General features: G+C 38.9%; 1 long non-coding RNA gene across 3 annotated transcripts; it reads right to left on the bottom strand.

The window, feature by feature from the left end:
- Nucleotides 1-24,187: 24,187 nt before the first annotated feature.
- Nucleotides 24,188-91,797, bottom strand: LOC123456603. Of its 3 annotated transcripts, none has more exons than XR_006634585.1 (8): nt 91,374-91,797; nt 90,436-90,577; nt 89,687-89,743; nt 83,780-84,038; nt 37,515-37,628; nt 35,685-35,899; nt 28,961-29,081; nt 24,188-26,038 (listed from the first exon to the last, which is right to left on the bottom strand). It is a non-coding gene; the product is annotated as an uncharacterized LOC123456603 (long non-coding RNA). The 3 variants fall into 3 exon arrangements; XR_006634584.1 differs by having other exon boundaries at nt 35,685-35,902; XR_006634586.1 differs by having other exon boundaries at nt 35,685-35,902; nt 89,646-89,743.
- Nucleotides 91,798-144,179: the final 52,382 nt, after the last annotated feature.

A 144,179-nucleotide genomic window follows, 5' to 3' on the forward strand; every position in this document is an offset into this window, starting at 1 on the left:
CAGCTACAGCCATGCACTGAATGTGAGGACACAGAAGTTGACCACTTCTTTCTTGTTAATAGCATATACAGCTAGGGAACACATAGCAATGAATGACTTCTTCCATTGCCAAAACAACAACAGGGGTGATGTGAATGCAGAGAACTCAGCTTATTGTCAGAGTAGCTATGGGTTTGGAAGATATACATATGTAAAAATTCTATCATAATTTAAAAAGCAGGTGAAGAAGGATAGCCCATTTTGCAACCCAAATCATTAATAACTGAAATACCTCTTTATGGGTAGTTATTTTGGGGAATTCATTGATATGAAAGACTTCTTCAATGAATCAAGCAGCTTTGTTTAGGAAATACATGATATGGAAGGCTTATTTACTGGTATTACCATCTATGGTTGGAAATATAGACTGGAGAAGACATTTCATGATGCAGATAGAAAAATAGTACCAATCTTTCATAATCAAAACAGTTTTTACTGAGGAAAACAGATCAATAGAATTATTTGTAAAAACAAAAAAATACACCTATGGGAGACTTCTGGGTAAGATGGTGGCATAGGAGCTAGACCAAACCAATCTAGGGAGGGATTTAAGCAAAACCCCAGCAAAATACACTCTTCTTCTGAAAAGAACAGGAGTATAGGTTATTGTTAGACACAGTGGAGAAGCCGGAGATACCAATATCCACCAGAAAGGAGGAAACTGGCCAGAGTCCCATTGAGGTACTCATGGCCCGTGATCTGCATGCACCCACCTGGGGCAGGCATGCCAGGCAGTGGCAGCAGCAGCAGAGACCAAGCAACCTATTTTTCAACTCCATCAGCCTTCTTGCAAAGTTAATAAATATGAAGGAAAGACAGCTGAGATCAACTAAAGAACTATTGAAAGTGTGAGCAACTGCAGAAGTCTGAACTCACCCAACCCCACTATCAGAACTGCAAAATTCCAGCATTCAGCCCCCACTGGCAGCGCAGCCAGCAGAGCAGATCAGAGGTACAGTTGCACAGTGCAACACATAGGGATAAAGGTGGGCACTTAGCATTGGTAAGATTGGAAGCCACCCCAAAAAGTAAAGAGGCTGACTGACATTAAAAAAAAAAAAAAAAAAGTATGGGACTTCCGGCCAAGATGGTGAATGCCTACCTGTGCTGCAAATCCCGGGAAAGAAAGGCAAGACATTAAGGGTACACTGGGGCTTTTAGGTGAGAGCAATCTCCAGTACATTGGCAGTGAGAGGGCACGGGGTGTGGGGGGGGAAATCACAGATCCCCTTGCGGGCAGGAAGCCCACCCCTCCCTCCAAATAGCCACCATGTCTGCTGCTGCTGCCACTGCGAGCTATTTGATCCCTGCGTGCGGAAGCTTAGACTGCTCCGCACACTAGCCCATCTAATGCTCCGGCCACCACGCATTCAGAGAATCCTGATTCCCTCAGGAGTGGGTAGCCCACCCCTCCCCGTATCCACAGCACAGCTGTGCACAGATCGAACCCTGTGCCTGTAAGTTTTAGACTACTCCACCCACTTGCTCGCATACTGCTCCTGCTGCTGCACGTTCAGCGAGCCCAGTCCCACAGCAACTGCCACATAAGCTCAGACTGTGTCTCTCACTTGCACCAGCTCAGGTGCCATCCCCTACCTGTCTGCTGTGCCAGCCATCTGCCATTGTCCTGTGGAGGGTGAGCACAGACTGCTTCCAGGTCCCAGTGTTCTCAGCCACAGTTTGGGCTGCTTTGGCGCTTGGTACCTCAGTGTCCCTCCTACTTTGAATGCAGGCAGCTTTGGCGCATTACTGCTTGAGAATTCAGGCAACTTTGGCACCCCTGCCAGGCAGTAGATAGGCAGCTTTGGCAAGTGAAAGCCAAAGCCAGGCTGCTTGGCAACTGCCCAGGCTGCCTCATACTCCCATTGCGCTTGAACCCAGGCTGATCCACCCACCTACATGCCCATACACTGTCATAGGCAGACCACAGTGCAAAAGAAATAACATGAAAAATCAAATGCAAGAAAATCCAGTTAGATCACTCAGTCCTACAATGATTACATCTAACAAAAACATAGAAGAGTCAGTTGGATCAGAACATCAAATTTAAGCTATGAGCAATGCAACCCTGACCAACATGCTGGTAGAACTTGCAGGAAAGTAACAAAGGACCGACAATTGTGTGGAAGCTGCCATCACTAAACTAGAACTAATAGATAAGAAATTGGAAAGAGTTCAAAGAGAGTTAAGATATTTGAGGGAGAGTGAAAAAAAAAAAAAAGAAGACCTCAAAAATCAGCTGGCCATGCTAAATGAAGATATAAAGAAATGCAAGGATGAATTCCAAGAATCATCAAGAAAATCAGAAAATCCAACCAAAAGAGCTCCAGAAGGAAAGAAATAATTAAAATCAGAGAAGAAATTAATGAATTGGAAACCAAGGAAACAATTAAGACAATTGAAAAAACAAAGAGCTGGTTCTTTGAAAAAATAAACAAGATTGACAAACCCCTGGAGAATTTGATCAAGCAAAAAAAGGAAAAGCTTCAAATTAACAAAATTCAAAATGAAAAAGGAGAGAACACAACAGGCATAAATGAAATTGGGAGAATCATCAAGACTTATTTCAAAAACCTCTACTCCACAAAACTGGATATGTGGAGGAGATGGATAAATTCCTGGATGCATACCATCTATCAATGCTAAACTCAGAGCAGATTAATCACCTCAATGAACCCATCACACTCATGGAGATTGGAAAAATAATAAAAATCCTCTGCAAAAGAAAGAGTCCAGGATCAGATGGCTTCTCAGCTGAATTCTATCAAACCTTCATGGAAGAACTCAAACCAATCTTCCTCAATCTGTACCACACAATTGGAGAACAGGGAAAGTTACCCAACTCTTTTTATGAAGCTAATATCATCCTAATTCCAAAACCAGGCAGAGATGCCACAAGAAAAGAAAACTACCAGCCTATTTCCCTGATGAACTTAGATGCAAAGATCCTGAACAAAATCCTCGCAAACCAAATCCAACAACACATCAAAAGCATTTGCCGTCTTGACCAAGTGGGATTCATCCCAGGGACACAGGGGTGGTTCAACATACGGCAATTTGTCAATGTTATACACCGCATCAACAAGGTTAAACATAAAAACCACATGATCATTTCAATAGATGCACAGAAGGCCTTTGACAAGATACAACATCACTTCATGATCAAAATATTAGAGAGAACTGGCATAGTTCGTGATATATTAACATAATAAAGACAATATACAAAGCTCCGAAGACCCAAGTAATTCTTAATGGAGAGACACTGAAGGAATTCCCATTAAGATCAGGAATAAGTCGGGGTTTTCCACTCTCAACTCTGCTTTTCAATATAGTACTGGAAGTCCTAGCTCAAGCAATAAGACAAGAGAAGGAAATAAAAGGGATAAAATTTTGGTATGGAAGAAGTTAAGTTAGCTCTATTTGCTGATGACATGATTGTATACGTAAGAGACCCGAGAAACTCCATCCCAAAACTCCTGAAGGTGATTAAATCCTATAGCAAAGTACCAGGATATAAAATCAATGCACAAAAATTAGTAGCCTTTCTATATGCAAATGACAAAAATACAGAGAAAGAAATAAGGGACATAGTCCCATTTTCAATAGCAACAAGAAAAAAATACCTTGCAATAACGTTAACCAAGGAAGTGAAAGATCTATACAACAGAAACATAAAAACACTCAAAAAAGAAACTGAGCCGGGCGTGGTGATGCACGCCTTTAAATCCAGCACTCGGGAGGCAGAGGTAGGAGGATCGCCGTGAGTTTGAGGCCACGCTGAGACTCCATAGTGAATTCCAGGTCAGCCTGGGCTAGAGTGAGACCTTACCTTGAAAAAAAAAAACAAAACAAAAAAAAAAAAAGAAACTGAGGAGGACTTGAGAATATGGAAAGACCTCCCCCATGCTCCTGGATAGGCAGAATTAACATTGTGAAGATGTCAATCCTACCAAAGGCAATATACAGATTTAATGCAATTCCCATTAAAATCCCTACAGTGTTCTTCACAGAGATAGAAAAAATGATCTCAAATTTCATATGGAAAGGCAGAAGGCCTTGCACATGCAAACATATCCTCAGCAAAAGAAATACCTCTGGAGGCATCACCATACCTGATCTAAAGCTATATTACAAAGCCATAGTAATAAAATCAGCATGGTACTGGCATAAAAACAGGAGTATAGACCAATGGAATGGACTTGAGGGAACACTGCAGATAAGTAGAAAACCCAAACATCAAATCAATTCAGGATGCAAAAGTCGCTACAATATAATACAAAAATCTCAAAGAATCAAGACAATATACTCCCACTAAAAACTATAAATCCATTGGAAATGATCACCAATGAGACTGTTTTAGATGAAATGCTTGACAAATATTTCAAGGAAATGATGGTATCTATGCCCAAAGAAATCAGAGAAATAATGAAGGGAATCAAAGAAGAAAAAACAAACTTCTGAAAGGGAACATAGGAAACCAGATTAATGAAATAAAGAGGTCATTACAAGACATGAGTAAGAAAATAGAAATACTGAGGGAACCCAGGCTGAAATCCTGGGTCTGAAGAATACAGTCAATAAAATAAAAAACTCTGTGGAAAGTCTCTCCAGTAGAATGGATGAAGGAAAGAACCGAATATTTAAACTAGAAGACCAGATGGCAGATCTAATACAGTCCAACAAGGAGAAAGACAAGCTACTAGCAAGGTAAGAATGGGAATTTCAAGATATCTGGGACACTATGAAAAGATCATACATAAGAATTCAGGGTATAAAAAAAGAAGAATTTCAGCCGGGCGTAGTGGTGCACGCCTTTAATCCCAGCACTCGGGAGGCAGAGGTAGGAGGATCACCGAGAGTTCGAGGCCACCCTGAGACTACGTAGTGAATTCCAGGTCAGCCTGAGCCAGAGTGAGACTCTACCTTGAAAAATCAAAAAAAAAAAAAAAAAAAAAAAAAAAAGAAGAATTTAAATCCTGGCCAAAAAAAATAGAGATATATCTGAATTAAATGATGTCATGGAATGAATGGACCTAACAGATATCTACAGAATATCCCATTCAAATGCTGTAGAATATACATTTTTCTCAGCAGCACATGGAACATTCTCCAAAATAGACCATATATTAGCACACAAATCAAATCCCCACAAGTATAGGAAAATTGAAATAATCCCCTATACTTTACCTGACTACATTGGGATTAAAATGCAAATCAGCAACAAGAAAAGCTACAGAGCATACAGAAATTTATGGAGACTAAACAGTACACTACTGAATGACCAATGGGTCATTTAATAAATCAAAAAGGAAATCAATAAATTCATAGAATCAAATGATGATGATAATACAACATACCAAAACCTTTGGGACACAATGAAGGCAGTCCTAAGAGGGAATTTATAGCTCTAAATGCCTAATGTAGATCAATGGAACAGAATAGAGGATCCAGATGTTAATCTAGGCAGCTACAGTCATCTGATTTTTTACAGAAATTCCAAAAATATTCATTGGAGAAAAGATAGCCTCTTCAACAAGTTGTGCTGGGAAAACTGGATATCTACATGTTGAAAGATGAAACTAGATCCTTGTCTTTGTCCATGCACAAGAATCAAATCCAAGTGGAACAGGGACCTTAATCTGAAATTCTGAAATTGCTAGAGGAAAAGGTATGGGAAACCCTTCAACATATTAGCATAGGTAATGACTTTCTGAATATAACACCAATTGCTCAGAAAATTACACCACTAATCAACTACTGGGATCTCATGAAATTACAAATCTTTTGTACAGCAAAATACACTGTGAATAGAGCAAATAGACAACCTACAGAATGGGAGAAAATCTTTGCCAGCTATACATCTACAGAAGACTAATATCCAGAATATACACCGAACTCAAAAAACAGAACAATAAGAAATCAAACAACCCAACCAAAAAATGGGCTATGGAACTAAATAGAGAGTTCTCACCAGAAGAAATACAAATGACATATAGACATCTAAAAAAGTGTTCTGCATCCTTAGCCTTCAGGGAAATACAAATTAAAACTACCTTGAGATTCCATCTCTCTCCCATCAGAATGGCTACCATCAAGTAAATAAGTGACAATAAATGTTGGTAAGGATGTAGTAAAAGGGGAATCCTTCTGCACTGTTGGTGGGAATGTAATCTAATATAACCATTGTGGAAATCAGTGTGGATGTTCTTGAGACAGCTAAAAATAGATTTGCCATATCATTCAGCTATAGCACTCCTAGACATATGTCCTAATGATTCTACTCACTACCTTAGAGATACTTGCACAACCATGTTTATTGCTGTTCTATTCATAACAGTTAGGAAATGGAACCAGCCTAGCTGTCCATCCACAATGAATGGATAATAAAGATGTGGCACATCTACACAATGGAGCTCTATTCAGTGGTAAAGAAAAATGAAAGTATGAAATTTGTAGGGAAATGGATGGATCTGGAAAGATTGTACTGAGGTAACCCAGGCCCAGAAATCCAATTGTCACATGTTCTCTCTTCTATGTGGATCATAGCTACAAATGTATAAATTTGTGTGTGATCTGGAACCAAAAATCATTAGCAGAAGCCCATATTCTAGAAAAAGGCTATAAGGGAGGGAGGAAAGGGAAGGTCTTAAGAGGATAGTATTGTATATATATGTAAGTAGAAGAACAGATTACAGGGAGGGGAAAGACCTAAATGAGGACAGGGGAAGAGGTTGTATAAAAGAAAGGTGGGGGTAGGGTCAATCAAAATTCAAGATGTTCTAAATAAGACACATGAAAACCTACTTTCTTAAATAATGGCACATCCAAAAACCATAGATTGTTACTAGAAAATTTTCAATGCCTGGGATAGGATACCTCCCAGTGAGTTGTTGGTCCCTGCTGCCTCCAAAACATTATAGGCTATTGCCAAGGCCCTTGCTTTCCCATGAGAAAGAAATGATAAGACCCTATTGCTTAAGACTTCACATGCCTGATCAGCAAAGTCACTGAGAAATCAAGTAGGTGCTGAGCAGAAAACCTTCTCTCTGTGGCCCAAGCAACTGAAAGCTGGAAAAAGCTGCAGTGTATGCAGTTTTACAGGAGATGAAAGTCATCAGCAGTGAAAACAGTGGATACTGAAAGTCTCAAGGGCCAGACAGGACAAATGACTGAACAAGTGTAATAGTGGCATGTTTGCTCTGGGGGAAACCAACTGCTCTCTAATTGGACTGATGGCCCCTTTCATGGGAAGGAATATGTTCCTGGTACTGAAAACCTAATCAAAAGCCTATGGCAGGTGAGGTCATGAGCCTTAGGGGTATAAACCATGCTCTTGTCTAGATAAATGCATATATTATTCTCACAAAATTGCCCTGAAAGTACTACACTTAATTTTCATACTCATGTATTAATGCTACTCTCACTTCTGGTTAGAGAAGCTTCTCTTTTCAGATGGCAATGAACACTGGGATGACCCAAAAGACAACATAGTGCTGAGAAGAAGGGATGGAGGAGTGTCCAGCACTGAAACATCTCACACCCTCCAAGGCTCAGGGTCCATTGAGAAAGAGGTTGCGGAAAGAATGTAAGAGCCAAAGGAAGGGTAACACTCCTTACATACAACTCTACAGACAGAATTTGGCCTCGATATCCAAGACCTTGCAGTGCCTAGCAATACCAACAAAGACCCTCATAGTAGGAGAAAAAGATGATGACATCAAATTAAGAGAGACTAATGGAGAGAGGGAGGGGATAGATGGAGAGTAGAGTTATGAAGAGGAAAGTGGGGGAAGAGAGGGGAGGGAAATACCATGGTTTTTTGTCTGTAAGTATAGAAGTTGTCATATATATAGAATACACCTACGGTTGTGGAAATAGAAGATTTCAATAGCTATTAAAACAACACAAGCTGGGAAAGACAAGAATATCAAGTAAATATTACAAATTCAAGGCAGTTATAGCTTAAGGAGGCATGTAAGTTGAAGACTCCTTTGTGGCCAAAATAAATACATCTGTGGAAGATACATAACTTGATTTCCTTTTTGTCTAGAATAAATAAAGATGGTGAAGATTTGGAAATGGTAAACTTCCTTCACAACCCGCATAGTATGACCTATTTGGAAGTGGTGATGTTTAAAAATTTATTTCCTGGCCAGAGAATAGATGACTAGAAATATAGCTGGATATAAGCTATTTATTAAATTACCAAAGCAGAAATAGCTAGAAAATGTAGAGAGCCTAGAATACATTTATGTTTAATATAACTCTGACTATATAAAAAATCACATGGAAAGGCTTCTTTTAGTAAAGTAGAAATAGATGAATAGTCCATGGAAATGAAGGTAGCTATGCCTGTAAAAGACATGAAAGAGAAATGCTTAAGTAGTAAGAAGATAATCCAAGGAGAAATAAATTTGAAATGTTGATTTTATATTCATGAAGTTTTGTGACATTGAAGGCTCAGAGATGAAACATTCCTTTCATTGTTATACTACATATGGCAGAAGAGGACATGAGAATAAAATATATTTAATGGTCAAAAATTAATGGTTTGGGCTGGAGAGATGGCTTAGCGGTTAGGCGCTTGCCTGTGAAGCCCAAGGACCCCGGTTCGAGGCTCGATTCCCCAGGACCCATGTTAGCCAGATGCACAAGAGGGTGCATGTGTCTGGATTTCGTTTGCAGGGGCTGGAGGCCCTGGCACACCCATTTTCTCCCTCTCTCTCTCCCTCCCTCCCTCTCTCTCTCTCTCTCTCTCTCTTTCTCCCTGCCTGTCATTCTCAAATAAACACAAAAAAAACAAACATATTTTAAAAAAATTAATGGTTTGATCCTTAGTCATTAGGGAAATGAAAATTAAAATTACTTTGAAATTCTATCTTATCCTACTCAAAATGGCTATCATTAAGAAAAATGATAACAAATGTTGGTGAGAGTGTGGGGAAAGAGGAATCCTTCACTGCTAGTGGGAGTGAAAACTAGTATAGCCATTATGCAAATCAGTATGGAAGCATCCCAGAATATTAGAAATAGAACTCCCAGATGACACAGCTATATTACTCCCAGGAATACACTTAGGATTCCACAGTCTATTACAGAGATACCTTTACATCTATGTTTATTGTTGTTTCATTCACAATAGCTAAGAATTGGAATAAACCTATATACCCAGTGAAAGATGAATGCATAGTTAAGTGTGGTACATATGCACAAGGGAATTGTACTCAAAAATATAGAAAAGTGAAATTTACAGGAAAATAGATGTACCTGGAAAGAATCATATTAAGGGATCAAAACTCAGAAAGTCCAAAACTGTATGTTGGCTCATTAAGTGGGTCTTAGCTTGCAATATTTATAAGCATGTATACTATACATAGGGGGACAAATGTGGATAACACTTCTAAAGTTAGAATTGCCATCAAAAGCAAACATAAAGAAATGAGCTGAAAGAGGGGTGAAGGAAGGGCAAAAGGATACATGTAGCATGTAAACCTAATGGGGAGGGTATTAGGGTAAAGGGGAATTGGGGGTATGGGAATGAGAATCAACAAAAGCAATTTTTACTTGAATATGCCAGAATGAATGCTACCTAAATGTCTGTATGTCAACTAAAATAGTAAAAAAATAAATAAATAAACAGAATATAAGACCCCACAGTGATTAGTGATGACAGAGAACCATCAGTGGAATAGTGGCAAGGGAGAGGGGACATAAGAGGATAACCTAATTGTAATGTGTCCAGTTTACAATCTATTTATGTCAAAGCTCCAAATAAAATTTGTTTTTAAAAAGAAATTAAAGATTAACAACCAGACAGAGCTGATGAAATTCTTTCTTGACCAAGATGGATACAGTTAAAGAAAACATGACAGAAAATATGTTGAGTCATCAAAGCAACTAAGAAAGAGGAAGATATAGGGAATTGAAAAAATGTTTTCATTATGAAAACAACAGTGACTAGGCAAGATATGGCAGTAGGAAGTTATTTTATTATCTGACCAATTAGACTAAGGGAACAGGAAACTTCAATATATGTCACCCTGCCTGTGCTACTGTGCTTGGGAAGATAGTCACATGAAATCTTTTTATATTAAACTCAATGAGAAGATGGTTGTGGTGTTGCACACCTATTATCCCAGTCCATAGGATGGTGAAGTAGGTCAACCTGGGCTACAACTGAAAAGATAAAAAAAATGTGTTATTGGAAGAAAAGATATGAAAATGATGATTACTTTTGCAACCAAAGTTTATATGACCATTGAAAACATAAAGCTGTCAGACATTCCACAAAAGTAACAGATTTAACTGGCAAATATGGGGGAGAATATTTCTTTATATGAAAATATTTTTACTGAGAAAAATATTCTTAGAGAATTTCTTAGTTTAAGATCTTATCTATCAGTTTACATATGGTCATGGAATATTCATTTTCATTTCAAAGTAACTACTTGCTATATTACAAAGCAAGACTTTGTTTTATTTTGTTTTATCTAAGACAATGTGTCACTCAGTATCCAAAGCTGGCCTCAGACTGACAGGAATCTTCCTTCTTTAGCCTTGTAAATTCATAGATTACAGGTCTAAGTCACCATGCCCAACTTGAAAGACTGAAAAAAAAATCATCAAAGCAGGGATTATTGATGAATACTTCTAATTAGGTGTCCAGAAGCCAGAATTTCAGAATAAAACATATAAATAAGAGATATCTCTTTATTATTTTTAAACTATTTTTTGGGTCAGGATACAAAGAAATAGGTTTCATTTTGACATTTTTATACATATACATTATTATACTTCTGTCTTATTTACTCCTTATTTACTTACTCACTGTCTTCCTTCATTTTTTTCTTTTCAGCTCTTGCTGGTCCTCTTCCTCCTCTGAAAATAGTCTCCTTACTGCTTTAATGGCACATATATTCCATTACCTTATCTTGTTTATTCTTCATACTTCCTTTTACACCTTTTATCCCACCTCAAATGTCCCATTCTACTTTCATAGAAAGATATCTCTTATTAAAGAGGGTTCTCTCCTGAGGAAGATGAGAAATGGGAAATGCTGGACTGTGGAGATGGTCTAGTGGTTAAAGCACTTGTCTGCAAAGCCCAAGGATCCAAGTTTAATTCCTCGGGACCCATGTAAGCCAGATGTACAAGGTGGTGCATCCATCTGGAGTTCATTTGCAGTGGCTGGAGGCCCTGGCATGCCCATTCTCTCTCTCTTTCTACCTCTATGTCTCTCTAATAAAAAAGACAAAGGGGGAAGTGATTATTGTAAGCCATAGCCTTAAAGATATCTACTTATAAAAAAGTTCAATAATTACCAATGTAAAAATTAAAAAAAAAAAAACTATGGCTGGGGCTGGAGAGATTTCTTAGCAGTTAAGCGCTTGCCTGTGAAGCCTAAGGACCCAAGTTCGAGGCTCAATTCTCCAGGACTCAAGTTAGCCAGATGCACAAGGGGATGCACACATCTGGAGTTCATTTACAGTGGCTGGAGGCCCTGGCATGCCCATTCTCCCTCTCTCTCTCTCTCTCTCTCTCTCTTTTTCTCTGTCTGTTGCTCTCAAATAAATAAATAAAAATGAACAAATTTTTTAAAAAAAAAGCTTTGGCTGGAAAAAGACATGTACATATAAACCTGCTTTGTGACCTATGTTACAGAAGATACTTATTTAAAATATTTCTTCTGTGGGCATAAAATATATTTAGGGAAGGCTCTAATATCAAAAACTATTTTTGACCAATGTACAGAGATGGTCTTACAATATTAGACTTGAAAACCTTTTTATTTCAAGGAAGTTAGTGTGGAATAGGTTTTTAATGATCAACATAAGTCTGGCACAGAAACAATAAATGAATAAAAGTGAACAGAATAAGAAATTTGTGGTGCACCATCAGACAAATCAAACTATATCTGGGCTGGAGAGATGGCTTAGCAGTTAAGCGCTTGCCTGTGAAGCCTAAGGACCCCGGTTCGAGGCTCGGTTCCCCAGGTCCCACGTTAGCCAGATGCACAAGGGGGCGCACGCGTCTGGAGTTCGTTTGCAGAGGCTGGAAGCCCTGGCGTGCCCATTCTCTCTCTCTCCCTCTCTCTGTCCTCTCTGTGTCTGTCGCTCTCAAATAAATAAATAAAATTTAAAAAAAAAAAAACTATATCTTACAGGGCTAGAGAGATGGCTTAGAGGCTAAGGCACTTGTCTGTAAAGCCTAATGTGCCAGGTTCAATTCCCCAATACCCACTTAAAGCCAGATGCACAAAGCGACATACATCTGGAGTTCTTTTGAAGTCATTGGAGGCACTTTCACACCCATTCTCTCTCTACCCATTCTCTCTCTCTCTCTCTCTCTCTCTCTCTCTCTCTCAAAATAAAACATTTAAAACATATGTCTTACTGATCCTAAAAAGAGAAGAGAAAAATAAGATAGATTATTTTGAAGAAGTCAGAGCAGTTGTATAGAAAAACTTCCAAATTTGATTAAATATAAATACATCAAAAGTTTATCAAAAATCTCTACAAGGAGGAATGAAGAGTTCTACACCAAGGCACATTATAGTGAAACTAGAAAAAGGCAAATATAATCTTGAAATTAGTAAGAAATTGTATATCCCATGCAAAGGACACAAAGTAAGAATAACAGATGATTTTTCAACCAAATTATGGAACTGGATGGTATAGTTAAAGTGCCAAAAAATTGTCATCCAATGTTACAAACTACATTGTGTTTCCCAAAATTTATATGTTGAAGTCTTAACTTCAGATGTGAGTGTATTTATAGATAGGATCTTTAAGGAGATGAATAAGGACAAATGAAGTAATGAAAGAGCCCTAATCCATTAGTTATAAGAATAGGAAGAGACATGAATAAGGTGAATGCACAAAGAAAAGGCCATATGAGAACATGACAATAAAATTTCCATTTGTTAGCCAAAGAAAAAGTGTCAAGAGAAAATGATCGAGGTGGCACTTTGATCTTGTGCTTCTATTTTCCATAACTGTGAGAAAGTAAGTTTCTAACTGTGGCATTTTGTTATAGTATTCATGATGAACTAAAATGTGTTTTGATACTATCAAGTTCAGTACTACCATAACAAATAGGGTGGAAGTTTCTTTGGAACTGCTTAATGAGTAGAGGCTGGATAGTTTTGAGATGTGTTGGAAAAAGCCTTTATTGCCATGAATTAACTATAGGTAAGAATATGGACATTAAAGGGGATCTTTGTGAGGTATCAGACATAAAAGATGTTATTGGGAACTGGAGAAGAGGTGGCTCTTGTTATAAAGGTAGGGTAGAATTTGTGAAAGGCAACCTTAAATATTTAGTAAAGATTGCTAAACAAAGTCTTAAAGTTGTGGCCTGGTTTCTCCTTAGTGTTCATAGTTAAATTTAAGAGGCGAGAATGAAAGGAAAAAAGAAACAAAGCTTACTTAAAGACTTGGAAACTTTTCACCCAGTATATATTGCAAGCTATGAGAATGTATGTTCTGGACAGAACTAAGAGTATAGCTGGTCTATTACCTGAAAAAGTGATTATGGAATTGTACCAATAGAAATACTGCTAGCTTGAACTTAGGGGTCAAAGACAAGAAAAAAATAAGGAAAGCTATTGGCCTTTTCAGTTTGTAGGATGGAATGATACTATCAAACTATGAATTCACAACATCCTTCAGAAAAGGTAGGGAACCCTCCAAGGCTCAGGGTCCATTGTGGAAGATGTGGCAGAAAGAATGTAAGAGCCAAAGGAAGGGTACGATTCCTTACAATGCAACTGTCCAGACAGAAATTGGCCTCAATATCCATGACCTTGCTGTACCTAGTAAGATGATGACATCAAATTAAAAGAGACTAATGAAGAGATCCTTTTTTAAAAATCATATTTTGGACAGGCCTTGCTAAGTTACTCAGACTGGCCTTGGAACTCACTCTGATTATCAGGAAGATCTCAACCTTGTAATGAACCTTTTTTATCCTCCTGAGCATCTCAGATTACAGCACTGTACCACCAGTCCTTGTTGAAGAGTTATTTTGATTCACAATCAAACATGTCTCAAATATTACCTACACTTGACTTAAACAATGGGAAAATAAGACTTTGGGCTTGATTATGATGGGATAACTTGAGACTTTTTTGCTGGACATGGTGGCACACAACTTTATGAGAGAGAGTTAGAGAGAAATAGCACACCAGAGCTTCTAGCCACTGCAATTGAACTCCAGATTTGTGTGCCTCCTTGTGCACATGTGTCACCTTGTGTATGTGGCTTATGTGGGATCTGAAGAGTTCAACATAGGTCCTTAAGATTTGCAGACAAGTGCCTTAACCACTAAGGCACCTCTTCAGCCCCTAACTTGGGACTTTTGGGACTATTGCGATGGAGTGAATGTATTTTGCATGTGAGAAGGACTTGATTTTTTTAGGAGTCATGTTTAATGCAATGAACTAAATTGTACCTCTCAAAATTTTTATGTTGAAGCCCTCATCTCAGTGTGAATTCATTTACCTATATAACCTTTAAGGAAGTAACTAAGGTTAACTAACTTTGTGGGAGACTCTAATACAGTAAGATTGGCATCCCCGTAATAAAAGAAAGAGTCACCAGGAGTATGTATGCACAGAGAAATGGCCATGAGTAGGGGAGAGAAGATAGCCATCTGTAATCCAAGTAAAAAGGCCCCAGATCCAGGCGTGGTGGTACACACATTTAACCCCAGCACTTGGAAGGCAAAGGTAGGAGAATCACCATGAGTTCAAGGCCACCCTGAGACTACATAGTGAATTCCAGGTCAGCCTGGGTTAGAGTGAGACCCTACCTCGACAAACTAAAACAAAAAACAAAACAAAAGGCCTCAGGATAAACCAACCATTTTGGTATCTTGACATTGGACTTCTATCCTCCAGAGCTGTAATTAAATAAATTTACATTGTTTAAGTCACCCACCCAATGGTAGTTTAAGAGCCTTAGTGGACTAATACAGCCAAAAGTCCTATATATGGAAAAGCTAGTTGAATATTACATAACTGACAAAGGATTTGTTAGTTATGAAGAACTCACCAGGTTGCCAGAGTTTGTCACACTTAGACATTATCTATCATTTGTTCCATTTCTATAAGATGTGTCTAGAGTTTCCTATCATTAGACCTATCTGAATGTGGTCTATATGTTTCATTCACTTATTCTTAGTCTGATGTTTAATAATGACTGTCTGAACTAATATATTTATGTGTAGATCTAAGCTATGCACCTTACAGATGCTTCATAGACTATAAAATAGCCAGAGACCCCTCCCTACCTGTAAACAATGGGCTAACAGTATCTGATCTTCTAATAACAATAAGGTATTCTATTGTTGTAAGAAATGTCAGACGTACCATTAGACTGATTTTACTGACTAAGCTAATAATAACCAAAGAGTTGTAATGACTGGGAAAAATTATATACCTAAGGCTGGAGAGATTGCTTAGCAGTTAGGGTGCTTGCCAGCAAAGCCAAAGAACTCAGATTCTACTCCCCAGTACCCACATAAAGCCAAATGCACAATGTGGTGCACACATCTGGAGCTTGTTTGCAGTGGCTGGAAGCCCTGGCACACCCATTCTCTCTATCTACCTCTCTTTCTTTCTGTCAAATAAATAAATTAAATTTTTTTTAATATTTATTCATTTATTTGAGAGCAACAGACACAGAGAGAAAGACAGATAGAGGGAGAGAGAGAGAATGGGCGCGCCAGGGCTTCCAGCCTCTGCAAACGAATTCCAGACGCGTGCACCCCCTTGTGCATCTGGCTAATGTGGGACCTGGGGAACCGAGCCTCAAACAGAGGTCCTTAGGCTTCACAGGCAAGCGCTTAACCGCTAAGCCATCTCTCCAGCCCTAAATATTTTTTAAAAAAAAAACTAAAAAAAATTTATGTACCCAAGTAATGGTAAGTAGGTAAGTGGGAAGTTGTAGGTAAATAGTAAGCAGAACTAAAACTGAAAGCCCAAGTTTTTTTCTTCCTAGTTGAGTGTGCTCTTTCTCTCTCCCACATGGTATTTCTCATACTATTTTCCCTCACTATTATCAGAATACATTGGCACTGAAAATAGATCCAAAAATTCTTATAACAGATAAAATTTTTGTATATGAAATTTAGTAATTCAGTCATTAATCATTTCAGAAAATACATAATAAGAAATTACCATGTTGTAAATTCCCTAAATTAAATATGGAAATATTTCAAGTATTCAAGTAAAATCACTACTAAATATTTTCTTCTTTCTTTCTTTCTTTCTTTTCTTCCTTCTTTCCTTTTATTTTCTTCCCTCTTCCTCCTTGATTCTTTTTCTTCTTCAGGTTTTTTGGGGCAGTACTAAGGATTAAACCCAGGGTCTGGTACATACTAAGGAATTACTCTACAAACTGTGTTATATATATTCAGCCTTGCATAATTCTTATTAAGTAAATATATGTGAACAATACTTCATATGACAACCTGAATTTTTCTAAAGGACCTATAATCCTTTATTTAAAAGAGGTTATAATTATTCCCCTCAGTCAGAGCTGTACCCTTCTTAGATGACTATAATCAGAGCTAGTAGGAACAGAGTATCAAGTACCGATATTATCTATACATCTATTTATAAAGGAAGGAGAGTGATAGCAAGAGTGAGAGCAAGTAAGTGAGCTAGAGACAGAGAGACAGAAAGAGAAAGTCTTAATTTACTCAGTAACTCTAACATATAGTGTTATTTTCTCTACTTTAGAGTCGAGAAAGGTAAGGTGTAGGTCAATTAAGTAATTTGGCCATGATCACACATTTAGTACGTAGCTTAACTAAAATTTAAACTCAACATAGTCTGTTGTGGAAGTGTACATTCTTTTTCAAGTTTTATCATTTATTAAGATTAGCTTAAAAAGTAATAGTTTTCATTATGGCAACCTTCATACATATGTGTCATTAGACTTTTCTCTTATTTGTTCCCTGCCCCTACTGCCTCCTGTATATCCACTGCCCTTATTCTGAATGGTTCCCTTCCTAACCGCACAGATAGTCCTCCTTGAGCTTTCTTTATTAAACTATTTATTTATATCTTTGTGTTTATGTGTGTATGCACCCCCCACACCCACACCCATACCCCTGCACACGTGCATATATGGACACTCCATAATTACTTGTCACTGAAGGGAATATCAGATGCATGTGCCAGTTTTTGTATCAGGGTTTACATGGCTACTTGGAATTGAACCTGGGCCAACAGGCTTTGCAATCAAGTGCTTTTAGACACTGAGCAATCTCTTTAGTTTTCCTTCTGCTTTCTTATCACTCCATTATATTATCTATTTCCCCTTTCCCTTACGATCTCTTCACTCTATGGGTCCTAGCTTATTTTATGACTATTAAACAATATTCCAAAGATGTCTTTACCTAAGGTTAATAACAGCATGAAGAGAGGAAAGAAACTAAGTAGGAGTCTAGTTGAGTATTCTATATTTCCCTTTAAGCTCAAGAAACTTATGGCATCAAGGAAGAAAATCAGCCATAATTTTTCATAAAGAAGAGATTAGCCTTGGACTCATATTAGGCTCTATTGCAAGGTAATAGAATTGAAAATGTTCTAGGGAGAGTTTCTGAGTTTTAATTTTTTTTTATCTCCTTAATGCAGTCTTGGCTAGACATAAAATGGAAAAACTGTAGCATTTCCACTGAGCTTTTGGGCTTTATGTTCCAAAAAATGTTACTCATCCTACCTCCACCCCCTCTTCCACTGCCACCTCCATAATGCAACTATCCAAGAAGTAATACAATGTACCTTCGGGGAAAAGTGACTCTGAAATTGTTTTGGAGCCTAAGAACATACCCTTTTCTTGCTTGATCATTTCTCACCTCAACTTCCAAGCAAAGTGTTTCCTAATGTAGTATTTCTGTTAAGAAAAGCTGCTTCCCAGTCCTGCCCAGTCTCAAGTGGATAGTAATACTGGAAACCTCAACAACTGTGCCAGCACACAGGATAGAGGCTGGCTACCTGGCCAATGACTTTTGTGATAAAGTTTTTGTGGAAGATATTATTCTGCAAGAACACATTCATAAGAGCTGCATGGTGTCATGGGGGCTAAATGAAGAAAAATGTGACTGTTGAAGAGGTGATAGAAGAGGGTGAACTGCATGCACAAAAGGTATACAGTTGTTTCCAGAAGAGTGAAATAGATGAAAAACAGACTCTTTAGCTCTGGTGTCTTATCCTGAAATAATAATGAAAGAATTGCAGAAAAAATATGACTTATTGGATATATTCTACCAGCAGAATCACAATGGAACTGATTCATCTGTCATAAAATTATCAAGTGTTTATCTTTATTTCCCCTGCCTTTCAGACAGAGAGCACTAGATGAGAACACACATGCCATATGTACAATGTTATCCTATCACTAAATAAGATAGTTTTCTTCTCCTTACTCATTCCATCATAGGCAAGAATTTCTTCATCTGGTCAAATCCATATCTTCCTCAATGTCAATAAAGCCCGATTCTTTCAGCTGGTCTGTCTTCTTGGGCTTAGGTTACAACTTGAAGAATCATTAAATTATGCCATGGTAGTTCCTCTTGACCTATTAGATGGGGTGAGCCTCTAGTAAGAGCTTGGGAGGGGTGGCGCCAACACACTTATCCTTACTAACCTCTTAAGTAATCCAGCTACACCCTGAAGCCAAAGTTCATATCTGTATGGTCTTATCTGGCATAGTTACCTTTGTTATTTTTGTACAAAAGGGTAATTTTCACACACTTCTCGTGGTTTTGAACAGAATCAGCAAGGAATGAACCTGAAAGTTTGTGGCAGAGAAGTAAGTAGCAACTGATGGGAGAATAGTCCAGACACTGTCATTATAGAAAAAATAGAGTAAATTTGAACATTAAGGTGTAAGGTGTGGCGAGTAGGGGGAAAAAAAACAATGACTAACTTAAAATAATTTAAACTAATTATTTGTATGTCACACAGCCCAGTAAACTGTTTTGTATGTTAATGCTAAATATTTATCTGAAAAATTGTTACACAGGTCCCATAGGCTGTTCTGTTCAGGCCCAACACAAAGGTTCCACACAAAGAAAAGTGTAATAATAAGACTGGGAAGGTAGACTTTGCAATAGTAAAGAATTTACAGACTAAGGTTCAATATGTTTAGGATGAGTTAGCAAATTTTCAACCATGCAAATGTAAAGTTAAATTGTATTAACAGAAGCATAATTTCAAAATTAGGGTGATATTATTTATTTTCCACTCTAGCTGTTAAGACCACATTTATGCTTAATGTATTGATACCTGCCTGTAATCCCAGTACTAGAGAGGTAGAGAGCAGAGGATTAGGAACTCAAGGTAAGCTTCAGCTACATAGTTACTTTGTGGCCAGGAAAGGCTGAACTTGATACAGTTGTTTTACTGCTAGATGCTATACTTCATGAATGACAAAAACAAGTCAAGGTAGAATACCAGACTAGGCTGACTGGAATGACAAAAAAAAAAAAAAACAAAACAAAAAACGGTAAGAGGTATATATAGTTATAGACAAGTCCAGCTGGGATAACCAAAAGAGAAATATTATAGCATAGTCAAAAAAAATGGTAATGTATTTCTGTCCATCAATCCATGTTTCTGGCATTTTATGAGGCAAAAGTCTTTTGAAAAAGTAACTCAAATTAATAGCTTATGAAAAAGTTCCTTAAGTGAGGAATTTTAAGGCCAGAAGACAACTTGGAGAACATATACTCCATCCCTCTTCAGTTTTAGCTTTGAAACTACTTCCTGCAGTGCTAGATAAGCTTGTTCATAATAAGTTCATGCCAAATTAGCAACCACGGTATCATACAATTTAGTTACATGAAATCAGGTAGCCTTCCTCATTAAAACAGAGAATTTTTATAATATTGCATTTAACTTCATCTAAACACTCTTCTTCACACTAACTATAAGTCAAACTCCAAGGACTTTTTGCACTCTATTCTTGATACCAATCAGTTGGCTGAAGTCATTTTGATCTTTCTGGATAGAAATCTTGACAAGGCAAAAGTTCTTCTAAAGTTTGTCTTTGGCAGTTTCTGTATCTTTTGGCATTTGACAGCATCTATTGGCGGTACTTGGCAGGCCAGAGCAGCAGCATGTGGTGCCCCCTAGTGTTACAGCTCTCATGCTGGCCTCAAGTAGAGACACTGAACTCTACAAGGGTTATAGCTCCCATATAGGTCTAGGAAGTCAAGATTCCTTAGCCCTTACAGCAGCTGGCATTGCAGCTTCCAGGTGGACCTATGTATCATTTGTATTTTTTAGCCCTTAATAGCCATCAGTGTTAGAACTCCTGGGCCCAAGTTGTCTGAAAGCCTTGGCCCTAACAGCATGACAGGTTTTCTAGTTATCAGGTCCTGCAGTTTCTCTCTTCTGGTTCTTTATATATTTTTGTCCTTCTTTAGTCCCAGATCACCATCACCTTGCTCCTGCCCTGTTCAACAATCTCTTTAGTTACCAAGCAGGCAGCCATTTTGTTGCTTTTGCAGCTTGGCCTGCAAATGCTTAGTTTTCCAGAAGTGTAAGAACTTACATAAGTGATTATATGGATGCAGAGCTCTCTAAGAAATTCTACCATACCAGGAACAAGATATACTCAGCCAAGTCCTGGTCCTCATATTGTAAATTCCATAGCCTCTTTGTTAAAACTTTCATATAATCTCAAGAGTTATCCTAAATTACACGCAATCTTGAACTCTATTCACCATTAAAAATGTTATTGTTGGGCTGGAGAGATGGCTTAGTGGTTAAGCTGTTTGCTGCAAAACCAAAGGACCTGGGTTTGAGTCCCCTGTACCCATATAAGGTCAGATGCACAGGGATGTGTCTGTACTTCATTTCCAATGGCCAGAGGCTCTGGCATGTCCGTTCTCATTCTATCTGCCTCTCTCTCTCTCTCTCTCTCTCTCTCTCTCTCAAATAAATAATAATAATAATATAGCATTCTTAAAAATGTTATTCTTTGGGCTTGAGAGATGGCCCAGTAGTTAAATGTACTTCCTAAATGTGCTAGTTTGAATGTAAAATGTCCCCATAGCCTCATATGTTTATGAAGAAGTTTCCTACTTAATACTCCACTTGGAGCATTTGGGAAGTGGAGCCTTGCTGGAGGAGGTGTATCACTGAGGGTGGATCATGAGTCCAGCCCTAAGATGTGATTTGAGCCAGCTTAAACTCCTGCTATTCTCTTTCTCTCTCGGCTGTGGATGTATAATGAAATGAGCCAGCTTCTTCTGTCATGATGGAGCTTTGACTGGAATCTGTAAGCCTGAAATAAACCTTTTACTCCAATAAGCAGCTTCTGGTTGGGTGTTTGCCCTAGCAACAAGAAGGTAACTGCAACACCATGCAAACGTGAAGGTCCAAGCCAGCCTGAGACTGCTCAAGTTCAAGTTTGATTCCCTAGTACTCATGCTAGCAGCTGGTGTGACCACACATGCCTATCACTCCAGTCTGGTGGGAAGCAGAGACTGGAGAATCACTTGAGCTCACAAAAAAAAAGGCAAGCCCTGGAATAAATAAGACTCATCTCAAGGAAAAATTGGTGGGTGAGCAACGGAGGGGACACCAGAAATTCTCTTCTGCTTCTTCAGGTATGCACATGGAGGACCACATCTGCACCCACACATGCAAACGTCACTCCAACCAACCCCACAACATACCACACCGCAATATTGCACATGTACAAAAAATGCCATTCTTCTGGAAGCTGGAAGAGAGTCAGTCCCCAGACAGTCAGCGTGTCTAGTGCCAGAAGGTGGTACATGAGCGACTTGGGGGGGAAATGACAAATATCTGTTCAAGCATCTAACCTACTGAGCACCAAATAACCTGTTCTGATGCCCACACAAGTGTAATAGTGGCACACAGCCATGGTGGGGAACCAACTGCTCTTGATTTGGCTAATTGATCTCCTCAGTGGTACAAAACCCATAGCTGGAGCTGGGAAACAAGTCAGAACCATATCCAAACACAAGCCAGCTCTCCATTATCAAGGTACCATCAATCGTGGGCTACAAGAGGGCCTACACCTATTAAATACCCTGTAGAAAAAGGTAAGGGTTATCTCATTTGTCCTGGTCCTAACTTACTCTCTGTTGGAGAATCTGCTTCTCTTTTTTTTCAGATAGATGTAGATCCTCAGGAGAGAGCCACCCCATCATCCCTCTAAAGGGCCCCAGCTGAAACTAAGTATAATTGGCAAAACAAGCAAGGGTGCTGTTTTCTTGGTGAACCTTGTACCGCACAAAGGTGAAGGAGATCAACACAGAGAAAAATCAACTACCAAATCAGAGAGCCAGAGACCCAGAGGCCCCCAACACTTCATCACTGAAGCAGACCAAAAATGAACCCAACATTGCTCAGGGAAATTTTGCAGAAGAGGGGGCGGAAAGAATGTCAGAGCCACATTTTGGGTCATGATATGCAGAGACGTTTATCCTACCGATAGCTGAGGGCTAACTCCACAATGCATGATACATATACCTCAACAAGAAGGGGCTAAGGGGAGGGGGCAAGTCATGGATGAGCCTAATAATGGTACCAAACTGACTGTATTTGCCGAATACAAAACTAATTAATAAAAAAATGCAAAAAATGTCATTCTTTGTACAAGTAAAGATGGGTTATATATATTACACTTCCCCTTTTAGATAAGATAGCAAGGAATCATTTTTATCCTTCCTACTAAGTATAACTGGCAAATATAAGAGTTTTGAAGGATAGACTGGGTCAGGAATCCTCAAGGATTACACAAAAATCAGGGGCAGTATGCCTTAGATCATGTCACTCCATAAAATAAAGTAACCCAGACTTGGTATTTCTTGATCCTCAAGTTAATACCAGAAGGTAGTGCAGGAAAGTTCATTCCTTCTTTAGATCACACAAATCTGACTTACAACATGTGGCCAGACAAGGGCCAAACCTGAAATTCCTCACCCCCACCCAGAGACAATCATGACACTAAGAGAGGAATTCTTCTAAAATAAGAATCTAGATAGGAAAAATTTTCATTCACGTCAGCCAGATATTCCTTTCCCCCACTTAGAATGCTATATGGGCCTGTGGAAGCCCCTTCTGCCTATTCAAGCAGAACAAGTTGAGATGAGAAAGATCCTCAGTATCAGAATATAAAGTAAATAGACAATAATAGTACTAGAAATATTCTGAAAATTAATCATTAAAACCACAGCTCACAAGACTACACAAATAGAACCTGTGTGTGTAAACTTAAGTATGGTGACTACCTGATAAATGTAAACATTTAATAATGACTCATAATTTGTTAACATAATACACAAAAATGTCCAGGATACAATAAAAAAGTCATTCGTCATACAAAGAGCAAAGTAATCACAATTTGAATTAGAAAAGTTGCTTACTGATGCCAACACCAAAATAAATTGAATACTAGAATTGCCTGACCAAGATTTTAAGGAGCAAGGATTACAAAGTAACTTAACATGCAATACAAATTTTCTTAAAATACATGAAAATATGCAAAATCTCAGCAGATAAGTAGAAATTATAATAAAGAGTCAAATGAAATTTAAAAAAACTGAAAAATAGATGGGCTCAAGAATCAAGTATAGATTCAGATGATGCAAAGAATTTGAGAATATATCAGTAAGAGTTACCTAATAACCGAACCAGTAGAAAATTAGACTGCATAAAAATGAATGGGGTCTGGGCCGGAGAAATGGGTTAGCAGTTAAGGTGCTTGCCTGCGAAGCCTCAGGACCCAGGTTTGATTCTCCAGGTCCCATGTAAGCCAGATGCACATGGTGGTGCATGCATCTGGAGTTCATTTTCAGTGGCTAGGGACCCTGACATGCCCATTCTATCTCTCCCTCCCTCTCTCTCCCTCTCTCTCTTTCTCCCACAAATAAATAAAAATAAATCTTTAATATTTTTCAAAAGAAAAGAAAAAATGAAGGGAGTCTTAGATATGTATGGGACAATAGCAAAAGTTCCAACATTAGTATAATCAAATCCTAGAAGAAGAAAATAAGCAGTTGAATTGAAAACATCCCATATTTATTGAATGATATAAACTCAAGATTCAAAAACACAGAGAAAACCACAAATAGGAAAATCCAAAGAAGGTCATGCCAATAAAAATCATAACTAAACTTCGGAAATAAACAATATATAACAATTCGGAGATTCATGGTTTCTGTAACATTTGATCCAAAGTCAATGTCTTCTTTTCTTCCAATAATTTTACCCTTCACCTCATAGTCACCTTTTACTTCCTATTTTAGTGTGATTTCCATGATATCCCAAATATTAGCGAGTAAACATGCTCAGACTTACTAACAAAGTTTGAAATTAGGGGAAAACACTCTTTCTGTCACCCAAGGCCTTCATGTTTACTCCCAGCACTACAGTATTCTGTCATTTGTGTACTTGAATATTTTTCTTAATTCCAGAGCTTCCACTTCTTACTTAAAAAAATGCCGTCATTCATTAGTTTTGTCTGCTAAGATGAATTAGACCTTAATATATGTTAAACCACTCATTGTTAATTTTATGTCATTAATCTTATTTTTCTCTCATATCAATTCAAAAAATTAGTTTCTACTTCTCATGTTTGTAGATTGTTATTATAATTTCTTCATCCCTCTGAACTCATAGCAAGCAATAAACTAATCTTCTAATCCTTAGAGTTTTCAAACTGTTTTTAGGGACTTCTAGGTTTTGCTTATTTTTGAACTCTGTCCATCAGAAAGTCCTAGATTCTATTTTTAAATACTTTCTTGAAATTTCTTCAATTTGATAACATCTATTTAAAAGCAGTATACACCTAGGCATTCCAGGATATTTCTAGTGCCAGCAGCACACAAATATAGTAGTCAATAGAGTGTCTGCATGGTGGCAGAATTCAGAAACTGATTAAAAATGTGGCATTTTACATATTAAGTCTCCTGATGTGTCTGTTCAGTTTGGGGGGTTTCCAGGTTTCTTGGGTCTTGAAAATGATTCAGAAACAAAAATGGCCCAATTGTCTTCCATTTTTATCTCATCTATGATCACATGCTGCTACTAATGCTGAAGAAATTCATCTGTTAAGTGTGTTTATATTGAAACACTGAAGAACCACTAACCCTTTATGGGTTACTGCATTTTTTAAAAAGTTAGAATAAAATGATGAATGAAAAATAAGAATGTATGACAAAACTAACAATTCTGAAAAAATGCTTTGATGCATCATGAGACAATGTGATATAAGTGGGAAAGGGCTAGGATGAGAATTTCTATTTACTTCTGAGAACTTAACAATGACAGAATAAATTTAAGAAAATTACTTCACCTTTCTGGGTGGGCCCTGGAGGATACTCACTGTATGAAAGGATTTGGACTGGCTGGCTTTAAGGTTTCTTACAATATTTAAATTATATGAATTCCTAGTACACAGGTTTTAAATTAAACTATAAGGGCTATTGGTTGCTTATGAACAAAATACAATATCTTCATATATAAGAGCAGAGAACCACAGTTCTTTCTACTTTAAAGTACTGAAAAACACTTCAGAAAGAGCAAGCAAGATTTCCTTTAGGTAACAAATTATAAAAAAGAACATTCCAGGTAGAGAGAAAATACATGAACCAAGACATCTGTATGTAAGAATATGCTGTATTGGAATAATAAAGGGTGGCCGGATAAGACTAGAGAATAGGGGGTGAGGTGAGAGTTTGGTCTAATGTAGATAACATTCAGACTGTGAATGGTACTAAATGCTACTCTTACTGTCAAGAATTCATGCCATAAGCAATACGTAGTCACCATTCATATGAACCCTATTCACTTGTAAACTAGCTAGTGATGTGATCACATTTGTACTTTAGGACAAAGTCTTTAAGTTGGAAAAGTTCAATTTGAAGATAATACCCTGAAGGTAAATAGGCTCCTTAGGAAATAACTGAAGACATATAACCAGAAGTTGATAGAAGCTCCAATCTCTTTCTGCAAGAGAATAAAAGAAAAATAGAAAGAGGCAGAGAAATATGGGCATTTCTTTATAGGAAAGTACATATGCAGCTCTCCCTTAACGCTTCTCTCTGTCTTCCACAATGCCCACTTTTCTGCCTGTTCACAATTGACATAGACCACACTGACCCCCAAAAGTTGTAGACTCATGAAGTCTGTGGTTCTACTAATGCTTGTGAGAAATCTCTCACTTGAAGTAACACAGAATCGAGCATGGAGGAATCCACACATAGATATGCCAAGTGAATCAAGAATTTTGATTAGGATAATTTTAAGTTCTTATTTTCTTGATAAAGGATTGACTGGTTAATCTTTATCAGTGAGTCAGGTATAGGCCTTGGCAAAAGACTTCCCAGTGAGATTTTCATGCATCTCTGAATTGAACCTTTATTTTAGAACCATATTATTCACTGTTACTTTTATTAAAAATTTACCATGAAGTTTATGTTATTTAATTACTCCCCATTCCAGACTAGCAGAGGACCTCCTTCATAATGTTCCCCAGCAGGTGGTACCCTAGCTTCTACAAGAAGTTCCTTAAGGATTCCTCCACTGCTTTCCAAGTCACTTGGATTCAGATCCTAAAAGTACAACCTTATGTATTTTATGACCATGTACAATTTTGCAACTATTTTGAGCATACATATGTTTATTCTGGGTGCCTCTCCATGCCTTCCCTTTCAATTTAGTAAGTGTCTAAGTTTTACTAGGAAATTGCAATGCTATTTGATATATTCATTGTCTTAGACATGCTTATCTAACTTTTACTATATGTGAAACATTGTTATTGTAGAGTAGAAGGAGGAGGACAGCAGAATGAGAATGGAGAATAAAATCAGACATAGTAAGTCATTATCCCAATGAGTTTAACATATACTGGAACCAGGACATCATTACTAAAGATTTTGTACAAACCTAAAAATGACCATGGCTTTACCTTTCTAAAAAGAAGGGAGAAAACCAATGATCCTGTAAATCAGTCAAGTAGCTTGCCATGTGAAGAAAAGTGTTTATCTCCTTCAGTTTTTGTTGGCATACCATCAGCTACTCAGTGTCTGGCATTCTGCCCATTACTCATATGCATTATCCAATAGAGAAACCAGGCTTGACATACTTCCTTGATGCCCCCAGTATTTAATGATAACATCTATTTCAAAGAGCATCTAAAACCACTATGCTTTCCCAGTTGGGATGTCAGAACTCTGGAGCTTTTCTTGAGTTGCCTAGAAAGGCCACTAACAGTTGAGAGAAGGGGCAAGAGTACTAGATCGCCATGTGTGATAATTAAAGTATTGTCAACTTGATCTGTTTAGTAATTCACAGAAATCCCTTAAATTCCTTTCGGGTGGGTCTCAGAGGTTGCTTCCAGGAAGGATAAAACTAAAGGCAGCCCCTCTCAGAGGGGTACTTCATATAAGGAAGTTCTGGGTGAAAAGAGCCCTTCCTTCTTCCCACTTGGCTGCTGGGGCTGCTTGCTGCCTTCCAGCATGGATTGAAGACCGACATGGACTGAAGACCAATGTCAACTGAAGATCTGCGTGGATGGAAACCCAGCAGCTCCTCAGGAAGCCTCCGGACCTTCTGGTGCCATCTGCAGTGCTGGATCCAGACTTCTGTGGCCAGGTACTTCTGAGGCATCTGGCGACGTGGACTGAGCAGCTACCACTTGATTCTTGGGCCTGCAACTGCTATTGGACTACCATAAGCTAATCCAATAAATTCCCTTTTTAAAATAATTCATTCTAGCACTTCTGTTCCCCTAGAGAACCCTGACTAATACACCCTGTTTCTGCCTGTGATCTTTCAAAGCCCAGCAGACTTGATTATCAAAAGTACATTATCTTGCCTTCTATCATTTAAAGTCTAGATGTCCAGACTTTTGACATACCAACATGACATTGCCATCTACAAAGTTCAAACTCAGGAAATGTGCAATTGAGTTAAAAAAAAAAAAACAACATAAAATCTCATGATGTTTTAAGTAACTCTAATTTTGCATTGGGCAACCTTCATAGCTATCTTCAGCTACATGTGGCCCATGGATTTCAGGTTGGACATGCCTGATTCCTCCCCAAAATAGCTCTTTCCTATGTCTAGAGATCATTTGCATCATAACCACTTTTCTAAGTAAGAAAATTATTCAAGGTATTGTGTTGAGGCTTCCCAATTTGATTAGGAAGAATTTCTCTGAGCCCTATTTTTAAGGATCATTACTTATACATGAACTGAGTAGATGCAACACCATTTAAGTTTGTCTTGACTCAAAGTCACCATTATGAACATGAATTACTATACTATATTGTGATATTCTCTGGTATAATTAAGGAGTGAAGAAAAATTACCCACTAAGCTGATTTCAGGTTACTATTCTTAGAAGAGTCTCTGTACTTGAATCTCCTCCTTACTACCATCTCTCTCTTTTTATTGCTGTCAGCATGCTTTAAAATATTTTGTTTAAAGAAAGAGAGCAAGAGTGAGTAAATGGGCATGAAAATGGAATGGTTACTTCCTTCTCTATACTGGATTAACTAGCTATCTTTACTAACTAATCCAAATAAAAACCTAATGAAAAATGTTTTTTTTTGTTTTTTTGTTTTTTTTTTGTTTGGCGTTGAACTCCAGGCTTTATAGTTAGACAGTAGGGAGGGAGCACCGCCCCTTTCTCTGCCTGTAAAACCTAGCAAAATGTGGTCTATGTGCTCACCATCGTTTTTATATTTACTTTATTTTATGTTAAATTTTGTTATACAGAAATACAGGCAACCCAATCAATGATTCCAAAATTTGGCAAACAAATCTAACAACACCTTTTAGACTCAATGAAAAAATCTCACTTATTTGAGGTCCTCATCATTATAGATCTTTCTTACATGATGAATTATATTATATAATCCTTACATAATGCCCCTCTCTCATGACTGGTAGCTTTTCTTTCCCTTCTTCTTTCTGCCCATATTTTTAAATTTCTTTTGCAGGTCCACTATTTGTTCCTGAGGTTCCTGGGGTATGGCTGTCTATACTGGAAAATAAAAAAAAAAAAAGTCAGTTGTCTTTTACTTGTCATCAAATAAATAAAACTTTAAACATTATTATTATATCATCAATCATAGCCAATGCTGAATTTTTCATAAATGAGGGACACAGGAGGGAATAAACATAGCTTTCCATGGCACTGCTAATTTCAAAGAGCTTACCTAAGTTTTCAGATGACACATTTTAATTTTGGGTTGGAAAATATGGTCACCATAAGTACAAGGCATCCATGAAAAATATACAGTACATAATGAGACCAGTGTAATTCAATGTGAAAGACAATAAAAATTGAACAGGCTTGAGGCATTTAAATAAAAGATATAACAGTGTGACACAATGCAACTAGACAAGCTTCAACAGAGAGAGTTGGCAGACCCTGTGAGATGAGTAATATTATACAGTGGGAATGGAATTGGAAGTGAGGTTCATCATCTGGACAAGTTGAGGACCCCATTTATATGACAGTAGAATATTTCTCAGCAGCATCTTACCACACCAGCCAATCTCTTGCCACTGATATTAAATGCTGAAATATTTCAGTTTGCAGAAGCCTCTTCCTGCCCTCTCAGAGGTACCTCCTGGCCCTCATCTCACCTTGCCAACTCATTCCCAGACTTTAACTTAAATGGCTCTCTAGTCAATGGAAAGCTATTCAAATCCACCTTGTTTTTATATGGATTAGATCTATTCCCACCAGAAATGATAACAAATCCCAATCAGTGATCTGATATACATTTAACACTCAAAGGTCAAACTAACTATATTTTTGTCTTAATCTTCAAATTGATTTAGGATTGTCACATAGATATAACCCACAGCAATGATGACCATAAACTAACATGCAGATAATTTCAAAATTGCAAATGAAAATTGATAAATGTAAATAAGAATTAAATATATAGATCAAATAATTATGTCATGTGCATGCCAAGTCCAATTAACAGATAAGTGAACAGAGAACAGCAAGAAAATTTCATGACAAAGTACAATTGGTAAGTTATGGTTTTGGAGTGACTGAGGAACTCTTGAAGGAGTTAGAATATCAAAACTGGTCAGCAATAGGGTGGGAAAACAGGCAAGGAAGCTTTGGCTAAAGCTTATGTGCAAGAATAAGAAATTTTAGATGGGATTTTCACTAATCTGACAAGTAAATTCCCCTGTATATATATTTATTGTTTTTCTCTATTCCTAGTACATCTTAAAATGAAAATGTTTAAAACCTTGAGTTACCAAATGACTGGTAAAAATACAGTTATCTTTGAGAGCTACTACTAGTATTATCAGCATCATGATGAACATCAACACAACACATGTTAACAGATAAATAAACTTGTTAAAATAAATGTTGCAATCCAAAGTTGTCATAGGGATGGCCAGTTGGCATCTTGAAGGTTTCCTGTGTATTCCACGCATCTTGCTAGTTGCGTATATGTTACAGGCATTGTGAACAATTTCTAGGAATGACTTACAAACATTATACACATTGCCTAGGAATTGTTTACAATTCCTGATTTAACATTCTGCCTGTAACATAAATACCAGTTAAAATAAAAGGAACTTGATCATACACTGGCTCCAAATCAGAAGGCAGTATTTATGCATGCCTGTCATATAAGCAGAAGATTGATTTTTCGTACAAAAACGTAACATGTCATATGCAATGGCCAAATAACTGTAATATTCTCTTTTAAGACTCACATGCAGAAAAGTATGCATGAATTGACTAAAAAGATCTAAATACAAAGGAATACTTGATTCTGTGCTTTTTAAAGTAAATTAATTTTACAGTTGAAAAATCATAAGTCCAAATATATAATGGATATATATTTCAAAAATGTAATCTATTTATTTTACATTTGACATGTCTTTCTTTTTACTGCTTTTTGAACAAATTCACTGCTAACTTAATATCTATATTAAAAATATTCCATCACTTGCATACACAAATATATGCTGTACTTTTTGAAGTAGTCCCCTTTAGAAGACATATTCTGATATTGCCATTTCTCAGAATATCTTTGAAATGCTGTTTTAAAAACTTCCTTCAGAGCCAGTTTATGAATTACTCAATAAAAGTCACATTGCTTTCTTATCACATTTCTAAAGAGAATGTATGTGATATACATTAGTCACACAATATATTTTTAATTTTTTAAAAGTTTTTACTTATTTGAGAACAACAGACAGAGAAAGAGGCAGAGAGAGAGAGAGAGAGAGGCAGAGAGAGAATGGGTGTGCCAGGGCCTCCAGCCACTGCAAACAAACTCCAGACGTGTGCGCCCCCTGTGCATCTGGCTAACGTGGGTCCTGGAGAATTGAGCCTCGAACTGGGGTCCTTAAGCTTCACAGGCAAGCGCTTAACTGCTTAGCCATCTCTCCAGCCCCACACAATATATTAGCTATATAATTTGTATAAATCAGATTAATCTGGGAAATCAAAATACACCCACATAATTACTAAAGCCCTGTCCTAAACCATCCTCTGAAACTTTTCTCAGAATGGATGCAAGAAAGTCTCCCCTCCATTCAACCATCCAAAAATACATGTACAGTTAAAAAGTATTGACTTTCATTTGTTTCAATAAAGATTCTTGGTACATTACATTTAGCCAGACCAGGCAGCTAGACTTTAAGCTTCATGACAGTGGGACGTTGTTGGGCTCACTGCTATATTCTCAGCACCTTGAACAATTTTTGGCATCTTGTAGTTGTTCAACAGTATTTGTTGAGTGGCTGGGTGAATGGATGTGTAAATGGATGAATGAAATTCCTTAAAGAGTTATCGATTGTTCTTTGGATGTAGAGCCCTGTCCTACTATGCATAAGGCCCTAGGCTCAATCCCCAGCACTGCAAACAATAAAATAAGATAATATGTCATAGACTAATACATACTGATGAAAATGTAAAATACAAAGTTGATGGGTAAATTGAAAACAAGACCATGCCTTCTTTGGGAATCAACCCAGGATATCTCTGTTTCACAGTGGCTAACAGAGATACTGGTGTTGTTTGTCGCATATTTCCTGATTGAGAACTTGTTAGCATAGAACTATTAGAAGCAAGAATCTGTTGTGGAACAGTTTGTTAATACTGTGTTCCATCCACAGACTAGGTCCCTGGTACAAGTTAGCTACCTTTCAAATAAGTGCCATGGGATTTTATTTTCAAGGGTTGTGAAGCACAGTTATCTAAAGTGGCCTGGGTTAGGTCACATACCAAACTAATGAAGGATGAAAGAACAGTTGTCTGAGATGAGGAAAATAAATAGCAGTATCTTGACACTGCTCTGTTATTTACCATATGTGACGCTAGAATTGTAGTTTTAAACTTCACTATTACTGCCTTCTTCATAGACAAAAAAAAAAATCATGACCCTGAGGTCATCTTCAGCTCATTAACTTGGGACTAGTTCCTGTTGCCTGTCCTAGAAAAACAGCAGCAGCAGCACTAGCAGTAATCAATGTAAACATAGTTTCTAGCAATATTGCCTGCAATTATATTATATAGCACTTTTTGAGTGTTTAATACATGACATGCACTATCTTTAAATTTTCTCTTTTGGCGCTCTTTACAAATATATTCAATAAACAATGTTCTTATTTCAACTGTGTAAACAAAGTGAGGCTAAGACACCTCGCTAGCAAGGGGTCGAAGGCTTTGTCTGCCTTACTCTCATGCTCTACACTGAAACACAGTAATATTCTGCCCCTAAGAATTATATGCTGCTCTCTGACCCATATTTCTCTGGTCCATAGTAAAGATTCAAGAAAAATCTAAATCTATGGCACTGTTCAACCTTGAAGTGATTTGGTCCCATTTTATAGTATTCGATAATAGTAGCTGCAAAGCAACACAATCATAAAGCCTGAACATCTGTTTTAAGACCTTGAGTAAGTCTGTTTTTCTGGAATATCCCCTTAGAAATGTTTTTGAACATTTGTTCAAACAAGTTGAGGTCTGGACACCCTCTGATGCCTTTCTTGATTGGTTATGCGCCAAGTATGACATGATCTTTCTGCATGTGGTTTGAGTTAAATGGAAGTGTTGCGCATGCCCACTAGACCTGCCTCTAGATCCAGACAAGCAGGCCTGCTGAGGAGATGGTGGCCCTGGGGTGATGGATAGAACTAGTTGGTTGTGTCACACCATAACCATCACTGAAGGGGCAGGCATCACCCAACAGCAAGGCTATTTCTATAATCTTAACCAATATTTTCCCTTTTCCCTGGGTATTTTATCATCTTTGGGATGGGTTCCAGCAACACTCAATGGACGTCTCATGTGCTGTGCCTTCAGAGTTTCAGGAGCTCTAAGCCTAAACCACAAAGCCAGTTTCTATTGTCTTTCTTTCCTACTACAAGCTACCTGAGCTCTACCTGCTGTGCCATGAACTCATTAGAGAATTGACGAACATCTCTGGAAAGTGCCTCCTTGTGCACATAACTGGAAGGGACTGTAATCCCAGACAGTTTTACAGCTTTGGCAGGATGGAAGTATACTCTGTGGATATATTGAATGTCACCTCTTGGCCTGGGATTGTGGGAGATGGCTGCAGAGCCCATCAGCAAGGCTGCCACGTGGCCAAGTCCATGTGAGTGATGGAAACATGGCTATTGGAAGAGGCCAAGGCTGGTAATGAGGGAGGAGACACTCAAACCTAAGGGGAATCCCTGAATCCCCAACATCTGTGAGATGGATCAGATGAGGCTAGAGGATAAAAAGCAATGCAAAGCATTTGGCTGGTCTATGTGTATAAGGAAAGAAACAAAGAAGACCAAATAGTCTGCTATGAGCATGGGAAAACTGTGGGTGTTGGGTCTGCCTTTATATCCAATTTAGGAGAGACCATATACAATGAAAGGACTGTGGGGTTAGATACAAATATAATTATAGGCAAAGTTTTCCTTCTACCACCATGAACTTCTGAAATTACCTTCAAATATTCTTGAAAGTCCTATAAGCTGGTGTTTTTCTTTGTGATGAAAATATAACCTCTTGCTCATGTCCTTCAATGTAAAATGCACATGTACCACTGAAAACTGACCATATCAACTCCTCTTACACTTGCTGTAACAATGCCCAGAGAAAAGAATATGAGCTAGCAGTTGCTATTGATGTTTTATTGATTGATAAAGAGAGGTTTAGTGAAAATGAAATGGAGAAGAGGTTATTAAAACTTTCAGAATCAGAAGTCATGGAAGTCTAAATGTAGCAAAATATGAAAAGGGATGATAGATATAATAGAACTTGGCAATTGGCTAGATTTATCAGGATGATGGGAAAAATTTAAATGTGCCAGATTTATTTGTCTTACTGATAGGGAAAAACTAAAACAGTAGTCCTAGTTATAAAAACAGTAAATTCAGGAAAATAATACAACCAGAAGGGAAGAAAATGGATATTACTGTAGCCCAAAGGAGAATTAGAACAGGTATTTAAAAATTCTGATCTAGTACTCAGAAGAGAGGTTTGGGCCAGAGATAAAAATTCAAGAAGGGCAGCACTTGCATGGTCCTTCACCTAAGTTCAAATCTACTCGTTTCCAATCATTATAAACAGATAGGACATACAAAGACTATTTGACATCTCTATTTTCCTACTACTGCTAATAGTCCTCCCTGCTTCCATCCATCTACAGAACCTTACAGTACAGTAAGCTAGATGGCCTCTTTGTCTATAGTAAACATTCAGAGGACATACATTTACTTTTAAGAATTATCATTATATTTGCAAACACAGGTCATTTGTGAGTAATAAATATCCCAAGCAGATCATATTAATCAAAGTTTCAACTGCTTTGAAAATAACTACAATAGTGAAAAATTAATATCCAAGAAAAAACCCAAAAGGGAAGATAAAGTGAGTGCTACAGTAGAGTTATGGTGACCATATTTACTGAAATATAAAATTTAACATTGGCTTTTGTTGAAAAAAACTGCTATTCTGAAATCCTTTCTGATTGAATGAGGCAATTTAGATGTAACTGAAGTGATAAAACATTGAAATTTCCAGGACATCTGAACTGTTCCTAGTGTTAATAAGACAGAATACTTATCATGGGAAATATATAGAGTAGAATATGAATAACAGAAAATGTTTTATGTCTGTTCACTAGAATTCTTTTCTTTTTATATTATATTACTTCCAGTTTTTAGTGCCTAACAATCTTGGTATTTGTTCTTTCTCTAAAGAAATTGAAGACCCCAAAATACTGAAGGTCAGAGTGAGAAAGAGTACCTCAGAAATTAATTGTACTGTTTTTAATACATAGAGATCCAGAACTAAGAAATGAATTGCTCAATATCACACAGTAAGTCAACATTGAACTAAGTCTAGAGTCAGGGTATTTTGACCCTATAAATATTCTCTTTACAAACACTCAACCTCCATTTGAGTAGCAACTTTTTGCTTCCTTCTTCATATCTCATCCATGACCTTTGTTTTTGAAGTCCCTGGAAGAAAGGGGTCCACTACCCATAGGAAGCAGTAAAAAAGTGCTCCACCATCTCAATTTGCTCTGATGTATGGTACCAGCCCCCACCACACACATTTGAACACCTTTCTACTTCTCAGCTGGAACTTACATACCTCTGTTACACCAAATACCTTGAGGTTAAATAGGACATCATGAGAAACACAGGTGGAACTTGGGCACCTATTATGTCCAGGATTCCATTCCCAGATGATGAAAAGTGAGACATTCCATACATAGGTCCTGCTGGACTGTCAGCACATTCCCTGATCTCTATCCTTTCTCAAAGTTGTTGGAAAGAATAAACTTCTTGTTCAGGGATGAAGATTCGCTGCTGAGAGAAGATTTACTCATGGTTATATTTCATTCCTTAAATTTTTCTAAACTCCTCTCTATAGTTAAGCAGAAAAAATCATATTGTATTTTCATATGTTACATGAGGTGACTTGTTCAAAATAACACAATAGAGCTAGAACATATAACTTAGAGCACACATGGCACATCTGCTCCCTATTTCCCCAGAGCTTTCAGAAAAGCTGGTGGCCAACACTGGAGCAAGTATGCCTGCATCATGTATGACTTTTGTGTGTGGAATATGTTTCTACAAGCCCATTCATCATGTAAGACACTTTAGAAGGTTCCCATCTGAGCCTATGAGCTCATAAGCTTCTGAAAGAAGGGTTTGTAGATAGATTCATCTTTCTTCCCACAAGGTCTACCATCTGGTTAGCAAGTGCATAACAAATAAATGTGTATGGAACTCCACTAAAACAGCAAGTGCAAAAGTAGTTTAGAATAAAACAATAGACCAGTGCAATAATGTAGAGGGTTTTACATGAAGCTTGTGAAATTTACTTTCTAGCATAGGCTGTGACTGCACATCCTAGTATCTTGTATAAAACAGAATTCTTTCAATTTTAGGGTTCAGCCCCATAACAAGTAGAAACTGTGATTGCCTATACAAGAAGAACTGAGTCTTCTTTTTTCAGTATGTGAGGAACTCATGGTTCCCAGGCACTTACTCCAATGTGTCGCAAGCAATTTTTCTGAAGTGTTACATATACCTTGGGCTTGAGACCAAGTGCAAAAAATTCACCCCATCAGAAAAATCATTGAGGCATCTTAAAGTAATGGAAACTGGTGCTTTGTATTAAACTTGTTTCTTTCCATCCCTGTTTTTGGTGCCTATATAATGACTGTGAAGGAAAAACAGAAAGCATGTAGCATGCATAGTATGGGATTAAATAGGTAGGAAAGATAAAATGAAAAGGACCTGGAGATGTATTCTGATCTTTAATTCAGTTGACTGGAGATGTGTTCTGACCTTTAATTCAGTACACAGATGATATCTAAAGAGCAATATACAACCAAACCTTCAAACCAAGGGTGTCCCACAGGTCAGTGTGTCCCACTGCTAACATCCAATGTTAGATGAAGTGTAGGAGTATATGGCCTTTCCCCATGTCTTTTCCTACATCTCAGACTTTTGGTATTATATTATTAAGATGAAATTTATCAGAATTTAGTGACTTCAGTGCTTGAAATTAAACACCCAAAGTAAAGACAAATCCTGGCCTGTAGAATAAGTTGCCTATCGGACTGGAGAGATGGCTTAGCAGTTAAAGAGCTTACCTGCAAAGCCAAAGGACCCAGGTACTATTCCCAAGCACCCACGTAAGCCAGATACATAAGGTGGTGCATGCATCTGGAGTTCATTTGCAATGACTGGAAGCCCTTACATTCCCATATTCACTCTCTCTCTCCTTATTGAATAAATAAAATATTTAAAAATAATAGTTGCCTATCAAAGTTTTAAGTGGCTTAGTTGTAGAAAGAGAGGAACAGGGAAATGCAAATATCATTTGCAAATATCATTTGTTTCTAAGAAATGTTACCAATCTTAAGAGGTTCTAATATCATTCTACTTGGTTGACAGGTATGCTTACAGTTCTAGAGGCTGAAAATCCAAACTCAGTATGTCAGGGCAGATTTCTGGAGAGGCTTTTCTTCCTGGCTTGTAGAAGATCATCTTCTTCATATGGTATCACACTGTCTTTCCTCTGTGGAGTGAGAGGGAAGGATGGAGGGGAAAAGAAAAGAGAGAGAAAGAGAGAGGGAGGGAGAGAGAGAGAAAAAATGAGAGAGAGAGGAGAGAACTGATGTTTTCTTCTCCTCTTATATGGATAACATGTCTATTGGATTAGGGCGCTCCTAATCCAATATGATTTCATTTAGCCTTGATCATCTCCCCCAATTACTTATTTCCAAATTGAGTCACATTGTATTTAGAGCATCGGGGAACACAATCCAATCCTTAACAGTATTAAGTGTACTCTAATAAATCTGAAAATATTTTAGTGATTTGCATATATTAGTAAGTGATTGAAATCAAGACTAGAACTCAGTACCATTAACACTTGGTCCTGCATTCTTTCTGCTATACCATGTGGCTGTATATAGACTTAGTTAGGAAGTCCTCTCCTGCTTCTATGTTCTATATCAGTCTGTGGAGAAGTTGTATGGATCCTTCTTTAGGGAGTTTTGGTAAAACTCACTAGTGAATCCATCTTGGTCTGATACTTTGGGAAGATAATTAATAATTGAATGAATTTACTCAATAGATATAGACCTATTCAGATTATCATTTTCCCCTTGCATGAGGTTTGTCAGAATATTTGTTTAATTTAAGGTTTAAATATAAAGTACTGCATTTGGTAGATTATCTTTTGAGGAATGATTAATTTCATTTAGGTTATCCTATTAATGGTAATAGATCTATTCCTAATGTTTTGTATTATCGTTTCAATATCCATGGAACCTATAGTGATGGTTTCTATTTAGGTTCTGATTAGTCATTTGTGACTTACTATTTGTTTGAACTTTTTATTAGTATACATTAATTGTATAAATAATAGGTGTGATTATGACATTTTCATACATGTAGATGAGATACTTTGATCATATTCACCCCCCTTTGCCTCTCTTGTCCCCACCCACTTTCCACCCCTGCTGGTCACAGATAGTTTCTACTTTCATGACTTTTGACAAAAATCTAAATTATGATTATGAGGGAAATATGTGTGTTTGTCTCTCTAGTCTGGCTTATTTTGCTGAACATGATTATTTCTACCTTCTCTAGTTTTAGTTTAGCATTGTATATTATTCCATTTCTCTCCTTTCTTAGCATATAGACCATAGGTGTTTATTAGTTGTCTTTATTGCTAGAGATATAACCTTGGGTCTCCAACAGACAGCACATGGGCTACCACTGAGCCACACCCCCAAGAAGCCCTTCCCTTTAAATGATTGCTCTAGTAATTTGCAACATACATTTTCAAATCACACAGTGCCACTCCACGCATAGTGAAAATTATTACTATTATTATTTTGGTTTTCAAGTCTCACTCTACCTCAGGCTGTCCAGAAATTCACTATGTAGTCTCAGAGTGGCCTTGAACTCACAGTGATCCTCCTACCTCTGCCTTCCAAGTGCTAGGATTACAGGCGTGCGCCACCATGCCCAGCTGGTGAAAATTATCTCATAACTGCATTCTAACTGATTTTTCCCATTCTTGATAACACTGTTGTTACAAATTTTGCTTATCTATAAGGTCATTATCAAATACAATGTTGTTTACCTATTAGAAAAATTAATAAAAATCAAAAATTATCTTCACATTTTATTCTTCCTTTCTTTACATAGATCCATGTTTCTGATTTATATTATTTTGCCTATTCTGAAGAACATTTTTCAACAAAGGTCTATCAGTGGAAAATTGTGTCCAATTTGATTTGTCTGAAAGTCTTTATTTCTCCTTCTGTTTGAAATTACACTTTCACCAAGGATAGAATTCTCAATTTGTGAGTGTTGTTATTTCTTTTCAGTATTTAAATACTTCATTCCATTCTCTTCTGGCTTACATACTACCTGAAAAGAAAGCCAATGAACCTCTCATCTTTAGCCCTCTCTAAGTCATTAGCTTTATAACTCTGGCTTCCTTCAAGATGTTTCCATTGTCTTTGATTTTCTGCAGTTTGATTTGTTATACTTAGGAATAAACTGGCATATAATCTTAGGATTTTCTTAGCTTCCTGAATCTTGATGTTGCTGGGTATCTTTTATTAATTTTTGAAAATGCTCATTCATTATTCCTTTTAATATTTCTTCTGTTCTTTTTTGTGCTCCTAGTATATTAATGTTATATATGTAATACACATTTTGTATTTTTCCCACAGTTCTTAGATATTTAGTTTGTTCATTGTCATTCTTATTTTCATTTCATTTCAGTTTGGGAAGTTTCTATTGATACATCTTCAAGACCACCAATTTTTATCTATAACTGTCCAGTCTACTTATGAGTCCATCAAAAGATATTATTGGGCTGGGGAGATGGCTCAGTGGTGAAAGTGTTAGCTATGCAAGCATGAGGACCTGAGTTCAGATCCCTGTAACCCACATAACAATGCCAAGCTTACTGCCTGTGAGCCTGTAATTCTAGAAAGGTGTAGACAGGAGAGTCTCAGGCACTTGCATCTACTTAGTCTAGGTGAATCAGCTCTAGCGTCAATGAGTGACCCTATCTCAAAAGAATAAGGTGGAGAGGGATTGCAGAAGACACCTGATGCTGGCTGACCTCTGTCTTCCATGTGCATGTGTACCTGTGCATGTCCATGCACACACACACACACACACACACAACTATGAACATATAAATACTCACAAAAATAAGTAAATGAGTGAAAAATTCAAAAAGGTTATTCTAATTTCTGTGACAATGATTTTGACTTCTGGCATTTCACTTGGATTATTTCTTAGTTTCTATCTCTCCGATTATATTACCCAGTTGTTCTTGCACATTGTCTAATGACTTCACTACTTGGTACTTTTATTTTATTTTACTTATTTATTTATTTGAGAATGACAGACAGAGTGAGAAAGAGGCAGGTACAGAATGGGTGTGCCAGGGCCTCCAGCCACTGCACACAAACTCCAGATGCATGCGCCCCCTTGTGCATCCGGCTTACATGGGTCCTGTGGAATCAAGCCTCAAACTGAGGTCCTTAGGCTTTACAGGCAATTGCTTAACTGCTATGCCATTTCTCTAGCCCTCACTACTTGTTTGAAGGTCCAAGTTTGATAACTCCAACATCTCTGCTACATAGGAATCTGCTTCTGATGCTCACTCTTGTTTAACTTTTAGTATGCCTTGCAATTTTTTGTTTATAGCTAGAAATGATTTACTAGTTAAAAGCAATTGAGATAAGCCTTTAGTGTGACATTTTGTTTTTATATGTTTATATTAATAAACTATAGATATCAGAGGCTCATTTTTTATTTGGGTATCCTTGTTTTGGTCTCTCCTATGCTTTTTAGGTTTCTCTAGATATTTTCAAAATAGTATCTCAGACAAACAGTTCTTTCAATTGTATTTCTCTATTATTATTCAGAAGTTTTAGTGATATGGTGGGAAGGGTTTTTTAGTCCTATAAGGCTTTAATCTTTTAGTAAGCCTGTGCCCTGGGCTGTGACCTTCACAAGAGCTTCTCAGTTTTGCCCCCCCCCTTTAGATAAGTTAGTAAGGATAAAGGGGATGCTAGTTGGGCATTTTCTTTCCTAGAACTCAGCTGGGGACTCATTAAACCTCAGTTAGCCTCTGAAAGAACAGTTTCCATGAAGTACAAACCTTGAGTAGAGTGTTCTGGGTGTATTTTTAAAAAATGGCTATGTTTGCACTTCCTTGTTGAAAGCATAGGGGGAATTTTTCCAGGTCTTCATTGCATAACCTCAAAGTGTTTCTGAAATTAAAACTCATAAAATATGAGGGCTTTTCTAAAATTTCCCCACAGAGTTTTTAATTATCAGGCTTATCAGCCTCCACAAATTCATGAATTATACTTTAAGTTTTCTTTGCCTCCTACTGGCTCTAGTGGTGATGGTTTGCTCCTAGACTTCTGCTTCTGTAAATGAAGACTGTATCTGTTTATCTATCCTACTGAAAGAGTAGTTTGTTTTCTCCCTGTAACTTCAATTCTCTGGTACACTTAAAGAATTGATTTTCCATTTGTTCCCCTATATTCTTGTTATTAGGATGGGAATAATGGCTTATAGGCTCATTCCATACTTAAACCAACACCAAAAGTTACCTTAACTTATAATATCTTGCTTTTGTTTTCCCACTTACAAACATCCCTCCCCCTCCAGTTCTTTTGCTTGCTCTTAGAATCTCTACTGCAAGGAAGTCTTCAAGCTTTTCCAGCTTCATTTAAATCCCGTATGCCCCCACCTCACCTAATGTCAGATCAAAACTGTCCATGCTTAACCACCAACATCTACCTATAGATAGAAGCCACAGTTAAAGCATCCATGTTGCTCCAGTACCACACAGCTGTGTTTCAAGCACAAATAGTTCACTTTGTTCATGTACACATTTCAAGACTCCATTCATATTTTGTGTATTCTCCATAGAATTTGGCATACGTCAGGTATGCCACAAAGGGGGGATTTCTTTAAAATGCTTTTCTTGGGCTGGAGAGATGGCTTAGCAGTTAAGTGCTTGCCTGTGAAGCCTAAGGACCCCAGTTCGAGGCTCAATTCCCCAGGACCCATGTTAACCAGATGCACAAGGGGGCGCACACATCTGGAGTTCGTTTGCAATGGCTGTAGGCCCTGGTGCGCCCATTCTCCCCCCCCCTCTCTCTCTCTCCCTCTTTCTCTCTGTGCCTGTTGCTCTCAAATAAATAAAATAAAAACAAAAAATTAAAAAATTAAATGCTTTTTCTAATGAATAAGGTAAATATTATTATGGGTATGATAAATTGCATGTGTTTAAAGAAAGCATCATTTTTTTGGTTTGATTTTTGAGGTAGGGTCTCACTCTAGCCCAGACTGACCTGGAATTCACTATGTATTCTCAGGGTGGCCTCAAACTCACTGTAATCTTTACACCTCTGCCTCCCGAATACTGGGATTAAAGGTGTGCACCACTACACCCTGCTTGAAAGCATCATTTTAAAATATTTTATTGTTATTTATTTATTTGAGAGAGAGAAAGAAGCAGACAGAGAGAAAGTGAATGGGCATGCCAGGGCCTCCAGCCACTGAAAATAAACTCCAGACACATGAGCCACCTTGTGCATCTGGCTCATGTGGGTACTGGGGAACCAAACCTGGGTCCTTAAGCTTCACAGGCAAGTGCCTTAATCACTAAGCAATCTCTCCAGCCCAAAAGCATGATATTTTGCAGTGATCAAGACAGGTTTCATGATAGAAGCTGAAAGTCAATACTATTCTGAAGAATGGACAGGATTTATATTGAATCAGAGGAGAATGAAATGACATTCATTTCACAGTATGAGCAAAAGTGCAGAAATGGAATGAAAAATAAAACTGACTACTAGGTCTGAAGAACATACTATTTCTGCTGTTAAAAACAGAAAGTAGGGACTGTAGAGATGATTAATTGAGTAGGAGCCCTTATGCCAGCACTAGAACCCTCATAAAACCTCAATTGTGGACATTCATATCTTTGACCCTAGTTGGATGGAGACAAAAGAAAATCACTAGGGCTCACTGTTCAGCCACTCTGATTGAAAAAAAATTAGAAGATCCAGGCTCAATGAGAAACTACATCTTAAGGAAACAAAGAAGAAGCGTGTTAAACAAGGGCACTTGATATTGTACTCTTTTTCTATATACAGATGCATAGGGTGTATACATCTGCACACACATGTGCAAACATGATACATAACAAACACACACACACACCAGCAATTATTTGGACTACTGTGGTGACTTTAAAGCTAAAAATATTTATATACTACAGAATTGATTAAATGTGATTATGTGAAGGGAGTATACTCAGCTTAGAAGATAATAAGCAATAACAACAACCAAAGTGTATTAACAAAGTACTTCATGGTTAATCAATGATGCTCTGATTTAAAGGAACTCTCAGGATAAAATTTTGAGTTTCTTTATGGGCCCAGGCAGAGACATGTGTAAGAGATTTTTTTTTAATTGATGGCCAAAGAAAGAAAGCAAACTTCATAATATCATCCAGTAAAGTAAGAGAAAAGAATTCAAATCTATGTCTATCTAACTTTAAAAGACTTCATTTTGGTGGTTTGAATCAAATGTACCCCATATACTCATGTGTTTTGAATACTTGGTCCCCACATGATGGCAATTTGGGAGGTAGAATCTTGCTGGAGGAGGTATGTTGTGGGGGCAGGCTTGGGGTTGTTATAGCCAGCTCTTCCTTGCCAGAAGTTGGCTCATTCTCCTGTTGCTGCTGCCCACCTTCTGTGGCAAGGAGATGATGTCCAACCTCTGCTCTACCATCTCAAAATGAAGTCATGAAACTGTCAGCAAAATAAACTCTTTCTTCCCATCACCTGCTTTTTCTTGGGTGTTCTGTATGAGCAACATGAAAGTAACTAAAACTTACCATTATTTCAATAACACTATGGTTTCTTTAAAAACCAGTAAATTCAAACAAAATGGAATGGGATGACTTGGAAGGATAAATAATCTTGAACTCCAATTACATAGCCAGAGGTGGGGCTCTATCAGAAATGGATTTTACAGTTGTGATTCAAACATGGGGTTAAGGAGGGAGGTAGGCTTACTACTTAACTATGAAAGATCCATATCAATTCTGAGAATTTCTATTCCAATATAAATATCTAAAGAATGCTACATTTTTAGAGTACATGTGCACGTATACATACACATATAATCATATATACACTAAACAAAAAAAGGATTTTGGTTTCCAGAAAAATTTTACCCACATATCCATCCTTCAAACTTTTATTTCAGCTCCCCAATGCTCTAACTTATTACCATCTAGGGTTTTCTGAATAGTAAATATCAGCTCTTACAAGACTACTTTTATTCTGAAATAAATAACCAGGCCCTGTTCCTGGGAATATTGATCCTGCAGAGTCCTCTACACAAAACTTGGGTTGACATAGTTACTCCATGATAAAGTGACTGGTGAGCACCTTAGAAGTACATGAAATGTCTATACCTATCATTGCAGCAATTTTGAAATAGTATGAAGAGAACTGACCTTTGTAGCTTCACATTAAATTGTAGATATCAAGATTCCATGAGCTAAGGAGATGGCTCAGCAGTTGAAGTCACTTATTTACAAAGCTTGACAGCCTGGGTTTAATTTCCCAGTACTCACGTAAAGCCAGATATATAAAGTGGCACATATATCTGGAGTTCATTTGCTGTAGCAAGAGGCCCTAGCATATCCACTCTCTCTCTCTCATTCTCTTTCTCTCCATTCCTCTCTCTCTCTCTCTCTCTCTCTCTCTCTCTCTCTCTCTCTCTCTCTCTCTCTCTTTCAAATAAATATTTAAAGAGAATTTTACTGTACAAGTTGAGAAATCATTCAAATCTTATAATGGTGTTGCTTTCACTTAATGTTTTTTATAAAACTTTCAAAGAAAAAAATTAACAACACATAGCAAATACTTATCAAAGAACCTTTGGTGACAGAGCTTCCAAGCCTTCAAATAGTCTATAGGACACCATGCCCTTTCATAACTATAATAATCAAATAAACTAGAATTACATGGATTTTTCTGCATTAAATAGCTGCATAAAGATGAAGATAGTTCAATCTGGCTTCAATTGCCATTAAAACGTTACTTATCTAGCAAGCCATGGCTGTCCACAACTTTAATCCCAGCACTCCGGAGGCAGAGATAAGAGAATCCCTGTGAGTTTGAGGCCACTATAAGACTAAAGAGTGACTTCCAGGTTAGCCTGGACTAGAGTGAGACCCTACCTTAGAAAAAAAGTTAATCTGTCTTTCCTCCCATACTTAGAATTATTCAGGTGGAATTGGAATAACCATCAGGAGGAAATTTTTACCCATATAGCAAAATGGGGGGGGGGGGGATAAGGAATGGCTGAGAAAATAACAACAGAATTTTATTTGTTTAGCATAGCCTAATACCATTGTCCATGTCAGATTTCTTCAGTTTCTTTCATTTCATTTACTTTCTTTTCAATCTCTCTCTCTCTCCGTCCCTCTCCCTCTCCCTCTCTCTCTCTCTCTCTCTCATCCTCTCTTTCTCTCTCTCCCTCTCTCTCCACCCAACCTTTTCCCTTCTCCCAAAATTATGGCACTGCTTAGGTTAGCTAACTAAACTTTCTTTTGTAATTATGTATAACAGATGGAAACTATGCCTCCCCTATCAGAACATAAATTATTCCAGAAAATAACAACTACAACTTGACAACTTGAGACTCCCAAAAAGCAAAGAACTATAAAATGATAATTTTTAAAATAACAATACTGGCCTGTGTCATGAATTTTCAGCACCAGCCCCTGAATTTTTACCATCTCTAACCTCTTGCAAAAAATGTCCAGGACAGATACTTCTAGGTCCATATGTAATTCCTCTACTGGATAGCATCAGGATATTAGAAAATAGATGAAATTTACTTTTACAATTTCAAAAAATCTTAATTATTCTGAATTTATATAGCATTAAATATATCCAGCAAGGATTTAAAAACTAAAAGGAATAAGTTTACAGATTTGAGCATCTGAAATTTTTTGTTTGTTTTTCAAGGTAAGGTTATTCTTTAGCCCAGGCTAACATGGAATTCACTATGTAGTCTCAAGATGGCCTTGAATTCATGACAATCCTCCTACTTTTGCCTCCCAAGTGATGGGATTAAAGGTATATGCCAGAAGTAAGGTCTTATCCAATATAAGATTGAATATTTCCAACCACAATGTATATCGTGTTAGGAAAGAAAAAAAAAAAAGAGACAGAAAAGCATTTTACCAATGATTTTGTACATTTAACTTTACCAAGATTAGCTAAGATAAGAGAGGAAGCAGGAACAAATCCAAGCCCTGAGCTGCCACTGTGGGACTTACTTTCAGTGGCAATATTAGTTAGACATTCAACAACAAAAATAACACAACATTCTTACTGAGTTCTTACTGCATATCTGCACTATATTCCATTAATTAAAAAAGAAAATACATAGCCATGTATTCTCCAGGAACTGTTACATTTTAGTAAGGTGACTCAGCAATTTACAGTTTGTACTCCCCTTTTTACTGTGCTTACAGGACAATGAAATCATCTAGGTGGGTGTGTTGCCACTGATGTGTTTGAAATGATTGTTTCTCCAACTTGGTTGTGAGGTTTTTGAGGGTAATTATTTTATTTATTACACAAAGCAAAGATAGTGCGTACATATAAAAATATATCTGAATAAATCCAAATAGTAATAAATACGAAAATGGTGCATTATTACACAAAACAAAATCAGGAAAGGGAAAGTTAGAAGCGTATAATTTCATTTTCTTCAATCACGTTTCTCTGCTTGTATCAGAGAAAACTTTTCCACAAATTTAATCAGATTACTACACAAACTAGTTAAATGGGTCTGCACTGTGTTGGGGATAAAAACCTAAACAGTTTAAGCATCATATACAATGCCATCTATAGTGCACCTTGTGCCTCATTTCTCACCAAAGCATGGGTAATACTGTTATAACCATGGTTGACTTTCCAGGTAGATTGTAAGTTCCTTATAGGTAAAGATCTCGTTCAATTTGGCTGTGTGGTTCCATTGGCTAATACACTATGTCTCAATTCCTACTAAATATGTACCTGTACCTTCTAGTAACACTAGGATACTAATACATATTCAATTACCCTCAGATCCTCTTTCATTCAACAATATAAAATTGTCAATTGATTAATAATTCCATATACTTCTATATGAGGCAGTAAACTCTGCACCTAGTCCTATTAATCCTGCTATTTATTTCAGTTTAGCTGTGTGTTTTCTCATTCATAAACATGATAATATCACCTGTATATAATGCCTTACCTGATGTTCTAAACTAATATAATTCCTATGTTAAGTTGAGCACATGTAAATGTTGTCATCTACAAGTAGTATACTGAGCAAATAAACTAATTTTGTTGTGTAGTTATAGTTATAATAATGATGTATATGAACAGACTGAGCCTGAAGCCAGACTGCCTGGATTTGAATCTTGGCTCAACCCCTTGCAATTAAGGGCTCTTGTTTCATCACTTTCTTCATCTGTAAAGTAGAAGTATAATTGCACATACTTCTTCAGGTTCTGTTTAAAATTAAATGAGTAAATTCATATAAAATGTTTAGACTATTACCTGGCACATGGTCAATACTTAACAGGTGTCCACTACTTTTCCAGTCATCTGTGACTTGATATGGCAGTAATGTCAAGTTATCTATGAAGTGAAAACATCAGCTATACTACCTGATGACTGCCCAAATCCTAAAATCTACACAATAGCATGATCGAAGGTAGAATTTCCTCTAAATTCTACTCCCAGTCTCTGAATGCAATGTATATGGCCAACTCTAAAGAACATTCCAAATACTTAAGGTATGCCATCTGGTCTTCAAGATTGAGTACATTTTCATTTATTTGGAAACTTTGTGAATTTGCCCCAGTAACCAGGGACATTTCCAAGTTTACATATTTCCAATGTAAAAGCCAACTCCCCCCCAAGTAGGTGTGATATAAGGGGTTCCCCAAAACCAGTTTCCCAATAAATCCCTACTGAGCTTCTCTGGCCCCACTACCCTCCTGCCTGATGAGAAAACCAATTCTCAGTGCCTTCTTGAGTCAGTGAGAGCCCTAGAGAACAAAAGGTAGTGGAAAGAACTTTCAACTACATTTTATGTTTATTGCCTCTTTGAGTTATAAATAGAATAATTCAGCTCCCTTGAGAGAGTTCTGCTATGACTATATACAATGACAGTTTCTCATATCCTGTTTAAATGATATCACATAGAACTTGCCATGGGATGGAAGACAATAGGTGGCACAAAAATAATTTACATGTGAATGTTCAGTGTGTGAGGAATCAGCATTCCTTCTTGCTCTTAAAGCCACAGACTCCAGGAGATGCAAGCTTTTTGTCATGTCTCAAATAAAAGAAAACTTAAAAGGAAAAATTTTAAAGCAGGATGATGAGAGCTAGGGGTGATTTTGAAAGAATGAAATTGGGATCCTATTTTAAATCCTTGAAGAATGAACCTCAAAATGGAGACAAAGGAATTGCATTCAGTGGCTTCCTCTACAAAAACTGATCTCCAGATGAAAGGTCAGTCCACTGGCCTGACTCAGATTGCATCATCCCCATCACAGGCTTTCATCTGACAGCAGATAGTGCAGCATTGTTTTGGTTTCTAGTGGTCTGTGAAAGCTGAATTTGCAATGTAAATTCTTAGTGTCTATGTTTTTCTATACCCTACTCCAATACATTTATTTCTGATGTGACTTTTGAAATGAGCTATTTCAGTTGCTTCTGCAGGTCACACACAATTCCCAACAACTAATTTTAACTTTTTCATCTGATTCCAGGAATGAGCCAGTGTCCAACAGAGAGCTGATGTTGCTTTTGGAAAACTGCGTACTCCTGAAAGAGAAGTGGAACATGAGCCTTTAATTCATCAGACCAGTGAGCCTCTATATAGTTCGTGGGCTAATAGGAGACATGGGGTGTCGTGTAAACCTGAAACTTCTCAAACTTTTAACTGAGTAATTCCCTTTCAACTCCTGTACTGCAAGGAGATAAACATTTTAGTTCTATGATCCTTTTCTGACTTTGCCTGATGGTCAACATATACTATCAAATAAACCATTTTTACAGGTTGGTTGATTCTACCAAGGAAAGAGTTTATCCAATTATCAAAATAGTCAAACCCATTTTTCAAGTCAAAGTATAAATTTTCAGGGTAGAGATGTAGCTCATTTGGTAGAATGCTTTCCTAGATTTGATTCCTCACATTGCATAAACCTAGCATAGTATCTCACACCTGTAATCCCAGCACTCGGGTAGTAGAGTCAGGAGGATCAGGAGTTCAAGGCCAGACTCAACCACACACCCAGCCTGTTGGGTGTTGTAGTTATCTTCTCATTGCTAGGACAAAAGCAGCTGATGGGAGGAAAAGGTTGTTTGTTTGTTTTTTTGTTTGTTTGTTTGTTTGTTTTCTTTCTTTTCTTTTCTTTTTTTCTTTTTTTCTTTTTTTTATTTTTTATTTTTTTGGCTTACAGCTTTGAGGAGAAGCTTCATAATGACAAGGAAAATATGGTAGAGCAAAAACTTGACATCACCTCCTTGCCAAAATCAAGTGAACAACAGCAGCAGGAGAAGAAGCTACTCATAAATAATTAATTCAGGTATAACCATGTTTTAGTTGTATCAATCAATTGATCCAAATAACCAATGAAATTTAATAGATATAATTCATTGCTTTAGATGATAGACAAAAATATTTAGGATAGGAAGGGACAAAGTTCTTGAAAGATTCTCACAACTAAAGTAATAGATAAATTGCTTATATACCTATATCAGAGAGAGAGAGAGAGAGAGAGAGAGAGAGAGAGAGAGAGAGAGAGATTCACTAGGAAAGGGTTTTTCTATACAACTCAATTCTTTTATTTCAGTCTCACAAGTGCTGAACTTTCAGGTATGTGCCACCACATCTGACTTCCTTGTATGTGATAAATATGTCAAATTAGGGCTGGATAGATTGCTTAGCAGTCAACGCGCTTGCCTATGAAGCCTAAAGACCAGGATCAAATCCTCAGACCCCACATAAGCAAAGTACACATGGTGACACATGTGTCTGGAGTTTGCAGTGGCTAGAAGCCCCGGCACACCAATTTTCTCTCTTTTAAATAAATAAATAGGTCAAATTTGTGAAAACTCACAAAACTCCTAAATGAAGGGATAAATTTTGAGAAAATGAACTTGTACATAACAGCTTATTATTAACATGTAGGAGTATTTTAGATGTGTCTTTCACATTTTGAAATATTCATTCAGATATTTTAATGCATGGTAAGAAATATTTCATTAATTTTCAACCTTACTATGTCATTCCAGAAATGATTCTTTTTTCCCATAAATGACTGTGAACATTATCAGTAGCACCAAAAATCACTCAGTAAGAAAATTACCACACAGGTATATAAGAGCAAAATTTACACAGGTTTGGCTTGGTATCTACTAGCTTATATTCCAAACTGAGCCAAATACATATTTATAGAATATATACAAAACTATCTTAAAATATTAAACTCACAATGTGAACAATTACTAAGCTGTATGCATTCAGGTCAAAGAAAAAAATACACCCCAGGAACAAGACAGGATCAGTAGAATTTTTTGTTCAAAGAATGGCATAACAATGAATCTCCAATTCCCCTTTCATTAATTAGAGATGCCGTGATGAAACTGGAAATGCATCTTGCTAAAACAGATGCTTTTATACACTCACTTTTCCTTAGTCTTACCATATACATGCCACATGTCCACATATTACAGTAACTGGAACATTCTGAAATTCTCTAAAATACATTCTTTGCTGCCTCTAACCTTACTCCCATCCCAGTGTGTCATAATTTACAGTAAAAATTTAAATTATAAAACCTCACAGTACAAGCCTTCATTTTAGAGTATAGATGGCCACCAAAAATGTTCTTTAGTAGTTGTAAGGAAATTTCCACACTTCAGTGGTTCTTTTCAAATGAATAAGAGAAAAATGACATATTCCTCAGAATAATAAAGGAGTTAGGAGTATGGGAACTCCCTGAACATTGTTTTTCTCTTCTAAATCAAAATAATAGGACAATGCACAATTAAATATTTAAGCTCATACTATGACAAACTGTTTGAATTTAGTCTTTACTTTCTCTCTTTGGGATAAGAAACCATGTATTTTCATCATGAGGTTCCCAATATCAGAACATCTGGCACCCAATATCCATCTAACATAGCTGATAACCAAATGAATTAATTCATGAAAGATATTTGCTCACCAGAAAATATGACTCAACATGGCTTGTGTTCTCAAAGCACTCACAATATAAAAAGAGTCAGTTTGACATATAGTTTAGTGAAATATAAAGTAAGTGCCATAATGAAGTAGAGTAGGGGCTATAAGAGTAGGATAGCAGTTAAGTTTTTTTAACTGGGGGTATTTTGGAAAGCCCCTTAAAAGGCAACATTTGAGCTGAAGATCAATTCCAATTTTTACACACCCATTTTATGATGCCAGGAACTTTCTGACCTGGCTACTTTTACCCAGCCATTTTGATGTGGCTTAAAATAAACAAAACACTACACTTTAGGCAGTTTTATAAATTACCAAGTAATGTGTAAAACAGATGTCCTTACCCCTTTTCTGAGACTTACCCTAATGCTAGCCTTTACCAGAAGGTGAGGTTCGGGGATGGAGTGGGGGTTGGCATATTTATACTGTCCATTACAAAGAATGGTGTAGTGACCATCTTTGGTCATCTTAAAGTGCCAAAAACATACTCAGTAAATTATCTTCTCATTCTCTCTGAGAAGTTATTTAGATCTTGGTATATACTTCAAATATTTATATCCCCTCTAAAATTTTCAATGATATTGAGGCACATTATTCAGACTGTACAGGTAATCTTCAATTGCATTTCTAACTAATTGCAGGAATCTCCATAATATACATAAGTTTAATATCACAAAATTCCTATAACTGAGGCCTTTCAAAGTATAATTGATACAACTTAGAAGTCTACATGTGTACCACACGTAGCTCAGTGATAGAGTGCTTACATGTGCAAGGCCCTGGGCTTTGATTTGCACTAAAGACAGAAAGACAGAAGGAGTACATAGCTCACTCAACTGATACATATGTCTTAATTTTATTTTTTCACCATAAATGTAATGTACTCAATAGTTTTAGATCAAAAAATTAATAGAGAAGAAAAAATTCTCTGTTACCTAGTATTGCAGTTAGATGGGTATTCTCAAAGCAATAGTTGTAAAACAGTAACAGTTCCTTGCTGGTTTCTTCCTAATAACTAGGTCAAAATGTCCTGCTTTAGATTACTTTCCAGTGTTAGTGATGAAACCCAGAGCTTTGAATATGCTATATAATGGCTCAATCACTGAGCCATGATTCCATCCCTAAATGCTTTAAGTCTTTCATAGCAGGAGATGTAAGATAATGCTCTATAATAAAAGAAATTGATGAGCTAGTGATAAATGAAGGCATCACCAGAGTAAGGAAAACATTCATCAGATAAGGTGCCAACAACTGCCTAGAGATGCACCAACTTTATAAAATGGAGAATGAAAGATAAACTAAAGCAATAAAGGTAGACATAAAGATACAAAGTCAGATAAGACATTTAAACTTATAGATGTGTTTATATTTGTCTAAACTTTATGTACCATATGGCATATATAAGAAAAATAAAGCCAGGCAAGGCGGTGCACACCTTTAATCCCAGCACTCAGGAGGCAGAGGTAGGAGGATTGCTGAGAATTCAAGGCCACCCTGAGACTACAGAGTGAATTCCAGGTCAGCCTGGGCTACAGTGAGACCCTACCTCAACAAACCAATAAATAAATAAATATTTGTGCCTTCATTTTAGCCAAAGAATAATATGCCAAATGATCTCCACACTCAACTATTCTGAACTGCAGTATGTCTGACTAGTGAGCTTACATGGCAAATATATAAGACACTACCCAGCTCCATATCACCCAGTGCCCAAACACTAGGAACATGAATGTATGTCATAGTGGTTCTAAACTCTTGGAAGGTTTCCTCAGAGAATTGGATCGAAGTCAAGGACTCCATCAAAATGAACATATGAATATGTACACTTTTGGCATTCAGTTTTGGGGTGGTGGTTCACAGGTTAAGGACTCCTGTTTTGTGTACGCTTGCTCCAAGAACATAGCTTCCTTTCTTAGCTGGACACTAGTAGTGTCATCTTCAAGGGACATGTTCCTTACTTGCTCATTCGCTGCCTCAGGTGTTATGCTAGTGGAGCATGGATAGTAGCATAACTCAACTTTTCTTAGGGTCCTTGGGAAACTGGCATGCAGCCACAACTGCTTACCCTGTCTTGGAAGATCATGTGTCATATCTTGTATAATGATAACATAGTAAAAATAACAGAACAAGGATTCTCTAAATCTTTTTTTTTTTTTTTAACACAGCACATTGACAGGCATACAAAACCTGACAGAAGGTGTGATTTTTTTCGCCTTCTTTCTACATTAATTTTTCTTCCTGATTTCAATTAGCTGAACTTGAATGGAGACATTACAGACAGTTCAACCCCACCTCAGAGCTGTGCAGACAGCTCTTGCTGCCAAGCTGTCTATCACCAAGACAACTAGGCCAATGTGCTTTGCTCTGGGTAAATACCTCATCAGGGCCAATTGCAGAAGGAGCCTCATTGCAATGACCTTCCATCAGATCAAAATCCTTACTCTTAGTAATTCAAACTAGCTTTGAAAGTACATGAAGTTATAAATAATCATTAATATTTTTATAAAATTCTTTACATAAATGAAAAGTGGCTTATTCCCAGAGACAGTTTAATATGCAGGCAAGTGGATTTGAGAGATCTAGAAAACCTCTATCCTCCCAGTAAGTCTGAAGTTCCTGTATTTGTGAGTCATTATTATTTTTTCCTTTACATTAATCATAACTTTCTTCCAACACCTTCTTTTAAGCCACAAGTTCCCCTGAAGTGGTCATTCTTCCTGTCTCTGAGTCTCTTCACTTTAAAACATTTTTAATAAGATGATAAAAAATTAAGATGGTTGGCATTCTTACCTCAGATGAAGCGGTCATCTAAGGTTGTTAATGCTTGAAAACAGTGCTGTTTCATAGAATCATATTTTTGATAAGTTTAGTACATGTAAATGAGTCAAAAATAGTAAAACTCAGCAAATATTCAAAGAAAGCTTTTCTTTAATCTGGGCATACAAATACTGGGTTTTGGGGTTCTTAGGGATATAGTAGAGGTGGGATATCATTGTTCTTCTCCCATCCAGGGTCCATTAATGCTGATCCACCCTCAGGAGCTTTCTGAGTAGCCCCTCGCAGCTTTATTGTTTGCTGGTCTCCTTGGCGGCAGGTGTCTGCTAATCAAAGGCTTAAGAAGGTGTGGGGTTTAGGAGTCGGCCCTGACTGGAAGGAAAACTTTCCATTCAGCCTTGGGCAACAATATTGGAGCTTTTTTGAATGTTGTAATCAACTCTGTGCCAAGTGGGGCCCAAGCTCCCCCTACACAGCCCCAGGAATCCAAAGAAAGAAGTGTTTTCAATTCTCTTTAGAACGTCTGATCTCCCACACTGCAGACCAAATAAAAACAGTCTGGGCCAATTGTGCCTCCTCCTACCCCCATCTATTGTGGAATCCGCCTGGGAGAAACTCAGGAAAGTTGGCCTCAGGCCAGCACTGGCCTTCTATGGAGGCAGAAACATTCCCTCACCTTCCCTACAAGGACTGTTTTGGAAAATGAAGGAAAAGCCTCAACCTCAGATATACCATGGGATGGGATAACTCCCAGGGACAGGGCAGTAGCTGAGATGATGTAACTGGGTACCAAGATGTAAAACAGCTCAAATACCTGAGTTGGGATTTTCTGTGTGCTTACTGCCTTTGTTAGTGATCTTTGCTCTGATCTGATGAACATGGCGGGGGGGGGGGGGTGGAAGAGTGGAAAAAATTTCTTGGGAGTTGTACTGACCATGGATTGACTTTCAATGCCACTTCTTACTTACTAGATATGACGTTAGACAGTTTGTTATGTAGACCAAGGCTCTCACCCCTGTTCTCCCACTGGATAGCTATGTGGCTTTGACCAAGACAATTTTCCCATTATAAAAATGAAACAGATTCACTGGAAGATTTCTAATGCCCTCTTTAAGTTTGATAATTCAAGTCACTTTCTGGGATCCTGAGTTTTGAAAACACTGGCATGGGATTAGGCACTTGGAAGTTATTGTCCACTCCATGCTCAACCCCCACCAACCACAACAGATTTTCTCCATAGCTCCCTAAGGCCATTTTCTTGGGGTCTCCACACCCTGTGAAGAAGCAGGAGTAAGCCATGCAATGCCAAGTCCACAATAAAAGTCCAGGTGGCCATGTTCAAAGCAAGAACAGCGATCAAAACTGCAGGTTTCCAGGCCAGAGATGCCAGTTTATAAGCTAATAATAACTTAATAGCAGATTTTCCCTAAGAATTTTACCAAGCAAACCTTGCCAGGTAAATGAGAAGGACCCTGGAGACCATGGCTCAGGAGCAGGCTCAGGGCTAGCCAATGTATCTCCAGCAATAAAGGAACAGAAAAAACTCAGAGAGGAACCGAGAGAACACCAGGCTGGGAAGGTCCTTGAATGCACTAGAAAGCTCTTTCATGTAGTAGGGGTTTGCAACTGTAAACCAGAAGAAATGATGCCAAAGGCTCGGATAAAGCACAGACAAATGTTGAAATGACAACTCTTTGAAACCAAAAGTCCATCCAGGACCTCAATAAACAAAAGGTTAAAAGGCTAATCATAAATTTTCATGTATATTGTAGTTTTGTAGAGAATATTGTGGAGAATAGAAAAATGATGTAGAGTCCCACATACTCTCTTTTTTGTCCTTAAGTTAGAATTGGTCCCCAACTAAAGCAGTTGGGGGTAAGAATATGAGGAAGAATATAGTGGAATTCTAAGCAGTACAATGCTTACAGTAGAAATGCAGGTTATTTCCATTTTCAAAATATTCTAGTCTAGATGTATTAAAATGAAACTAAATAAAAAAAGAACAAGGCTAAACTCAAACTTATGTTTTTGTGTTCATGACACTAAATAAACAGATTTTAGTGAATTCTCTCTTTTTAACTTGTTGGTTGGTATTGTATAGATGCAGCCAGCATCTAATATGCTTTCAATTGTGTCTTCAGCCCTCAAGACCCTGGGGGTCTGAAATCTCAGCCAACATTGCAATTTAATCCAAAACCCAAAGCAGTTCAGATTCCAAGTAACCTGTTACCCTCTGCTAGCAAAACATCACTCGTGGTTTGAAAAATACCATTTTTAATAACCCCTTTTCAGTTTCCTGGCAGGCCCCCAGCTTTACTTCAAAGTTGATTTTCCCCAGTGAGAGTACAGCTGGAAGAATCCAGAAGTGCACTGTGCCACGCTCCCACTACCCAGGCCTGGAAGGCCCAGCTCTATGGCAATGAAGAAGGCTGAGATGGGAAGGCAGGGCAGGGAGGGGGATGGGCAGCCTATGGATCATAGGCAAACAGCCTCAGCTCAGGCCTTCCCAAAGACAAAACAACGCATCACCCTTAACAGTGAACAACCAGAGGAACTAAATCCAAATTGAATTTTGGATTGAATCATTTTGGCTTATTTTTAAATAAATTTGATAAAAAGAAAGCATTGTAATTTGAGCTGCCTCTTGAGTGTCATGGTTGTTCATTTCTTTTTCATTTTTTTTCCTTCACTGACCTATTCTTCAGATGTCACACAACCAGATGCCAAGAAAACCATCTGAAGAGAAGCAGTAGAGGCAGAGTGGAGGCAAGGGAGCAGGGCTTCATCTTTGGAGACCCAGCGTCTCTTCAGACAAGTGCAGACTGAACTCTCCTTAAACTCCAACACAGTAGTAACCTTGCAGTCCTGAATTTGCTCTTGTATTTCTTGCCCAGGACTAGTGAAGTTGGGGTTGCCAATAAAATGACCACTTAGCTCAAAATGTCTCATTTAAACTCCAAGTCTTCTTAAAACAGCAGAGTAGGATTTTGGCCAGAAAGTGCTTTCTAGTACAAACACTAGTGCACTTTTACAAGGCAGGTAAAGCCCAAAATTATGTTGCTAATTAATTTTATATTTCCTCCAGCTACCTAGAACCAACTGTAGCCCAACATTTCCCAATTGGGATTTTGCCAAGAATTCAGATAATGCCATTTATGGACCATGCCAACAGTTGAGGTCATGCTTTCTGTCTAAAAGGAAAAAAAATAAATAGGGAAAAATTCATGTAAAGTACATATTAGGGGGTTGGGACAGAAAGGGGAGGAAAGAGACAAGAGGTATAAAACCCTTCTATAGCAACTAACTCCAAACAGACACACATTACAGGAGGCCCTAGAGGCTTTGAGTTTGTACGATTTAGGAGTAAAAGTGAAGCAAAACAAAAGAAAGCAGTATTTGTAAGAGAATGTTAAAGAATATCAACTTGTTCATAGAGAAGTAATCCCTAGCACAAATGTAAAGGAGATAGGAAATTAGGTATCTTGCTTCCCAGCTGGTGCAATGTTACCTGTTTGGTGCATGCCAGGAATGCAACCTGCTTGCCACCTGATCTAAGGTTCTGAGATTATCAGTAAAGACCTTTTTTTTCAAAATACAAGAACTAGAAAGAACATCTAAAGTCACAATAGGCAGAACATTAGAGCTGTATAAAACTTAGGATTTCATTTTTAAAATCCAATTATCCCTATTCTAGAGATGAGAAAACTAAGACCGAAAATAGGGAACTAGCACAGCCAAATGTTATTAAGCTGATAACAACAAAGTCAAGACTGAAAGCCTACTTCTAATGGAGTGGTTCCCAAAGATTCATCATGAACACTTCACTGTTCCAAAACAAAACTTAGAATTAGTTTATAAAGTTAAAATTTCTAGCCTATGTTAAATCCTGGTATTATGTCCTTTCTACTTTTTGATGCTAAACTATCTCTTCTTTAATGAAAACCAAAGAAAGTAACTGTTGTTTTATAATTTCCTTAATCAGTAAATATTAACAGTATCCTCTAAATGGTGCCTCAGTATTCATGTGAAAGTATTTGATGTGCAAAAACAAGTATCTAGTCCAATCCTCTTGCAGGATATCATCAGTCAATCAAAGGCCTGTAAGTGTTTTGGAATTCATTGAATATTCCGCTAAAGTCATGAACAATGCATTAGAGATAGGACCTTTATCTGAGATGTGGGGTAGAGGCAACCTAGAAAATGAAGGCAGCATGTGGCAAAATGTGGAGCACCAAATGGCTATGTGATCAATATCTCAACCTGCCTTTTGATTTAACGTCAAATTACCATAATGTCTTGCGTGATAAAATAGGTAACAACTCTTCTATTTTATACCTATTTATTAGCATATAATTATAAATAATATGTTTCATTATGACATTTTCATATATGTATATTATTTTGAAAATATATAATTTATTTATTTGATAGAGAGAGAAAGAGGCAGATAGAAAGAGAGAGAAAGGCTGCACTTGGGCCTCTAGCCAGTGCAAACAAACTCCAGATGCATGTGCCACCTTCTGCATCTGGCTTATGTGGGTACTGGGGAATTGAATCTAGGTCCTTAGGCTTCAGGTGAGCACTTTAACCACTAAGCAATCTCTCCAGCCCCATATATATAATTTTTATTGAAAATTTTAATACATGAACATACTGTAGTTTGAGCATAATCTCCTCCCAGTACCCTCTTTTGTCCCCCTTCCCTCACTCCACTCCATAGAACTCCCTCCTTTTTCCAAGTAATCCTTCTATTTTGACCTGTCATTCTTTGGCCATACTCTATCATCTAGTTCAAAACCTGATATATTTGTGCAGGTCTTGTGAAGCTAATGACATCAACTGTGAAGTCCTGAGTGCACTGATCACTTCATGTCCAGAGAACAGTACTCCTTCCCACCCTGTGGTTCTTATATTCTGCCCCTTATTTACATAATATATTTTGATTATATTCACCACCACTACTTTTTTTTTACAGTTCATGATGTATTTATTTATTTAATGACAACTTTTTTATCAGATCTTGTTCCTCTCCCTCTCAGCCCCTTCCTCTTCCTTTCTATTTTTGAAGGTTTTTTTGTTTATTTCATTTTGATTATTCAATGAGTTTCATTATAGTTGCTTAAAGGGAGCATAAGAGAGGGTTTTTTTACCAGACCATGGACAATTTACCAGTGGATACACCACTGAATAAAGTATCCCTGGGGCTATAGAGATTGCTTAGTGGTTAAGGATCTTGCCTACAAAGCCTAAGGACCCATGTTCTATTCTCCAGATCCCACATAAACCAGATGCAGTGAGGTAAGTGCAAGGTTGAACATGTCCACTAGGTGGCGTAGGCGTCTCAAGTTTTTGCTCAGTGGTTGAGCCCAGGGTACCTATTTTCTCTCTCTCCCTCCCTCCATCTCTAAAATAAAAAAAAATAAAAATAGAAAGTATCCCTCTCTACCACCCCCCCAACTATTTATGGCCAATAGCTTCTCAGGGAGGGGCAAGACCTCGTGAGCCCCCTCTCCCATCTGTGACAGAATGCTGACAGGCCCTATATTATGTAGGTCTTGTGCAGATAACCTCAACTACTGAGCTACTAGCATTCAAGAATATAGCCATCAGTCAGGTTGCCTTTCTTGTCAAGTTGCCTTTGTTTCTTTCTTTCCTTTTTTCTTTCTTATTGTGCCTTTCTATTTATTTTGGCGGCAGAGGGGGTGTGGTGGTTTGATTCAGGTGTCCCCCATAAACTTAGGTGTTCTGAATGCTAGGTTCCCAGCTGATGGATATTTGGGAATTAATGCCTCCTGGAGGGAGTGTATCGTTGGGGGCGGGCTTATGGGCTTTATAGCCAGTTTCCCCATGCCAGTGTTTGGCACACCTTCCTGTTGCTGTGGTCCATCTTATGTTGGCCAGGGGGTGATGTCCACCTTCTGCTCATGCCATCGTTTCTCCCCTGCCATCGTGGAGCTTCCCCTCGAGCCTGTAAGCCAAATAAACCTCTTTTTCCCAGAAGCTGCTCTTGGTTGGGTGATTTCTACCAGCAATGCGAACCGGACTGCAACAGGGGGGTAGTCTCACTCTTACTCAGACTGACCTGGAAGTCAATACGTAGTCCAGGCTGGCTTGAACTCACAGTGATTCTCCTATCTCAGCCTCTCAAGTGCTACGATTATAGGTGTGAGCCACTGTGCGTGGCTGCCTTCTTAATAATTATGCTCATGCATATAGATTGGTGCTTTTGTCCACTTTGGTCAGAGAAAATTCTTTTTGCAGTGAGCAGTAGTAACTGCAGAGACTCATAACTAATACAAATGCTGAGAATGAGTATTGAATGGGGACATCTATGTAACACCCTCCAAGGCTCAGGGAACATTGGGGAGAACGAGGTAGAAAAAACATTTTTGATTGGAGGCTTATTCTAGATTTTCACCATGAGAAAAGGCACAACACTTAATTTCTGTGAGGTAAACACATTGTGTAGAACGAACTTCCAGAGGTTGTGATTTGCCTAAAATCACATGGTTCTTATGGTGTTAACTAGGAATAAATCTTAGAACTTCATTCTAGATCTCTTAACTTTCAAGTCGACATTTGTATCCTGTGTGCATGTTAACTTGATTTCTCAGCATGATCCATCAACCAGACAATGACTCTGTGATATGCCTTGTCTGACCCCACATTGTTCAGCACCATCAACCTAGATCCCAGGACCAAGTAGCACCAGGGTCCAGGGTCCAGGCTCCAGGTCACAGAAGAATCATAACATTGCTGGGGCATAAAGACCTCTGGTTCCTGGTCCCTCACTAATGTAATTTGTGGGAAATTTATGCCCCAATAGACCTATCAGTGTAGGATTTGTTTCTATCACCTCTAGCCACATAAAGGCCAGAGCAGCTGTGTAGGTCAAAATGCACACCAAGTGTCATCATCATCAAATTTCAGGGATGCTCATTGAGATGACTTGTTTAAAGGATTTTGCTGGGTAAATGCTTCCTCTTAGCTGCTACCCTGTACCACTCAGTCATGACTCAGTTTGATCATGTGAAAAGACTTGATCATCACTCTTAACTAAGAAGAATATTAAAGGCAGAGTAAATTATGACAACAAAAACACAACATATTCTAAATCCCAAACCCAAATGTCTTTGAGATTCCTATTTGGAATTGTCACTGGGATGGCTGCTAGTCAAAATACTGACTGTGATAATACCCATCTAGTCACCCTATAACATCAGCACGAATCACTTAATTTTTTAATATTTTATTTATTTGTGAGAGAGAAAGAGGCAGAGAGAAGGAGAGAATGGGCACACCAGGGCCTCCAACCACTGCGCGAACTCCAGATGCATGTGCCCCTTTATGCATCTGGCTTACGTGGGTCCTGAAGAATCGAACCAGGATCCTTTGGCTTTGCAGACAAACACCTTAACCACTAAGCCATCTCTCCAGTCCACTTAATTAATTTTTAACTGAACAGAAGAGATAGCTTTCTGGCCCCTGGTTAGCTTGGTAGTTAGAAACTTCCAGGACCCTTACTCAGGAATATACTGGAAAGAACTATCTAGTCATCAGTTAGCTGCGGCCCAGCCAGGACCTGCCTTCATTCATAATAAATAACTTTTGGAAAAAGTCAAACCAGTATTTGTCTCTGAATAGGCATGAGCTCAGTGCAGATCTTAGACGTGGCCCATCAATAAATGTTTATCTCTCAGAACCTGGTAAAATAACACAGGGCTCAAGGGCTTTGGTTAAAACAGTCAGCTTCCCAGACTCACATGGGAAAAAGTTAATATGGTGGTAATGAGCCACTTAAATGCCTGTCTGCCTATGTTACAATAACATGCCCTTTTCATTCCTTCCAACAGCTCCCAAAGGGCACTGTGGACAGCAATATTTTGTAGGTATTTCTCTTCCACTCCACGTGCTTAGTCAAAAGCAAATCACTTATCTCTTCCAAAAATTTTTTAACATCTTTGTTTTCCTTTTTTTTTTTTCATTTTGTTGTTATTGTTTTTGTTTCACTTATGCCTTTTTACCCATTAGAATTTTTCTTTTCTTTTCTTTTTTTTTTTATCATTGTTGCTGCCGCTACTAATGTTTGTCCATTTCCTTTCCATCCTTATTCTATTCGTTTTCTTTTAATATCATGCATTAGGACAGTTTCTTTTTTGTTTGTTTGTTTGTTTAGTAGAATTTGTTTTTGCATTTTGAGTCTTGGGTTTTGTGCTGGATTTTTGCTTTTTCTTTTGGTTTTGTTGTTTTAGGCTTTACAGAAATATTTTTTCTCTCTTTATTAATTATGAACTTCAATATATGAACAAATCACGTGTTATTCCCATTCCTCTCTTGTATCCCCTCTACCATTCCACTGAGGGCCTTCCTCAGAGGGGTTATTTTTATGCACTATGGGGCTAATGTTTTGTGGTTTTTTTCTTTTTTGCTTGTATCTTTTTTTCTTTTCCAGATTTTATTTTTAAAATATCTTTTATCTGTTTGCTTAATTTTTCTTTAACATGAATTTGTCCTTCCTTGAGTTTTAGCTATTATGTTTTTCCTTTTTCTTTCTTTATGAAAACTGTTTACTGTTGGGGAGTAGTTTTTAGGTTATTTTATTTTAAATCTTTTTTTTGAAGTTTTTTTTTGTTTTTGTTTTTGTTTTTTTTTTTTTTACTTATGCTTTTCTTTAATAAAAAAAAAAATGCTGTCTCTCAGCCTCTCCCCTTTCCACTAACACCCTCTTTCTTCCCATTTAATCCTCATTCTACTTTCATGCCTTGTTTATTTTGATTCACTCAGTTCAATCATGGGTGAGAGGTTATTTACAGGAGAATGCACAACCACCAGTGGCTACACCACAGAAGGACATGATTATCCCTCTCCCAGCAATCACCAGCCTCTAGCTACTCTGGGAGGTGTGGGGTCTCACAATTAATTCATGATGAAATATTGATAGGCTTAATCTTGTGAAGAAAACCACAATCACTATAAGTCCATGAGTGTAATAGTCATGTCATATCTAGAAGACAGCATTTCACCCCCACATTCCCATCCTCTGTTCTTTCTTCCCTCTCTTCCACAAGGTTCCCTGAACATTGGAGGGTGTGGTTTAGATGTCATATTTAGGGCTTAGCATACACGAATTGCTTATTCTTGGTAACTGTGCCAGCTATGCATTCCATATTAACCTCTGCCCTTTGGATACAGAAGCATCTGTTTTAGAGGCTATGAGCAGTACCAGTCTATGAGAACATAGGTATTTGGAAGGTATTTTGATATGCTGTCCATTTAGCATAACCACAGAACTGGGTTCCACACTCAGGTCTAAGTCCTTAGCCAAAAGCTTTTGGCCAGATTTATAGTACCAGGCATGATTTCCCTCCTGTGGAAAGGACCTCAATTCCAATCAGAGTGACTGGTTACTTCCATAATTTTCATGCCACTATTGTACCAGGGGGCACATGTATTTACATGATATTGGCTATCAGTTTGCCATATACAACCTTTATTATGTTGAAATGTGTTTCTTTCATCTCATGCTCCTCCAGGACATTAACCGTGAAGGAATCTTGGATTTTGTCAAAGATCTTTGGTGCATCATATGAGATGATCATGATATTTCTTTCCTCAACCTCATTTATGTGATATATTATGTTTATTGATTTACATATGTTGAACCATCCCTGCATATATGAAATGAAGCCTATTTGTTTTTTCAAGGTAGGGTCTCACTCTAGCCCAAGCTGACCTGGACTCACTCTGTATCCTAGGCTGGCCTCAGACTCATGGAAATCCCACTAATTTAGCCTCCCAAGTGCTAGGATTAAAGGTGTGTGCCACCATGCCTAGCACAATCCTGTTTTCTGACCCAATCTGTTAGTCTGTGCCTTTTGATTGGGGAATTGAGACCATTAATATATAGAGTTATACTTAAAAGTTGTGAGTTAATTCCATTTTTGTGGTTGTTAATGTTTTCTTTGTCTTAATTTGCTTAACAACTTATCTAGCATTAATTATATTTCCCTCTAACCTCTTAAATGTATATAGCCTTCTCTTCAGTCCAAAGTATTATTTTCAGTATCCTCTGTAGAGGTGGTTTAGTGATCATAAATTACTTTAGCCTCCTTTTATTATGGAAAGTTTTTTCTTTCTCCTTCTATTGTGATAGATAATTGTGTTGGACATAGTAGTTTGTTTTGGCAGTTGTGTATTTCTTTCTTTCTTTCTTTCTTTTTTTTACTGCTTGAAATGCATCATTCTAAGACCTGGTTGTAGAGTTTCCATTGAAAAATTGACTATTATGTTGGTGGGCCTCTCTTATGTGACTTGCTGTTTCTCTCTTGTGGCTTTCAGTATCTTTTCATGGTTTTGCGTATTTAATGTTTTGACTATAATATAATGTGAGGAGTTTCTTTTCTGGTCCTGTTTATTTGGTGTCCTATATGCCTCTTGTGCCTGGATGGGCTCCTTTTCTCCTTGATTTAGGAAAATTTCTTCTATAATTTGGTCTTTTCATGGTGTCCCAAATGCTTCTCATGTTCAACTCATGCTTTTTGAATTTCTCACTGATTTTGGAGAGCTGACCTATTTCCTCTGTCTTGCCCTCAAGCCCTGAAATTTTGTTTTCCTTGTGATCTATTCTATTTGTGAGCTTTCTACTAAGCTTTTTATTTGACATTTCATTTTTTCATTTCAGTTTGGTTTTTATTTAGCATTTATACCTCTATTGTTATTTATTTAATTGAGAGAGAGAGAGAGAGAGAGAGAGAGAGAGAGAGAGAGAGAAAGGAAGAGGCAGATATAAAGAGAGAGAATGGGTGCACCAGGGCCTCCAGCCACTGCAAACTAACTCCAGATGCATGCTGCACCTTTGTGCATCTGGTTGACATGGGTCCTGGGGAACTGAAACTAGGTCCTTTGGCTTCACACACAAACGCCATAACTGCTAAGCCATCTTTCCAGCTTGCAGTTATATCTCTTTATTGAATTTCATTTTCATATTCTGAATTGACTTTCTCATTTCACTTAGCTTTTTGTGGCCTTTTGGATTTCATTCTTTTGTGTTTTCTATGAATTAATGCAGATGTTTGTTTGAATTCACTTAGATTTCATTCAGTCATTTATTCATGTCCTCTTCAAGGTCTTTGTACATTATTTATTTATTTATTTATTTATTATTTTATTTTATTTTTGGTTTTTCAAGATGGGTCTTACTCTAGTTCATGTTGACCTGGAATTCACTATGTAGTCTCAGGGTGGCCTTGAACTCACAGTGATCCTCCAACCTCTACCTCCCAAGTGCTGGGATTAAAGGCATCCATCACCATGCCTGGCCTTTGTACATATTTAAAATGATGCTTTTAGATTCTTTGTCTGATGGTTCCTTTAAGTTATCTTTCATGGGAGGCCTCTACTATTAAATTTGCATTCTTTTAAAAAAATTTTGTTTATTTTTATTTATTTATTTGAGAGCCACAGACAGAGAAAGAGACAAAGAGAGAGAGAGGCAGAGATTGGGTGCGCCTGGGCCTCCAGCCACTGCAAATGAACTCCAGACACTTGTGCCCCCTTGTGCATCTGACTTATGTGGGTCCTGGGGAATTGAGCCTCAAACTAGGGTCCTTAGGCTTCACAGGCAAGCACTTAACCGCTAAGCCATCTCTTCGGCCCCGAAATTGGCATTCTTGAAAGAGACATATTGCCTTGGATTTTCATGTTACATGTTTCATGGAATTTGCCCATTTGGAAATATTACATTGATGGAGTATACTAGGACTCACATGTAGCAGCATGGATGTGGGAGAGGTAATCATAGTAGAAAATTACCTGCACTTTACATGTGGTGATGGTGGCACCACATTGAGGAAGGGGCATGTGGAGCAAAAATGTATATTTAGGTTCATAATTGGCAGTGACAGTGTGGCATGCAGGGCAGGCAGGGATAGGGCATGTGGAGAAGGAGGGTTTCATGGAGTAGGAGACTCATATGTGCATGGAGCATGTGAACAAGGGGTGTATCCAGTCATTTAGCTTTCTAGAATTATTTCCTCCTATTGTTTACACTTTCTTCCTTTTCTTTTCAATTTGATTTCTTCTATCTTCACCCTTTCTTTTTTTTCTTCCTGTTACCTTTTAATATCTTTTTAAACATTTTTATTTATTTATTTATTTGAGAGAGAGAAAGAAGCAAAGGGAGAGGGAGAACATGCATGAGCACACCATAGACTCTAGCCACTGCAAATGAGCTCCAGATACATGTACCTCCTTCTGCATCTGGCTTACATAGGTACTGGGGAATTGGATCTGGATCCTTAAGCTTGTAGGCAAGTGCTTTAACCACTAAGCCATATCTCCATCCCATTTTAATGTTTTTTATCTTTTCTTCATTTACCATTTTATCTTTCCATGTTTTGAAATCAGTGTCTCCTTTTCCAAGTCTGGCAACCTGTTTTTCCTTTTCATATGACATCATAATTAAAAATTAAAAGATATAGTATGTAACTAGCATGTCTTACATAACTAGTAAAACTATACAAAAACCCGAGAGGAATAATCTACTCTCATTATCACTCTGTAAGCTTTGCTGCCAATACTGAAAAATCTACTGACTTTTATGTAAGTTTTTAAAGCTGTGTCCCCTCCCAGGAATGAACAAACATTGACATAAGTATCTATAAATCACAGAGAAACAAACAATCCATATTCTAACCCACAAACAACTGCTAATCACATTGAAACTGCACTGAAACCTCTGGTGTGTTAGACCTCGGAAACCATACTCCCCAATCATTTCTCACAAAATACCCTTGATAGCCCCTAGGCTCCCATCCATACCTGCTCCTTGATCTGTATGTTTATAAGCTTCACTTCAGCTCTGTTGAGATACAGAGAACCTCTAGCCTGTACAGAGGTCTGTGTCCCTCACTATTTATCATGCCTGCAATAAACTGTTTCCTTATGTCACAGTTCCAGTTTGTGATATTTCTCTTTAACTTCCCTTACACTTATTGGTGCTGTGACTCAGATCCCTCTCCCCCAATCCTCGCAGCTTTCCTTTGGGAGCAGGGATACTTGCCTCACCTACTAACAGGTTAAACATCCAGGAGTGGTGACCTGTATGGCCCGTGTCCATGTGGAAGGTGCAGACCTCATTCACCCTTACAGGCCAGGGATCATATTGATGCTTTCCAGTTAAGCCAGCCTGAGGTCTGGCTCTTTATCTCTGTTTTCACTCTCCTCTCCCTCCGCTCTCCTCCTTCCCCCAACTCTTGAACTCCAGAGGAAATGTTATTTGCCCTTTGATCACCTTTTATCCACCACTTCAATAATCCAGAACTTCAGAATAAGGTAAAATTCATTCAGTTCATGGTGGGGGTGACATATCCTGAACCTCAGTGACTCCAAAAGTCTCCCACATGCTAATTCACAGGCACTCTGAAAATTATGAGGGAAGGGGACACCCCCTCCTAATCTTCAAGATCTCACTCCTCTTTGTTGCCCACCCTAAGCCTCAGAGACATCCTAGGTGGTGGGATGGGTCACTTCTCAGTTCAACCTTAGTCCAAAATGGGTTCCAAATCATCAGTAACAAAGGACACACCTCTGGCTTGCCTCAGAGCTAGCCTCAAAGATCCCTGATTAATAGAGCTGTAGCCCTCAAAACTAATTCAGCTCTCCACTCAGATCTGGCCTCAATTCAACCTAGACAATGGAAGTTGCTGGCCACTATTTGGCACTTTTTTTTTTTTTTCTTTTTCGAGGTAGGGTCTCACTCTGGCCCAGGCTGTAATTTACTATGGAGTCTCAGGGTGGCCTCAAACTCACGGCGATCCTTCTACTTCTGCCTCCCGGTGCTGGGATTAAAGGTATGTGCCACCACGCCCGGCAGATTTGGCACTTTTAATTTAAATGTACTCACTGATCTCAACAGTTATTACCGACAAAACAGAAAGTGGTCTGGGGTGCCATATCTCCAAGCCTTCTTTGCCTTCCACTCCAATCCTTCCCTTTGCTCTGTCTACTCAGCCTCCCAAATCCTACTTTGTCAGGCAGGCACCTTGAAGGCTCCCCCAAAACTATTCAAACCTCCTCTTTTTAAATTGCTTTTAGGGAGAATTGGCACACCGGGGCTTAAGCCACTGTGAACAAACTCCAGATACTTGCACGATCTAGTGGACATGTGTGACCTTGTGCTTGCCTCACCTTTGTGTGTCTGCTTTTGTGGGATCTGAAGAGTTTAACATAGGTCTTTAGACTTCACAGGCAAGCACTTTAGCCACTAAGCCATCTCTCTAGCCCAAACCTCCTCTTTTGATACCACAAATGACTCTCTTCCCTCATACAACATTCACAACTCCCATGGCTCTAATTCTCCCCTATCTGCACTATTGCCACGGGCTGACTCTCCTTCCTACTGCACCTTCCCTCCCCACTGCACCTCAACTGCCCTTTCATCCACTCCCAAATCCTCTGCTTTGGCCTCACCCACTCACCTAACTTCAAGGTTTTACCCTCATGTGCCTCCCTCCCCTTCACTTGCTTACCTGGCCCCTCCTTCCATCCCCTCCTCATACCCAATCTGTTAAAAACATCTCACAGTAGATGGGAATGTTTACCTTGCAAGAGGGTGCAGGACAGGATGGACCAACCTGAGATCACATTCCCATTACATTAAATGAAATGGACTTCATTGAACAAAAATTAGGTTGTTTTTCTGAAAACCCCCAACATTTTAGAAAGCAGTTCACATGATTGATTAAAATTTATTGTCTAACTTGGAATGATCTCTATCATGTTCTCTCTCTTCTCTCTCTCTCTCTCTCTCTCGGACTTTTTTTGTTGTTGTCTTTTGGTTTTCCAAGGTAGGGTCCCACTCTAACTTAGACTGACCTGGAATTCACTGTGTAGTCTCGATGTGGCCTCAACCTCATGATAATCCACATACCTCTGCCTCCCAAGTGCTGTAATCAAGGAGTGCACCACCATATGGGGCTCTATAATGTTTATAAGTCCACTTTCACTCCTGATAAACAAGAACATATTTGGAAGGCTCTTGGGATGCTTAGAGGTTAAGGCGTTTGCCTGCAAAGCCAAAGGACCCAGGTTTGATTCCCCAGGATCCATATTAACCAGATGTACAAGGGGGCACAAGCATCTGGAGTTTGTTTGCAGTGGCTGGAGGCCCTGATGTGCCCATTCTCTCCCTCTCTCTCTTTCTTTCTCTCATTCTCTCTCTCTCCCCCCTCTCTCAAATAAATAAAGAAATAAATAAAAATATTTTAAAATAAAAAAGAAGATATTTGGCCCATATACCTCAACAAGGAAGGGCCAGGGGGAGGGGCCATGGATGAGCCTGACAATGGTACCAAATTGACTGTATTCACTGAGCTCAAAACTAATATATATAATACATATATATATATATGTATTATATATATATATATGGGTTGGAAAAAAAATAAAAGAAATAAAAAATGTAAACAAGAAGTTAACAAATGGAGGTATAACAATAGCCAATCAACAGATGAAAACTTTCAATTTCATTTATAAGTATCAGTATATAGTCTGATGAGATTTAGAATAAATGTTCCTCTGCAAACATGAAAAGAAAAGAAGATATTTGGAAACTTGTTTGGGCTCATGCTGACAAGCTTAATGAACAAGATTCCCAATCCCAACTCCAATATTTGACCTCCCCAGTTTCTGACCCACCAAATGAGAGACACCAATCCTGCCTCAGACTGGCAGATTAGTTTCACTCACATACCTTCTGAAAGACACTTTAAATACCTTATGGTCCTTGTAGATAGATAGTTTTTCAGGTTAGACAGAAGCCTTTCCCACCACTAACAAAAGAGTCTCTACTGTAACCCATCTCCTCCTCACTGAACTAGTCCCCAGGTTTGTCCTACTTTCCTCCTTAGAATCAGACAATGGCCCCAAATTTGTCTCAACCCTCACCCAACACATAGACTCCACCCTCTACATCACCTGGAAATTTCACATTCCTTACCATCCTCAATCCTCAGTGAAAGTGGAAAGAACTAACTAAACTCTCAAAGAAATCCTGACTAAACTAACCCTAGGGTAAAACTCCTACCTCTGGCTCTCCTCCACCTTCATGCTCTTCCTCGAAAACCAACAAACATCAGTGCCATCTGAAGTGGCAGATCTTTCATTCCCCACTGAATCCTTCCAACCACCCATCCTTGTCCAAGATTTCCTTTCTTTTCTCAGGATAGAGCTATGAAAAAAATAACCTGACACCAGTCTCCCTGCACCAGTCTCAAACACACCCCTTCCAGCTCTTAATGCGGGAGACCTAGTCTATATCTTTTCTGGCCCCCACCCCTCCTTACACCCTAAATGGCAAGGCCCTGATAAAGTCATTCTTCTCACTCCCACTGCTGCCAAACTTCAAAACTTCATTCGTTGGTTTCATCTTTCTTTCCTCAAAAAGGTACCCTCTGTTCTCCCTTTCACCATCTTAGGACCCGCCAAACTTAAGATCTCATTCTTTCTGCCCATCCCTGAAGAGCCAACAGATGATACCATTAATATAGTATCACCTTTCCCAGAGTTGTCAGATGTCACTGGACCTCCATCAATGTCATCTATTCCTGGAAAATCTGCTGAGGGATGTACGGTTAACACCACAACCTGTCTGCAACCTTGACCAGCTGCTGAATACCATTGATATTCCTTGGTTTCACGGGACCTTTACATCCTTTCAGCCCCACCAAATTGGATTCTTCATTGTTGTCATCTACTTTCTCCTTAAGGGGAATGCTCTGCCCTCCCTTCCTTGCCTCTCATCTTCTTCCTCATATTTATCATTCTTCTTACTCTTAGATTAATCTCCACAACCCCTTCTGATTGGAATTGCTTTGTAAAACTATTTCTTGTGCTTTTTATCTGGACTTACAGAGCAGGTTTACTGGTCATAAAATGTCAACCCTTCTACCCATCTTGCTTCTCCTCTTACCAATACTCACTGGACAGTCCTCTCCCCAAATCCTTCTTTCTTCAACCAACAGAAATTAGTCTGGGAAGTCTCCCTATACCTCTCAGACTCTCATATCCCTCTTAAGATATCTACCTGCCTACCACATGGGCCATGGACCCTGTCCTTCCAATGATGTGGGGCCTCATCCCTGAGGTTACTCCCATTTCCACCTCTTGTTGCAAAGGCACTAGGTCCCCCTGCTCACCCCCACTGTAATGCTTACACAAATAGTCTCATGTACGACCAGACTACTGGGAAAAACACAATTGACTACACAACCACCTATGACCACATCACCCGCTCTACCAGTGACAGTGGAGGGTCCCTCTTAGTCATTCCTCAAATAGTGGAGAAATTGAAAAGGAGTCCTCCTATCAAGACAAGGAGTTCAAAAATTAAGAAGACCCCCAAAACCAGGAGGCACACTCGGGGGATTGGTTTGGGAAATCACTGTCAGTCCCCTCAACTGGGGAACTCACAACCTTGGGATGGGGTGGTGATTCAACTGTGTGGGATGCTATGGTCCTAACATCTCCCAGAGAACCTTCATATTTATCATCAAGACAGCTAACATTTCTTCACCTGTAAGCAAGACAAAATTTCTACACCCCTGGGCTCCTGCCCAACAGCCTGGCCCTAATGCTTATCAACATCCTGAACATCCTGATTCCCCATCAATAGAAATGATAGGTTTAGCTAACACTAGCCATGAACTCCTCAAACAGGCTGACCCAGAATTAGGAAGTGACTTCTGGATCTGCATTAGGGCAGGATAAATTTCTTACATAGGAATAGGATTCTCCAGCCTCAGATTCCCTAATAACACCCACACAAAACAGGACACTTGTGTATATGGGGCCCTCTGTTCCAGTCATTGGTGAACCACAAGGCATCACCTCATACCCTAATCCCAATTGTACACATACATTCAGTTCCATGGCCCCAGAGGATATATATATATATTTCACTTGTCCCGATAGGATCCACACCTGTTATCCAGGGGTCCATTGTGATATGATTTTCCTATCCCCAGATCTAGACATCCTCCTGGGCCATGAAATCAAACAATATCAGACACCCACACTCAGGAACAAAAGAAAACACATTTTACATCCAGTACTACTGGGAATGGCTATTGTCAGGGCCACAGCCAAAGGGGCCACAGCTGTAGGCCTCCAACAAATCCAACATACTCAACTGACATAGTAAATCAAAAAGGACCTCTCCCTCACCCAACAGAGCATAGACACCCTCCAAAACCAACTTGACTGTCTAGTCAAAATGGTATTACAGAACAGGAGAGAACTTGATTTCATGCCAGCAGAGAAAGGGGAAATTTGTGTTTTTCTCAATGAGGAATGTTGTTTCTACACCAACCAACCAGAAATAGGGAGAATGCCAGACAACTTTTAGACAGTATAAAAACTAAATATGGCTTCAATAAACAATCCCAATGGAAGGAAACCTTGATCTCCTGGAGCCCATGGTTAGCTCCTTCCATAGGACATGTCATCATGATCCTGTTAATTGTTTCCTCGCATCCCTGTGCTTTCAGGTGCCTTTCCAATTTTCTCTGGGAAATCCATGCTTTCACCTTACAAAGGGCATCATGATTCTTGATGTCCAGCCAATACCAGCCCCTCAAAGACTTTGGCCTCCACTCCTCATTGATCCTCACCTATCTTTCTCCCTAGAAGACTATGACCTTTCTCAGCAGGAAGTCACCTCCCATTACCTTCGCTCCTTTCACTTTTGATCCAATTTCTTAAATCTCTTCAGAGTCTGAATATGAAGGACTCTCCTCTAGCTGAGAAAAGAAAAATGGGGTCTCCTTGAATTTATGATCCATGAACAAACATTGACTTAAGCCATCTCTAAATCACAGAGAAACAATCAATCTATATCCTGTCCCACAAACAACTCCTAACCACATCGAAACTGCATTGAAACTTCTGGGGCATTATACCTCAGGAGAGGTTTTTTTGTTTTGTTTTGTTTTTTTAAACTCCATTTTGAAAATGGAGGATAACTCTTCCCCCTGTGGACTCATAAATGATGACATCTGTCTGCCACTACTCATGCAATAAAGAGTGTTAAATGTCTTGCTCCTGGGATTAGAAAGGGTGCCACTCAATAAATACATTGATGTGAATTGGGACTATAGCAGCAAATGGGCATATTAAAATTGTATTAGGAAAAGTGTCCCAAGAACTTACCAGACACAGCAGACCAACAAATTGGTGTAACTTCTTTACCTAGGCCCCAGAAATAAGTGAAAACCTAGTACTACAATAGCAATGGCCCCATCAACCTGCAATACGACCACCCAATGTGTTCCAGGAGCTTCAGCTTAGCTCTGTCCCCACTGTTGACACTGCCTACTCAAATACTGTCTGCCTCTACACCTGTTCATCCATATGGGTGGGCTGTCCTGCCATTCATCTGTCCGTTCAGGGCAGATGCCCTTTGCTTGCATCCTATAATTAATCTCTGACCCTGCAGCCAGCAACCAGCAGTTTCTCCTCCAAACGGTTGTCTTATCAATAGGGAGATTTTTGCATTTCTATCATTTTTCTCAGCTCTAGCCTCTCAGGCCTCTTTGAAACTCTGCCTTTTTAACCCTTTTATAGTCATATAGAAAGATACATTTACTATGTAATGTGTAATGCAATTTGAGAGTTAAGATTTGTCATTCTGATTGGAATGAAAGAATACATGTTTGCCTCAGTCAAGGCCATCACAGAAAGTGGGATATCTGGGAAATTACTTCCATTGAAACTGCCATATGTTGTGAATTTATTGTTATTTCATTAATTCTGACACTGTGGAAAGACAAGCATGGTCGTCTGTGTTTCTGATATAGCACGGTTAAGACATTGTTCAAAGTGAAAAAAAAAAATCATGTGACTAGAAGATACCAGGAAGACCCCCAGAAATATCATAGTTCAAGTATTTTATTTGCAGGCCTCATTCTGTCATCACTCTCTCATCCTAGTGATTTCCTCTCTGTTTTCTGGGAAGTTTTTTCAGGCCTAACCCTATTTGCAGCTAGACTAGCAAGTAAAGCTGAGTCACCAATTACTTTGCTCTTTTGCACTCCAGTTTCCCTGGGTGGAAATGGAAAAAAGAAAAACCTGAGAGCTTTTTCTGACAAGTCCTAACAAGTCCAGCAGTTAAGAGATTGTTTCAGGTATAATCCTACACAGGAGCTAGGAGTCGGAGAAAGAAGAGTGGGGGTGGATTCTATGATGTCTGGAGTCTTTTTCTGATGGTGTGACTCGGTCATCTGAGGACATTTGCTGTTGCTGTCAATTAAGGTCGACACCAAAAAGCAAGCAGACTCTGTGAGCTAGAATAAAACTAGATTACTTTTGGAGCTGAAGAGAGAAGAAACCATCATTTTCACTCCTACCAGAGCCTTCTCCTCCTGTTCTTGTTCAGTGTTGTGCTGTTTAGAAAAAAAAAAAAAAAAAAGTCCAGAGACAACTCTATAGGAAAGATGCCCAATCTTTCTAAGCCAGGGATCTTTTCCAGTATAGCCAGATTTGAAATGGTGCTCCAGGTCCACAGCCCTGGGCTAGAATGTAGTTGACTGACCAGTAGAGATTCTCTCCACAGTGTCAGAAAGCTGTTCTTCCTGCCTTTTGCTTTCCACTATATAGCATAGATCTTTCTACTGGTGCTGTGGTGAGAGACCATGTGACTTTATCTTCCTTCAATATGGTATTAATTTTAACCAGGAAAAAACAAGAACGTGGTTAATGGAAATCAGGCACTTAAGATAGTAAGAGGGACAGAGTTTTGCCTTAGGGAAAAACATAAGGGTTTAATTTTCCTAGAATTCTCAACCTGATTCTGAGGTCAGCAGCAACTAGTATGAGGGCAGTACAAATACATAAGGTAAAGCCCTTAACCCAGGTCCCAGAGTAAGAAGAACCCACGAGTTCAACAGCACAGTGGTTTTTAACAGTCCACATGATGGAAGGCTTTTAGCAATGAGGTTGTCATCTATTTAGTAGCCAGACTGAGCAAGCCTAGTATGGAAGGAAACCTCAAAAGGGAAAAGGTAATACTAGGGTAGGAGAGATCTCAAAGACCAATTTATAAAAATGATGACATTTCTGGTTTGTTTAAATTAATTCCATGATTATGACAGGGGAAGAATAGCTGTTTACAAGGATAGATGAATATGTGAGACACTAGGAAGGCCTCTATGCAAACATCAGACTCTTTGGGACTAGACAGTTGACCGTTAGTGTTAAACACTTGGAGTTCCCTGTGCTGCCCCTAAAAAAGTATAGTCAGTTCCTGATACCACAAACATTAAAGTATAAAAAGAGGCCTAACAGAGGGAAGGTTGGCCCTTCGGACTGTAAAATACTTGCTTCAAGTGAACCAACAACTTACAGAGTAAGAAGTAATCTTACAGATCTTTTAATTCATCTTGAAACTTATCTATAGTAAACAATTCCAAATTAACAGCAATTGGAAATGGCAGCAAGAGTTTGAGTTGGGAATGAAAGAGGCTATAAGCTATATAAGAAGGTTGAACCAGAAAGACTTTTATTATTGCCAGGGGCTTGGTCCATGACCTTGAAGGACAGAGGTAAAATGGCATTGAGAAAGATGAAGGGGCCCAAGAAGAGCTAGATGAGCACACATTAGAGTTATGTTAGGGCTGGACAGATGGCTTAGTCAGTAAGGTGCTTGCCTGAGAACCCTAAAAACCCAGAATTGATTCCCTAGAAACCAAACAAGCCAGATGCACATGGTGTTGCATGTGTCTGGAGTTTATTTGCAGTGGCTAGAGGCCCTGGTGTGCCAATTGTCTCTCATGTGCCCATTCTCTCTCTCATCAATAAGCAAATATAATTTTTTAAAAAAGAGTTATGTCAAAATCTAATATTTACAACAAATTCACAATGAATTATAAGGGTACAAATAACTCTTTTGAATGATCATACATCCATGTGGTTTTACTGGTTTAGATCCCTCCAGTTAATAGAAATAGAATGTTTCTGTTAAAGTAAACACTCAGTAGGCCAGGCCTTGTGCACCTAGCTACTTGGGAGACTGAAGTATGAGGACTACAAGTTCAAGATCTACCTGGACTATAGAGCAATGATCAACATAGTGAGATCCTGCCTCAAAATCAAAACCAAAGAGTACTATGAATGTAGCTCAGTGGTAGAGCACTTGCCTAGCATGTGAGAGGCCCTAAGATCAATCCTCAGAAACACATACAGAGAGACACACAGAGAGAGAGAGAGAGAGAGCAAATACCTAATAGAAAGCAAACCTACCTGTAACCCAATCAAATAAAGATATAGATTGTAACAATAACAAATGTCTACTTTTTTCTGTATGTACGATAGAAAATATAAGTTGCATACTTTGGAGGTGTGTTTTGCACCCTCTTTGAATGTTATTAGACTTCTCAGGCAGCTTAATAAAAATTACTGTAGCAAGGTTCTCTCCTATTAAGTTCCCCTGTTATCTGAAGTCTTGTCCATATGTATGTGAGTGTTACAGTGTTATTTGGGGGATATTAAGATGGGAAAATGAAATATTCAGAATTTGGTTATCAATTTCAGGAGTTTGTTTTTTTTGGAAGAGTAATACACACACATCAAAAATAATTTTAACATGGTCTAAAAGATATATGGAGTTCCTTGTGTTACCTTCGAGAGACAAGATATCTTATAAGCATATATCTAGCTGATTATTAATCTTTGGGAAGGCTTATCCTCACGTTTGCATCAGAGCAACATGTTATTTTCCCAGCATGGTCAAAACCACATTGACAAAATAACCTCCAAAGATTCATCCAGGCACTAGTATATTTTGTATCTGTATGACCAACCACCATAGTAGAGAGAAAGGAAAGTAGGAATAAATTTAGGGATCAATAACAAGCCTCAAAAGTGTATAATCTCGATTTTGTATTCCATATAGAGAAAAATATTTGCCACAGTTCATATATTTTCATTTTTTGTGCATGATGCTAGGAAAATATGAACTTCACAGATGCAAAATACATGCTCTACCACTGAACACTCTGTATTATAATTGGGATATTAGCAACTGCCATGGTTTGGATATGGGTTGAAGGTGCTTCAAGGCTTTATATGTTGAAATTTTAATCCCCATTGCAAAGTATTAAGAAGATGGAAAATTAATCTGACTGTGGCATTTAGAGACCAAGCCTTTGGGTGGTGATCAAGTTTAAGTAAAATAATTAAGGTGGAACCTCCCTGATTGAGTTCTGATAGGTTAATCAGATAGGGAATCAGATACATAGTCACACACATGCTCCCTGTGTCATGCCGTATGGTGTCCTGTACCACCTTACAACCCTACTAGTAAGACCCCTTGACCTTGAACCTCTAGAACTTTGAGTCAAAATATACCTCATTACTTCATAGTCTCCTGCCTCAGATATTTCATTATAGTGATAAAAAATTGACTAATATAGTTATTTACACCACACAATATTATTGTGAGTGTTGAAAGAATTAACATGCATAAAAGTGTTTAAAACAGAATTTTGCATATACTGAGTGCTATACAATAGTGTCAGCTACTATTGTTACCTCCATAATTGTTGTTTGTTGTAGTTTCTGATGTTGTTACTATGAAACAGAACAGGTTAGAGCTTGCTGAAAATATGCCATACTTTGGATTTTTCATACAACTACCTCCAAAGATATGAAGAGTTTTCTGTCACTACTTTTCCTCTGCGATAACTTTTCCACCAAGATCTCAAGTATAGAAATTTGTGACACAAATTTACTTCAAGAGTTCTCCTGGACCCAATGAAAACTTTGTCTGTGCCTGATATTCCTTTGCTTACATCATTGAGACAAACTGTTTCACATGTCATTACTCACTACTGTTCTTTTAGGAAAGTAAATACATGGACAGACCAGCAGCTCACCACACTCTCTGGGAATTAGCCTAGAACACATTGTTCCCATATCCATGTGTCATTCAGTTTCTCCTCATTTCTCCATTTCTCAGTGCTTCTGAGGAGCTGCATGATACTGGCTAGCCTCAGCCAATTTGTTGTCTTATCCTGCTGGATCAGCCTCTAAGCAGCTGAAGCTACTGGAACAGTCACAAATACCCTACATTAGCATTCTCCTACCAACAAGTCTCATCACTGACATCTGCTTGATTTCTGTTTGCTCCAGAATATCAGTTGAACCTTAGGCTTCTGATGCAAGCCTTCATGTGATTATAGAGGAACTATAGATTCCATGGGAAATAACCACAGAGCATCATTTCTTGGATTAAACTACAATGACTGTTTTCTACACATCATTTATTCACATCCACAGCCATATTAAGGATCTTTTCATCACTTGAAATCACTCCACCGCTGTTATCTTGTATATGTACATCACAGTCTGTGGCTACTTTTGTTCAACTAAGGACTTCTACTTCATTGCCTTCATTTCTCCTATTCTTAGATTTCTTGATTTTCCCCAATATATCAGACTCCTCCAGCATAAGTATCTTCTCTAATTGCTCTGGAACCTGCAATCCATTATTTCAAGCACTATCTTTTCCATACTCTTAACTTGCTCTATTTTGACCAGGGGCCATCTGAAAACCTATGATCTCCTGATTCAGGAGATTTCTAGCACCATGAATTCCTTGGAAATTCAGGCCAGTTTCCATTCTCATCCCTTCTCTGGCCTCTGAGATTTCCTTCCATTGATCACTGATCTAACTTAGGATCCTTCACCCTTCACTCTCTAAGGGGAATACGCCCAAGCACTCAACATTCAGGGAAGTCTCTCAACTTTGAACCTCTGCTGTTCTCTCTTCTCCTTTTCTTCCTAAGGTTTATGAATGAACAGTCATGTTCACTGTTTGTACTTCCTTTTCTCACACAGGCTGCAATCAGCTTGCTTCCTGGACAGGTCCTCTCTTACCTGTTGGTTCCTCTGTTATAATTTGCAATCTTAACCACCATTTGACCTAAGCACTTCAAAAAGTTTTCCTGCCTTACCTATGTGGTCCCAGAGCCTAGCACAGTGCTTGATTGATAGGAGGTGCTCAATAAACGAATTATGTCACAAACACTTACTGAGCACCTACTAGGAACCAAGCACTATATCGGCTCTGTTAGAATCCACAACATTTGGAACCTAATCCATCATAAGTCCACATGCAACTTCCACTGGTTCTCATAGAACCTATCTCCCCTCCATATGCATATTCAATTAAGCACCCCACCACCACACACTCTGGGCTGTGTTTGACAACAGGTAGTGCACACCCTTAATCCTAGCACTTAGGAGGCAGAGTTAGGAGGATCACTGTGAGTTTAGGGCCGGCCTGGGATTACAGAGTGAGTTGCAGGTCAGCCTGCACTAGAGTAAGACCCTACCTCAAAAATAAAATTGTTGAATGAGCTTGATAAATCTCAACAGACCTGAAAGGAATAACTGAGGAGTTGCTGATAGAAATGGCATCAGGTCTGTTCTGGGACCTAGTGAATTACATTGGCTTTTCAGGCTTCAGAACCACTTATGAATAGTTTTTGAGCAACAAAGGCACTCACAACTCTATCACAACACAGCTTTTTCTCCATAGTTTTAATAAAATTGTTTATAGCCATTCCATTTCCTTTCTTTTAACTTCTCTTGTCTACCTACAAACCAATGCAAGACTTTCCTTTTCTTCTATTCATAGTATGAGGAAATATTTTTAGGTATAAAGAAAAATCAACACTAGAAGCCATCTTGACACTAATAACCCTTTTACTACTGCTGTTTTCTAGCAGTGGCCTACCATTGATAACTCTGTTTCATTCTGCCCAACAGATCCTATGCCAAGTGCTCAGAGAGGATAGATACCTGCGTTATGATGGCCAGGGAAAAACTTAGTTAACAAGAAAGAACATAGAATCAATGGGACATTTTGCCATAAAGTGTAGCAGATTGAAAGGTTTTGAAAGGATATGAGGGTTTTCTAGTTTCTTTTTGATCTGTTGCATGATTTTGTTTTTTAAAACAGGTAACACATAAGACAAGATCAATACAAAAAATAAGTGTTCTTCCTGCTCCTACCAGGTCCTCCTGTCTGAATACAACCACTCTTCAATGCTTCCTGCGTGTCCTTCCAGAAAGTGTAGCCACTATAGACTTTGCCATGTATGGAGTCTGTTCACTCTAATGGAAGAAAACAGGAAGTACCAAAAGGACAGAAAACTGGCAGGTGCATAGGAGGCATGGAAGTGTCAGAGAATTAGGAATATATTCTCCCCTCTTTCCTTTTCTCTGCAGTCCCTGTCTCTCTTGTCTTTCCATCCTGCCAGGTGGCCCAAGTGCAAAACTTCTGAGCACTTCCTATTGGTAATGTGTTCTTCAGTTTACATAGCAATGTCATAGTCCTTAGTTCACCTAACTTTACTACAATTTTGTGAATGAATTTTATCCATAGTTCTCTTTACATTAGAGTCAGGTCAATTAACAATCCTGGTAGCTATTTCCAAGCTTATTTTATTTTATTATTTTTATTTATTTGGTTTGTCAAGGTAGGGTCTCACTCTAGCTCAGGCCGACCTGGAATTCACTGTGTAGGCCTTGAACTCATGGCGATCCTCCTACCTCTGCCTCCTGAGTGCTGGGATTAAAGGCATGTGCCACCATGCCTGACTATTTCCAATTTTAATTCCACCTATAAAACAACCTTTTACCACCTCCAGTACCCCACCATCCTTAAAGCTCTCATTGCTTCACATGGGCAACATTGGAATAATTGCCTCCTTTGTGAGGTTAAGTACATTAGCGTATTAGGAAAATTAAATGTTAGTACTGTTATAAGTAGCATGTACTCAATAAATATTTGGTTTTCACTTGTTCTCTTCCCAGTATCTCCCCGTTACCCCATCGCCCTTAATCCATTCTCCACATTACATACCTGACTCATCAGAATGCTGTCGAATTTGAGAAATATTGTTGTATACCTATTCTCCATTGAAGTCAAGTTCAGAGCATGGCAACTTACCTGAACCCTGAAGAAATTTCTAGAAAATTGTAAGCATATTCATCCATCTAAAAGGAAAATCACTTTCTGTATCTTTAATGACATTGCCTTATACTCTAGGGTATCATCATTGTCATTTAGAAGCTAAAAGGGTTAAGACCTGTCCTAAATTTTATAGCAAAACCCTCATATATCTTTTATCACTCAGTTCCAATAGCATCTTCTTCTGGAAGCCTTCTAAGAACCACTCCAGTTTATTTATCTCTTTTCAGAAAAATTTGAGTGAATCTTTCCTCCCTTTGAATTGCCAGAGGTGGCTCTGTTATTCATGGTCTAGTTGAGTCCATAAGACCCCATTCTGTATTCTGACTCATTACCCCCCCTCTAAAACTTGTACTACTGAAGGAGGCTAAAGTGGATGGCTACCAAGAAACAGGTTAGGGAGTCTCCTTAACTCCTAGGGCCTGATTAAAATTTGAAGACACACACAGTAAAATGTGTTTTAATTCTCAATCTTACTTATTTTCAAGTTAATCTGATTTTGTGAAATTATTTTCAGCATAAGTTAATTTTTCTACCTAACATGTCATCTGCCTTACTTCAGTCAAAAATGTTTTCCATGTCATCAACTGGACTTTGAAAGTATTTTGATGGTCTATAAGTCTTTCATCCTGCTTCTATCCATAATATGTTTGTTCCCTGATTCCTATGCTCATTTTTGCAAAGAACATTATATGATGGTGCATAAATCTTTTTATGAATATCTATTCCCTCAGAAGGCATATTTACAAGATGAATTTTTCATGGAACTCCAATGGCACAATTGGTTAGCATGCAGTACTTTTACGAATTTTTTCAGTCATGAAATATTAACATTTTAGAATTGTTCATACAGACTTACCAAACTACCTCCTAAAATGTTGTACTGATTTAATCCACTGGCACTACACAGGAAATGGCTATATCACAGCACTTTGATCAGAAGAGTATTAAAATCTTTCTCTATGTGTGTGGCCACAGTCATGTGGTGTGTATGTGTGTATATACATGTTCATATGTGTGTGGTCACATGTGTGCAAGTGTGCATTGTGTGGGTACATGTAGAGGCTAGAAGCTGATGTCAGGTGTCTTCCTCAATCACTCTCCACTTTATTGAGATGAGGATCTCTCCCTAGAACTCAGAGCTTAAGGATTTAGCTGTTTCACTAGCCAGTTTACTGAGGATCCCCTATCTCTGTCTCCTCTGGCCTAGGATTACAGGTGCATGCCATCATATTCTACAGTTTTACATTGGTACTGGGGATTCAAACTCTGCTCTTTATGCTTGTACAACAAGCACTTTATTTACTTAGCCATTCTGCATTATACTAATATAATATTAATTCTATAGATAATATTGAACTGTCATTGTTACTTCTTTTTGAACTTTATCACTGGTAAAATGATTTTTCAACAATGCTGATATGTATGATTTGTTTCCTTATCCATCCATTTCATTATATGTTTCCATTGCTAGCTTTGTGATTGAAATATCAGCTTTTCATATAAATTCACATATATTATATGTATTCTTCAGCATGTTAGATGATAGTCATGATTATATATAACTCAGTCGTGTGATTCATAACAAGTATATTTTATAAAATCTTGGAAAACACTGAATTATTGAATGTTAAACCATTGTTCCTGGAAAAACATGGGTGTAAGTTCTGAGTAGCCTCTCTCCACACATTTTCCTCAACCAGTTAGTACATAATCTTGTCTATGTGTTCCTATTTCAAGATATATATATATTTCCATTAACAATGACATCACAGACAACTGCACAGTAGTGCGTGCCTGAAGACCATCCACACATATAGTTTTTCTGTAAGCACATTCCAGTCTTGAGCTTTAGAAGCACTAAATAATACTACTCATGAGGAGATATTTTCAACCACAAAATCAGCAAATAGAATTGCAGTGGTCACATATTTATAGCATAAAAGCTAAAACAAAAAGTCAGAGTTGGGCTTCAGCTAGAAATATGCACAGTTGCAAATATGCAAATGTTTCACCACCTCACATACCTGCAACTGACTTCCAAACTCTGGAAGCACTGATTTTGGGTTTATCAAGTTGGCAAATTTTCAAACATGTAAGCTACATTAGGATATACTGTGTTTATCATATTATTGTCCAGGCTTCCAGACTAAATTTATTTTAATTTTAATCATGTTTTTATAATGATAGAGGGTTTTTAACTTTTACTTATACAAGCATACAACCATTTTCCTTTGTGATGTAATTAAGATATACCATTAAGACATACTCACACACAGTTCCTTTTCATTTTAGTATCTTGCAAAAATATCTTTAACACACATGAAATTTATTCTGATGGATGGCATGAAAGCATTTGGAGCAGGGGTAACAAGAACAAACCATTAATGATATCTTATTGCTTGAGCACTGAACTGTTCCAGCTTCCAATGCAGGTGCTTTATAAACACAGGTGGTCCAGTTTCAGAGTGCACAAGCAATTTCCAGAAAGTAGAAAAGCAAGTAGAATAATATCTTACCTTTTCCTTTTGATCCAGGTGCTGGATATCAGGCAATGAGATGGAGCTGGTCATAGCCAGCTGCCACCTCATGGCTGAATTCAGCAGGGCAGCACAGCGGTGTGGAGCTGGAGGCTAATCACTGTCAGGGACAGAGATGAGTAAAGTGCAGCTCTCTCCAGGCCATAGAATGGTATTTCTCAGAGCATGGTACAGGCCAGCCTGCATCAGAATCCCCTGAAGTGCTTCTCAGAACAAAAACTTGGGCCTCAATGCAGACCTATTGAATCAGAATATGGGGAAAATGAGTGTCCAGAAACTGCATTGTTGACTTCATTGTGGCAAAATTTGCATATAAAATAAAATTTACCATCATTTATGAAGTGCAGCCATCCATCTCCATAATTCTTTCAGCTTTCCAGACTGAACTTTAAAACAGGGCTTCCTAGCCCATCTCCCTTCCCTTCTCCATAATCACTATATTACTCTATCTCTATAAATTTGGTTACTATAGGCAGCTCACATAGTCATGTAATATTGGTTCTTTTATGTAGACTAGATGTTTTTAAATGAAGCCAGTGATGGGTGTAAAGCATCTCTATGCCCCACCACTATTTTACAGAATGTAACAGGAGGCTCATGAGATTAAAGTAACCTACTATAAAGAAGTTCCTTGACATTTTTCAGTCTCATGCTCTCACAAGAGAATTGCAAAGGCCATATCATGTGTGACAAGGTGAAAGACTGGATGAGGACATTATGACAATACAGCTTTCTTATGAAATAATACACATCACAACTCACATACATTTTTGCTTTGGAAAATGTAATTATTTTCCATTCAAAGATGTTTTATTTATATTTATTTATTTGAGAGAGAAAGAGAGAGAGAGAAAGAGAATGGGCACACCCGGGCCTCCAGCTGCTGCAAATGAACTCCAGATGCATGCACCACCTTGTACATCTGGCTTATATGGGTCCTGGGGAATAGAATCTGGGTCCTTTGGCTTTGCAGGCAAATGTCTTAACTGCTACCATCTCCCCAGCCCTAAAAAATGTTTTAAATGAACATGGTTTAGGTTTATTGTTACTGTTTCTGAATTAGCAAATTTGTACATTCCATTTTAGGTTCTCATGTGCTAAATATCAATAGATATAGCCTACATAAATAAAACCTTTTGAAGATTCCTGCAAAAATTAAGAGTGCAAAAACAAGCTGGGTGTGGTAGCGCCCATCTCATCCTGTTTGATCCTCTGTGAGGTTCCAGATACTCTGAAGGTGAAGGCAGGTGGATTGCAAGTTTCACATCAGCCTGGGCTATATAGTAAGATCAAGGTCAGACAAGGTTACTTAGTGAGTTCCTATCTCAAATAAAAATAAAGAAAGAGCTAGGGATGCATCTTTATGGCATCACTTTCATAGAATTCACACTTCCTTGGTTCAATTCTCACACTGAAAAAAGAAGGGTGCATGAAAACATTCTAAAACCAAATTAAAGCAAAAAAATGGAGATGTACACCTGTAATTCCAGCATTCAAGAGACTGAGGCAGGAAGATAAGTTAGAGAACAGCCTAGGTAATATAGCAAGTTCAAGGCCAGTCCAGGTTACATAATGTTACATAACAAGGTCCTGTCTCAAAAAATGTAAAATGATTATATTATTCTCTGGTATATAGGCTTCATAGATTGCTCCATAATCTGCATTTTTATGTTTTTATTTATTTATTTGAGAGAGACAGACAGAAGGAGGCAGACACACACAGAAAGAGAGAGAGAGAGAGAATGGGCACTCCCGGACTTTCGGTCACTAAAAACAAACTTCAGATGCATGAATCCCTTTGTGTATCCGGCTTTATGTGGGAACTAGCAAATTGAACCTAGGCCATCAGGTTTTGCAAGCAAGTGCATTGAATTGCTGTGTAACCTCTCTAGCCCCCAGAATCTGCATTGTTAAGAAGTTTCTCAGGAGATGCTCATGAACATTATATTTTGATAGGTACTGTAATGTGTAATCAATTCACTATTTCAAAATGGTTGAAGGAAATAATGTGGCTTATTAGCAGTACCTGCTAAGAGACTTAAGGAGTTTAGTCATAATATATACATATATGTGTGATTCAGTAGTGAGTCATAGAAACCAAAAGTGAATTAATAAAATCTTAGAATACATCCATAAAAGTATAATATTCATAATGAAGGAGGCAGTGGTCTTCCTCTTAACTTCAACCCATATCAGGAGTACTGTATTTAGCTGTAGAGCACCTACGTCAAGAGTGACAAAATGAAAATGTGGTACATCTTCCAAAAAGATAAAGTAGCTGATTGGCTGGAATCCAAGAATAATGCAGAATTATCAATATGCTAAATATAGAAGTTAACAACTAGGGATAACAAACCTGGAAATTTTAATAAGGTATATGATATACCTATCAATTTCAAATACATGGACAGCTGCATGTGAAAGAGATCCCTCTGCATAGGCAGCACCACCCATGCCTTTCTAGATGCCATCAAAGCTGTCAATCTAGAGGAGGTTATTCTGGGGATCTTTAGCCCACCTTGCATCTCTCCACACCAACTGCACCACCAACTCCACAGGGCTAGAATCAAACTGTTACTCCCATTTTCAAAAGTGAACAATCTGGGGTTGGTGATGGGAAGATGGTTCAGTGGGAAAAGTGTCTTCTGCACAAGCAAGAGACCCTGACCTTGATCCCCAGCACCCACATCAAATGCATGGTAGTGCATGCCTGCAATGCCAGCATCTGGGAGGCAGAGGCAGGGAATTCCAAGGGCTCTCAAGCCAAATCAATGAGCTCTACATTCAATGAGTTCTACATTCACTGAGAGACCCTATCTTAAAAGAAAAGGTGGAAACTAAAAGAGGAAGAAACCTAACATGGACCTCTGGCCTCCACATGCACATATATACATGCACCCTCATGCATACACACACTCATGTACAACACACACACACATACACACACACGCACACAAGGGGCTCAAAAAAGAGATTTTGGCTGAGCATGGTGTCACATGCCTTTAATGTCAGTGCTCAAGAGGCTGAGGTAGGAGAATCTCCTTGAGTCTGAGACCATTCTGGCCTAAAGAAAGTTCCAGGTCAGCCTAGGCTAGAGTAAGACCCTGCTTCAAAAAGAAGAAGGAGAAGGAGGAAGAAGAAAAAAAAAAGAGAGAAGAAAAGAGAAGAGAAGAGAAGAGAAGAGAAGAGAAGAGAAGAGAAGAGAAGAGAAGAAGAAGAGAAGAAGAAGAGGAAGAAAAGTGGGACTTTTCTTGAGCTCCAATAAGGGAATTCAAGTCAACCTGACTGACTCTAAAGTGGGTTTGTTTCCATTTTCATTATACTGGCTTCTATAACCAAAGGAAAAAGAAGCCACAATATTATGACTCTCAGAGAGGAATTGGTCCTTTCTCAGAAACAAATCTGCTCAATTCCTACATTTTATAGATTACATTAAAAAGTTAGTTCCTGGCATCATCAGGAGTTATTAAGCAGAAAAATCTGGAGACACTCCTACATCTCTGTTTAAGAGGAAGGCCCCCACATCCTCATACAAATGTGCCCAAACAGAGTCTATGGAGGACAGTGCTCCATGGAAGGTACAGACATTATGAATAAGTGTTCATGCCATTTTGCCTGTGTAATAGCCCAGCTGCTTCCAGCCCCCGCCTCCAGGACCTGCTGGGCTAGAGGCTGATCATATATCTTCATGATACTCTCATCGACTCCAGGCACCCGGCCCAACATGACGCACTTGTGCAGTTCTGACTCGCCTCTGACAATACCAGCATGCTATTCAGCTGGAGAAGTGATCAGGTAAAACTAAAACTCCAGTGGCACATTATCCCCCCTCCCCAGAGTCATGCACGGGATGCGTGACCTTGGACAAGTCACAGAACCACTCGGAGCCTCAGTTGTTTCATCTGTAAGAAAAATTAATAATATATAACTTACCTGATGGCTGTAAAAATAAAAATTTAGAAGTAAAATGTGTGAAATTCACTAGACATATATACTAGGTACTTTATCCTTGGCTATGCCACCCCAAATGACCCAGGCTTGCTTTTGGGCCTACTGGTTATTAATCAAGGTCTCCCAGCACCTCTCCTTTCTGATCACCACCCCATCTATCCACCAGACAAAGGACACTCAAAGAATTACAAGTTTCTGCTTCCATACTTCCTATTACTAGGCTCTTATTCCCTGCTGGCTCAGCCATTTCTTCTTCTGTCAGCTACATAGTAACTTCCACCCAGTAATTCTAATTCTGTCTCTTTAGGGTCAAATGATACATATAAAATCTGTCTTCTCATGACAAGTCTAAAGATAGAAGAAGAAAACAACTATCCCCCACTTTACCCTCCAGACTGCTTTCTTTAACCTCTATTTCATCAGTACTGGAGGTGGACTTCTACAAAGTCAGGATAGAGTAGAAAACACTTTCTGAATGCTAGACTCTATTCTTTTATTACTGCAACCTAAGTGTGCATTAACTGTCTTGGGTGCCATTTTAAACATGTACTTATCCAGTGGAGTTGCAATTTTTTAGTGAGAGAGAGAGAGAGAGAATTGATACTCCAGGGCCTCTAGCCACTGCAATCAAACTCCAGATGCATGTACCACTTTGTATACATGTGTGACCTTGTATGCATGCATCACCTTGTGCATCTGGCTTATGTGGGTTCTGGGGAGTTAAGGCTTTGCAGGCAAGTTCCTTAACTCCAGCCCTAGAGTTGCATTTTTAAAGTTTTTCTTGTTTTGTGAATTTAGTACAAAATGTCTCATTTATTCTTATCAACTTAATTTTGTTTTTTTGGATGATTTTGTAGTATAGTAAACTCTTCATAGATTCCTTGTTCTGTAATCTAGCATATTACTTCTCCTCACATTCCATTTATCTCTTTCTACTTCATGAGCATACTATTTTTACTTTCACCCAAGAGATAATCTAAGATGCTAAAACCAAGCTGGGGCCAGGCACAGAGCCCCATAGCCTACTACTGAGGACCTCTCTTTCTGATAGTGAAGCTCAACCAGTTTCCTCCTTCAACGTACCTGAATGACCTTAAAACTGCCCATTTATATCATCACAGTAGCTTATAAAGCATTAAAGGTACCCAAAGAGCAGCAGGCCTCCGAGGTAGGAAATTAAAATGGAGGAAAGATCCATGTGCCTATGTGATTCTAATAATCCTCCAAAGAATGTGCGCTCATCCTTCACATGTCATAAGCATTCCTATTCTGGGGAAAGTGCAGTTAGTAACTGTACTAACTGGGCAGTTCTGGGGAGTAAATGACCAATGCACACAAAGGACACAGTGCTTGACAACAGTAAACACTCAATGAATGTGATGCTGTAGAACAAAATCCATTCAGAATCTAAAGGAACAATGTTCCAGCTCGTATTTCCTCCATCTTGTTCACAGAACATCATCAAAATATAAACCTTTGTAGAACTTTTCTCTGCCCATGGATACAATGGGGTCATCCCCTAGTTGCTCCTAATTGTCAAATAGAAGCTATCAAAAGAAGAGACATTTCCCAACTCCCAACTCTGACTACAGGACACAATTCCCCAAAGGGAATATTAGGGACAAAACTCTACTGAATATTTCTTCAATCTAAGGCTCTACTGCTCTATCTGCTTCCTGTCCCCCTCATCCATGATTGCCACACTGTTAAAAGACCACATCACTGTCCTTTACCTGATTCTAGTGTTTCCAGGCTAAGTAGAAGGAGCGAGGTAAGGTAAGCCAGGCCTGTCTTGCAATTAAATCTCTCCCCAAATATTGCTGAAGTATAAATTATGATGACCACACTGTCCCACCTACATTTATGGCACAATCTCCAAACTTCCAACACCCACCCCCCACATCATGGTTCCCTGTGGTTTTTGATGCCGCATACCACATCTCAGGACTTCTGGTAGCCACAGGTCCAGGGTGAAGTAGGGTAACATGTGATCTGGAATCAGAGAGGTCTGTGAGTCTGCAGTACTTGAAGACATTTTATACTGTGACTTTTGTAAGGCTACTTGAGTGCTAGTTAACATATTATTAGAGAAAGAAATTCTCATATATATACTTTATGATATAAAAACATTTCAGTTAATAATTTTCTATTTGATCCTAAAATAGTTCAACAACTTCATTTGTGGGAAAGCATTGTCCAAAAGAAATTGACTTTATCAAGCTAAATAACATATTACCCCCATGCAAACACATATATACAAAAATATTCCCTATCACACAATCTGGTTTAATCAAATAAAAATATTGAATGGCAGATGCTTTGCTCTAAAAGGCCCTCAACTTTAAGGTTATTATATTTAAGGGCAGATAGTATTAACTTTGTTTTACAAATAAGGAAAATAACTCTTTGGTTGGATATTTTGTTCAAGGTTTTTAACAAATAACAGAGCCAATACTCACAGCCTAGGTTATCTGACTAAACCTTTTGTATTTTTTCTATCTCAACATTCAAAAAGCCATTCAATTGCACTAAATAAAATGGCCGCCATCCTCCTTTTTGAGAAGTAGACAGTGGCTAACTGAAGCCATCTTCCTAAAAGATGGCTTTCAATTCACAGGATCTTAACAAGTTTTCTTAAAACAAGAAGTAGCGTCTCTCCATTCTGGGAAAGCTTTCTTTCTTACCTTAGAGGTGACCATGCACAGAGCTGCATCCACCTCCTGAGCAGATGTGCAAACATGTTGCACCAAACAGCTCCAACCCCACCCTCAATCCTGCAGCAGCGTGTCACTCGTCATCAAAGCATCCGGCCTGCCCACTGTTCCACTGCAGAGATTTTACACACATTAGAAATACTGCAGTATATCAAAATATCATTTTCCACCATACTTTTCTGTCATTTATACTGAAATCCCCACAAAACACAGAAACATAAGCACCTGGAAGAAATTCAGATGATAATGTCCCATGTCTACATCAGGCCACAAGCCACAAAGATCACAAATCCACAGATAAGAAATTTCATAATGTTCTGAACTTTCTACCTTCTCCAACACATAGTTCTTTTAAAAATGCAAGATAAACCCCCAAACTCAATTCTAATTAATTGATTTGCTCACATTATGTCTTACCTACAGTAACTAGTACTTGTCTTCAAAATTAGTCATTCCCTCCTTTCAATTCAAATACCACCCCTAAATAACTAAACAGTATCGTGTCCATCACTTTTACAGGGGCGAGAAGGGAATCATTCATGGTTTGGGACTATAAATTTCAGCTTGAGGTAAGCCCAGACACAAAGAATGGACCTAGGCTTGGGCCTGCAGATCCAGGAATCCATCTGTGGAACCACATGCTGCCCAGTCTCCACTCCAGACAGATGAGCATACTGGATGATGTCAGCATCCATATTGCCTCCCAGATACACCAACACAGAGCCCCAAACCCTGATTGTCTCCTTAAAATGACTTCCATCTCACAAAATAAGAAGAAAAAAACACTTAAGGTACAAATAACCTCCGACCCTTTCCTTCAGCCAGCCCCAGTTCTTTTATTTCCCTGGCTCCTTATTTAAACTATTCTGTGTTATGGTTCTCAGCTTAGGTTCAACTTCTGTAATTACCTGGCTCCTGGCTTTGGCTTGAATCAGCATAGTCTTCAGCCATCTTCCTGGGTTTACTGACCTCAGGCTCCAGCTCCACAGAATTAGCTTAAACTGGTTAAAATGAATTGCAACAGGTCAGGAATTATTTTTCCTTGTCAGAAAAGATTTGGAATGATCAAGAGCAATTTCTGATCATTTTCAGTTCATTTGATCCAGTTTATATTGCTAATTCAGGAGCAAGCCACTGAGGGGATCAGGATGAATCAGGAATGAGATGAAGCTGCTTCAAATCTGCTCAGAAGACCAGTGGGGGACAAAAAGGACCTGATGCTAAGGACCATACCATCAGTGGTCGTGATGCCAGAGGGGGGATGAGAAAGGTCCTAATAGTCTGTGCGGTAGGATCAAACCACTGTGGACCCCGGGGGAGGGGCTAGAAAGAACTGATGCTCAATGACGCGGGATCTAATCACTGGTGTGAGACAGCACGGGGAAGATGCTGATGCTCACCATGCAGGATCAAACCACTATCATATGCAGGGGGATACTTTGCTGCAAGATGCCATCAAACCACTCTGGGTTAAAAGATGGAGGAGAAGAGGGAAGAGTAAGACATAAAGGGTGAAATAGTCAGTGAGACAAGATCAGACCACTGTGGAGGATTGGCAGAAAGGATGCTATTCTGAGAAGCAGGACCAAACCACTGGGGGAGGGAGGGGAGCAAAGGGAGTTGAAATCTCTTGAAACAAATTTTAAATCTCTCATAGTGAAGTAAAAGAGAATCCAGTATTCTCTAAGACAGAATCAAACCCTGTTTTATAATTAATAAAAGGTTTTACATGAATTATCTGCTTTGCTCTTTACTCTGTCCTGATGGTTGGGTCAGACCATCTTTCCACAAAGGCTTCTGCAGGAATTCTGAGCTGTCCCTGATGGTTGCTAGGCAACAGTGCAGCAGCTGTCCATGAACCTTGCCCTTTTGACATTAACCCCTTGGTTTCTGGAAGGGAAATAAGATGTACACATGAAAAGTAGGGGAGTAAAGTAAGAGAGTATCATCAAATGCTATGTACAAATAGACTTGCAAAACTAAAAAGCAGACAGCAAGTAATTGAGAAATGATGGCTATATGGAAGAAAGAACATTTTGATAAAAGGACAGTCCTATAGACTTACAAAACATTGAGACCAATCTCCTCTCAGACCGTTGAGTTTTCCCATGACATCCCTCAGTAGTGGCATTTAAATACCTTTGATAGAAAAGTAGTGATTCTAACTTCCTGGGAAACCAATCCTATTTTCCTATAACTCTGGTAATTCTTTTTAATTTGAGCCAACGACACTCCACCATAGTTCCCCCCAAAGTAATTTGAGTTCTGTCTTCTAGAGCAGGGATTGGCAAACTAAGGGCACACAGGCCATGTACAACCATGGCTTGTTTCTCTGCATAACTCAAGCTGAGAATGGTGTTAATTTTTTTCTTTATTAGTAATGGACATACTCAGTGTGTAAACAGCACATGTTGGTACCATCCTTACCCTCATCCCTGCCCCCCTCTCTGAAGGGATCCTCCTCGTTGGGAATGCCAGTTATCCCCATGGGGATTGTGGGTCTTGCATTGTGGGGGTAGTCATCAGCTATGGGGAAGAGGCAATATCTCTGTGTGTAATTTCCCAACTTGTGGCTCTAACAATCTTTCCACCCCCTCTTATGCAATTTCCCTGAGCCATGTTGGGTTCCTTTTAGGTCTACTTCAGTGATGAGATCTTGGCAGCCTCTGTGTCTCTGGATATCTGGTTTGGTGGGAGTTGAGTGTTCTCTGTGTCTATCTTCTTCACTCTTGCACTGATACCAGGTTCATCAAGAAAGCAGCACTCTTGCTCATTCCCCTAATTTCTCTATGATTTCAGCTGGAGCCCTGGTGAGATTCCATGGGCTGATTCTCTCCTCAGGTTCTGTGTCCATCTGAAAAGGAGAATCAGATTCTCCAATGGAGAGTGAAGTCAGCACTGGATAAGTGGGATAGCCATTATTAGTTTAGAAAAAATTTAATAGCTGTAGGCCCCCTTGTAGCCCAAGAATGGTGGAAGTTTGATATTGGAGAGTGAGCTCGCTATTTGGATATGTTTCTGACTTGTTTCCCAGTTCCAGCTATGGGTTCTATTCCATTGAGTGGATCTGCTAGCCAATCCAAGAGCAGTTGGTAACCCATCATGGCTATGTGCCACTATTGCACTTGGGTGAGTATCACATCAGGTTGTTTGTTGCTGAGTAGCTTAGACCTTGAGTTGCTTGGACAGATGTTGGCCATTTTTCCCCAGTAGCTCATGTAGCAACTTCTGGCACATTTTAAATGGTTAAAAAAGGAAAAGACTATTTTGAAGTAGATGAAAAATTATATGAAAATCTCATTTCAGTCCATGGATAGTTTTGTTAGAACACAGCCATAGTCATTCATTTACATATACCTATGTGCTTGCTTTTCTGTCACAATAACAAGATTGATTCGCTGCCTACATGACAGAGTAGTTCTCAAAGCCTAAAGCATTTACTGTTTGGCTCTTTAGAGATTGTTTGCTGAATGCTGACCCAAGCAAAAAGAATCTGTTTGCAACAGTACTCCATTTAAAAGTAAGAACATAGTGAGGGCTGGAGATATGGCTTAGCAGTTAAGATGCTTGCCTGCAAAGCCAAAGGACCCAGGTTCGATTCCCCAAGACCCAAGTTAGCCAGATGCACAAGGTGGCGCACATGTCTGGAGTTTGTTTGCAGTGGTTGGAAGCCCTGGTGCACCCATTCTCTCCCTCCCTCTCTCTCTCTCTCTCTCTCTCTCTCTCTCCCTCTCCCTCTCCCTCTTTCCCTCTCTCAAATAAATAAATAAAAATAAAAATATTTTTAAAAGAACATAGGGAAAATAAGGAAGTGAAGAATCTTCACAAAGATTCTCAAGTTCTTAAAAGAATGGAAGAGGGTCATGTCCAAAATCATCTAGATCCACAGATAACTTGAAATCATTTCCAAAGGGCCCAGGAGGTGATTTACTTAGATAGGGATCTAAAAGCTTCTAAGAATGAGAGAATAGCTGAAAGACAATGTTGACAAGGAAAGGCTTTGAATACCAAGTAGAGTTGCTTGGTCATTCTTTTTTTTTTTTTTTTTTCTGGTGTTGTTGCTGCTGCTACTGTTTGTTCCAGCTAGTACCTTAGAAACAGGTCGGATTAGGACAATAGAGGAGCTTCTTCTTTTGAACTAGAATGATCAGCTCTTGAAGGTCTTCATATTACTTTGTAATTCTCCACATTTTCCACTGGTCCATTCAAGAAGCATTTCATTTAATGTCCTCCTGTGGATCCCATCATCTTCATTAACTTTCTGTTGTCTTCTTGTTAGGACCACTTGACATGCCTAACAGCTCTTTCAGAGTCTGGAAACTCTCTTCCCTAGTGTAAGGCTCCCTTTAATAGGGGATTGCCATCATCTCCAATTGAATATTTTCATTTCCTTGGTCTCACAGTAAGACTCTGTCTAGCTAAGGGCTCCACTCCTTGTTTGCTTGACAGACTTACTGTTCTCACCACAGTCCAAGCATTCTATTTTGGAGGGGTCTGGAATTGACTGATGCTGATGCAAAACACTGGAAACTCTTGAGGAACTCTCACCTTGCTTCATATATTTCAGCCTAATTTTCTTATATTCAATGGCCTCGTGCACTTTTATTCCAAATTACAAACTTTCACTTTGCTTTAAATTGACTCCAGGTTTCCGGGCACAAGCCATTCATAATCCATTATGAACTAAAGTTGGTTGCAAGGGCAGGTAGGGTTTTGGTTTTTATTATCCTCCTCAGAAAACTAGTCCTCACCTTCGTCATCTACAGCATCAATTATAACAGGTGGATGTGAGGTATTAGGGATATTTTTGTAATTTTCTACTATCATAACTTTACAGATGAGGGAGGAATTAGCCTAACAGACTTGCTTAGCCATTCTGAAAGCAAAAGGAGAGCCAAGAATAAGGTAGTGAAAGGGTTAATTGCTTTCATATGTTATTCTAGTTCTATCCCAGTTCTAAGCAAGTAGCTCTGAGTTCTGCCTATTCTGGTCACTCAGACTCAAAACAACCTTAGTCTAACCACCATCTGATCAGTGGCCAGAATTCTACAGTAGATAAAGAATTTATATTGGGCCGACTGCCAAGACTTTCTATCTTATGAGCTTTTTTTTTGGTATTTAATTTTACTTGGGGAGATGCATGTTTGTGTATGTGAGCACAGTTGTGTGAGTGCCATAGCACATACAGAGAGGTCAGAGGACAACTTCTTGTGTCAGTCCTCACATTCTACCTTGTTTGAGGCAGGATTGCTCACTTCATTGCTAACTGTTGTGAATGCCAGGATAGCTGGTCTACAAGCTTCTGGGTGATTCTCTTGTCTATGCCTTCCCTTCTCACCCTAGGTGTGCTGGGATTTTACAAATGCTAGCACTATAGTGTCTGACATTTCATATGAGTGCTGGGTGTCTGAACTCAGGTACTCACACTTGTGTGGCAAGCACTTTATTTAATAGTTCAATGGTTTTTCACTTAAGAGATATCAGACATTTTTAGAGCTCTGGTGGCTCTTGCCACACATCCACCTTTCTAGACTGGATAGCTGGAGAAGAGGTGAGACGTAGTGATATATTGCAGGCAAGCCTGGGATACAATGACCATGCAAAGTAGCTAACTCTTCCTGGTCCTGATGCCACAAGGTCTCAGGCTCCCCATTGTGCTGGGCTCAGGGCTGCATACTCTGGTCAGGAAGACAAAGCCCAACATGATGGCTGCCAAGCATCCAGTCCCATTTTCCAAGGCCTCTGTTGATCCTGGAGCCAGCCTTCAGGCTGGACTCAACAGTTTCAGGACGAAAATAGGCCCTTGGCTGGGAAGGCTGGCTTTCCACAAAGTGCTCTTTCCCCCAATGGCCAAAGCAAACGCTTACGGGGCTACTAGCCAGCCAGCCACTCCCGACCCTGCCGGCCAGCACCAAGGAGGCCCAGAGTCAACAGTGCATGCACAGGTCTGCTATTTCAGTCCTTCTTAATTCCTCCAACACAAGATTTCCCTTCAGTGAATCTGAACAATCAAATAGATCAAACTCAGTTCTAACCTCTAGGGAAAAGTCAAAGATTCTCCATGGACCTCACCTGTTAAAATTCACACAGCTCATACCTCTACTCTGTTCAGCTTCTCACAGCTATGCAAGGCCATAGGCTACCTTCCTTAATGTCTCCATTTAAACTTACCTCCTCTGTTTTCTTAGGGGAGAGGAAGGACATGTTTAGGAATTAGCTATCAGCATCCTGGTGCTCTGGCTGGCTCATAGGTCAAGGGGAATCAAATAGACCAATCTTCCTGAATTAAGTGGCCAACCCTCCTTGTCATGAGCATGGCAGGAGCCAAAATTCAGACACTAACTGAGAAGATGGACATAGAGCGTGTAAGAGGAAGAAGGGAAGGGAAAACGAAAAGGAGAGTGAAAAAGGACAGGAAGAAACTAAAAAAGGTTTGATTGATTTTTTTTATGGTTTCCAGAATTGAACCTAGGGCCTTGTGCATGCTAGATATGTACTGTACCACGGAGCTATATCCCCAGCCCTCTTTTTAGATTTTATTTTGAAAGAACATCTTTCTAAATTGCTCAGGCTTGTCTTGAACTCTCTCTTTCTCTGTAACCCAGGCAGGACTTGAACTTTTGATCCTCAGTATCCCAAGTAGCTGATGAAATTACAGGCCTGTGCCACTAGACTTGGCAAAGGAAAATACGTTTTTTTAAAAAAATCTAGCACACAGGGCTGGAGGGATGGCTTAGTGGTTAAGACATTTGCCTGCAAAGCCAAAGGACCCTTTCTCGATTCCCCAGGACCCACGTTAGCCAGATGCACAAAGGAGCACACACATCTGGAGTTCATTTGCAGTGGCTGGAGGCCCTGGAACACCCATTCTCTCCCCTCTCCCTCCCTCCCTCCCTCTTTCTCTGTCAAATAAATAAATAAAATAAAATATAAAGAAAATCTAGCACACAGAAACCACTTTTAAAGGAGTAATTTTGGTTTAGGAGTACACAGAAGGGGAGTGTTAAAATCTTGAAAGTGGCAAAACTAAAAAAAAAAGCATTATTTTAGTATGATGGTTTTTTTTCTTTCTTGGCACATGTGCACACATGGTGTGTGTGTGTGTGTGCGTGCGTGTGTGTGTGTGTGTGTGTGTGTGTAATGTGGTATGTATTGTGGTAAGGGTGATATGTGTTATGTATGCACATGTATGTGTCCACACAGCAGCACCCTGTGCACTTGCCTGTGGCAGGGTACACTCACCTGTAGTGGCCAAAGTGGAATGTTGTATGTCCAACTCCATCATTCTGTCCATTCCTGTTACAGGTGGAGTCTCTTACTGATCCCAGAGAGTACTCTATTTTCATGAGTCCTGGCAATTCCTAGGTCTCTGCTCTCTTATTGGATTAGGGTTACAGGTTTTCATAGGCACATTCACCTGTTTAACGTGGGTTCTGGAGATTCAAACTCAGGGTACCTCAGGCTCTCATGCACATACAGAAAGTACGTTTAACTGCTGAGCCATCTCTCCACTAAGGAATGACGTTTTCTTGACTTTACATATAGAAAGCACACTCTCAGCCTACATCTCTGATACCCAGACTCCTTCTGATGACAGCCACAAACATTTCACAATAATTAAAATTACCGTATCATTAGTGAGAACTCTCTGCCTTTCAGTGTACCATGCCCAAACTGGTCACCAAACCACCTTGGGTTGGCATAGCCAATTCACCTAGTCACTGAAAAATAGTCTAAATTTTTGAGGGAAACACACAAATTATGAACTAGTACCATTGAGGTTTCTTGTACCTAACTACTCAATAAATATTAGTATTATATATTTCTTTTTACTTAGGAGGGATAAGAAGAAAACTCCTGAGATGATAAAGGTGCAATGAACCAAAAATACTGGAAGCATTTGTCATATGCATTATATGTATTATCTCATGTAACTCTCAGCCATTATGAAGATCTTAATATTGCCATTTTTTCTTTTGTTATTTGCAAGAAGAGAGAGTATGGGCACACCAGAGCCCCCTATTCATTACAAACTCCAGATGCATGCACCACTTTGTGCATCTGGCTTGCATGGGTACTGGGGTATCAAACCCAGGTCATTAGGCTTTGCAGGCAAGTGCCTTAACCACTGAGAAATCTTTACAGCTATATTTCCATTTTTTAATGAACTAAGATGATTAAATAATAAAATAATTTCCCAGGGTACCCAGCAAAGTGGCAAAAATGAGAAAGCTACTTAGGAAGACTCTAGAGATTGTGTTCTTAACTCATTCACAAGACTGTTTTCCCATTATTATCTCTATACATATTGCAGATGTAGGCTGGGAAGAATATCTTGTTAGGATACAATGTCCTTTGGGCTTTGAAACTAGTTTTACTATTCTAGAATTCCAGAATTCGTTAGTCTCTAAATCAATACACATACTGTAAGAGGCAGAGGAAAGAGGTTTTACTTAAAAATAAACAAACACAAAACGTAAGCCAAAATTTGTGCTCCCTTAAAGCTATTTCAGGTATTTATCTGTGTTTAAACAAATTTAGGGGCTGAATAAATGGCTCTATGGCTAAGGCACTTCCCTGAAAAACCTAATGATCCGAGTTTGATTCCCCAGTGCCTATGTAAAGCCAGATGCACAGAGGCATATGTTCTGGAGTTTGTTTGCAGTGGCTGGAGGCCTTGGCATTCTCTCTCTCTCTTCTTGCAAATAAATAAAAAAATTCTTTCGGGACTTCCCGTGCTTAATATGACTTTATGTAACATTTTGGGAGATTTTTTTGTTTTATGGATGTATATTGATTATACATAATTCTGGGTTTCATAAGGACAATTTCTTGCAAGTATACAATAAACTATATTCACCCTTCATAACCTTTCTTTTCTCCTCCTCCTGCCATATTCTTCTTCTCCTATTCTCCTTTCTGTTGTCAAGTAGTGTATGTGTGTGTTTGTGTGTGTGTGTGTGTGTGTGTGTGTGTGTATTTGTGTGTTTATGTAGCTATATAAAATATAGGATCCACAAATGAGAGAAATGTGCAATATTTGGCTTATTTCACTTAATATGATGATATCAAGCAATTACCATCCATTTCTTAGCAAACAACATAATTTTATTCTTCTTTATGGCTGAATAAAACTCACCACATTTTCTTTATCTATTCAACTGTTGGTGAGCAGCCAGGCTTGTTCCATATGTTGACTACTGTGAATAGTGCAAAAATAGACAGTTCAACATAAATGTGCAAGTATCTCTCTAGTATGTTCACTTATAATTCTTTGTGTACATACCCAGAAGTGGTATACCTCTTGCCCTAAATTTTAATAATCCTGACACATTAACATTCACTTTTGTGTTATGGTATGGGAAGCAATACCCTTTACCTAAGTGAATATAAAATAGCCCAGTCATCACTGTTTTCCTCCAACCTGAGGACAAAACCAGTAAATATAGGAATAAATAGTCAAGAGAATCACAGAGGAAAGGAACAAGAGTCATGGATGAACCAGTTTGAAGCCTGTCCAACATCTGAGCTTTTCTGTCATATGAGTCAATTAATCCCCAGCTCTGTTTAAGTTGAATTTGCTGTAAGTTGCAACCAAAACATCCTTAGTAAATATTACTTTCCTAAAGCTTCAAGCACAGTGCTTAGTATACCCATGTATAAGAATGATGTTCCAATGTCAGCTACTCATAAAAGGCTAATCTAAACCACAAAACACAATTTATTGCTCCGCTGATGTGTACATTTAACTTTATTGTATAACACATCACAGTGGGTTATTTATTCATAGGTTTGGCTTCTTTAACTATTATCTTTCCCACTGTATGACACTCTGTAATGAATGTCTTATAAAGTGCCTAACACATCAGGATGCACTCCACATGTGCACATCCCTAAATAAAATATTAATCATTTAGTCAATGTTACTTTAATTCTCCTGCCACTAGTAAGCAGACTGATGCCTGACATGCTCTATTCTTAGTATGAGTTCTGAAAATTCAAGAACATGACCATTTCAGCCCTAGGCACATGTAGAATAGCTGTGAATGGCAGCATGAAGTCTGCTCTTCCAGTGTTCAATACCCTACACCAGAGTTAGTAGAAGTAAATGAAAGATTGCTGGAATGAGTTATGGGCCCCTCTAAATCTAGCATAGACAGTAGCGGTGCAATGATGGCTACCACAAATGCGCTCAATTCACTATAGTCAGAGCAGCACAAAGATATTTCCATGAAGAGCCCCAAAATATACCCAATCCAATTTTCTCAACTGTCTTGACATAGAAATTTAATCATGCTGAGAACTGTGGCCTTTTTCATATGCCAATTCTTTTCTAGATGATAGTTCCTTCCTTCTAAACTCCCACATTGCTATGCATATTTTTCTACTAACACTTCCTTATTGACTTGTGATTATTTGTGCATGGCTGTCTTTCTCACTAGAATGTGCTTCTTAAGGACAAGAATTGTCTTTTCTCAGCCTATGCATACAATTGACTTAGTAGACTGCTTCAAACAGAATGTCTGCCCAGAAAGTGTTTATTTTAATGAACTATTGTTGAACCCCTTATAACAATGGATTACATTTGATACTGATTGATATTCGATATCTCTTTTTGCAGTAGAACTATGTAGGATCTGGAAATGATGATGAAAAGCATGGATTTGAGCCTGTTTGGGAAAATTACTAGTTTAGTATCCTTGCTGAAATTCTGTAGCTCTGAACTTTTAATTTCTACCCTCACAATAAAGACAATCATAAAGATACCACACGGGTGTGGAGTTGTAAGGAGAAAATGGATAAAGCTAGCCCTTTGGGAATGTGATATCTTGTGAAAATGTTGGGTTAATTTTGGTCAAAAGCCCATGGAGGAGAGTGTCATAGCCCTATGTCTGGAGAGGTCATAGGTCCTCATGGTAAAGCTACTGCTGCTATTTTGCTAAATGATCATTAATTGTCCATCAGACTAGCTTATTAAAAACTATCAACTATGTTTATGCTCATGGATTATTGCTGTTTTCATCTTTGGACAGAGAAGCTTCTTTTTGCAATGGGTAGCAGTAACTGCAGAAGCTCAAAACTTGTCAAAGTCCTGAGACTAAGTGACTGTTCAGTGTTGTCCTAAATGGAACATCTACATTACAACTACCCCAAGTCTCAGGGAACAACATGTAAGAAGTGGAAAGAATGCAAGAGCTGAGAGAAGAAGGGGAGTCGTATGGAACACTGATTTCCAGGAATGGCATGGCCTTTTCACTTTTGAACTCACAGCAGCTGTGATTAACTGCAAAAGGTTGGATCCATCATCAACTTATCATGAAGGGGAGTGAGCTCATGAGCCCCTACCCATTTTTGAGGATCTACACACAGTCTGTGGTTGCTGAGGAAAGAAGAAATATTTTCTTCAGTGGTGTACCACTGGAAATGACCCATGCCACCTTTCTGTATATAACCTTTCACTCATGATCCTAGAAGCAACCTGAATGTAACCGTCTGGGTCATATAAATCTGCAAAAGAAATAAATAACACAGTAATCGGTTATTTTAAAATATTACTAAAGTATTTTAATAATAATGCTTTTGACTAGAGTCAAATGGGGGTTTCTTCAGAACTCTATAGAGATTGCCATTGTAAATATAGATTTTTCACTCAGGAGGGTTTCTTTTTTCTTTTTGTAGCTATGAACATATTCTCTTTTCTCCATTAGATAATCAACTTTGATCCTTCAATGCTCCTCTCTCACAGTGTTGAAGGATGCCAAACAGCAGTGAGAATAGCCCAGAACTTCACAGAAACCAGTAATCCCAGAACTTACACTGAAACAGTGTTCCTGCCGATGAGAGCCCTTCCTCATTTAGCCACACTTCAGTTAATATTAACACCAATTTATGTTTCCGGAGCACCTGCAGGCTGGAGAATGAAAGAAGCCATCTAGGAACAGAGATGGTGATGGGAAGAAAGTTACCTCTGAATGCCAAACTCATGTCTGCCAAATTCAACCACTTACTTCTCTTCATACATGCCCTGTGACTTTTCTACCTTTATATCTTTGCTTTTGCTGGTCTAGAAGTCAGAAATGGATTCCTTCCATCCCTTTCTCAGTGTCAAGTGTGAACTATCCTTTAAACACAGGCTCCTGGCTCAAAACTCATTATAAATCTTTCCCCATACACCAACCTCCCCCTTTAAACTAGAAGTTAGTGTTTCATATTCCCTCAAAACACTTGACTTCTGAGCCAGGCGTGGTGGCACACGCCTTTAATCCCAGTACTCGGGAGGCAGAGGTAGGAGGATTGCCATGAGTTCAAGGCCACTCTGAGATGACAGAGTTAATTCCAGGTCAGCCTGGACAAGAGTGAGACCCTGCCTTGAAAAAACAAACAAAAAAACAAAACAAAAAAAAAAAAAACACTTGACTTCTAGTTCTTACTACTTTTCTATCATCTGTTTCAGTTAAATTCTCTCTAAATTATCCTCTCCTCTGGGGTACTCATCTCCTGTCTGAAATTTTATAGTTATATACTAAGTAGTATCCCTGCCACCTGTCTTTCTATCCTAGAGGCTTTATTCTATGCTATTGCCAAAGGTAACTTTCTAAAACACAGAGCACTTCTCTGATTTAAAGTTGATGATTGTAGGAGAAAAATCTAAACTCAGTAGCTTAATATACCCTAGAATCTACCAAGCACAAGTTCATGAACTCAACACATCAGAATCATGGACAAGGGGGAATTGAGGAGTAGTATGTTGTTTTTTTTTTAAAAAAAAAGTAGATTCCTAACAAGATTCAGTTTCCTGAAAATCTGTAGTTTTAAAAACATTGCAGATCAGCCAAGGATGGCAAATGTATTTCACCTCATGAATCAATTCAAATTGGCTACAAGTAGCCATTTGGAATACTGTAGAGTGCTGTGTTTAAGATTGTAAGTCACATCCAGGCTTAGTGGGAAAGAACATTATGTCTGATAAAGAATTGCTGCCAAGGGCAGAGGAGGAGCTGGGAGTGGTGATCATGCCAAGCATTTGCCATACCTACACTAGGGAAAGAGAACACCACCTTTGTGTGATGTTCCATTTGTCATCTTGAATGTCATGCCCTACTCACACTCCCCAATCCTAAAGTCCTTAGAAAAACTCTTAATCATCCTCTAAGTTCAATTCAATGTCTTCTAGTCTGGGAAGCTTTGGCTGGCTTTCCACATCATTCCTTTTCTCATCTGGCCTCTCATACCAACTTCTTCAAAAAAGAGCTTACCATATTTACAATTTCAAATCCATGGTTTCATTTAAAGACAATTTTACACACACAAACACACACACACACATATGTGTGTGTAATGCATTTTGATCACAATTTCCTTCCCTTACCTTCTTTGGACCCTTTCCCCATCTCCTTCAAGTGAACACCTTCCTCTTCCCACTAGTCCCTCTTCTGCTTTGATGTCACTTTTTTCTCTTCTTTTGGGGTGACCCCTGAACTTAATTAGGGTTGCCTACAGGAGCACAGATAGAATATTATTTGCTAGAACACATGGCTCAAATCTCTTTTTAATATTTTTATTTATTTGCAATCATAGAGAAATATAAAGAAGATGAAAAAGAGAGAGAGAGAGAAAATGGGTGAACCAAGGCCTATGGTCCAAACTCCAGGTGCATGTGCCACTGTGTATTTGGCTTTACATGGGTACTGTGGAATCAAAATCAGGTCATTAAGCTTTGCAGGAAAACACTTTAGCCACTGAGCCATCTCTCCAGCCCCTCAAATCTATTTTTTGAGTTAGAGTCTTGCTCTAGCCCAGGCTGGCCTGGAATTTACTATGTAGTCTCAGGGTGGCCTCTAACTCATGGAAATCCTCCTACCTCTGTGTTCCAAGTGCTGGGATTAAAGGCATGCACCACCATGCCTGGCATTTAAATCTATTTTTAATGAGAGTAATATAAACTATTTTTTGAGATTGGGCCTCTCTAGTAGTCCAGACCCCTTTCAATCTCCCAATCATACTGCCTCAGCCTCCTTGATACTGGAGTTAAAGGTGTGTACTACCATGTCTGGCCAATAAACTCATTTTTTAAATATGTAATTATGTTGTAAACCATTATGTTTGTCTGTCCTATTCAACATTGATATACTGGAGTTAACTAACTGTACCATATTCATCTCTTTTATTTTAAGCCCTTGACTCAGTGCCTGGTACCCTCAGGGTGCTCAGCAAACATACTGAACTGAAAGCAGACCTCATTCATACCTCATGTCAGAGGAGAAGGAATCAAGAGATCTTGCAACTACATCAAACACATCATTCTTCCCTAGAGAACAGCCAAGATAAGGTCAGGTCCACTGGCACAAGGGAACATCTCTGGAAAAAGGGAGGCAAAACACCAATAAGAATAAGAATACTTTCAGGAACAGGTGAAAAAAGATATCCTTTCCTCCATGATGTATTTTGCTTCAGCTTCAGTTGCTTCATACTGTTCTCAATAGCACTTCTAGTCAGTACTTCACAATTTGGCACCCACTCATGTCAGACAGAGGAGTCTTGCTTCCTCTGCTATACTGCTCCTGAAGAATAGGGATCAGTGATGAAAATCTTCAAAGCGCTCTAGTACAAACCTAGCCACTCAAAGGGTACATGCACTAATAGATTGAATGGTTCCATTATTTGTACTTCAATATGTCAAATATTAAATATTTCCCTCAATGTCTATTTACCTCCAGATCAGAGAGAAAAATATTAAGGAAAGCTCTTATGTGTGGAAAGGCCATATTCTTCTACCTCCATGTTAATCTACTCAGAGCTTACTTCTTTAGACTGACAATGCCTTGGTTGTAGTTGAGAATTAAGACTAATTTGTATGTCCAGTATAATATAGTAGGAAAGGATTTCAATCCATACTCACATGTCTTAAAACTTTATTGTGTCTGCCAACAACTTGCTGGAATGCTCCTAGCAAGATTCCTCCCAAATTCTTACTCTATGACATGAGAAAGATATACTAGAATGTCTCTAAGGGCTCTTTCTATCCCAAGTTACATTGTTCAATTAACACAAGTAATCCAGCATGAGGAACATGAACAGAAGAACTGAACGCAGCTTCTCCTTAAGATGTGTATAGATGGTTTCACTTATTTACCCAACCAACAGATATTTATGTCTACTATGTACCAAACACCATTCTGGAATCTGGGCAGGTAGCATTCAACAGAATAAGATCCCTGTTCTCAAACTATTTATATTCTAGTGAAGAAATAAGGACAATAATCAAATAAACAAGCAAAAGTATAGTATGTCAGTGAGGACAACTGAAAATAACAAAGCCAAGCAATGAGGTGTATTATTTTTAGTTAGGTAGGGTAAGAAAGACAAACCTTTAAAAAATAAAGTGACATTTAATTGAGAGGACCAACCATGTAGATATGTAGGGATAAGATAGTTCTAGGAAGAGGGAACAAAATATACAGAAGATCTATTGGTGATTTTCAAACTGTGCTCTTTCAAACTACAGGTGAGACAAAGGACAGAAGAGGCTGCTTGGCTGTTCTGTTTCCAGATAACTTGGAAAATGATGGACATGGTGTCTCAGATGTACCACACAGAAGATCTATTAAATAATGTATGAGAAATGCTCAAGGAATAGCAGAGGTTGATGTGGCTGGAGCAGAGTAAGAAAAGTAAGAGAGGAAGAAAGAGGTAACAGGCAGATTGAAAGGCATAGATGGACTTTGTAGGGAATTGTTGAAGATTGGTTTTATTCTGTGTGAGTCTGGAAACCATTTTAAAGTTTGATCACAGGCAATGTGACACAATATCACTTATACCTTAAAATAGCACACTGGTTTCTGTCTTGAGATTAGACAGTAAAGAAGGGAGTAAGAGTTGAAACAGAAAAATTTGTTAGAAGGCTCTGTGAAAGTCAGTGATGCCTACTAGTGTGAACACAGACATCTAGAATGAAACAGAGATCCCAGGCAACTACATATGGAACAGAGAGTGCAAGTACTGTGGTTGATGGACAGTAGAAGGAGCAAATATGTGAATGAAGCTGTCATGCAGGAGGCAAACGCCCCATTCATCTTAAAGAATGAAGAGGAAGGATTATAAAATGGGAGTAAAATGAAGATATTAGGATCCAGGGAAGAAGAAAATCATCCAGTCAACAAACTAAATTCATGGCCTAAACCTAGTTCTCCAATCTGGTCTATGCATCTCATGCTATCATTAAGTTGTCTTATTTCACCTAGACTTGGATATCAACTTTTCTCAGATGGTTAACATTGCACCTGTGAATCCCATTTGTGTACACAGTTTCAAAGACATCATCTAGTTTCTCCCATCACCGCTCAGCCTTGGATAATTTTTAAGGATTATTTCTACAGAGAAGGCCTGGTCTAGAACAGGTACGTTATTTTTCCTATCTTTGCTGGATGAATCATATTATTCCAAGATCAAAATAATTTCTTTATATTTCTCCCTTATCCTTTATCTCTTCAGGAATTCCTTCTCTATCATGCCACCTTAATTCACAAAACCTATCTAAAATTATAACCCTTATTCAGATATACAGACTCACGGTCTGTTTTTATTTTTTTTTCCTTGTCACTCATTACCATCCAACATACTATGATTTGCTTATTTATACTGTTTGTTTATCATACGCTCCAGCTACAAAATTACCTCTATGCTGACAAGGAATATTATTTATTTAGTACAGTATTCTCAGTATCTAGAACAGTGTTTTTAAATATTAGTGTCATAGGCTAGAGAGATGTCTCAGTAGCTAAAGGTGGCTGCTTGCAAAGTCTTAGGGCCCAGATTTAATCCCCCAGTACTCACATAAAGCCAGATGCACAAAGTGGATCATGTATCTGGAGTTCATTTGCAACAGCAAGAAGCCCTGCCATGCCCATTATTTCTCAAATAAATAAATACCCAATAAGCATTTATTGAATGAATACAGTGGTTACTCAATACTATTGAGAGAAAATATTTCCATTTAATTGTTCTACTATTCTCAGCGTGTAGCTTCTAATTTATGGTCCATATTGGCTGCCTTAGTTCCTACTATCACACCCCAATTCAACTTGGCAAGAAATAAGAAATTAGAAAATAACAAAGTAAAGCCATGAAATCATATTTATCACATACATTATGCAAAACCTAATCAAATAAGCATACTTAGCTGCAAGAGAGGCTTGGAAATATGCAAGCTGAACAGTTCTGTGTCCAGTTAAAATATCTGTTAGTACAGAAGAAAAGTGATACTGGATAAGGAGCAGGCTAAATCTCACAAACAAATAACAAAAAAAAAATTCATGAACATTTATAAGGAGTCCTCAGTTGGATTGTTCAATCACTTCTCTCCTAATATACACATAGATGTGAAAAAAATCTTTCTCCACAGAATATAATCATAAGCACAATAAAATTATTTCCTTCCATTTGTATAATGATTTTTAGAATTGAGAAATCTAAATGTTACCTTGCCCAAGTGACATAATATCTTTAAATTTACTTCATTATCAATTGAATAGGGGAAATTCTAAATTTCAAATCTGGGAGGAGATAGACAAGTGATTTGTAAATGACAATGCCCAATAAAACTGTTAAGCTTTGTTGTAATGACAGAGTACTTATCATATCCATGCTTGTCAGCAAGGCAGCACCAAACTAGCTTCTGCAGCCACCAACAAATAGGATTTGAATTGACTATTTCTTCACACTAACTCTTTTCTTTCTTTACCTCCACCACTCTCTAATTGGCTTTGAGCCCTACACCATGGGAGGAAATGTATGCTTGGTAGTGAAAACTTAGTCAAAAATCTATGGAGGTCATAGGCCTTAGGAGGGGACCTACTACCACTGTTTGGCTAAATGTTGTGCCCATCAAACTGCCCTCTAAATATTTATGTTTACGTACATAGATTAGTGCTACTCTCACCTTTGATCAGAGAAACTTCATCTTGCAGTTGGTGATGACTATGAGAAAGACTCAAAACTCATCAATGTGCTAAGAATAAGTTACTCTTGAGTGCTCAGTGCTAAATGATACATCTCTATCACACCCTCTGAGGCTCAGGGAACATTGAAAAAGAGGGGGTAAAAGTATGTGTTGTGGTTTAAATGTAAAATGCCCCTCCAATGGACTCATGTATTTAAATACTTAATCCCCAGTTAGTGGCACTATTTGGGGAGATTGTGGAAACTTTAGGAGGGGGAGCTTTGCTAAAGGAAATGTGTCACTGAGGGTGGGTCTTGGGATGTTACAGCCCAGCCCTGCTTTTATTCCCTAAATTGCTTCTGGTCAGGTATTTTGTAACTGACCAAAAAGTAACAGATGTAGAATGTCAAGGCCAGATTCTGGAGAGGAGTGCTTTGAAAAGCTCTCTTCCGAAGCCAGGCACACACCTTTAATCCCAGCCCTTGGGAGGCAGAGGTAAGAGGATGGCTGTGATTTTGAGGCCACCCTGAGACTACATAGTAAATTCTAGGTCAGCCTGAACTAGATTGAGACCCTACCTTGAAAGGCCAAAAAAATAAAACTAAAAAAATAAAAAATAAAACCAAACAAACAAAAGCTCTCTTCCAAACATGAAGCACCCATTGCATTCATGACCTCATAGCAACCACCTTTACCTACACAAAACCTGTACAAGGGCTGGAGAGATGGCTTAGCAATTAAGGTGCTTGTCTGCGAAACCTGAGGACCCATGTTTGACTCTCCAGATCCCACATAAGCCAGAAACACAAAGGTGAGGCAAGCACAAGGTCACAAATGCCCACTGGGTAGTGAAAGTGTCTGGAGTTAGATTTCAGGGGCTGAGGACCTGGAATGCCAGTTTTCTCTCTCCCTCTCATTAAAAAATATAAAATAAAAATAAAGACCTGCATTATACTGGACCATTAACATTCAACCAGGGATGGTTGGGAAGTGCAAAAAAATAAGACAACAAAGTTGAAGAGGGACTAGTTGGAAAGAAGAAGGAATTCAATGGAGGGGTCAAAAGAAAGTAACAGGAGGGGATTATGATCACAATACATTTATTAAGGGTGTCAATAAAAACTATAAAACCAGAAAGATGTATCCTCTTCTGGAAATCTATCAGTCCCTGAAAATTTATCAATTCATGAGTCATTTATAACATCAAAAGGGTTATTCAAAAGAGTCAAACTGTTTTCATGTACCTCATAATGTGGAGAATAAAGGTCTTGTTTCAAATAACCATGGTATGAAGCAATGCAATATCAAACATATATTTTGTTTTTTGTTCATGTTTTTATTTATTTATTTATGATATATAGAGAGTATGTATAGGTATGCCAGGACCTCTTGCCACTGAAAACACAAACTCCAGACACCTGTGCCACTTTGTGCATCTGGCTTTATATGGGCACTGGAGAATTGAATCTCTTGTAAATAAGTGCTTTAACCACTGAGCCATGTCCCCAGCTCTCAAAAGTATATTTTATAGTCATATAAAAAATTCAAATCCCAGCTCCACCTCTAAGTAGTTGTATAGCTTTGGTGAAGTAACTTAACATATTGGAACTTCTGTTTTAAAATCCACAAAATAAAGGTAATAATAATTTCAGAGTGAGCAAGATATAACTAATGAAATAATAAATAAGTTAATATATTTGTATACCGATTGCTAAGCAGCCTATCTGGCACACAACAAATGCCAGGACCCTTCCACCAAGATTCAAGTCCTATGCTAGATGTCATAACACATCACTGCTATCCCAACACATTAAAGGTAGAAATGGGAGTTTCATGAGTTAGAGACTAACTAGGCAACCTAGTAAGTGGCCAGTCTAGGTTACAGAGGCCCTGTGTCAAAAGCCAAGCAAAACAATATTAGGGTTCTATGAGTAGTAATGATGCCCTAAATATGTAGACAACAGCAATCTGAAAGTGATATAACTATCTTTGTTGTTAGATATGTTGCTTCCATGTAGTACACTCATTGGGTTGCAAGGTAAATGCCCTAAGCAACATCATTCATTTTTTCCTCTGTTTACTTATGTATTCATTTATCTATCATTCATGAGTCAATAAATTTTTATAAATAAAAGTGGCATGCTTCTCAATCTTAAGGAACTAGAAATCTACTGGAAAAGACTAGTAAACAAATGACTGTAATGTACATAGACAAAGCTATATTAACAAGCAGTACTTTGTCAAGTGAAGAGGAATGGGGAATGGAGGACAGTAGACAGCAGAGGGAAGAGCATGGGCACAGAAAGATTGGAGTCAGAAAAAAACCAATTATCTTCAAAAACCAGAACATTTTCAGTTATTGGGGGGTAGAGTACAAGGAAGGAGAGGGAAGAGACAGAAGTAGAAAGCTAAATGGAACAGATCATATGGAGCTGTGTAGACCAGTTTCAGGAGCTTGGGCTGCAACCCAAGAACATTTGCAAGGGTTTTAGACTGAAGCAATCAATCGTCTTTACATGTCAGAAAGATAGCTCAGACTCCACTGTAGAAGATGCAGTAGAGGGCTAGAACTGCAGAGGGAATGGTGATGATGGAAAGAAACCAACTAATTGAGTACAAGGTAGGGAAATGAACCATACAGACTTGACAGACTGAAAATAAAAAGGGAAAGGAGTGAAGGTTGTTGCCCAGTTTTTTTCCACTCTCAGTTGACACTGTCATCTAATGATTAGGGGCCCTTCCCCATCATTTTTCTTGCTCTGTTTCTTTGCATGTTAAATGGATACAGTAAATTCTGTTATGCTTACAGTAAATTCTGTTATGCTTCCCTCCAATGTATTAGGAAGACTCAAGTGAAAGAATAGCTGTGAATACACTTAAGGTACAAAAAGCTATGAAACAAGTGGCCCACGGATAATCTATGAGCTCAGGCTCATTGGAAAGGCAAGTTGGTAATCAGCAGATGATAGGAAACCTAGTCCAATCACTTTCCCAGATTTCCTTTCTTTTATGCTCTTAAATGCTTCATAAAAAGCCCTCATAAACAGTGAGTGCTTTACCCTACTCTTGGGAAAATATGAGCTCTGAGGTCTCACAGGAGTGGTAGAATGCCCCAAGCCATCCACACCATTACCCAGGATTTTTCATGAGTAATACAGGCCTGTTTACCTGGGTAGTGACTTCCATACTGGACAGCAATGTATTTCTAGATTCCCTGAGACCAGTTAGTCAGTATCATAACACAGGTAGGATCAAAGTGAGCTCTGATCCCAGGTGGAGACCATTCACTCTCTGATACCCTACCTCAGGTATATGCAGGTAAGCTGAGGCTTGTAGACACCAAATCTAGGTCAAGCGTCTGGCAACACAGATAGCTAATGAAAGCAAAATCTGGAGTAGGATTAGTACCAGTCAGTGCTTACGGTGTAAGGCAACCAAATTTGTCCTTGGCATCATCTGCCTTCCTGTCACCCAGGTACCATCTGTGATCTCAGCATCTTTCCTAGTATCTATCACATATCTTTTGTTTCCAGATGGCCGTCCAAATCTCTTTGGTCAGATGTGAATATCTCCAATTTCATATCAGGCCATTTACTCTATGATTTTCCCATTGTTTTCTAGCCATCTAAATTCCTAGGGACTCCTTGCTCTGCTATTGTACTAACACCATCTGACAGAAGTAGAGAAGCACAGCTAGCTTGTTTGGTTCCCTGAGCCAAGGGAGAGGTAGTATACTTTCCTAGCATCCCTAACATATTTGGGCCCATTCATCAAGTCCCCTACCTTGTTCTTACTCCACACATGTGAGCAACAGGTATTAGGAACTCCATGTTAAGTGAGATAAGCTTAAGAATGGAAAAGTGATGGATGACTGTCTTATCTAAGCCCACAATGCAAGTGGACGGCAGATCTAAGACCTAAACCCAGGTCTGCTGCCTGTCCCAGTTCCATTCACCCCTCTGCCTGTCAGCTAGAATCTCTATCCAAGAGAATAGCTTCTTCATCAGAAGATGACCTCTTCCTGTTGGAAGCCTGTCAGTAAAAGAAATGCATCCAGCTGCAAGCAGGGATCCACCCAGCAGGAGCCTGTTCCATGAACCCCTCTCCCCCACCCCCACCCCAACCCCAGAGACAATTCCAGGCCTGAGAAATGCAAACTCCAGCCAGGCTGTGGGGGTGCAGTAGAGAATAAGGTCCCCTCCTCCTCTTCTCCTCTAGGTCTCTGGAGCTTGAGCCCTGGAAAAGCCACGCACTTCAGGGAGGGGGCCGCCCCGTGACAGCTGCAAGCAGGTTATTCCAGAGAACGTTGAGATGGCAGGAATATTTTCCAGTTGAAATCAACCCAATTCCCTTTGCGTTTGAGTCTCGGGAACATTCATGATGAAAATCTAGACAGCATGACATTGTATGAACTCTGAAAGCCGGGCTGATGCTACTCTGGCTGGTGTTGCCTTTGGCTCACACTGAAGCCCCAGTCAGAGCCCTGGAAAGGTTTGGCCAAAGCAGCTTCAAGCCAAAGACCCTGTGCCATCCATATTTTAAAAGCTGTCGGGCTTAGTGCTGACCCGGTCTCCGAGAAAATGATTGGCTTTTTGTACTTTTGCCTAAGGAAGATCTGAGGTTGTGAGTCTTACCACTTGGAGTAGGCCAAATACGGGGGCCTCTTAGCTGTACCTTTGCTCCAGCTACCCAGGGTGAGAGAAAAGAATGACATAAAGAAGACATGGCAGTCTGCAGGTAAAGGCGATACATTTCTACCCAGAATATCACTGGCATCAGACAGTGGGAGAGAATAGGGCTGTGGGTGTGCATAGCTAAGGGTTTTCCTACCAAGAGTGAAGGAGGTAGCCTGGCATTAAAAGAGGGTCCCGGGCTGGAGAGATGGCTTAGCGGTTAAGCGCTTGCCTGTGAAGCCTAAGGACCCCGGTTCGAGGCTCGGTTCCCCAGGTCCCACGTTAGCCAGATGCACAAGGGGGCGCACGCGTCTGGAGTTCGTTTGCAGAAGCTGGAAGCCCTGGCGCGCCCATTCTCTCTCTCTCCCTCTATCTGTCTTTCTCTCTGTGTCTGTCGCTCTCAAATAAATAAATAAATAAATTAATTTAAAAAAAATTTAAAAATAAAGAGGGTCCCTAAACTGGAAGTGAAGACTGGTATCATTGTTTTCTTTTTCCATACCACAGCCAGGGCTTTCTCTGAAATATGAGAGGATTTTTCAGTATGCTTTTAAAAATGACCACCCTGACCCCAATAGCACAAGTGAAAGCATGGACAGCGGAAGTGGGCTGTGCCACTCACTGGCTGTCTGACAAGTTCCTTCCCCAACACTGGACTTCAGTTTCATCCCATTAAAATATAAGGGTAATTAGCCCTGCACAGCTCACAAAGCTTTTGTGGAAATCAAATGAAATAATGGGTCTCCATGAGCTATAAATTACAAAGTCCTTTGTTACAGTGAATCTCCGGAGCTGACTGGGTGACTGACATGGTGACATGTATAAGCAGTCTCTGTGGACCTGGGCTTTGTGCAAGAAGAGAAAGGAAGACTGGATCACTCCCTCAACTGTGAACCCTGGGCTCACAGCACCTAGAAATTGGAGTGCAAAAGGAATCCAGATAGCAAGAAGCAGCACTGGCCTTTAGCGAGGTTTGGTCTGAGTGGAGTCCAGAGTGAGCAGTACCATGTTCCAGGTCAGGAAAGCTCCAGCTCCCAAATATCCCCATCACTAATGGCTGAGATCCCAGAAGAAGAAAAGCTGTGTTTTGAAGATAGTTTATTCTGTTCAAAATGCAGGTGTACTCGTGGCATAGGTCTGTGGCATTTGCACCCTATGACAGGGGTTTCTTCTTAATTGGTTTGCTCCCTGTGAACAGTGCTGCACTCCATTGCTACTGTTTTCACTGCACTATCCTATTAAAGAAGCTTTACTAAAGTTCAGGGGGTGCCACATCTTTGCTTCAAAACATTCAGCAGCATCCCACTAGCTATAGCAAAGAATCCAGAAACTCATCTCAGCATTACAAATTCTAAACAGTCTTGCCCTAGCCTCTTTCCAGCTGTGCCCCTAACACATGCTTTCTAGACTTTCTATTTTGATCAGACTGCTCCATTCCAGAGCCCCAGAAAACACAGACTACAATGATAATACTCATAGACTGTACTAGAACTGTCAGGAGAACTGGTTTCAGTCCCAGCTTAACGATTAATTTTCTTTTTTCTTTTTTAAAATATTTTATTTTTATTTATTTGAGAGAGAGAGAGAGATACATAAATAAGCAGAAAGAGAGAGAAGGATGGGCATTGCAGGGCCTCCAGCCACTGCAAACAAATTCCAGATGCATGCGCCCCCATATGCATCTGACTTATGTGGGTCCTGGGGAGTTGAACCTGGGTCATATGGCTTTGCAGGTAAGTACCTTAATCACTAAGCCATCTCTCCAGCCCTTAATCATTAATTTTCTTAGCTACCTTATATAGTTCGTTTATTCAACCATAATGTCTAGAGTGCTAAGATTACTTGCTATATCAAAATCAACTTGGGGCTGGAGAAATGGCTCAGTGGTTAAGGTGCTTTCCTGAAAAGACTAACGACCCAGGTTTGGTTCCCCAATCTCCACATAAAGCCAGATGCACAAAGTGGTGCATACATCTGAATTTGTTTGAAGCAGCTGGAGACCCTGGTGTGCCCATTCTCTGTTTCTCTTCTCTCTGTCTCTCTCTACTTGCAAATAAATAAACTTGCTACTAAATTAAAGTATATGTGTTTTCAATGATTTACTTTGAAAAATCTATAACAGATTCTAGGTCCTTCCTGAATTATAACCCATCTTTTCTTTCTTCTCCTAGCCTTTCCAGAGTGAGAAGGACATGACTGGAGTTATAATCAACATACATTGAATCATCCTGATTTCTAGATAAACATAGATATTCTTCTGTTTTTACTATTATTCATGCTGAGATCACATGCACATCTTTCTGCTTTTGTCCTCTCCTTCACATTCATCCCCCCCCCCCCCCGCCCACGACCTACTCTCATTCCTGGGAAAGTGTAATACCTCTACATCTTTTCTGGATGTTCATATGTGTGTGAATGCTCATAAATGTATGGGTGTGTGTGCAAGTGTGTTTGCACATATATGTATGGGTTTCTTCCCTAACCGCTCTCCACCATATATATTTATTGAGACAAGGTCTCTCACTTGAGCCCAGAGATCACTGATTCAGCTAGTCTGCACAGCAATCCACTAGTTCAACCTCCTGAGCACTGGGATTACAGACAGGCCACCATCCCTAGCTGGCATTTTACATGGGTGCTAAGGATCCAAAATCTGACTCTCACACTTGTATGGCAAATGCTTTACCCATGAAACCATCTCCCCTCCCCCTTCCCATTCTTCAAGATACCCCCACATCATACTACTAGGACTTCTTCCCACAAACCCTGGTCCATGATGAGCTTTCCCTCACCCTGATCTCCAATAATGGCTATGCCTATTCTCTGGATTTTTTTAACAATATTTTTATTATTTATTTATTTGAGAGAGAGAGAGAGGAGATAGAGAGAATGGGCCCTCCAGGGCCTCCAGCCACTGCAGATGATCTCCAGAATCATGCACCACCTTGTGCATCTGGTTTATGTGGGTACTGGGATATCAAATCTGGGTCCTTAGACTTCGCAGGTAAGTGCCTTATCCACTAAGTAATCTCTCCAACCTCTTATTCTCTGGTTTTTTGAGAGTCACCTTGTGGCTTCACTGTCAACCATCTAGAATAGGGTGCTTTAACTTACTTATCCAGTCACACAGTTATAAGATAGTGAGGGTCTCTATCTTACAGGCCTTCAGAGAAACTTCACTGAGATGTGAAGTGAAGGGCTTTAAGAGATATTAAATTCAACAAAAATACTGTCTTATCATTATCATCAATTAACACCATCACCACCATCTCTGAAATGTATAGGGCACAGTTTACAATGTATTTTATATTCACAATGTATTTTATATCTCACAAAGTCAGAATAAATACTAGGAAGGCCTTAGATGATTTCAGTCCAATGGATCCTGTTCCCTAGAGAACTTGTTGAAAGCCCTGAGCCCACAGTGCCTAATTCACTGAGTCTGGGACGTACCCCCAAAATTAGTATTTCTAATGAGTTCCTAGATAATTCTCCTGCTGCTGATCTGGAGATGACTCTTCAAGAACCATGGATCTAGTTCAATCCTATTGCTTTACTAATGAAGAAAATTAGGTCCAGTAAAAGAAAATGACTTGTCTGAGGTTACCGCAGAAGTCAGTGATGCCTAAGCCATAGCTCTTTCTTCCTCATCAAGGCTAAAACTTCTCTCCTTCTTTCTTCCCTCCCAAGGGTACAGTGAAGATGAATTAAACGTTGTCTGGAAAAGCCCTCTGGGTTCTGCAAAGTTAAGATGCTCATAACCAGGTGGTGGTGTTATGGCTCTGTAGAGACATCTGATCCCAATTAGGACTCCTATCCTCTCAGCCTAGGCTGTGATGTTTAGATGATTCCCTTTGCCCCCACCTTCTCCCAGCTGTGTCTGCAGCAAAAAGCCACCCTTCTTGGCCCTGATCCATCTGGGGCCACTGTTACTAGCTGTGCCTTCCCCAAGGCTGTATGTATGTGGAATGGCCTCACTCAGCCAAAGGAATTGAGGAGATGGCTAGTTTGCTTCAAACAGAACCCCAGATGGGACTCAGGCTCAGGTTCCATTTGTGGTCTGTATGTACCCCACCTCCAGGCCCAGACAAAAGCAGTGTGGAAAATATAGGCTAAACATAGTCCTGTTGGGGCTGGCCCACACACTTCCCACTGTGCTCTTGGTTGCATGTGCAGAATGCTTGTCCTGGGGTCACACCACAAATTATATAGAAGTCAGAAACCTATAGCTTATGGATAGGATTCTTCCATGGTCTCTTTTTGAACTGCTCATAAGCTAAGAAAGGGTTTTAACTTGTTTAATGGAATTTTAAAAGAAAAGAGAAGAGGTAATGGTGGCCTCAGAAGTGGCAATAGAGACCACAGTAGCCTCCATGACCCAATATATTTACTATCTGCCTCTTTACAGAAAAAGTTCACTGACCCCTGGACTTTGCACCAATGCCAAAGGAACTCTCAAACTTCTGAATGTTGAAATTGAAGGACCTTAACAGCTCAGTTAGTTAAAGATCAAATTGCATTGTTTGGTTCCTGTGATTCTGAAAGTGACTCAACAGATGCCTCTGAGATGACCAGAGTCTCTATTCCTTCCCATTTTCTCAGCTGTCTTGTTCTACCAGGGAAATTATACCAATATCATTTCTAAAATCAATTCCTTTGCTTTTAAAACTATGGAAAATCAGTGGCAGAAATCAAAGCCCCTCACTGTGATATGTGGGAATTGAGGACCAGTTTAAGAAAGGGTAATACAAAGTTACTCAGAGCCAGAACCAGAAGAGAAAGTTAAGTATGCTGACTCCCCAGGTATTCTGGAATCTATCCTCAAGGTATGGCATGGCTGTTGCTGTCTTGAAACCACACATAGCAGTGGAGATTCCCTGTAATATACCCTCACAATATTAGGATCATTAACATTCCCTCATGGAGAAAAAGGAAGGCTCACAAGGTGGCAACAGTGCAGGAGTGGTCATGAGGCATTGCCCTAGCTGCAAGATATGTGAACTGAATCCCTGGGTAGGAGAACTTTTCCTCAGTGCTCTAGCCACCCATACTTCTATAAGTAACCCCTCACCCCTGCTCCTGTAAGCAACTCCAATTAAACTCATCTGTTCACTAAGGTAGACTTGGGTGGAATCATTTCTTTAGTTTGTCATTGGTGCTCTATTTGGGGTGAATAGATGTTTGTTCATGTCTCTCTAGGGAGAAACTTAAGGCTATACCAGGGCAATGGAATTTTCCCAAAGTACATAAAGAAGGTAATAACCATAACAATGACAATTATCCTATGCATAGTTTGTCCTTTCAAAAAAAAAGTGTTTTTATGTACTTGTCATCAAAATAGCACATACTAGTAGGATTTGGCTAATTCTACTAATACAAATTCTGTAAGGTGCATCATGCCAGAGCATATCATTATCCCTTCCAGCTCTCTTATACACATAAGAAAACTGAGACCCAAAACATGCAAATGACCTTATCCTAGGTAAATAATAAAAACAGTGGCCTAGTTCATTCCAACTGCCAGTCTGGGAAAACAAGCAAAATTATTTCTCCCCACATGAGTCCAGTTTGCACTGCTTCTTTCCCAGCTCCTTGAAAACCAGAGCCTGAGATGTTTCACAGATGTTTCTCTAGGCTACTCTAATTTATCTCAACAACTGTGATGGCTTAAAATGTTATGCTTGCCAAAGACTCCCAAATTATATCTCCAGCCAAAACAGTTACTCTAGCTCCAGATTAACATATCCAATTGCCTATTCCACTTCTCCATCAGTTGTCAAATAGATTACTCAAATCCATCAAGTCCAAAACTAAACTCCCTATCTCCCCTACCTTCCAAAAAGAGCACTCAGGGCCCTGGGAGATGGCTCAGTGGGAAAGTGCTCACCATGCAAGCATGAGGACCTGAGTTAAAGTCCTGAGACCCCACATAAAAATCCTGGTGTGGAGGGTACCTGTAATCCTAGTGCTGAGGAGGTAGAGGCAGGAATCTTGGGCTCACTGGCTAGCTAGTCTAGCCATAGCAGTGAGCTCTAGGTTCAGCACGAGACCCTGGATCAAAAAATAAGATAGAGGGCAATCAAATATAATATCTGAAGTCAACCTCTGGCCTCTACATGCACCCGCATGTATCCTAACTCTCAAATACACACTCATGCACACCACACATACGTATATACATGCAAAAAAGGCACCTACTCTACCCACAGGGAAGAAGAACCAATTGCTTGGAAACTCCTTGAACCCCCCCCCCCATACCAATAACCCTACTGAATACTCTCAGCAGAATTGGGGTGGTAGAGAAGGGGTCTAAGTATTCAACATTTCTATTAAAAAATCAATAAATAAAAAAGGCAGTGGTAAGTATAGTGATGAGTGAGAGACACCTATGCAATCTACGATAAGCGAAGTTCTTTTCTAAAAAAAAGGAGTTGGCTTTAGCTGTCTCCTGTCCCTTTTCCCTACCAGAGCTTTGTGGGAGAGCACAAAATCAATTAATCTCAAACAGCATGAAATTAAAAGCAAATGCAAAAGAGGTTTATGGGATGTTTAGTCCTTTTAAAATGACTGTGAGGGGCTGTTGAAAAAGATGATGGTGAACCAGCCCAGAGGTAAATGATACCTGTTTATGAGTTAAAGGTGTCAAACAAGGAAAAGAAAAAAAAAAAGATATGAGCGATATGAACAAAAAGCAGTTAGAAAAAGAGGAAAATATGACTATATATTCCATGAACTTCACCTTGGAGCTCAGACCTAAAACAACTAATGTTTGGACTTGCATGTGAGTTGGAATAAAACTCAGTAGCAGAGGCCATTATTCTAGAAAGGGAATAGAAAGGGAGGGAAGGGAGGGGACTTAAGAGAATAGTGTTGTATATATGTAAGTAGAACAGATTAAAGGGGTGGAAAGGCCCAAGTGAGGTCAGAGGAAGAGATTGAGTAAAGGAAAAGTGGGTGAGGGGTAATCAAAATCTAGGAGGATATGAATAAGTCATATGGAAGCCTATGATTTTGGACAATGGCACACCCAGAAGCCATAGATTGTTACTAGAAAATTTTCAGTGCTGGGGATGTGATACTATCCAGTGAGTTGTTGGCTAGGGAGCTCACTGATGCACCCCAAAACATTATATGCCATTTCAGAGTCTCTTGGTTTCCTATCAGGAATGGTAAGACCCTATACCCCATTTCTGAAGACTCCACATACATGAACTCCAAGATCACTGTGAAATCCTGCTGGATCAAAGCTGAACACCTCCTCCATGTAGACGAGCTGACAGAAATCTGGAAAAAGCTATGCTGCATGCAGTTCCATGGGAGAGAGAGAAAACACCAGTGAAGATAAACAACAGTGGACACTGCAAGCCTTAAATTTGGCCAGATAGGCCAAATGAGCCAATGAGTGCAATAGTGGCATGTCTGTTATGGGGAAAATCAGCCTGTCTCTAATTGGACTGGAGGCCTGCTCCACAGGAGAGAATACATGTCTGACACTGAAAAACTATGACAGAGGAAGTCTTGAGCCCTAGAGGTGTAATGCCTGCTGGTTTCTGCCTAAATGTATATATTATTCTCACCAAACTGCCCAGTAAGCACTTCTCTTAATGTTCTTACCCATATATCAATGCTGTTCTCACTTTTGTTTAGAGAAGCTTCTCTATTCAGATGGCGGTGACCTTGGGATGACTCAAAAGGCACCACAGTGCTGAGAAGAAGTGACAGAGGAGTGCTCAGCACTGAAATACCTCTATCACACCTTCCCAGACTCAGAGTGCATTGCAGAGAGGTGGCAGAAGGAATGTAAGAGCCAAAGGAAGGGTAGAACTCCTTACAGCATGTTCCACCAGACAAAAAATGGCCTAGATAACCATGACCTCACAGTGCCTGACAGTACCTGCACAATACTATCATAATAGAGGGAAAGATCCTGACATCAAAATAAAAGAGAGATTGATTGAGAGGGGGACAGGGTATGATGGAGAGTAGAGTTTCAAAGAGGAAAGTAGGGGAGGGAATTAACAGCGTTTATTGTCTATAATTATGGAAGTTGTCAATAAAAAAAGAAAAACATGAAAAAAATCTTCAAACCACCCAAATGGGAACTGAAGAGGCAACTGTACCTTCTTCTCTCCTCAAAATCTGAGCCTTCCTCCTCCATAATGACCATCTGAAAACACTCTGGCCCAGGTAGCAATGGAACTTGATTTGTAATAGACTCAGATGCTTTTAGTTCTTTTGGAACTTTCCTGGCCAGGACATAATCAGATCAATGAGGCAATATGGTTATTTAGAAAGTACTGGGCTTAAAGTCAAAAAACATGGGATCCAGATTCAAATTGTCTCTAAGGTTTAGTGAAAACTACACTTCCTCTACCCATCACATTAAAAAAAAAAAAGAGGAACTTTGGACTATAAATGTATTTCCAAGCCAGTAAGAAGCCTTCAGCATATCAGTGTCCACCATGGCTTGTCATTACTTTTTGTCAAATGTACAAAAATACTGGCTGGAAAGATGGCTTAGCAGTTAAGGTACTTGCCTATCAAGATTAAGGACACAGGTTCAATTCCCCCGTACCCACATAAGCCAGATGAACAGGGTGGTACATGTGTCTGGAGTTTGTTTGCAGTGGCTGGAGAACCTGGCATGCCCATTCTCTCTATTTTCTTCTCTCTCTCTCTCTCTCTCTCTCTCTCTCTCTCTCTCTCTCTCTCTCTCTCTCAAATAAATTTTTAAAATGGTAGAAGTGTACAAAAAGATGAAGCTTTTCTATAAACTAGTGGCTACATTCCTTTCTCACTAAAGCTTAGAAATTCAAAGATTCTATTTAGTACCTATTCATTTTGGAATGGGGAAATCAGGAGCTAAGACACAGAGAAAGAATGTAATCTCACAGGAGAAGATCAAAGGGACAAATGGGATGTGTTGAAGCCATAAATCAACTATTGGAAAGAACCCTGGAATGATAGTCTAGTTAGTGACTTTATAGCTGTGGGCAATTTCTGTCACCATTTAAGTTTTCAGATTACAAAAATAAATAGATTTATTTATATATACTCTAAGGACTCATTTTCTACTGAAGATCCTCCAGAAGGGATTCCTCAGCCCAGTTCCTTTCTCTGAGCTTGAGCTCCTGATGTGCTAAAGAATGAGTTTTGGAACCATAGGATTCAAACAAAAAGTGGTGTCAAGTCTCAGAAGACTTTAAAGAAAAACAGACATTCAGGTATAGTAGTATATGATTGTAATCCCAGCACTCAGGCAGCAGAGGTAAAGGTTTACAAGTTTGAGGCCAATTTGGCTACAGAGTGAATTCAAGGTCTACCTGGGGACATATGGTGAGACACTGTCTCAAAGCATTACAAAAGCTAAACACAGATGCCTGAACCACATGAAGGAGCCAGTGATGACTTGTACAAGACACATGACAAGATAAATGTTCATTATGGCAAGAGTAAAGACCTAGAAGTAGGAATGATTGTGAATTGCATTTCTGCCTACCTATTGAGAGGGCAGAAGAAGTAGGAAGAACCTAGTTGTAACTAGTATGACCCAGACTGAACTGCTAACTAATTTCATGATATAAAATGTAAATATCTCTTTCTTTCATGCCAAATAGACACAAGAACATTCCTAAAAACCTTGGCAAGTGGCTCAGACAGGGTCTCTGGGCAACTCTACATAGGAACAAGGAGAATAGACTAAGCAAGGGAGAAGGAAGCAGGAGTAGAAACTCCCAAGTGGGTCTGCAGCCCATTTTGATCTAGGACCACTTAAGAAACAAGAGGGATTGAGAACAGCTGGATCCAAGCCCCAACACTGTACTGTGGTCTACCTCAGGAACTAACTCAGGGATGGCCACTACACACACACCCCTGGCAGCCCTTTAGTGCTTCCACACAGCAGGAGAAAACCAACCTTCCCAGCAGCCTGTGCACAGGCCAAGCAACTGAGAGGCTTCTGAAGAGACAATGTAAAGGGTAGAAGAGGGCGCAGGTTATGACAAGACACAGTGACCACCAAAACTTGGATTTCTGCTTCAAGTGGGTGTGACCTAGTACTGTCAAACAAGGCAGAAAAAGGCCTTCCTTGGTTTTGGCCTGACTTCAGAGGGGGCGATGAGTGCCCACAAACAGCTGGCTATGAGAAGAAAAAAATTTACACACACACACACTCACTCACTCACTCACTCTCACTCCCTCTGGAAAATCATGGCCTTTAGCACATTCCCCAGAATGACATCAACCAGGGAACAGGGCCAAAAATGTGACTTTCACATTTCTGCAGCAACAGACTATTTCCTCTCCCTACTTCATGTTTTTTTTTTCCTTTTTCTTATATGTATAAATAAAGGAGCCAGTCAATTGGTCAAAAACATGAACATCTTAAGCACTTCCAGGCTTTGCTAGTAGTAATTATTAATAGAAACAAGTGACCATGCCTCTTAGAAATGTTATTTCACGTATCCCTTTTCTGGAGATTTATATATGAGGCCATGCTGAACTGAAATAATAAGAGTTGACACAATGACCACACCAAAATGGATTTTTCCCCACTTGATTTATATCACTAACCTTGAACTTGAATGTTCCATTTGGTCTGCCCAAAGATTCTTAAGCCTGAGGACAAGAGACTGGAGGTCACCCAGCCCATGGTGACTGAGAATCCACCAGGGCAAAAGGATAACAGGAACATCAGAGAAGTCCAGCTGTGTAAATGGCCCAGTGTTGTTCAGACTTACCCAGAGGTCACTGTAAAGTCTAACAAGGGAAAAACAATATTCATTGCTCACTTCTTGCCCTCAACTTCTATTCCTTCATCTTTACACCCTTGTCTAATCTGGCTTTCTTTCTGGGACATAGCATTCCTCTAATATCTGGAACTGATGTGTCTTATTCCCGGACTATGTGGACTCCACTCTTTCTCTTCACCAAACATTTCCTTTGTTGGCCTTCTCAATATCATAGGGGTTAGAAACTTTGACCAAATATAATAACTCAAATCTGTATCATAGGCAACAGCCTTTCAGGGTAAGTTATATCTGAGGCTATAAAAGGAATGAGGCTCCATATTAATTCTCTCTTATCAAGTTTGAAGGGGAAGGGTTCCAATTAAATTAAAACTAAATGGGCTACTTACTAGTCTGTGATGATTAATCTTGATTGTCATCTTGACAGGATCTGGAATCAACTGAGAAAAATCTCTGGAAAAATCTGTGAGGGCATTTCCAGGAAGAATTAACTGAGAGAAGATCCTTCCTCAGAGTGGACAGTACCTTCTGGCAGTTGACCCAAACACAAAGAGGTCAGAGGAAAAAGCAGTGTTGCTTTCTTATCGGCTTTCACTTCTTAAGGATCTCTGTTGCTATTGTCACCACTACTGAACTGCTACTGTCCCTCACTGACATATGAGACTTCAACTTCTTCAGTCATACACCATGGACTGAAGGCCAACATCTCTTCAGTAATCATCCAGGGCTTCAGCTGAGACATAAAGCTTCATTGTCTAAGCAACTTTTGGGTTCTCTGCCTCTCCATCATGCACACAGTCATTGTTGGACTACCAAGCCCCTATCATGTAAGCCATTCTGGTAACTCCATCTTCATAATACCAAGTCTGTTCCTTTAGAAAGTTGTGCCTAATACATAGTCCATAGCTTATGCTCTGCTGCTGAAAGGATCTTGTCCTCTTGCTTCTGGTTACCTAGATATCTGACACAGGGCCTCCCCTTTCCAGAAGGTGGCAATAGAGATGTTGAAATTGAAGTCTGTCTATATCCACCAGACTGAAGTTTCATTCTGGAACAGGTAGGTTTGCAATTGGTAACCACACAGCCAAGAAAATCCACCTATCTGTTCGCACTGAGGAGGGATTCTAAGCAAAGAACAAATCAAATTAAACCTGGGCCAGTTCTCCAGCTTCCAGTATTTAAGGAGACAATTTTAAAGACTATTTTTTAAACCAGGTATGATGCTGCAACATCTGTAATCCCAGAACCTGGGAGGGTGAGGCAGGATTGGCATGAGTCTAAGGCCAATTTTGGCTATATATTGAGTTCCAAGCAAGCCTGGACTACAGAGAAAAAGCTATGTTGCAAAAAAAAAAAAATTAAGAATACCTATTTTCTATAATGCATTGGTGGGGATGTTAGTGATGTTGAAGAACTGAAAGATAATCTTTCAAAATTATGTGTGACTCCAAACAAACTTTAAAGGTCCTCAGGCTTGCTAACATACCAGCTCTAATATGTACTGATTTTCATGGAGTGCATCAAAATAAAACCTACAGAGATGGTTTAAAACAAAACCTTAACTGTTACCTGAGCAAATATGCATTTTACAAATTATGTTAAGGGTTGCAATTGGCATGAGTATGTTCCATCAGTCCCTGCTATAGTTTGGATCTGATCTGACAGTGTCCCCTGAGAAATTCATGTGCTGCATATTTAATCCCCAGTGTGATGGTGTTAAGGTTATAGAACTTTTAAGATGTGGGACCTAGTGAAAGGTGATTAGGTCATGGGCTTATCACCTCCAAAAAGATTAAGCTGATCATATGTAGTAAATTAATTCTTGTTAAAATACTTGTTACAAAAACAGGTCACTCCCAGTACTTGGCCCTTTCTGCGCATGACCAGTTCCCATTCCATTTCTTTGCCATGTCCTAATACAGCTGCAAGGGACTTATCAGAGGCTGGTACAGATGGGACCAGTCAATGTTCCATTTTCAATTTCCAAAACTATGAACTACATAAATCTCATTTATTTATAAAGTGCTTTGTCACAGGTATTTTTTATAGTAACAAAGTGGATTATTATAATCCCTTAGAAAAATTAAGCAATATACTTTAATGTTAAGTAATTATCCTCAAACAGGCCTGCAGATAAACTTTATTAACATATGTACCTTCCTTCCTAACATACAGTTTCCTAATCTTTAAAATGTAAATAAAAGTATGTAAACTTTTAATAAGTTTGTTGCAGAGACTAAATAAATAATGTATATAATTCAGTTAGCATAGCACTTGGTACACTGTAAGCATCCCAGAGATGGTAACCATTATTATAATTTAAATGATTACTTTTTACTATTTAAAAAAACAGATAAAGAATAGGCCATAGGGCTGGATAGATGGCTTAGCACTTAAGGCACTTGCCTGTAAAGCCTGAGGGCCCAGGTTCAATTCCCTAGGACCCAAGTAAGCCAGATGCACAAGGTGGCACATGAATCTGGAGTATGATTACAGTGGCTAGAGGTCCCGGTGTGCCTGTTCTTTTTTTTTATCTGTCTCTCAAATAAATAAATAAGAATATTTTTAAAAATAATAAGCCATATTTTCACATATAAAATATTTTAAAGATATTTATATCCACAGTCCCTGTATCTGATTTAAGATGTCATTTTCCAAGTCGACAAATAAGGGTTCTACCCCTAAAAGCACCACCTTCATAAAATTAGTACTAGTGAAAAAGTGGTCAAGTAGCCAAGACAAAAATTGGCCAAATTCCACTGCAGGTCAGTAGTCATTACACCACAGAACTTACCTTCTCTTAGCGATAAAAATCACTTGCCTAAATATGAACAGGACATCATAAGCTTTGTTTGAATGCAAAGAAGCACTAAAGGGTTTCACTATCCTTAGCTTATTTTTTATCTACTTCAGAATATTCTGGAATCTAAACTCTCTTTGCATCATCAACTTTGACCTGCTTAAATGAATCATTTCTATCACTATACAAATAAAAACAAAAACTTGTGTGTTTGTATATATGCATGTGTGTTCATGTACATGCAGGCACACTTATGCCACAGCACACATAGGGACATCAGAAGGCAACCTCAAGTGTTAGCCATCACCTACCACATTGTTTGAGTTAGGATTTATTGTTAACTATTGCATGTACCAGGTTAGCTAGCTCACAAGTTTCTAGGGAGTCTCCTGTTTCATCATAGGAGGGCTAGGATTACAGGCACTCACTACTACATCCAGATTTCTACATGGGTTTTGGGGATCTGAGCTCCAGTCATCATATTTGTGCAGCAAGTTCTTTGACCCACTGAGCCAGCTCCCCAACCCAAATTCTTTGTTCTTTATCATAAAAATTCAAAGCATTGTTTAGACTCAATGTCTATTCACTTACCTCTGTTTCTAAATTCAATCCAATCCAAATGGGCTTATATTTTCAAACTTCCACCAAAAATTCTTTTGTCAAGTTCATCAGGCACCATTTAAAAAAAAATTTTGTTTATTGTTTATTTTATTTATTTATTTGAGAGCAACAGACAGAGAGAGAGAATGGGCACTCCAGGGCCACCAGCCACTGCAAATGAACTCCAGACACGTGCACCCCTTTGTGCATCTGGTTAATGTGGGTCCTGGGGAATCGAGCCTCGAACTGGGGTCCTTAGGCTTCATAGGCAAGCGCTTAACCACTAAGCCATCTCACCAGCCCCAGGCACTATTTTTTAATGAGAATAATGAATGTGTCCCCATCTTATTCAGACCTTAGCCAATACTCAACTTCATTCATCATTCTCTCCTCTCTTTCTTGAAATACTTTGGTCTATTATCTTGATATCATATTTATTGGGTCCCCTTTTACCTCACTCTCATAGTCCCTCTCTTTCTCATTTTCCTTTATTAATTTCTCTTCTTCTGTTCAATTTCTACGTGTTGGTATATACAACATTTCCATTTATATTCTCTCTTTTCTATATGTATATTCTTACAAGAAAAATTTAATTGGCCCATGGCTTTTACACAGACCTGCAACACATGGATAAAAGTCTTATCAACTTAACTGTATTTCTCAACTCCAGATTTCTATTTCTAGCTACTTAATTGAATTCATCACTTGTATATTCAGTGAGCATCTTAAACTTAATGTGTCAAAAGGAAAATTCCTGACCCATATATAAACATAAAACTTTGCCCCTAAATCCTTTTCCACCTCAAGACACAAGCCCCAAATGTAGTCCTTCTTAATTTTCTCTGTTCTTATAGCCCTATATCCAACTTATATTTCCATATCAATTTTTCCTTGAGAACATATCACATATTAATTTACTTCCCTCCATATCTGCCAGTAATACTTTATTCCAATCATATCTCCATTTTAATTAAGTTTAGTTAGCATACATAGTACTAGGTTTCATTATTTTTCTTGTATATATTACTATGACAATCTCCCAACAGGTCTTTCTGCACATAATTGTGTCCAACTGTGATCCATCTTCCAAGAGCAACCAAAGTCATTCTGTGTAAGTTAGGTCATTGAATTTCCCTAAGGACATTCAATACCTTACACCATTACTCTCAGAATAAAATAGAAATATTCTGTCACAAATAGATACTATATGATCTATCTGCACCCATTTCATCTCATACCATCCCTCTTTATCACTATCCTTCATCCATAATGGTCATTCTGCCCTACTGATATATCACAACCCCTAATGTTTTCACTATCTATTTCTACCAGATTTTACTTGGCTGAATTCTCATATGATTCAGATCTTATCTTAATGTCACCCACTTACACTATATCATAGCACCTTAATTCCTTTTACCTTAACACATACTACAAAATGCATTTAATACAACTTCAAGGGTCCTGCAGAGCATGTTTCATGCCTTTCCAGTGCCAGCACTGAAAGGGCATAGGTAAGAGGGTCACCATGAGTTTGAGGCTAGCCTTGGACTACAGGTTAGAGTGGACTAGAGTGAGAGACAACCTTGAAAAACTTAAAAAAAAAAAAAAGAGTCCCTTTAGTCTTAACACTTCTAACATTGTTCAAAAGTTTAAGTCCAGAGTTTCCCCTGAAATTCAAGGCAAACTCTTAACTATATGCACCTATAAAAAAATTGAAAAGGAGACATAAAGGGTGGAGAAAGGAAGGGAGGAGGATACTTAATAGGTTGATATTGTATATATGTAATCACAATGATTGTAATGGGGAGGTAATATGATTGAGAATGGAATTTCAAACGGGAAAGTGTGGGGGTGGGGAGGGAGGGAATTACCATGGGATATATTTTATAATCATGAAAAATGTTAATAAAAATAAAAAAATAAAAAAAAGTCACTTATCTTCCAAAAAAAATAATAATTAAAACCGAGTTACATACTTCCAACATATTCAGAGTAGACATTCCCATTCCAAAAGAAAGGAACATAAGACTAGCAAGGAAGGATCACACCAAAGCAATATTGAAATCCAACACAGCAAACATTAAATCCTGTGTCCAACATCTTGGGACTTGCTATTGGATTGTGAGATTCATAGAGCTTGTGCAGCCATACCCAAATGGTATAAATATTTGCAGCCCACGCAAGCTCTCTATTGAGTTGACCCCCTTCACTGCCTTAAGATTTCCAATGTAGATGCTCCGCAACCCTGGCATCTTTGATATCCTAAGGTCTACATTATAGGTCAGGCTTTATTCCCACACTTCATGAATCATCAGGGCCTGCCTCATATTGCCTGGCCTCCTAGATCTTTGTTTGAAATCTGGATGTAAGTCTCCATGTCTGCATACATTTTATATTCTGAATACTTACAAAGCTAGCATCACAGTGAGCACTCAATGTCTGCCACTAGTTGAGAAGGAGCTTGCCTCACCCCCACCACAACCATGACTAAGGCGGTCAGTGAATGTCTGGGGAGCTGAATTCAGGAAAACACTTCCATAGGCATCCCTGTGTGAGCAAGATAACCTTGGAGATATTATCTCAAAGCAAACTCTTTCCAAAATCACTTTTAAAAAACTTTATACTCATGATCTTTTGATGGGTAGGATCTGGTAACAATATTGAGATGCCCTCAAAGGATTGTTAGTAATGCTCTGGTGCAAAATACTTGATCACCTTTTTAAAAATATTCTTATTTTTAATTTTATTTAATTATTAGAGAGAAAGAGAAAGAATGGACATGCCAGGGCCTCTAAACACTGCAAATGGATTCTAGATGCATGTGCCACCTTGTTCATCTGGCTCACATGGGCACTGAGGAATAGAACCTGGGTCCTTAGGTTTTGTAGGCAAGCACCTGAACCACTAAATTATCCCTCCAGCCCACCTTTTTATTTTTGTTTTGGTTTGAGGTACAGTCTTGCTCTAGCCCAGGCTGACCTAGAATTCACTATATAGTCTCAGGGTGGCCTCATATTCATTGGAATTGCATTAAATCTGTATATTGCCTTTGGTAGGATTGCCATCTTCACAATGTTAATTCTGCCTATCCAGGAGCATAGGAGGTCTTTCCATTTTCTCAAGTCCTCCTCAATTTCTTTTTTGAGTGTTTTTATGTTTTTGTTGTATAGATCTTTCACTTCCTTGGTTAACGTTATTTCAAGGTATTTTATTTTGTTGTTGCTATTATTGAAAATGGGACCATGTCTCTTATTTCTTTCTCTGTATCTTTGTCATTTGCATATAGAAAAGCTATTGATTTTTGTGCATTGATTTTATATCCTACTACTTTGCTATAGGAGTTAATCACCTTCAGAAGTTTTAAGATGGAGTCTCTCAGGTCTGTTACATATACAATCATGTCATCAGTGAATAGAGCTAACTTAACTTCTTCCTTTCCAAATTGTATCCCTCTTATTTCCTTCTCCTGTTTTATTGCTTGAGCTAGGACTTCCAGAACTATATTGAAGAGCAGAGGTGAGAGTGGAAAAACCTGTCTTGTTCCCAATCTTAATGGGAATTCCTCCAGTCTCTCTCCATTAAGTATTATTTGGGCCTTAGGAGCTTTGTATGTTGCCTTTATTATGTTAAGATATGAACCAACCATGCCAATTCCCTCCAAATGTTTTGATCATGAAGTGATGTTGTATCTTGTCAAAGGCCTTTTCTGCATCTATTGAAATGATCATGTGGTTTTTGTTTATGTGGTGTATTACATTGTCAGATTTCTGTATGTTGAACCACCCCTGTGTTCCTGGGATGAATCCCACTTGGTCAAGGTGGATAATGCTTTTGATGTGTTGTGGGATTTGGTTTGTGAAGCTTTTGTTCAGGATCTTTGTGTCTAAGTTCATCAGGCAGATAGGACAGTTATTTTCTTGTGGCGTCTCTGCCTGGTTTTGGAACTAGGGTGATACTAGCTTCATAAAAGGAGTTGGGTAGCTTTCCCTGTTCTCCAATTGTGTGGCACAGTTTGAGGAAGATTGGTTTGAGTTCTCCCATGAATGTTTGATAGAATTCAGCTGAGAAGCCATCTGGTCCTGGACTCTTCTTTTTAGGGAGGTTTACTTTTTATCACCTTTTCAATTTTGAGGGTGTGATAAGTTTGTTTAGGAGATTAATCTGCTCTGAGTTTAGCTTTGGAAGATGGTATGTGTCTAGGAATTTATTCGTTTCCTCTGTATTTTCCAATTTTTCAGGGTACATGTTTTTGAAGTAAGACCTGATGATTCTCCCAATTTCATTTATGTCTGTTGTGATCGCTCCTTTTTCATTTCTAATTTTGTTAATTTGAAGTGTCTCCCTTTTTTTCCTTGATCAAATTGGACAGGGGTTTGTCAATCTTGTTTATTTTTTCAAAGAACCAGCTCTTTGTTTTGTCAATTGTATTAATTGTTTTCTTAGTTTACAATTCATTAATTTATGCTCTGATTTTAATTATTTCTTTCTTTCTGGAGCTCTTTGGGTTGGATTTTTCTTGCTTCTCCAGTGCCTTTAGGTGGATGGTTAGGTTATTGATTTGGGATCTCTCCATCTTTTTTTTTATCTTTATTTATTTATTTATTTGAGAGTGACAGACACAGAGAGAAAGACAGATAGAGGGAGAGAGAGAGAATGGGCGAGCCAGGGCTTCCAGCCACTGCAAACTAACTCCAGACACGTGTGCCCCCTTGTGCATCTGGCTAACGTGGGACCTGGGGAACCGAGCCTTGAACCGGGGTCCTTAGACTTCACAGGCAAGCGCTTAACCACTAAGCCATCTCTCCAGCCCTCTCTGTCTTTTTTATGAAGGCATTGAGTGCTATGAATTTTCCCCTGAGGACCGCCTTCATTGTGTCCCATAATTTTTGGTACCATGTGTTCTCATCGTCATTCATTTCTAGAAATTTTGTAATTTCATTTTTTTTGTTTTTTTGTGAGCTTTTTTTATTAATTAGTTTGGTACTCAGAAAATACAGTCAGTTTGGTACCATTATTAGGCTCATCCATAACCTAGCCCCTCCCCTTGGCCCCTACTTGTTGAGGTATATGGGTCATGCATTGTGGAGTTAGCCCACAGTTATGGGTAGGATAAAGGTCTCTGCATATCATGACCCAACATGTGGCTCTGACATTCTTTCCACCCCCTCTTCCACAAAATTTCCCTTAGCCGTGTTGGGTTCATTTTTGGACTGCTTCAGTGATGAGGTGTTGGGGGCCTCTGGGTCTCTGGATCTCTGATTTGGTAGATGATTTTTCTCTGTGTTGATCTCCTTCACCTTTGTGCTGGTACAAGGTTCACCAAGAAAACAGCACCCTTGCTTGTTTTGCCAATTATACTTAGTTTCAGCTGGGGCCCTTTTGGGGGAAGATGAGGTGGCTCTTTCCTGAGGATCTACATCTATCTGAAAAAAAAAGAGAAGCAAATTCTCCAACAGAGAGTAAGTTAGCACCAGGACAAATAAGATAACCCTTATATTTTTATAGAGAATTTAATAGGTGTAGGCCCTCTTGTAGCCCACAATTGATGGTAGCTTGATACTGGAGAGCAGGCTCATGTTTGGATATGGTTCTGACTTGTTTCCCAGCTCCAACTATGGGTCCCGTACCACTGAGGGGATCAGTTAGACAGATGCACAAGGGGGCTCATGCTTCTGGAGTTCGTTTGCAGTGGCTGGAGGCCCTGGCATGCCCATATTCTCATTCTCTCTCTCTCTCTCTCCGTCCCTTCCCCCCCCCTCTCTCTCTCTCCCTCTCTCTCCCTCTTTCTCTCTCTGTCGCTCTCAAATAAATAAATAAATAAACAACAAAAAAAATCCCCAAAGTAAGAATTTTGAGTTTTGGTGTGAAAAGGCCCACAAAGTGCCCCATATCTATAAACTATTAAATTTTAGTGTGGAAAGGATGTCAACAACAAGGCAGAATCACAGCTTTCCACCATCACCCTATAAAAACATTGGTCTTTTTGGTGTGATGCTTAGAATTAAATCCAGAATCTTGTGCATGCCAGAAAAGCATGTTTCCACTGAGTTAACCCCCCTAAGCCCAGAAACATAATTTTTGACATCTACCCACAGAGAAGGTTACTTACATGAGAGTATGGGATTTTAGTGGAGGAGTTCCAACATACTACTGGAATAAAAAAAAATCCAAGAATAGAGGCATTGAACATGGTGAAACAGAGCAAGAATACTTTCACTTGACCCATGTCAACCCTACCACCAAACCAAGAAACTCCTTTAGACCACCTGCACAAGGAAAAGTAAGCATATATAGTGAGTGATCATACATTCTCAGCCATGTGAGATTCTGCACAGCACATTCTTACCCCACAGAACTCATTCAAAGGATCAGTACACCTGGGTGCTTGGAGATGATGAGATCATGAAAGAGAATTGGGTAGCCGCAACAATCAGTGTTCACAACACAGCCTTGGGCCACAGCTTCTATCAAACATTTTGGGGACTCCTTCAGGAATACTGTATATTAACTGCTTGAATACCTTACCAATGCATCTGTAGAACTCACCCATTGGCATTCCCAATACCATTCCCATATAACTTACTCCTGTATGGAGCAAGCATCTTACACATCATCTCCACACACAGCAAGTGTGAGCCTCTGAAAAGGACTCACAAATTAACTGAAACAAGTAGTGCAACTCTAAAAGGACTAACAGTATTCATATCTTTCAGAGAACCTCCCTAGAGAAAACAAATGGTGATATCTCAAGCACCTGGCCTGGCTTTCAGGGATGGAGAGGAGGCATATGCTCTTAAGAATACCCTTGCGGCGATGTTTTCCTGATGAACCAGATACCAGCACAAAGGGGAAGGAGACCAACACAGAGAAAAATCAACTCCTACCAAATCAGAGAGCCAGAGCCTCAGAGGCCCCCAACACCTCAGCACTGAAGCAGACCAAAAATGAACCCAACATGGCTCAGGGAAATTTTGCAGAAGAGTGGGCGGAAAGAATGTCAGAGTCACATGTTGGGTCATGATATGCAGAGACATTTATCGTACCAATAACTGTGGGCTAACTCCACAATGAACGACCCATTTACATCAACAAGGAGGGTCCAGTGGGAGGGGGTAGATCATGGATGAGCCTAAACAATGGTGCCAAACTGCCTGTATTTGCTGAAAAGAAAACTAATAAATTAAATTTTAAAAAATACCCTTGCAAGGAGGAAAACAAGAGGTGTGAAACATATCCAGGAAGCTTAAGAATTTCTAGTCAGTTTCATTGGCAAATGTGTCCTCTCTCAAAATTAGTCAATCAAAACCAGAGGTGATGACCACTTCTTCAAATATAAAGAAAGCAGCAAATACTTTGAGAAACACAAAAAATGAGTAATTATGATATCACCAAATGGACACAATAAGTTCCAATAATCAGAAGTCCCCTCAAAAGTAATTCGACTAATTGCTTGATAAAAAATAAATTGGGGGCTGGAGAGATTACTTAATAGTTAATGTGCTTGCCTACAAAGCCTAAAAACCTTGGTTCTATTCCCCAGTACGTATGTAAAGCCAGATGCACAAAGTGGTGCATGCATCTGGAGTTCATTTGGAGTGGGTAGAGGCCCTGGTGTGCTCATTCTTTCTGTCTGCCTCTGTTTTCTCTATCTTGCTCTCTGCTTTCAAATAAATAAATAAAAGTATTTTTAAAATAAATAATTAAATTGGAGCTGGGTTTTAAAACATGAAATAGATAAATGTTACCTAGCCATAGAAAAATGAGAAATGATGACATTACAGCTGATACCACAGAAATATAAAGGATCATAAGAGAAGACTAGAAAAGCTGTAAGAAACAGATAAATTCCTAGAAAGAAACAAACTACCAAGACTTAACCATAAAGAAATGGAAATTCTCAAGGGACTAATAGCAAGTGAAGAATTTCAACCAGTAATCAAAAATCTTCCACAAAGTAAAGCCCAAGAAGATATGGGTTCACTAGTGAGTTCTACCAAACATTGTTTAAAATTAGTACCAACTCTTTTTAAGCATTTCTAAAACATTTAAGAAACAAAATATACCCAACCTCATTGTACAACCAATTATCAGAACCAGACAAGGACATTGTAACAAAAGTATAGAGTATTGTCACATGGTTAATTTATTTCTTAAAGTAACTGTACTTATGATTTAGCATAGGGTGTTATTTTTGAGTAAACTTAATTGAAGGACTATTTTTATACAATGTCTTTTGGGGACCAACATCAAAGGAATATTCATAAAAATCCCTGAAAGCCTGTCTTAGCAATCCATTGCTCCCAAGTACATTGACAAATCAGAAGGGAGGAATGGTAAGCAGTCTCATAGAGCTATAAGAAAGAATTTTCTGAGGCAATATTGTGATCTCCTCCCTCAGCGGGATAGCAACAAACTTGGGAGATCTGGCTGACAAACCCACTGAGTTATCAGAGGAATAAAATGTAGCCGAGTATTGGCCATACAGTCTAACTACTGCTAAGAGGCCCAAATCACCAACCACATTATTTCCACACACCAGGGAAAAAAAAAAAAAAAAAACAGTTTTGATATGGGTCAAGGAAACCTTATTAGTAGGGAGATGAGCTTCCATGGGAGGAGCAAGAAGATTCAGAGTTCTGACTTCTTTAGGATATGATTAAATTGGATTCTTAGTTTATTCCCTCCCACATGACTGATGCAATAACATTGGCCTAGAGCTACTTCGGAAGAGCTCCACCTTTGAAAAGCCAAATAAAAATGAGCCCTTGGGGAGCCCGGCTAGAGAGAAGAGCTTTCTTTTGGTGTTTCAGGCCAGGCCTCACAGTACAGGTAGTAAACATACAGAGGAACTGTAATATGGGCCAGAGGAAGGGAGAAAACAATAAGCAAGCCTCTCAAGCTTCCTTTTCTCCTGCATTAGTAGTTTTACATTTTGGTTTCCAATGTGAATAGAATTAGCCTCACCTGTGAACTTGAGTGACACAAATTCTCAGACATCCTTAGACCTACTGAATCACAAACTCTGGATGTGGTGTACAGAAATTCATGTTTCAACAAACCATCCGTGTGATTCTGAGGTGCATTTAAGTGGGAAAACCACTGGCACAGTTGAGCAAAAATTTTAAAAATTCATATAGGGTCAGGCTCATTTCAACAGAATGATGCATCATTATACAATGAAAACATTAGTGCATTTGCCTAGAATGTTCCTTTTTACATACTGCTCAGGATCCTGCACAATGTCATTCAAAGTTTCAGAAGTCTCTATACTTAATAGGACCCCTCAACAGTACTATAGGCCTCACTGAAATCAGAATGTACTAGAGCACTAATATCCAGCATTGTGTGATTCTCCTAGCAGGACACAACTCTGTTTCCAGATCCTGGCCACTCACAGATGAGCAGGACACTCAGGCTCTATAGGGAATATCTAGATGCACTCAATACAAAGGTATATACCTCTTACATCTTGAGCAGAAAGATACCCCTCCAAGCAAACTGCTATATCCTGAATTTATGTGTTCCCCCCAAAATTTATGTGTTGGAACTTAACATTCAATAGGATAACATTAAGAGATGGGGCCATTTGGAACTGATTAAGAGAACAAGTCTTTAACCTGATGAATGGTATCAGTGTCTAATAGAAAAGAGATTCAAGCTAGATTCCTGCACTCAGGTTCTGATGTGAGAGGACATGGCAACATGGCATCATCTTGGATCCCAGACTGAGCCCTTACCAGACATTGATATTATTGGCACCTTGATCTTTTCAGCCTTCAGAACACAAACAACAAATTTTTGTTATTTATAAATTCCCCAGAATTTTGTTATAGCACCCCAAACAAAGGCAGGTCCCCAGAGCAAACAACAAACACCCCATTTAGAGAAAGGCTAAAGGTCACTCAAAGAAGCAAAACATGAGCCTCTGAATTGGTATGAAAGCCAATGGGTAGCAACAAGACCAGATTATAAATCCGCATCTGCATACATACTCTGTTATGGAATCCAGTGTGGTGCCTTTCAACATGTACCTGCACCTTAGAGCAAATAGGTTCTAATCAATCTTAGGCAGATGGAGCAAAGCTCTGTATAACCCTTAAGTTCAATGAGTTGATAAACTTATATGGGACATATTTTAATGAGATTTTTGCTTCTAGGTGGAGCTCTACCTAATTCTAGGGTTATTTTCTTAAGCAGAACTCTATGCTTCATAGTCATGCTGATCTGTTGAGAAAAAAATAGAGAGGACAAAAGTGAATGTCCATGAGCATCTAACTTTCTAACTGATTGCACAAACACTGGAGGCAGCATTGTACACTGGAAAGAATACCACAGAGTCAGGCAGCATGATTTCTAGCTGCATTTCTTTCATTTGTTTGTTTTTTTGTTTTGTCTTTTGAAGTAGTCTCACTCTAGCCCAGGCTGACCTGAAACTAGTTCCATTTCTAATAGTAAGTCTATTATCTATCCACCAAAGGCTACTGCCTTCTCTCTTATGTGCCTTATATTTTTTATCATTAAAAAATACATAGGGGTGGGCCAAGGGAATTGAATGGAAGGCATAGAAAAGAGACATTAGACTAAGGTCATCCCTAAGATTAGGTCCTCACATTAGTTGAGACCCAGATGTTGACCAAAAAGAAGAAAAAGAAAATTCAGTTTCTCTACTTCAAGGGCAGTATGGGAAGGTAAGGTTGAGCTTTCAGCCCAACTATAGGGCATTTGAGGTCCAAAGTCAAACCCCACAGCCTTAATGTTATTTATTTCTTAAAGTAACTGTACTTCAATGTACTATTCAGCCAAGCTTGGCAAGGCTAAGGAAGATCTGTAGTGACATTTTCCAATCACTGCTACTTATGTGTTTTCTACTGAATAATTCAATGCCAAATCTAACGGGAATGGCCTCTAATACAAAAACATAGGCCAGCCAGAATTCCTCAAAGGGAATTAGCACATTATCTCCTTGCAATCAGTCTGCCAAGATTCTTTTCTCAACTCTGTAGTTCAGCAGTTCCTGTGTCAGCCCCTGCCCAGAACTGGGTGGCCTACATGCCAATCAATGTGATCTCTTTACTGGCCCTTCCCTCCATCTCACTTGGAGGTCATGTATCTTTTATGTCCTGGATAAAGTGGTCCCTATAAGGTTGGAAGTGGTTTCATCATTTACTACCACAAAAATAGGTAGATAGAAAAATTTCTTGTATTAAAATTTAGTTGTATAATGAAAGACATGCAGTGTTAAAGTTAAAGACAGAACATAGACATTTATCTTTCTGAGCTAACTCTCCTCTGCTTGGCCCTTCATCTCTTTACCCTATGGGCCATTGCAAAATTATAACACCAGCAGTTATGATTCTAAGTATATTCTTATGTATAAATATGGTATATGCATCAGGCTAGAAAACAAACAATTCTTTAAAATGTGCATATAGTAAAAACCCAGGACACACACACACACACACACACACACACACACACACACACACACACATATATATATATATATGCAATAAGAGTACAAAGAACAAGAAAAGAAAAAGAAGACCAGAACTCTAGAAAGGAACTTCTTGGCCTCAAACTTGGAGATTAGAAAGATTAGAAAGTATCTATAAAGAGAAAAGGCCATGCCTGTAAACCGGTACCAGAATTCTACTTCTGGACAAGATGAAGCAGATATACTTTTCCAAATTCTACCCACAGTCACTAAGTATAGATAAAATCCTCGGCATATATGTGTAAGAAGGGTAAAGAGAAGATGACAGACTGGCTGGAGACCTTGCCACCTGAAAAATGACAGTCATGAATTCCTTAAAACATTTTAAATATTTTTATTATTTTAGAGAGAGGTGGAGAGAGAGAGAGAGAATGGGCACACCAGAGGCTCTTGTCACTGTGTTACAAATGAATTACAGATATATATATATATACAGATATACTTTGAGCATCTGATTTTTACATGGGCACTGTGAATCAAACCCAGGCTGGCAGACTATGCAAATAAGTGCCTTTAACTGCTGAGCCATCTCCCCCAAAGCCTTCCTTAAGTTTTCTTCTCTTTCTTTTTTCCTATCCTTCCTTCTCTCTCTTTCTTTCTTTCACAGTGCTAGAGATGGTACCCATAGCCTTGTATATGCTACACAAATATTCTGTTACTGTCCTTTATCCCTAACACCCTTAAGTTTCCTTTATGCCTCACATATGCTATACTAGATGCTGAAGAAGCCACCAACTTAGAACTGCCAATGGGTACAGATAAATAAGAAAACCAAAGAGCTTGCTCTTTATAACCAAAGCCAAAGAAAGCACAGCCTAGCAAGGCGGAAAACTTTTATAAAATAACGGCTCTAATACTGCCAAATGCATTCAAAAGCATGTCCCAAACCCTACCTCATTCCTTAAAAGCAAATTAGACAGCTGTGATAGTTAATCTAGATTGTGAGCTTAATTTGACATCAAATAACCCAGGAGGGAAACTTCTGGGCCTACATATGAGGGACTATTTAGATAACGTTAATTGAGGTGGGAAGAGCCACCCTCTATCTCAAATCAACAATAAAAGCAACTATCTCAAAAATAGAAAAAAAAAACACAAAATAAACCCAAAATGATGTGAATGATTGAAAAATAATGATGGAAAGAAATCAATGAAATTAAAATGAGAAAAACAGTAGAGAAAATTAATGAAGCAAAGAAGCTGGTCCTTTGAACATATAATGAAATTGACGAACTTCTATTAAGAATGACAACAATGGGCTGGAGAGATAGCTCAGAGATTAAAGGCACTTGCTTGCAAAATCTGGCAGCCCAGGGTTCAATTCCCCAGTATTTACATAAAGCCAAATGAACAAAATGGCAAATGCATCTGGAGTTTATTGGCAGTAGCTAGAGTCCCTCATGCACACATACTCACTCTATGTGCCTTTCTCTCTAATAAATTAACAAAATAGTTTTAGATGACAACAAAAAATGAATTCAGAAATCACCATCATTGGGAATTGCAGTTAACTTTGCATTGCTAGACCAGCACCTGACCAAAAGCAGCTTATAAGAGGAAAGGATTTATTTCAAGCTTACAAATTCCAGGGGAACACCACTAACGGCAGACGCTGGCTCACTTGCATTGATCCAAGCAGAGAGATAGCATCAAATAGCCAGCAAACACCAATGATAAGAGCTCAAACTGCTTAGGGTGGAAGTCAAGAAATCTGTCCCCAAACACATCCTAAGGCTGGACTCCAAGATCTGCTTCCAATGAGACCTCCTCCAGCTGGGCTTCTGGAGACTCAAGTTGCAAGGTCAATGTGAGTCTATGGGTCCATACATTTAAATCAACACAGGAATGAAGAGAGGGATATCATTAAAAATTGTGCAGATATTGAAAAGAAGATAATAGTACAAATAACTATATACACATTTTATCATACCAGTTAGGCAAGAAAAAGAACTCAGCTGGCAAGATGGCTCAATGGTTGTCTGCAAAGCCTACCAACCTGGGTTTGATTCCCCAGCACTCCTGTAAGAGGCACAAAGTGGTACATATATCTGGAGTTCATTTGTAGTAGAGAAAGGCCCAGCTGTACCCATATTCTCTCTCTCTCTCTCTTTCTCTGTCTCTCCTCTTTCTCTCTTTCTCTCATAAATAAAATATATATATATATATATTAAAAAAGAACAGAAGCCAGGCGTGGTGGCGCATGCCTTTAATCCCAACACTCAGGAGGCAGAGGTAGGAGGATTGAAGTGAGTTCAAGGCCACCCTGACACACCTTAGTGAAGACCCAATTACTAAAGACACCACACACTTCAATGAAAGAACATGTAGAAAGCAAACTGGGACTAACCTGGAAACTCTCCCTGCTGGTTAGCCTTTACAATGTCGTAAAGTGCTATGTAGGATGCTAAGGGAGAATTGTCATCAATGCTTCTTACTCAGCTGTGGACCCTGAATGCCATACTACCAACCTTCAGGGAAAGTTGTTGTCAATGGTTCAATAGTGGCATAACTGCTATGGGAGTAATCACTGTTGGATTAGATTTGAGGTTTGTTCTACAGGAGGGAATTCATATCTAGTAATATAGATCTACTCAAAAGCCCATGAAAATGAAGGTAATAGGCTCTATTGGGGAAGCTATTGCTGTTGTTTTGCTAAATGTACATGACGTGCCTGTGAAAATGGCTTCTAAATACTTATATTAATACTCATAGATTAGTGCTGTGTTATAGTTACCTTCTTGTTGCTGGCACAAAGCATCTGACCAAAAGCAGCTTGTGGGAGGGAAAGGTTTATTTTGGCTTACAGACTTGAGGAGAAGCTACATGATAGCCAAGAAAAAAATGGCCTGAGCAGAGCCTGGACATCACCTCCTGGCCAACATCAGGTAGACAACAGCAGCAAGGAGAGTATGCCAAACACTGGCAAGGGGATGCTAGCTATAAAACCCTTAAGGCTGCACCCAACAACATACCCCTCCAACAATGCTCCAATTCCCAAATTGCCATCAGCTAGGAGCCAAGTATTCAAAACACATGAGTACCCATGAGGGGATACCTAATCCAAATCACCACATAATACTTTCAGCTTTGATCAAAAAGCTTCTCTATGCAATGGTAGCAGTTACTATACAGACTCATCACTGGTGTAGACAATAAGGGGCTGTTGAATGCCCTAAATGAGACATAGCCATTGTACTCTTGATCTCTCAGAAGTTTTGATTACCTTGCAGAAGGCTCACAAAAGATCAACCCCATCGACATCACATTGCAGAAGGTAGAAGAGCTCACAAGGTCCATACTTCCCTCAGGATTTGCAGGCAGTTAATGGTTTGGGGAAGGGCACACATCTTCTTAAGTGGTATAGCCACTGGTAAGTTGTCCACACTCTTATAAATAACTCCTTACCTATGCTTCTTTAAGTAACCTTAACTAAACACATTAGCACAACAAAAAAGAATCTATCTTACATGAACTTTATTGTTTAATAACTCTTACAGATATAAAATAAATTGTATTCACAGAGATAGAGGTATGGCTCAGTATTTAAAGGTACTTGCTTATAAAGTGTGACAGCCCAGGTTCAATTCCCTAGTACCCAAGTAAAATCAAATGGACAAAGTAGTGCATGTCACTGAAATTCATTTGCAGTGGCAGGAGGCACTTACATGCCCACTTGCCATCTCTCTCTCTCTCTCTCTCAAATAAAGAAATAACATTGTAAAAATTGCATTGATGATTTTTTAATCACATTTTGTGACTTACTTTTACTAGAGAATTGTATGAAATACTTAAACAAGAATTAACACCAATTAACAAAGTCTTTTCTAGGACATAGAAGAAAGAATACTTGCCAATTAACTTTATGAAGCAAATGTTACACTGACACTGAAATGAAGAAAGATGCCAAATAAAACACCTTAGGAAACAAAGACCCCTATGTCTCATGAAATTAGATGACAAAAAAACTGTAACAAGATATTAGCAAATAGAATGCAGCATATAACAAAAGTATTATTTATACACCATGATCAAATAAGTTTTATTCTTGGGATATAAGACTGTTTCATTATGTGAAAATCAATCAATGTAATTCATCATATTAGTAGGCTAAAGAAAAACAAATCTGAACAGGAGAGATGGCATAGCAGTTAAGGTGCTTGCCAACAAAGCCAAAGGACCCAGGTTCAGTTCTCCAATACCCACATAAACCTGATGCACAAGGTGATGCATGTGTCTAAATTCTGTTTGCAGTGGCTAGATGTCCTGAAGTACTCATTGTCTCTCTCTATCTCTGTCCCTCTCTCTCCCTCTTTCCCTCTCTCTCTCTCTCTCTCTCTCTCTCTCTCTCTCTCTCTATATATATATATATATATATATATATATATATATATATATATATATATATATATATATATTTTAAAAAAAAAATCAGGGCCTACCACTCTCCATTATCAAGCTCCCACCAATAGTGGGCTACAAGAGGGCCTACACCTATTAAGTTCTCTCTAAAATAATAATGGGTATCCACGTATCTTGCACTGACCTCACTCTCCATGGGAGAATTTGATTCTGTTTTTTCAGATGGACACAGAACCTAAGAAAAGAATCAGCCCATTGCACCCCACCAGGGCACCAGCTGAAGCCATAGAGTTAGTGGGGTAATGAGCAAGAGATGCTTTCTTGGTGAACCTGGTACCTGCACAAGGGCGAAGGAGACAGACATAAAGAATACTCAGCTCCTACCAAATCAGATATCCACAGACACAGAGACTCCAAAGACCTCATCACTGAAATAGACCTAAAATGAACCCCATATGGATCAGGGAAATTCACAGAAGAGGGGGTGGAAAGATTGTTAGAGCCATAAATTGGGTCATTATGCACAGAGACATTGCCTGTCTCCCATAACTGATGGCCACCCCCACAATGCCACACCCACAATCTGCAGGAGGGATGACAGGGAGAAGGCTAATGATGGTACAATCATGGCTGTATATACACTATATACATAACTAATAAAAAATCAAGGCCTAGATTTCTCAGTAGGTAAGAGCACTTACTACTTGTTGTAGTCAGTTCCACATTGCTGGAACCAAACAGTTTATGGGAGGAATAAAATTTATTTCAGGCTTACAAATTCAGGGGAAATTCCATAATGACAGAAGTGATTGGTCCCTTTTAACAAATCCAAGAAGATAGAAACCACTATCAGCCAGCACACACCAAAAGCAACAAGTAGCAAGGACCAAGGCAAGTGCAAACACTGTTTCTGCATACCTTTGGACTAGAAATCAGATCTGCCCTCAGTGACACGATAGTCCTGGACTCCAGAATCCTCCCCCAGTGATACCACCTCTTCTAGGCAGCTCAAGATAAGCATTGATAAAACATTTGATTCTATTGGGAGTTATACATTCAAACTACCACACTGCTCAAGCATGAGGTCCTGAGTTCGATT

Source organism: Jaculus jaculus, chromosome X (genome assembly GCF_020740685.1).
Source record: "Jaculus jaculus isolate mJacJac1 chromosome X, mJacJac1.mat.Y.cur, whole genome shotgun sequence".
Classification (NCBI taxonomy): domain Eukaryota; kingdom Metazoa; phylum Chordata; class Mammalia; order Rodentia; family Dipodidae; genus Jaculus; species Jaculus jaculus.